Source organism: Drosophila ficusphila, unplaced genomic scaffold (genome assembly GCF_018152265.1).
Source record: "Drosophila ficusphila isolate 14025-0441.05 unplaced genomic scaffold, ASM1815226v1 contig_84, whole genome shotgun sequence".
NCBI lineage: Eukaryota > Metazoa > Arthropoda > Insecta > Diptera > Drosophilidae > Drosophila > Drosophila ficusphila.
This window is the reverse complement of record NW_025064790.1, coordinates 52811-185453: the sequence shown is the minus strand read 5'-3', so window position 1 is coordinate 185453 and position 132643 is coordinate 52811. Positions and strand designations below refer to the sequence as shown.

At 41.7% G+C, this 132643-nt stretch overlaps 29 protein-coding genes and 1 long non-coding RNA gene across 39 annotated transcripts; 16 read left to right on the top strand and 14 right to left on the bottom strand.

Annotated features, from left to right (window-relative positions):
* The first annotated feature begins 10372 nt into the window (after nucleotides 1–10372).
* On the top strand, nucleotides 10373–14105 carry LOC108089221. Its single transcript, XM_017187376.2, is given in 3 exon segments — nucleotides 10373–10607; nucleotides 10610–10972; nucleotides 11108–14105. Coding segments are annotated over 3 exon segments (3453 nt in total). The 3' UTR covers nucleotides 13963–14105.
* LOC108089219 (translocation protein SEC62) lies at nucleotides 14036–16870 on the bottom strand. The gene is given in 5 exon segments (XM_017187374.2): nucleotides 14036–14781; nucleotides 15343–15650; nucleotides 15713–16083; nucleotides 16086–16515; nucleotides 16689–16870. Coding segments are annotated over 5 exon segments (1263 nt in total). The 5' UTR covers nucleotides 16749–16870; the 3' UTR covers nucleotides 14036–14687.
* Nucleotides 16871–18453: 1583 nt separating this feature from the next.
* Nucleotides 18454–23478, bottom strand: LOC108089218 (putative oxidoreductase GLYR1 homolog). Of its 2 annotated transcripts, none has more exons than XM_017187372.2 (8): nucleotides 23190–23478; nucleotides 22766–22802; nucleotides 21727–21809; nucleotides 20705–21668; nucleotides 20081–20351; nucleotides 19920–20009; nucleotides 19768–19857; nucleotides 18454–19707 (listed from the first exon to the last, which is right to left on the bottom strand). In XM_017187372.2, exons 1-8 carry the CDS (start codon nucleotides 23267–23269, stop codon nucleotides 19508–19510), a joined length of 1815 nt encoding a protein of 604 aa, XP_017042861.1. In that variant the 5' UTR covers nucleotides 23270–23478; the 3' UTR covers nucleotides 18454–19507. The 2 variants fall into 2 exon arrangements, with proteins under 2 accessions (XP_017042861.1, XP_017042862.1); XM_017187373.2 differs by having other exon boundaries at nucleotides 19920–20006.
* Nucleotides 23479–23663: 185 nt separating this feature from the next.
* Nucleotides 23664–24830, top strand: LOC108089130. The gene is made up of 3 exons (XR_006245858.1): nucleotides 23664–23897; nucleotides 24007–24508; nucleotides 24571–24830. It is a non-coding gene; the product is annotated as an uncharacterized LOC108089130 (long non-coding RNA).
* Nucleotides 24831–24970: 140 nt separating this feature from the next.
* Nucleotides 24971–30069, top strand: LOC108089267 (putative ATP-dependent RNA helicase SoYb). Its single transcript, XM_017187437.2, has 3 exons — nucleotides 24971–25080; nucleotides 25933–27812; nucleotides 27881–30069. The coding sequence occupies exons 2-3, from the start codon at nucleotides 26160–26162 to the stop codon at nucleotides 29945–29947; spliced, it is 3720 nt and encodes a 1239-aa protein (XP_017042926.2). The 5' UTR covers nucleotides 24971–25080; nucleotides 25933–26159; the 3' UTR covers nucleotides 29948–30069.
* A 285-nt stretch (nucleotides 30070–30354) lies between these two features.
* On the top strand, nucleotides 30355–31331 carry LOC108089244 (REST corepressor). The gene has a single exon (XM_017187408.2). The coding sequence runs from the start codon at nucleotides 30420–30422 to the stop codon at nucleotides 30870–30872; it is 453 nt and encodes a 150-aa protein (XP_017042897.1). The 5' UTR covers nucleotides 30355–30419; the 3' UTR covers nucleotides 30873–31331.
* A 488-nt stretch (nucleotides 31332–31819) lies between these two features.
* On the bottom strand, nucleotides 31820–42805 carry LOC108089243 (neurogenic protein big brain). Its single transcript, XM_017187407.2, has 5 exons — nucleotides 42367–42805; nucleotides 40419–40585; nucleotides 39680–39806; nucleotides 34238–34445; nucleotides 31820–33317 (listed from the first exon to the last, which is right to left on the bottom strand). The coding sequence occupies exons 1-5, from the start codon at nucleotides 42561–42563 to the stop codon at nucleotides 31920–31922; spliced, it is 2097 nt and encodes a 698-aa protein (XP_017042896.1). The 5' UTR covers nucleotides 42564–42805; the 3' UTR covers nucleotides 31820–31919.
* A 9231-nt stretch (nucleotides 42806–52036) lies between these two features.
* On the bottom strand, nucleotides 52037–53191 carry LOC108089215 (60S ribosomal protein L13). The gene is made up of 4 exons (XM_017187365.1): nucleotides 53169–53191; nucleotides 52651–52911; nucleotides 52280–52588; nucleotides 52037–52217 (listed from the first exon to the last, which is right to left on the bottom strand). Exons 2-4 carry the CDS (start codon nucleotides 52891–52893, stop codon nucleotides 52113–52115), a joined length of 657 nt encoding a protein of 218 aa, XP_017042854.1. The 5' UTR covers nucleotides 52894–52911; nucleotides 53169–53191; the 3' UTR covers nucleotides 52037–52112.
* Nucleotides 53192–53295: 104 nt separating this feature from the next.
* On the top strand, nucleotides 53296–56465 carry LOC108089214. Its single transcript, XM_017187364.2, has 4 exons — nucleotides 53296–54763; nucleotides 54830–55116; nucleotides 55179–55566; nucleotides 55627–56465. The coding sequence occupies exons 1-4, from the start codon at nucleotides 53641–53643 to the stop codon at nucleotides 55947–55949; spliced, it is 2121 nt and encodes a 706-aa protein (XP_017042853.1). The 5' UTR covers nucleotides 53296–53640; the 3' UTR covers nucleotides 55950–56465.
* Nucleotides 56466–57112: 647 nt separating this feature from the next.
* Nucleotides 57113–60508, top strand: LOC108089146 (transmembrane protein 184C). Of its 3 annotated transcripts, none has more exons than XM_017187266.2 (6): nucleotides 57113–57790; nucleotides 57854–58131; nucleotides 58191–58397; nucleotides 58461–58557; nucleotides 58893–59223; nucleotides 59335–60508. In XM_017187266.2, the coding sequence occupies exons 1-6, from the start codon at nucleotides 57491–57493 to the stop codon at nucleotides 59604–59606; spliced, it is 1485 nt and encodes a 494-aa protein (XP_017042755.1). In that variant the 5' UTR covers nucleotides 57113–57490; the 3' UTR covers nucleotides 59607–60508. The 3 variants fall into 3 exon arrangements, with proteins under 3 accessions (XP_017042755.1, XP_017042754.1, XP_017042756.1); XM_017187267.2 differs by having other exon boundaries at nucleotides 57114–57790; nucleotides 59338–60508; XM_017187265.2 differs by having other exon boundaries at nucleotides 58893–60508.
* Nucleotides 60509–60897: 389 nt separating this feature from the next.
* On the bottom strand, nucleotides 60898–63852 carry LOC108089147. The gene is made up of 5 exons (XM_043209324.1): nucleotides 63836–63852; nucleotides 63247–63736; nucleotides 62261–63186; nucleotides 62035–62206; nucleotides 60898–61502 (listed from the first exon to the last, which is right to left on the bottom strand). Exons 2-5 carry the CDS (start codon nucleotides 63550–63552, stop codon nucleotides 61332–61334), a joined length of 1575 nt encoding a protein of 524 aa, XP_043065259.1. The 5' UTR covers nucleotides 63553–63736; nucleotides 63836–63852; the 3' UTR covers nucleotides 60898–61331.
* A 216-nt stretch (nucleotides 63853–64068) lies between these two features.
* LOC108089150 (DNA-binding protein RFXANK) lies at nucleotides 64069–65050 on the top strand. The gene has a single exon (XM_017187272.2). The coding sequence runs from the start codon at nucleotides 64164–64166 to the stop codon at nucleotides 64866–64868; it is 705 nt and encodes a 234-aa protein (XP_017042761.2). The 5' UTR covers nucleotides 64069–64163; the 3' UTR covers nucleotides 64869–65050.
* Nucleotides 65051–65058: 8 nt separating this feature from the next.
* Nucleotides 65059–66868, bottom strand: LOC108089148 (zinc finger CCCH-type with G patch domain-containing protein). Its single transcript, XM_017187270.2, has 3 exons — nucleotides 66709–66868; nucleotides 65728–66645; nucleotides 65059–65666 (listed from the first exon to the last, which is right to left on the bottom strand). Exons 1-3 carry the CDS (start codon nucleotides 66727–66729, stop codon nucleotides 65064–65066), a joined length of 1542 nt encoding a protein of 513 aa, XP_017042759.2. The 5' UTR covers nucleotides 66730–66868; the 3' UTR covers nucleotides 65059–65063.
* Nucleotides 66869–66927: 59 nt separating this feature from the next.
* Nucleotides 66928–68969, top strand: LOC108089149 (methyltransferase-like protein 17, mitochondrial). The gene is made up of 3 exons (XM_017187271.2): nucleotides 66928–67988; nucleotides 68049–68338; nucleotides 68396–68969. Exons 1-3 carry the CDS (start codon nucleotides 67008–67010, stop codon nucleotides 68517–68519), a joined length of 1395 nt encoding a protein of 464 aa, XP_017042760.1. The 5' UTR covers nucleotides 66928–67007; the 3' UTR covers nucleotides 68520–68969.
* Nucleotides 68970–74217: 5248 nt separating this feature from the next.
* LOC108089174 (ATP-binding cassette sub-family G member 4) lies at nucleotides 74218–81220 on the top strand. Its single transcript, XM_017187310.2, has 10 exons — nucleotides 74218–74382; nucleotides 77363–77756; nucleotides 78941–79111; nucleotides 79173–79309; nucleotides 79373–79518; nucleotides 79584–79822; nucleotides 79880–80290; nucleotides 80351–80451; nucleotides 80512–80873; nucleotides 80932–81220. Exons 2-10 carry the CDS (start codon nucleotides 77390–77392, stop codon nucleotides 81071–81073), a joined length of 2076 nt encoding a protein of 691 aa, XP_017042799.1. The 5' UTR covers nucleotides 74218–74382; nucleotides 77363–77389; the 3' UTR covers nucleotides 81074–81220.
* Nucleotides 81066–83120, bottom strand: LOC108089175. The gene is made up of 2 exons (XM_017187311.2): nucleotides 81399–83120; nucleotides 81066–81339 (listed from the first exon to the last, which is right to left on the bottom strand). Exons 1-2 carry the CDS (start codon nucleotides 83004–83006, stop codon nucleotides 81232–81234), a joined length of 1716 nt encoding a protein of 571 aa, XP_017042800.1. The 5' UTR covers nucleotides 83007–83120; the 3' UTR covers nucleotides 81066–81231.
* Nucleotides 83121–83326: 206 nt separating this feature from the next.
* LOC108089177 (bis(5'-nucleosyl)-tetraphosphatase [asymmetrical]) lies at nucleotides 83327–83993 on the top strand. The gene is made up of 2 exons (XM_017187313.2): nucleotides 83327–83538; nucleotides 83597–83993. The coding sequence occupies exons 1-2, from the start codon at nucleotides 83369–83371 to the stop codon at nucleotides 83844–83846; spliced, it is 420 nt and encodes a 139-aa protein (XP_017042802.1). The 5' UTR covers nucleotides 83327–83368; the 3' UTR covers nucleotides 83847–83993.
* A 107-nt stretch (nucleotides 83994–84100) lies between these two features.
* LOC108101235 (UPF0430 protein CG31712) lies at nucleotides 84101–87728 on the top strand. Its single transcript, XM_017205485.1, has 4 exons — nucleotides 84101–84568; nucleotides 84969–85241; nucleotides 86939–87022; nucleotides 87088–87728. Exons 1-4 carry the CDS (start codon nucleotides 84215–84217, stop codon nucleotides 87253–87255), a joined length of 879 nt encoding a protein of 292 aa, XP_017060974.1. The 5' UTR covers nucleotides 84101–84214; the 3' UTR covers nucleotides 87256–87728.
* A 313-nt stretch (nucleotides 87729–88041) lies between these two features.
* LOC108101150 lies at nucleotides 88042–90487 on the top strand. The gene is given in 3 exon segments (XM_043209326.1): nucleotides 88042–88276; nucleotides 89473–89660; nucleotides 89990–90487. Coding segments are annotated over 3 exon segments (864 nt in total). The 3' UTR covers nucleotides 90431–90487.
* A 927-nt stretch (nucleotides 90488–91414) lies between these two features.
* On the bottom strand, nucleotides 91415–91971 carry LOC108101223 (cuticle protein 8). The gene is given in 2 exon segments (XM_017205472.1): nucleotides 91415–91714; nucleotides 91771–91971. Coding segments are annotated over 2 exon segments (501 nt in total).
* Nucleotides 91972–92021: 50 nt separating this feature from the next.
* LOC108101222 (serine/threonine-protein kinase ICK) lies at nucleotides 92022–104534 on the bottom strand. 2 transcript variants are annotated; one of them, XR_001772059.2, is made up of 8 exons: nucleotides 104307–104534; nucleotides 95905–96105; nucleotides 95671–95838; nucleotides 95227–95565; nucleotides 94044–95083; nucleotides 93379–93654; nucleotides 92417–92634; nucleotides 92022–92342 (listed from the first exon to the last, which is right to left on the bottom strand). XR_001772059.2 is itself a non-coding variant. In XM_017205471.2 (8 exons), exons 2-8 carry the CDS (start codon nucleotides 96058–96060, stop codon nucleotides 92317–92319), a joined length of 2115 nt encoding a protein of 704 aa, XP_017060960.1. In that variant the 5' UTR covers nucleotides 96061–96105; nucleotides 104307–104534; the 3' UTR covers nucleotides 92022–92316. The 2 variants fall into 2 exon arrangements, 1 of the variants encoding a protein (XP_017060960.1); XM_017205471.2 differs by having other exon boundaries at nucleotides 92525–92634.
* A 242-nt stretch (nucleotides 104535–104776) lies between these two features.
* On the top strand, nucleotides 104777–107143 carry LOC108101241 (dynein regulatory complex subunit 3). The gene is made up of 6 exons (XM_017205495.2): nucleotides 104777–105189; nucleotides 105247–105530; nucleotides 105737–105915; nucleotides 105977–106529; nucleotides 106582–106916; nucleotides 106972–107143. The coding sequence occupies exons 1-6, from the start codon at nucleotides 104835–104837 to the stop codon at nucleotides 107087–107089; spliced, it is 1824 nt and encodes a 607-aa protein (XP_017060984.1). The 5' UTR covers nucleotides 104777–104834; the 3' UTR covers nucleotides 107090–107143.
* On the bottom strand, nucleotides 107081–108413 carry LOC108101242 (enoyl-CoA delta isomerase 1, mitochondrial). 2 transcript variants are annotated; one of them, XM_017205497.2, is made up of 4 exons: nucleotides 108059–108413; nucleotides 107851–107997; nucleotides 107442–107619; nucleotides 107232–107380 (listed from the first exon to the last, which is right to left on the bottom strand). In XM_017205497.2, the coding sequence occupies exons 1-4, from the start codon at nucleotides 108311–108313 to the stop codon at nucleotides 107343–107345; spliced, it is 618 nt and encodes a 205-aa protein (XP_017060986.1). In that variant the 5' UTR covers nucleotides 108314–108413; the 3' UTR covers nucleotides 107232–107342. The 2 variants fall into 2 exon arrangements, with proteins under 2 accessions (XP_017060985.1, XP_017060986.1); XM_017205496.2 differs by having other exon boundaries at nucleotides 107081–107619; nucleotides 108059–108412.
* Nucleotides 108414–108735: 322 nt separating this feature from the next.
* LOC108101156 (enoyl-CoA delta isomerase 1, mitochondrial) lies at nucleotides 108736–110063 on the bottom strand. Its single transcript, XM_017205378.2, has 4 exons — nucleotides 109985–110063; nucleotides 109625–109909; nucleotides 109422–109568; nucleotides 108736–109360 (listed from the first exon to the last, which is right to left on the bottom strand). Exons 2-4 carry the CDS (start codon nucleotides 109850–109852, stop codon nucleotides 108890–108892), a joined length of 846 nt encoding a protein of 281 aa, XP_017060867.1. The 5' UTR covers nucleotides 109853–109909; nucleotides 109985–110063; the 3' UTR covers nucleotides 108736–108889.
* Nucleotides 110064–110216: 153 nt separating this feature from the next.
* Nucleotides 110217–111586, bottom strand: LOC108101192 (enoyl-CoA delta isomerase 1, mitochondrial). Its single transcript, XM_017205435.2, has 4 exons — nucleotides 111468–111586; nucleotides 111066–111299; nucleotides 110851–110997; nucleotides 110217–110797 (listed from the first exon to the last, which is right to left on the bottom strand). Exons 2-4 carry the CDS (start codon nucleotides 111291–111293, stop codon nucleotides 110327–110329), a joined length of 846 nt encoding a protein of 281 aa, XP_017060924.1. The 5' UTR covers nucleotides 111294–111299; nucleotides 111468–111586; the 3' UTR covers nucleotides 110217–110326.
* A 423-nt stretch (nucleotides 111587–112009) lies between these two features.
* LOC108101193 (translocon-associated protein subunit gamma) lies at nucleotides 112010–112991 on the top strand. Its single transcript, XM_017205436.2, has 2 exons — nucleotides 112010–112262; nucleotides 112325–112991. The coding sequence occupies exons 1-2, from the start codon at nucleotides 112115–112117 to the stop codon at nucleotides 112747–112749; spliced, it is 573 nt and encodes a 190-aa protein (XP_017060925.1). The 5' UTR covers nucleotides 112010–112114; the 3' UTR covers nucleotides 112750–112991.
* Nucleotides 112981–115222, bottom strand: LOC108101190 (3-ketoacyl-CoA thiolase, mitochondrial). Its single transcript, XM_017205434.2, has 5 exons — nucleotides 115090–115222; nucleotides 114647–114813; nucleotides 113424–114197; nucleotides 113215–113369; nucleotides 112981–113151 (listed from the first exon to the last, which is right to left on the bottom strand). The coding sequence occupies exons 1-5, from the start codon at nucleotides 115106–115108 to the stop codon at nucleotides 113070–113072; spliced, it is 1197 nt and encodes a 398-aa protein (XP_017060923.1). The 5' UTR covers nucleotides 115109–115222; the 3' UTR covers nucleotides 112981–113069.
* A 396-nt stretch (nucleotides 115223–115618) lies between these two features.
* Nucleotides 115619–117441, bottom strand: LOC108101189 (probable splicing factor, arginine/serine-rich 7). The gene has a single exon (XM_017205433.2). The coding sequence runs from the start codon at nucleotides 117312–117314 to the stop codon at nucleotides 115770–115772; it is 1545 nt and encodes a 514-aa protein (XP_017060922.1). The 5' UTR covers nucleotides 117315–117441; the 3' UTR covers nucleotides 115619–115769.
* A 389-nt stretch (nucleotides 117442–117830) lies between these two features.
* On the top strand, nucleotides 117831–122766 carry LOC108101187 (SWI/SNF-related matrix-associated actin-dependent regulator of chromatin subfamily A containing DEAD/H box 1 homolog). Of its 4 annotated transcripts, none has more exons than XM_043209329.1 (9): nucleotides 117831–118082; nucleotides 118148–118308; nucleotides 118762–119333; nucleotides 119397–119729; nucleotides 119787–120054; nucleotides 120114–120260; nucleotides 120321–120623; nucleotides 120685–122013; nucleotides 122740–122766. In XM_043209329.1, exons 1-8 carry the CDS (start codon nucleotides 117956–117958, stop codon nucleotides 121309–121311), a joined length of 2538 nt encoding a protein of 845 aa, XP_043065264.1. In that variant the 5' UTR covers nucleotides 117831–117955; the 3' UTR covers nucleotides 121312–122013; nucleotides 122740–122766. The 4 variants fall into 4 exon arrangements, with proteins under 4 accessions (XP_043065264.1, XP_043065263.1, XP_043065262.1 ...); XM_043209328.1 differs by having other exon boundaries at nucleotides 122709–122766; XM_043209327.1 differs by having other exon boundaries at nucleotides 120685–122116.
* A 36-nt stretch (nucleotides 122767–122802) lies between these two features.
* Nucleotides 122803–127429, top strand: LOC108101188. 2 transcript variants are annotated; one of them, XM_017205431.2, is made up of 10 exons: nucleotides 122803–122919; nucleotides 122983–123438; nucleotides 124078–124196; nucleotides 124257–124504; nucleotides 124572–124668; nucleotides 125338–125500; nucleotides 125586–125811; nucleotides 125956–126432; nucleotides 126566–126778; nucleotides 126846–127429. In XM_017205431.2, the coding sequence occupies exons 4-10, from the start codon at nucleotides 124358–124360 to the stop codon at nucleotides 127068–127070; spliced, it is 1548 nt and encodes a 515-aa protein (XP_017060920.1). In that variant the 5' UTR covers nucleotides 122803–122919; nucleotides 122983–123438; nucleotides 124078–124196; nucleotides 124257–124357; the 3' UTR covers nucleotides 127071–127429. The 2 variants fall into 2 exon arrangements, with proteins under 2 accessions (XP_017060920.1, XP_017060921.1); XM_017205432.2 differs by lacking the exon at nucleotides 125338–125500 and having other exon boundaries at nucleotides 124078–124504; nucleotides 125555–125811.
* Nucleotides 127430–132643: the final 5214 nt, after the last annotated feature.

The window sequence follows — 132643 nt, the reverse complement described above, 5'->3', positions numbered from 1 at the left end:
TCAATGAAAACTGCGTTGGAATACTCTTTGTCATCAAAGGCCTGCAAAATATGTTTCACCAATCTATGCACTTGTTCCACAGTGCCGTGTCCTCTTCGAAAACCAAATTGGTGGTCTGGCAAGATATTGTCTCGATTCATGATAACTGCTATTCGATTGGCAATGAGTCTCTCCCACAACTTGGACAGGGACGATAAGAGGCTTATCGGACGGTAAGACTCAGGATCAGCCTCTGGCTTACCTGGCTTGTGGATCATCTGAATTGCTGCTAATTTCCATTGCTTTGGGAACACTTGAGTCCTAATAATAGCATTAAATATTAAAGCTATAAATAGAATCGCTTTTATGGGCAAGGCCTTCAACGTTACGTTGCAAATTCTATCAATTCCTGGAGCCTTATTTTTCGGTAAGGACTGGATAACTTCAGATATTTCTTCAATCCTTATAGGCTTTATTGGCAACGACATCTGCAGAGGCGTCTCCAGAGTTTGATGGGTCTCGCTAACCTGAACTGTCGATGCAAAGCTATACGGAGGAAGCGTTCTTCTAGATGTAGACCGAAAGCATTGGCCTGCTCCACTTCATTTTTTGCGAGCTCACCACTGGGACACCGAACAGGAGTGAATTCGCTTCTAAGTGGCGTTAAATGAAGTGCCACGCCCCCTTTACCTTTCCTCCCCCTTTGGACTACCTGTCAAAAGTGTCCGCAGCACTTCACAAGGGTCCTTAAATTTTTATGATGACCAGGGAATCGCCCAAGCAAAATATTTACACGCCAGTTAAGTTCTGCTTCCTTGTCTCCTCAATCCGCAAGTTTTGACTTAACTGGAAGCCCTACAATCAACACAGTGTACTCAAAAAAATAATTATTAACCCGCATCCGTTCTTTGTATCAATTTGATACAAACTTTAACTTAAGATTCAGACTTAGGCGAAATGGATTCTTATATGGATTTGTGATTTTGGCTCAAGTTTTGTCTTTAAAAAATTCATGTAAAGCATTTTTTGTTCAAAATAAACAAACGTTCATAATAAATATATAAAAAATTGGTTTCTTTTTTAATTTCACTTAATTTAAGCATGTTTTTAAACCTGTATCAAATTGATACATAGGAGCTAATATGTTACAGATTTTAAGGGACGGATGCGGGTTAAAGAAAGTTACTCAATTACAAGAAGTTTTTTGTGAGAGTTGACTACATTGTAGTTTTTAAGGAACGTACTTATAATAAAATCATTTATTCATGTGTATGAATATCACACACAAATTAAACTTCATTTTGTTCTTCTTATAAGATCCCACAGTTTTTAGAGTTACCAAATCCGTTTTATGAAATGGATTTAAATAAAGGTATCCCCTTAAATACTATATTTTTGCAATTTTTATTTGTAATAATTAATATGTATATTATATTATGCATCTGTTTCTTTCAAACTATGTATATTAGTTTTTTAAATATAACAAATATTAAAAATATACTTCTTCCTTAAAAACTAAGTAATAAAGCATTTCAAAGTGAATATAATTGCATTCATCATTTTATTTTGGACTTGTTCTACTATTTGGTAGAACAAAAAACATTCTAAGCAGTAATTTTATTCAAATAAATAGAGTTTATATGAAGATTCTTCTAAGCTTACTTTCAGGCATTTTCCTGATTTCGTGGAGCACACTTTTTGCAGTTCCCATCCGGCGAGAATTTGTCAAGTGCTGGCAAAGCTGCCACAGTAAAGGATTTGCTTTAAGGCGTTGGGATCCCCGGCGAAGCCATGGCAACCGGCTCTCCTTTGAGAGCGGAATCAATTTTTGTATTTTATTTGCGTGAAATAAAGGATAAAGGATGTACCGGCCACAAAGCGGAAAACTCCGAGGAGCAATTCGGAGCGAGCGGGGGGATTTTCCGGGGCAATCATACGAAAATGCACTGAGGATTGGAACTGTCAACAGGCTCGAGTCCACCAAACCAAGCCCCCAAGCCCCCAAAACCCCCAAAAACTCCCCGTAAACCCCACCATCCCGCAACCCCAATCTATCCAGGCAGCAACCAACTATCCAGCGATCCACTGCAAAGGCCGTTGGCGGTTGCGGACAGGACTAAATGCAGCACCAGGATGAGAACGAGGATGAGGAGAGGGATGAGGGGGAGTACGAGGATGAGGAGGAGGACTAGACTGACTGGGAACAGCGCCTGAAACTATGCTTTGAACTTAATTAGCAGCACATTACGAATTTTTACTGCCAAAGTCGGTTGCTGCAGTCGCAGTCGTCGGTCGATGGGAAAAGTGGGGAAAAGCGGGGAGTGGAATCCAGGTGGTCGGTTGGACTGGTACTTGCCACTTCCTTTGCCCATTTTACGGCAGGACTAATTTTTGTTTTCGACAACGTCGCCAACAGCAAAGGGTTGGGGCATAAAACCAGTAAAAAAAAGGCTAACCGGAAGTCGGAGGAGAAGCGAAGGGGTTTTGGGGTTGCAGGTAGAGGAAATGTCATGGGCAAAGGAAATGTTGTCGAGATTAAATGCACTGCAACCCAGGACACCGTGGGGCAAAATGCAGGAGGACAAGCATCAGCGTGGACAGGTGGTCAAGGTGTGATTATGCCGTGAAAACCCCTAACCCAAACCATCCAGAAAAACCCCAGCTGAAACCCAATTCCAGTTCCATTTTTCGCCCCCAACAACAGTTTTTCCAGGCTTTTTGTCTTGCGTGTTGGCGGTGGCTTAATAAGCGCAATGAATTTATGCAGCTCACAAATTCAACCAACTTGGCTTTCCCCTCATTTTACGTTGTCTGCCTGGTGGGTAATTAACTCGCAAAAAAAGAAACCATAGCTGGTTATTTAAAGTGATCAGGAAAAGTTGCCAGTTGGTTCTGTCTGATACCCGATGCCCGGAATTAAACTATTAACCCAAATGGCTTGGCCTAATGCCTGTGTCGAAATTTAAGTTCATAATTATGGCATTTACCTGGACACACGACCGGTGTCTTAAATTCCCGTGAGGCGAAGGATAACAGACCTAAACCGAAGTAAACTGAACAGAAGCCATCATAAAGCGATAAGCACTTTCGCCAGCTGAAAGAGAGGAGGTGGACACTCCGGAGGGGCGAAGTGAAAATATGTTTGCAAGCGATGAACTTCAAGTGGCTGTTAGTAAATATAAAACAGCAAGTGAACTGAGCACTGAACACTGAACACTGAACACTGAACGCCAAACACCGAGCACCAAATACCGAGAACAGAGTCCTGGGAATCCGAGAATCTTCGACCAGCTCTTGGGCCAAATCCACACTGGACCAGATAACAAAAAAGTTTACACTTAGAGAAATTTATTTGAGAATATTTCAATAATTATTATATCAGATTAAGAAAATGTAAAGAAATAACTGGCAATATAAGTAAGTAAAAAAAACGAGTACATAATGGAAGTACGAGTAAAAATGAAATAAATATCTAAATTTGAGAAGAAATTCTTTAATGTTCTGGCAAGAATATTGAAAATGTATAAAAACTTTTAATCAAATGCATCAAGAAATCTAGGGTTGAGTATTTTAGTTTTAAATTTGAAATAATTAGGAGAAAAAATAGTTTAAATTTAAATGTTTAAGCTTTAAATAAGTAATCAATTTTATAACAATAAAGCATATTATTTTTAATGTTCTGTAAAAACAAAATACAATATCTATGGGATATTCTCAGAGTTGCAGCTCTAGAAACAAAGTACAAAGTACAGTATCCTAGGGATATTCCTTAAAGTGCATCTGCAGACACGAGTTTACAACACATATTCTCGTATCAGGAGACAGGGTCCCAAAGTCGAGAAGCTCTTTGTCGGTTGCCCGGAGCAGTCCGACTCCCCGAGAATATTCCACAACTCATCATTGGCACGAGTTACGGAGTTTGGGGAACAGAGTACAGAGTACAGAGTGTGGAGTTCGGAGGAGCCAACCGACTTGGAGACTTGGAAACACCTCTGGCACGTGCTGCCGCATCCCGATGCCGAGCACAATTTCTGGGCGGAACCGACAAGGCAACTCCGTGGCAAACAAAAAGTGCAACCACAACAACTGCATAAAGCGGAATGCCCGTAAAAAAGCATGAAAGAATGGGCCACACAGAGGAAAAAACTATTTGAAGTCGGTATATCCGTTTAGGAAGCCATCGACTTCCCCACCGAACAATAAGTAGTGGTAAACACATCCCCTCTCTCTCACACACACCCACACAAACACACACACGCACATACAAGAAGTCGCAGGATACAAGTGGCTCCTCTTAAGGAGTAAACTTGTTTCGAGGCCGTACGCATGGATCCTTATGCCCAGAACCCCACTTTCCACTCTCCACTACCCAATATTCCCCCCTTTCCCCGCGAAGGACTCAAAAGTCTACTCTCGAGGAGCTTTTCATAGACGTTAAGACCGCGCTGCACTTGTCGTTTCCTAACCCCCCAAAACCCCAACCCTCCAAAAAGCCAAAGTTTTCATAACAAATAAGAAGGGCTCGATTCCTTGAGCAGTCCAAAAGTTAAGCCTGCTCAAAGGCTGCCAGCCAGATAAAATGCAAAGCTCTTGAGCGTTTGAAACTTAATAAAAAATCCGCCAGTAGTTCGCCAGGAGTTCAATGTCAGATGGGACGCAAAAAAAAAGGAGTCCTGGAACGAGCCACATAATTTCTTAACACATCCCTAGAAAAAAGAGCCCTTCACACAATAAATAATAAGGAACAATTTTGGTTTTTTTTTCTTTATTGCCCTTTTGCTCTATAAACGAGAAAACTTCGTCTCGCGCATAATTTTTTAAGCGAAACTTTCGCAGCCAAAAGGCAAATCCTTTGACCAATACTAGCGAAAAAAATCTGCTCTTTTCATTTTCTTCTGCCAGGATTTTTGATTAAAATATTCATGCATGGCGAAATCTCCATTCAAGGTGTACGGGCAAGTTTTTACTTTTAATTAATACCCGTTTTATGGGGGAAAACTTTTGAAAGCGGCATTGTGGTGGACCAAAAATGGAGGACATGTCTACGCATTTGGTTGTTTTGATTTATTCGTGAGGGATTTGCTATCCGTAAAAGGGATCATGAGCACGTTCGTTGATTTTCTTTGGGGGAAAATGGGAAAAAAGGGGGGCGACTAACATTTATTTCATTGTCGAATCGCACGTTCATTGGATGCTAGCAGCCGCATTCAAAGCATTTCGCACCACATATTCCTTTTGACACCCACTTTAATATTTATGGACATGGATAGTATTCCCCGGAAGCAGAACTCCCCATCCCCCCCGGTTTGCCCCAAACATCAGTTTCTTCCCATGGAGCTGCACTGTTTTGTTTCAAGCAATTTAACAGCTTTTGGGTAAAATAACAAGCCCGCCAAACTATAGCACACACACACATCACAACAAACAAACTGGGGAAATTCCAGGGGAGCATCGGAGGGGCAGCGAAAAGTCAGGAACAACAATGCGCCACTATGGTCTATGGAGCATCCCCAAACCATTCAGCATCCAGCATTTTGCATCACCCATCTCCCAGAGCCCCAAGCAAACGGAGGGGGAATGCAGATGCAGGGGGGGCGGGAAAGGGATTCAGCAGGACTCTGGACTCGGGAGCAGGGATCCTGGGGATCCTGAGTGGGCAACCAGGAGACAGGCGGCAAGGGCTGGCTGCTGCATATTTTTGCAACACAAAATAAACCGCAACAGCAGCAATTTGCGTCGGTTGTTAGTTTGGAGAGTTGCTTAAAATTTACATGGACAGCGAGCACACATGACTAGACAGCCGATCTATGGGCTATATGGACACGAATGAGGATGCGGATGCGGATGCGGATGTAGATGCGGATGGGGATGCGGATGCATATGCATGTGTGTGTGGCCACACAGGACAGGGCGCTGCGCCATAACTGAATAAAGTCCATTTTTAAACAATTACCTTTAGAAGTGCTTTTACGGCAACGGAAGTTGATGGTCAACCCGAAAGTAGCCTCACCACCAAATATTTTCCCAAAAAAAGAAGCAAAATATATTCTGTAACTTAGGATACTTGCTAAGGATTCTGCGGAGGCCTCTCGATTAACAGCCATTAAAGCGGCCTCGTGCAGGATTTACATTCCCGGCAAACTCTGTCCCAGTCCGCAATCAATCAAATCCAATCTAGGCACACATTCCCTCACATACTGAGGCAATCAGGAGCAGGTATTTGACTTCTGCCATCCCACACAGATGCACTGAAAAGAAATAGGAACTAAGTTACAGAAAAAAGCATCCTTTTATTAAAAACATATATTAGTTTACATACTTTTTATCAGGATTGTTGAAGAAAATGTAACTTCAGTGGATTTTGGGCAAATTTTCTGTTGAATTCTGTCCATTAAATGTAAATCGTAAATCAAATGATCGGTTATTTTATGAAATAATTTATAATATTTAATAATTTAAAGTGTTTCTTAAAACTTAATTAAAGAAGAATGTATCCTTAGTTGCGATTAACATCTTTAAAAACATTTTTATCACCATCAAAATCTGTTAACAATATATTTGCCCTAAAACCATATTTATTGTAGAGAAATTGTATGGTATTTATTTTAGTTAATCAACATTAATTTAATACATTTTCCCACCATTTAGATTTAACCCTATGTTGATTGTCAGCCAGGCAAAGGGAATTAGCACAAATGAGAAATAAAGAACACCCTTTATTATCCTGATTTCGGTGGCCACGAGCTGCTTTCTTCCCGTGTGCGAATTACTCGCAAATCAAGCACAAGTTTTTGTGGTGCCAGGCAAACTTCGCTCCCGTCAACGGCATCCAGGCATCCGAGAATCAGGCATCAGGAGTAGAGTCCGTGAGTGGGCCACCACGGCGGATACGTGATGTGCCTCTGCAATAACGAGAACTATAATAATTGTAACCGAAGGACACACGGAGTTGCAGGGGAAGTGCTGGCTTTTATTTGTTGAGTGCTTTTCAAGGTTGTCGCCTCGCTCGGAGATTCCCAGACAGCGCTTTCCACTTATGTTGGTAGTACCTATCCAAAAAACAGGGAAAGCGGGAAAAGTGCAGCTTGGGAAACTTAAGAGATAACGAATGGCAGAAGAAGAAACCTTAAACGGAACATACATTGTAATGGGAGCAACATCAATGCCCAAAAGCGAAGTTACGCATGCGTAACACAACCGCCACGCCCACCGCCCACCGCTCCCCCTGAGAGCCACGCCCACTGCACGTCAGCCATCATTTTGCAGCGGGTAAACTACTCCAACTTGAATTATGAAATGTGAAAATTGTGTTGAATAAGTAAACAGAGGATGCGTTTGTGCATCATGCAACACTTGCAATACACATACACACACATATATACACTGATAGAAGGAAGGCGGAGTTGCCACGCCCCGAATTTTCAGCAACGACCTGCTGAAAAATAGACACTCCGAAGTCACGTAGCCACGAACTGAATTTCATATTTCATGGCCACCCAGCCGCCCAAACGAGCGGCAAAAAGAAAAAACCATTTAGGCAGCGATAGCTCCCACATCCCGATCCCCTTTTTGGGTGCTCCAAACCCCCCATCCCCCCTCTTAACCCCCTTTTCCAACGGTTATCCACCAACCATGCAGCCAGTTGCAATATTTGATCTAAAATATGTATGCGCCGGCGGAAATTGTTTTTGTGTTAAATGGCGGAAGCGACGGCATTGTAATTAAAATTTGCTTCAAACTTAATGGCAAGTATTTAATATACAATTGGAATTTCCCAGAACGACGGTTGAGTTGGAAATGCATCTTTGTTTTCCATTTTTTTTTTTTAAGGAATTTCTGGTCCAAGTTGTGGAACTGCTGGAGAATAGCTGGCGTAATTAAAGTTGAGGTGGAACCTAATTAAATTGCTGCACTGGGAGGTCGACCGACCGGCGATTGCGGATAATTATATATATATCATTAACTTTGATCTGGGAAAGAGGAAAAGGAAAAACGCAACTCAGAATTGGATTCTGGGGCGCATTTAACGGCAGCCTAAAAGAATGCCGTGAATTTCCCGGGCGACTTCAGTTGCATGCAAAAATATTCTCCCCGTTGGCCACCAATTTCCCCATTTTCCTCTCTCCTCGACCGGAGTTTTCCGCCCCTGCAGCTGCAGCTTTTGAACCCCGAAAAGCCACGTTTTGCATGCGTATGCATGCCTTAAATAGTTTCCACACATTAAATTTCCGGACGGTCGTCCGTTCTTTAAATGCAGAAGGAAATGCAATAAACGCCAACTAAAAGCCACGCCAAAATATTACAAAAATTACGGCAACCGAAGGCAAAGCAAAAATGGGGCGGTACTTTGGGGCGGTGGAAATTCCATGGCAAAGAAAAATGCCGAAAATGAAATGACGCTAAAAGTATCGCAATAAAAACGCATTAAAATGCCTCACCAGGGAGTAAATAATTTTGTTGCTCCAATCGCAGACATCGATGTGTTTTTGTAGCTGCATACAGGGTAAGAAAAAACTATTTCAAAGGTCAAGAAAAAATTATTTAATCTTAAGTGATAAGATATTAAACAACAAACTGTAGAATCATTTCTACAAATATCTAACCGCTTGAGATCGTATTAAAAACTTTTTAAGGTATTTTAAGATATGTTTTTAATACAAAGGCTATGGTTAATATTTGTATACATTAAAAAAATTACAAACTTAATGGAATGTAATATGATAAACTTTTTTGGTTAAAAATGGTTCGAAGTCTTGCCTACAACTTGATTACTTAACATATTTAACAATAACCAATTGGTTATCTTTATCTTTAGTAGGTATGTTTTTTTCCAAGTACATTTCGTAGACGAATATTTTGAAATACAATCGATGGTGAACAATTAGGCGCCGATTTGGAGGGGCTATAGTCCGCAGTCTGGAAATAATATTTTTATGGCCAGTGGCGCGCATAAATCGCAGACAGGCGGCGTTTAATTCAAAATGGACAGAGGAACGTGCAACTCGAACTCCGAAACTCCCGGCTGGATAGCGACTAGTTCCATAATTTATCGCTCCGTTTGATTTGAGTGCATAAATCCCCGGGCAAACGCCTTGGCCTCGGATCCAGAGTCGCCTCCTCAAAAGCTGCTCAATGAGCCGAAGATGCAGAACATTTTGTAAGGCGATGCGCTTTTAATGTGTTTATTGACTTTTCCCGGAGAAAATGGGTGTTTCGATGGCTGGCTTCTCGGATATTATTGCAATGGGTGGGCTTAGATGAGCAGCTGAGGGATTAGGCCAATCAATCAAATGCTATCGAGTTAATTAAACAAGATGCTGCCGTAGAAGCCGAGTATTTGGGTCAATTGTTTGCACTTAATGGCAGGGTTCATATTTATTGCAGGAAAAATCCAAATAAATATAAAGCAGTGAGGTGAAGTGTGTTTGTCAATTGTAAGTGTTAATATGAATGTGGGTGTTTAGAATTTCGCCTCAACTGTAATTGAAGATGAAAATTCACATGAAATTCCTCTTAGTTTGGCAGGCAACTAATCTCCTTTTCCAGGAAGTGGGCGAGTTTGCATAGTGAATGCAATACCATTTGGCGAATTGTTCTCGAAGGACACAGGAATCCATTGAAAGTAGCTCTTCGGTTCGGACAACCATACAAAAAACAATAACAATAACTATTGAATATGCATATTAAAAATGCAGCACAGACTTAATTAAATTTCTACACTCGATGAAAGGAAAAACCACGTACAATCATTGGCTACAAAAACTTCAATTGCAAATTACAGAATTTGCCAGCGAAGACAAGTGAATAGCAAGTTAGAATAACTCCAGTGCACATTACTCACAGTATTAAATTCCTAAGGAAATATTTGTGCAACAGTCATCAACACTTAAAAAAACTTTACCTTAATCACACACACTATTAGATATATTGCCCTTAGTTTATTTATTTGAAGAAAAACGCACAAAGCTTTGAAAATGATTTAAAAGTTTTTATAACTTAGAACACCTTTAAATTAAGCTTTTTTTTTTAATTTATTGTACGTATATTTAGTTAAGTGTTGTTTTGTAAGCAACAATAGTTGTATTCATTGATTGCAGTAGCATTTTTATCCTTGCTTTTTGTATACCATCTTTAATTGGTTTCTTTGAAATAAAAACATGACAAAGGGCCATTCTCAATATGCAGTGGCTACAAAAGTTGTTCCATTAACTTTATTTTAAACAAAGAAAAAAGGTAAACAAGTTTTTTTTATATTTTGAAAGGTTATTTCTCAAGTTTAGCTTAAGCACTAAAACAAAAACAATGACAAGATTTGCCGGAAAAACTGCCGCCTGACATTCGAAAAATAGCTCGATCTGATTGCTGAACGAAAAACGGATATCGCTCGCCTTTAATGTTTCGCTTCTACAAGTTGTACTCGCTGTACATGAACAACATGGCCAGCGGGCATTCGATGCAGAGGGAGTGGTGTCTGTGCGAGAAGCTTCCCCGGGCGGTGCTCCACATCCCTGTGAACCGTCATCTGTTGTGCGAGGTGTGCGGTTTGGCCAGACGCCCCATGGCCGAAGTCAGATCCTCCAGCGACGAGCTGTCCGCCGAACGCCAGAGGATTCTCCTGAAGCAACCTTCCGTGGTGAAGCCCAAAAAAGCCAAGTGACTGGGATGAAGGTGGGCATCAAGGGCAGGAAACCCGCGAAAGCCAAGGCCACTTGTCAGACAAACTGCATCAAGTGTGGAGGTGTGGAGAGGGCAACTGCCGGGCAGGAAGATATTGGTGATACTGGTGGACCCCAAGTGGTTAAAAGCAAGTTATACCCGGGTAGATGTGGACTGTATGCAAAGCCAAAGAAGATGCCACCTCGCCAACAGGAAGCCACTGTGCCGAAAACTAAATTGGAGTCAACACATTTACAGTCACGATCACCACCACTACAAACAGGGTCACCACCACTGCAAACGAGGTCACCACCACAACAAACGGGGTCACCACCACAACAAACGGAATCACCACCACAACAAACGCGGTCACCACCACTGCAAACGAGGTCACCACATCTACAATCGATGTCACCACCATTAGAGTTCGATTTGCCACCACTAGAGTTGGGGTCACCACCACAATCGGAGTCACCACCACCACCACAAAGATCGGATTCACCACTTAACCTGATGAACATGACCGAAAACGTTTTCAACCAAAGCAACTACCAAAGTTATAGTAATATGTTTGAAAGCAACTTTATTCCGCTGACGAATTCCATTATGAATGCCCTTGGAGGAGCTATTTCCAAGAGGAGCAGCTACTGTTCTCATCCCCTTCGGTGCCACAGGAGTGGTCCTTTGCCCCCACTCGCCAAAGTGGTTAGTAATATTTTGGGCAGTCAAAATTCACCAGACGAACGGGAGAAGGGCGGTGGATTGACTGCAACAAAGTCAAAGGATTCACTGGATATCGAAAGCGAGCTGGCCAGCCAATTCTGTCCCTTTGATCACTACGAAGGTCCTTCCGAAGATGCTCTCGTCGCGAACAATGCTCGCTATCTTCTCCATCGACCGAAATCACTTTACATTGATCCACGACGGGATTTGCCCAATAATCGTATTGAAAACTTAAAATTTGAGCTCAACAGTGGCCTGGAGCCCTTGATGGTTTCAACATCCGAAAGCGCATCTGGCATTCAGCAACCTTACTTTTTCATGTCGAAATCAGTACGCAAAAATCTGGTAAGGACCATCAACCAAATTGGGATCGACTCTAACAGCTTAAGCAACAGCTCCCCGAGCAGAGATACCTCCAATCCTTCAAACCAACAAGAAAGTCCTGTAGAAAACAATGAAAATGATAAGGATAAAGTAACTGCGACATCATCCTCCATTTTTGCCTCTCTTATAGGTCAAATAATGAGTCCACGTTCTTCAAAGAACTCCCCAATTACTTTAGAAGATTTTCAAATTGTCAAGGACTCCAAAATGGAGCAGGTGGATAATACTAAGGAGGCAAAGAATCCGTCCAGCGATTGTGAATCCAGTTCTTTGTTAAGTGATGTATTAACTGAACAGCCTGTACTTACCTCTAATAAAACAGCGAATGATCAAGATTATTTCAATCTCTTCTCAGCAGCACTTACCAATATTTGGGAACGGGAGTTTGATAAAATAGAGGATTCTTCATCAAAAACAAATAGTAAAACGGATGTTAAACTTATATCTTCAAAGTGCAGCCGTTGCGGACAACATAAGGAAAATAATCCCAAAATAAACACTGGTAAAAAAGGAATTCCTGAAAAAATTGATAAGTTGGAAAAATTAGATAAGCAAGTAACCTTTAACCCGACAATTGGAAGTGCAATAATTCAGAGACTTAATAGCTTTAGAGCTTTTCCTAGTAAAAGAGAACTGCCAAAACAGTATAATGAGAATGGGAAGTTACTAGATCAAAAGACTGAGAAGGATAAGGACATAAATGGCTTTTTAATATCTAAATCAGATAACATATTCGCGAAGAGTAATTATATAAAAAAGCAACCCATTAACATAAAAATTCAAAGACGCGAACATGGAGTTTGTCATGTGCATTCTGTTTCAACACATTCTTCCTGTAAAATCCATTATGGTAAAGAAAATGTAACAAATAATTTACATACGAAGAGAATGGAAATTAATAGTAAGTTAAAACCCAACGAAAGACAAGTTATTAAAAAGGAAGCAAAAATTGCACCAAGATCTACGAATTTGGTGAAAACGCAAATACCGGTGAATAACTTTGGATTATGTAGAAATAATGAACATTCGGTCACTCGGAGTTTTGTGAAATCCTTTGAGATAGTTTCTCATATTTGCGGGGAAATGCCCAAGCCCCAAACCGCCACCTTTGTAAGAAATTTAAAGGATATAGGGTATATCAAGACAAGTTATATTCCATATATCCCACATATTCCAGATATTCCCATTTCTCTTTTTGAATTTCGAATCGTTGATCCGATTCTTCCCGTCGAACGGAAAACGACTGATTTACGAACAAATACGGATGATAACGAAAGCAAACCTGAAACTCCAATTGCACATTTAGCAACTCCTAATGAATTAAGCCGGAAAAAACATAAAAAACCTTGTTTACCCGTCTGGCCAGCCCATCCACTAAAATACCGAAGTCGTAAGATCAAGTACGAAGAACTTGAATTATCATTTAACATGCAACAAAATGAAAGCACAATAGAACCCTATGGAACCTTGATGCATCAGAAAAAGGGAATGATTCAAAAGGACGAAATATTCACCAGTTATTACGATATCCAGCAGCCTTCAAGTTCAGAAAAGTTTAGTGATGCGAATGCAGAAAATTCGGTTTTAAATGAGTACAACAGCTTTCCAGAGATTGGTGAAAGTTCAACTGAACACTTGAATTGGGATACTTCATATTCAGATTTTAAAAGTTTCAACCAAGAACGAAATCTAGAACTTAAGACCAAAAATTCAGCAGTTAACAAATCGGATCACATTTCTTCAGATACAAAATACAAAACAAGGGAGCTGAACAAAAGTAAACAAGGTGTTGAAAGTCATAAAAAACCAAGAATGGGAGCTTCTTGCAGCTCTTTTAAAGTGAGCGAAAAAACAAGGAAGCAAATAGACAACTCACTGAAAACCAATCTTAAAAATATGATGACCAAACCTATAAAGCTACTAACAACAACTCAAGCCATGTCAGTTTCAGAATTTTTGGAACCACTACAAAACAAATTAGCTACTGAAGAAGAATCCTTGTCGAGTGCAACAACGAGTATTTCGGGATTAGGATCTGGGACTTCTCAAGATTATGAAACGGCAGAGGTTAATAGCGCTGCGGAATTAGCATGGACATCTGGATGCAAAACGGAGGAAAGTAGTTCGTTAGATTCATATACCAAAAAATTAGATACATCGCAAAAGCCTCTGCGACTTATAACTAACATAGATTACAAAACCTCGAAACAACTCTTTTAAGCAATTTTAACCTTGTTATTTATACCTATAAGCAATATTTGTACCAAAAAGACAATGTAAACACCATTGTTCATTTAAGTTGTATATTTTTTAATAAAACGTTCGAGCAAGAACTAAAAAACGCTCAAATATCTCTCACATCAGATCAGAATTGCCTAGCTTTATTTATATAATAGTTAATTGCGTGTTACACTACTAATTTCTTTAAGTTGTTAGTTCTCTTTAATTACATGTAGAGTAAATATTTATGCACATAAAGATGCATGCGCCCACATCTACGTACTCGCTATGATTATTATCAATTGCAATCGTTTCTTGCACTCGTCCAGTGCTCCACTGTATACATTTACAAACATAGGAATACAAATAAGTAATATTTAGTTTGTTTAAAGGCTTGAGAACTAATACGGCAAATCAAGGCCCAACAGCAGCCTGGCCAACCGACACTCTCTGGATCAACTTAAAATTGCATTTAGGAAATGTTGTGTCATGTCTGCACGTCTACTTCAAATACATATTGTGTGGATTACTTTCAATTAAAAGCTGTTTGGAAAAAATCAATCGAAAACTACGACATCGATCGTATTTTGTTTTTGGGACATTATTTCGCTGTACTTGGAATCTTGTATGTGCTGATGTACTTGATGTGTGATTCTTGTTCTATGTCTTATCAATTAGCTAGATGTGGATCATTAAATATTAATATATATTGTGGTTTCTCCAGCCTAGTTGCCAGCAACGTTTTGCACTTCACTTGAACTGATTATCTCATAATCTTTACTCGAGCTCTCTGAATCGGATCCCGAGTTGCGTGGTGTTCTGAAAGAAAAAACAGATGGAATTTACTAACAGTGTTCATTTAATTAAAGTATAAATAATACATTATGTACAATGTATAAGGATGGTTAATAAAATGTAAAAGGATGCAATAACAACTTACTCAGATTCCACTCAAAGCTTTAATGGCAAAACTGATGACTTAATTTAGGACATCACCATTAGAATACCTCAAGTTTTAACAGAAACAAGTTCACCATGGGTCATAAAAATGAGTATAAGAACCAACTACCAACAAAATGAGCCTCCACAGTTCACAAATGTATTTACAAATGACATGCTCCGCAAACGAAATAAAATTGGAATGAACGCAAACAAATAATAGGATTAATAATGCACTTTTATCATACAATATTATTTATTAAGGAACAAAGAAGATTTACAATTAAAAGCTAAAGTTAATGTGTGTAGCTTGCGCTTTTTGGTATTGTTTTTCTTATGAAAAAACAAAAGAAAAGGCCCGGAGGAAATAAAACAAATCATAAATACAAATTCGAGCAATAAAGCAGGAATCCTCGTCATTAGTGAGCGGATCCTTCTTACCCAGCTTTGGAATCCTTGGGCGGCGCCTGTGGCTCCTCCTCCTCCACATCGTCATCCTCGTATTCATCGGCTCCCACCTTGCGGCGTTTGCGGATCTCCATGTCGGTGTCGTGTTCCTTGATAAGCTCGATTTTCTCTGGTTCAAGGGTGGAGACTTCCGCATCTACATCACCATCGCCATCAGCATCCCCGTCCGCATCTACAGCAGTATCCTCGGCGTCACTCTCCTTGTCCTTCTTCTTGTCCTTTGATTTAGACTTTTTGTCGGTCTTGGTGGACGAGTTACTTGTGTCACTGTTATAGTTGCTCTATTGAATATAAATAAATATTGGGTTTTTTTCGTTTACTCGCAATTGACTTAAAAACCAACCTCATAAAGCGGCCAGAAGGAAGCAAAGAAACCCACATCCTCGGTCAAATTGGGGAAGATCCAGAAGTGCAGCTTGCCACCAGTTAATGCCCACACGATGGTAAAAATGATAAGACGCACGACGGTAAGAGCCAAAATGAAGACAAGGAATCCGGCTGCCGCAACGGAGAGATAGTAGACACCCTTGCGCAAAAGTGGTGGCCACAGGGGGAACAGGCAGATGCCCACGGCGCCCAGGAGCAGAATAAATCCAAAGATCCAATAGTGAAGCGGAATGGGATCGTAGATCCACACGTAAGCCTCGGATCCGTCCACAAAGATCTGTTCGGGGTGCATGTCCAGTCGAATCTTTCGTTTCTTCTTCTCTTTTTCTCCTTCTCCTTTTCGTTGCCAGAGGCACCTCCATCGCCCTGGCCATTTTCGCCCTCCGGATCAGTGTCTTTTTTGTCGTCCTTCGCCTTGTCCTTCTCCTTCTCCTTGTCTCCTTTCTTTTCGCCACTGGGCTTGCCCCTGATCTCCTCCAGGGTGACCGGCACCTTTTTAGCGCGATGGAAGAACTTGTGCTCCAGCATCACGTCCAAAAACTCGATCACCTGCTCTCGGGTGGTAAACAGTGGGCTGTCGCCCTCGGCGAATTTCGATTTCATCAGAGCATCGATGGCCTTACTGGAAGTGAAGTACTCGACGATGTGGCTCAGAAACTTGGTCTTCTTCGTCTTGACGTTCTTTTTCAGCCACTTGGCCACGTTCTTCTCATCCTTCGACGGTTTGTCCACCTTCTGGGCACCAGGTTCGCTGTATTCCTAAAAGAAAGGAAAATAGCACAAAAAATGTAGGCCGAAAAATACACTTTCACGATCGATTGGCTTCGATCACAAATCGATCGCAAATATAGGCCACGACACCAATTTCGTGTTCGTCACCCTTCAAGCCGTTTAAATGACTTTACTATACGTGGGTTTTCGAGGGGGATTACCGTGCCGTCATCGTAAATCTCCTGCTCCTCTTCTTCCTCAAAATGCTCCTCTTCGCTCATTTTTTAAGATTTGTAATTAAGAACTTTAAAATACTAAATAAATTGAAAACTAGTCTGGGAATCAGCAGAAGTTTTTCTTGGCCGTGACGTGTTGCATTTGCTCCGAGAGTCTAGAAAGTATTGAAATCTTGACTCTGGTCAAACGAGCTGGCGATCACCACAACAAACAAATACAGACGTACACCTCAGTGTACATGTATAGTAACAGGGGGGCATGCAATGTAAAACTTGAAGGGATCAAACTTAGCAATTTGGGAAAAAAAATTCAGTAGACTAGACATCATCCCAGGAAAAATTTGAGTGGTATGAGTGGTATTCGTAAACGAATTCATAGGCAGCATAGTTACAAAAGCTTAAAAACACTTTTTGGTTGAACAATATTTCTTTAGCTGCTTATAAAATGTTTAAATATTTTGTTTTGTTAACCTATCCCTCCTAGATCTCCACCTATGGTTAAGTATACACGCGTACTCAAACTTTCCCCAACAACAACAAGCAGAGCAGCTGATAAGTGGGCCTGCACCTGACATGTGTGGGTAATAAGAGAAAGAGAGGGAACGAGAGAGACCTAAGAACGGGAGAGTGAGATCGGCTTACAAGACGGGCTTACAGAGATGCCAGATGGATAAAAGCTTACAAGAAGCTCAGCTGTTTATTTTGTAGCCCCCAAAAGTTAATTGACTGAAAAGTAAATAAGCTCAGAATCCAGGCCCTGCTAAATACGCAGTCAAGATATTTCCACAAACAGCTAATTATAGACGTTTGCAGGCGGGGGGTGTTTTACGAGGTAGTTGAGAGAAAAACGTAGCCAGCATTGAACTTGCCCCCCACATATAATCTTAAATATGAATGGCTCGTCTGAACTTGCAAATCAGCGTTTCGTTTCGAGTTTATTTTTCGTCTGCGAAATCACGTTTTTTCCTTTTTTATCAAAACAAAAAATAAACACACTCGGCATGCCAATTGGACTGTGGCACCCATACACGCTCATCTTCACAGAGGTTGTCTTATTGGAAACACGTTGAACTTACATCCTTGCGACGACGGGTTCTCTTCTTTTCGGACATTCTAGATTCGGTGTGACGAACTGCTTACTTAAAATTGATTGTTTTAACAATTTTGATAATAATTCTGCCACACACGCACCACATAAACATTGACGGTAGAGCTGGAACAAAAATCGATGTTTAAACGATACTATCGATAGAGCATGAGCGAAAATGCGTTTAGCTTACTGTCGATGGTTTTATAAGAAGACAACCGATAGATTCCCTTGAAACATCGACTACTCAAACGGTTGTTAAATATACCAAGAGGACTTTCGAAAATACTTAAAATATACTAATCAGCGTTTAAACTAAAACGACCATTTTTAAGTTAATTAATCAGAAAGATTTTAATAAAAATAATCTGGTAAAATAAAAAATTTATAAACAAAAATGTATTTGAAAATCTACATCATTTATTATGTTGATAAGCACTGCGAGGTCCGAAATTATTGTAAAATATTTAACTAGCTACGATATTAAATCCACTTTTATATATCGTTGTCAATACATAGTTTCTGGTTTATTTTTGGCAAGTAAATACATTTAAAAAATATTTTGATTGCAGTCACATTTCTCATATTATATCACCCGATATACATATAATAAATATTCGCTATATCGAGCAAAAGTCAAAAACTAAATGCAAACTCAATCAATTTAATTTCCTTACATCCTCTATTAAAATTATCATTTTATTAATCTTTGTTTTACAACAAAATACAGACTAAATAATAAGTAAAATATATTATTTATTATATATTCTTATTATTATTATTAATAATGACCCTCGACAGTAGAGCGGTCAAAGTTTACGCTATTTTGTTTTCTTCCGGTTGTTGTAGTTCTTTTTTCTGTTACGGTTGCGGTGTGGTGTTTTGTTTTGTTTTCCGTATCAGTTTGTGTTTCTTTGCTTTTATAAGGAAGGAAAACTAAAACTAAGCCAATCTGTCCTTACCGCCACACCAAATATGTTTGCAAGTTTACTCTGTATGATCGTTTAGCTTACTTTTAAATCTTAGAAAAAGGTGCATGATGTACATGAAATTATAAGATGGGAGTAAATGCAGAAAAGGGGGAGGTCTTATTGACAAATTCAGAGGACCGTGCTTCTTTTGGTATTCTACATGCGGAATTTTTTTTGTCTCACAAGTGTGCTTTGTACATTTTACTCGGATGCGGTATTCTATACATTTACAATTTATGTATGATCATACGTTTATTGATATTTGGATAAAAGCAACATGTTACAGACATTAAATCGAGAACACGGCGCCTTTCCCTTCCGCCTCTCTGGGATTGCGTTTCACCCGTCAAAAATACAATAAAACACATTTCAAAGTCGTAGAAAGCACAGCGATTGAATTGATTCCGGAAAGATATGATGTCTAATCATTATGCAGTTTACGCTTTGTTTGTGGGGGATATTGGAAATAAAAATACGAAATGTTGGGATGACGCTGCCAATGGCAAGGACATACAAAAATGTGCTAATTGTTATAATCAATTATTATCCACCCGCGAAATCCTTGCCATCGAAGGTCTCTGTCAGTTATTTGTTTTGTTTTTGGGTTTATGGTGGGTGGGTAAGTGAGGGTTATGCGTTACTGTTTACGTGTTTTTGTCAGTGTCGGTTATGTTCTGTTCTGTTCGGTGTACGCTTTAAACTAAATGATAAAATATAGTTTAAACGTTAGTCGTGTTAACTAAATGTTAAAACCTGGATCTTACGAATACGGCGCTCGAATCGTGTTCACTGTAGCCCAAGCGCTTGGTGTGCTTGAACACCTCGTTGGTGATGCTGGTGACGGGCATAGACTGGTCCAGGTTCTCTGCCATATTCAGCACCAAACGCAAGTCGCGCTGCATGTGGCTCAAAGGCTGCTGTGGGTTGAAGTCGCCCTTGGCCATTTCTGAAAAGGATCAAATAGATATTAGTTAAGTAGCCGCAAACGCTAATAAACTTCTTATACCTTTGCCCTTGGCGAGCAACATTGGTGATTTCATCGAAGTCAAATCGAAAATGTCTATGATGTCGTTCAACGAAATTGAAAAACGATCAGCTGTTAACGAAAATAAGGAGTTAATTTAAGAAAGCTAAACAAAAAGCGAATATAAAACTTACCAAGTGCTAACGCCTCAGCCAGTCCAACCAGACTCACTCCCAAAATGGTTTGCAAAATAAGGTTTACTTTACAGGCATTGCCGATATCTGCTAGATGTGAACAAAGGACAAATTTAAGAAATTGTTCTTCGGAGATAATAATCGTTGTAGGCTGCACTTACTCCCCAAGAAGAACGTGTTCTTCGCAATGGTCTTGAAGCACGAGTGGCATTCCTCGAACACCGAACGGTCGCCGCCGGCGAGGATGATGAGCATGCCATCCGCTGCCTCCTGACGCGATCCGTGAATTTGTGCCTCCAAATAGCGGCCGTTGCACTGTTTAATACCCTCTCCAATGTCCAGCGAAGTGTCCGGATCAATGGTAGACATTTCCACGTAGGCCTTGTTATTCAGATCCTTCAACTGCAGGACGCCACAGTTGCCAAAAACGAGCTGAGCGTGAATAAGAAGAGTACATTAGTATCAGGTGTTGAACACCAGAAAAGCTATAGCTTTGCTTGCTATTAAGTTAACCCATATCTTATTTCTCAATTCTTTTGTATTCTAATTTATTTTAAATTTATACAGACTACAACAACATCGCTAGCAACGAGTTCGTGTATTTCATTTCGTAATAACAAGATGCCCGCAAGAAAAGTTAATTTTAAAGTGTAAACGAAAATAAGCAATAGGAACTAATAGTTGAAATAAGGACAACTTAAACTTTTGTACAGAAAATAATGAAAAAAAATCAATTAATTAATTAATTAAATTAAATAAAAAGTAGTATTGGCAGACAAACTTACATCCTTAGCGCCCTTGGGATCCGACACACAGCAGAAGATAACGTCGGCGGCCTCCACGACATCCATTGGCGTGTCCTTCACCTCGGCACCGGCCTCCGCGAAGGGCTGGCACTTGTCGATGGTGCGGTTCCAGACCACAACCTTGTGCCCCGTGTATATCAAATCCTTGACTATGGTCGATCCCATCATGCCCAGGCCCAAAAAGCCAAAGGTCTGCTCTGAGGGTACGATGTCGCGATCGGCCAGCGTATTGGAGCGGGTGCTCATGTCGATGACCTGGGTCTCTGGCCGCGTAACCACCGGACGGTCGAGCAGAGCTATTGCATTCGGTGTCCTCTTGGCCGCCAGCGCGGCCAGCAGTGCGTCGGTTCCATCCCGACGTCTGGCCGATGGTGTGGAGCTGGCGCCTTCGTCATCGCGCACTGCATCCCCGGAGGCAGCCCGCTTGCCACGCTTGGCACTCGATGTCCCGCTGGGAGTCTGATGGGCGGATGTGCGCCGTTTCTGTGCGGATTTTGTCGCCGATCCCTTGGCCGACTTTACTGTCGCACCCGTGACAGACTTTGCCTTGGGCGTTCGCTTGCCAGCCGACTTGGTTGTGGTCGCCGGGGTTGCTGCAGGTGATGCCGACGAGTCTGCATTGATCTCCCCATCCAAGCCCTCGCCCTCATCGGGACTGCCCACCACATGGGCCACCACACCATTGTTGCCATCGCCGGCTGACTCGTCTCCCACGTTGTCCTCGCTGTCCAGACCATCGCGGATCTTGTCGAAATCGGCTTCGGTTGCGTGATTGGGCGCCCCGCAGCTTTTGTTTACCTCCTCGTCCACTTCGGCGGGGTCGTCAATATACTTCTCAATATCCGTCATGGCGTTTCGGAATGAAACCGGCTTGCTCACCTTGGCCAAATCATCCTTCCAGGGGCCCTCAAAGGGCTTGATGTTGTGCTCCTCAATCCAGGCGCTTTTAAATATTACAAAAATTAATTTTGCTCACTTTGGATCACTATTTTTTAACTTACAAGTTCCTGGATCCGAAGAAAAACACGCATTTGGTATTCGCACGACGCTGCTGGCTGAGCAGATCAAGTGGGGGATCGACAATCTGAGGAAAGTAATGGTTTTTAAAACCTGATATTTTATCGCATTTAAGTCGGATTAAGTATGCGGGATTCTCAATGTATAAAGTTCACTTTTATTAAAAGTATACGTTGAACAAAAAACCAATATGTATTCCACAATAAAAACATATTAATTCATAAATTAAATATTTTTGCCAAAATGTATTAAAAAATATTTGTAAAACGGGAATTTGTAACAAAATATCGCAATCCTTCATCAAGTTTAAGGTTCTCCTAACTAAGTAAGCTGATATGCTCACACTATTGTACCTATTCAGAAGTTAAGTACAATTATTAAGATTATTTTATGACAAATTACCGAAAGGTAGGCAATACTTTTGCTGGTTACAAGGTTCGTTTGTACTTTAACAGATATTAAACAAACAATTAGAACAAAAACTGTTTAAAAGCATGACATATACCAATTTTCACCACTATTCTTAAAACTGCATTAAAAACTTAAGGATTAACTAAAACATTTTTTTAAATTTTCAAATATGGATAGAACAGTTTAAAACCAAACCAATAAAAAAAATAAAATTTTCAGCAAATGTGATTAACCAGGAACTCTAGAAATATCCTTGGCAACGACTGTTCAAAATCCATGCCCTCCGTACGCGTCACTCCCCCTCCTCCTCAGCCGCACATGCTTCTATCTCGCAGCTGTACATGATCAAAAGCTATATAGCCGTAGCCTATAGCCCCCGATAGCAGCTCCAAAAAAGAGACAATTTTATTCCGCCATGCAGCAGCGCCAGCAAAACCAACAACAAGGCTGTGTGCAAGTGCGTGGCTGTTGGCAGCGCGGCGGCAGATACGCCGGCAGAGCGGAATCAAAAAGTACAGTCGAAAACAAACACAACAACATGGCAGAGGAGTCGGGCAGCGACGCGACGTCGACGCAGCGTAAATATTCCGATCGCAGATAGGTGTAGCTTACCATTCCCGGCCACGGAGTAAAACCCTTCATTTTGGCCCTGTAAATAGAGGAAAAATAGAATATTAGAAAATGCAATTAAGAAATGGAGGAAATTCATATTGGGTCATATTATATCCGCAAAAAAAGGGCGCGCGCGCGAAAAAGCGCCAACGCAGAGACGTCGACGTTGCCGCCGGGAATCTACACATGTATTGCCAATATAGCTCCCGATTTAGTGGGACTCCATTGGTAATGCCCTGCGTGGCGGTCGAAAAACCAACGCTAATTGCTTTTTTATGCACACTTCACTGGTTTTTTTTCTTTTTCGGAGCGCCAACCGAGCGCAATTGAGGTTATGTGTTTGCTTTGGTTTTTCTCTTATTTGTATGGACAATAAGATCGAGAAAACCTTTATAATCATAGTAGGTCCTTCGTCCTTGCTTACCATATCAAGTCCTTGGGTTTGTAAATAAATTTTTCCGCTGTATCGCCGCCCGACAGCGACATTTTTTTGTTCTTCGACATTATGTTGTCCAGGCGTATGTTGAACTTAGTTATTTTGCTGGCTGTGGCGGACGGAGCACACGAATAATTATATTTCTCAATAGGGACCACTACTCCGGGTGTTCAGTTCTAATTATTTCTAATTATTTAAAGAGGTATTTGCTCGCAGGCCACCCGTATTTTTCTTTTTTTTTTTCGCTTTGTGTGTGTGATGCGCTGCCGAGCCGATAGTATTTGCTAGGAAAACACGATAGCTGGCAGGCGCCATTTTGGGCTGCTATCGGCTAGTGTTGGAAAGAAACGGCAGTGTCACGTCACACAAAAGAGCTGCCAACTCGAGGACAGTCTTATTAAAAAAATTCATTCTATAGTAGTAAAGTTTTATTTCATCAATTGATAACCATAATTATGTTATATTTAAAATAACGTTTAAACTAATAATTTATATTCACTGCATTCTGTACTTCCCTCATTGAAACATAAGAACAGATAACGAAACGTGAACTAGTTCTTTAGTTCTCTTTACAGATTATGGAATGTGTTACATGTATATTATTGGCTTTTTTTAAGTTTTTAGTATCATAATTAATATATTAAAAAAGGGTCTGGCTTTTAACAAGCGAACGAGCTATTTACATATTTCATAAAAGTAAACCTAAACTATTCTTTTGATTTTTATAAGCTGATGAGCTGTCTTAGTATCTGAAAGTGTGCAGTTATTAATTCCCTTTTATCCCCATGTTCTCAAACCAAAAAAGTTGGAGAAGACTTTCACTTAACCGGAGGTCAAGTTAAATAAAGTGCCGCTCAAAGCCGCAAAACAAATTACCACACGTTCACCCCCAACTCCACTTTCTCTGATACTCAACACCCAACCATATAATCCTCATAAATATGAAACAATCAAATAAAAAAGGAATAAAGAACAAATGCTGCAGGGGTTGCGGGGAACATGCGACAACCCTACTCGGTCGAACTTTTACGGGCGACCTGGTGCCCAACAAACAAAAGGGAAAAAGGAAACTGCTGCCGCTAAAGGGGTAAAAAGTTGCATTTATGCTATAAAAAGAAACCGTACTTTTGGGTTGAATAATGGCTAGCATTTTGTTTTGCAATTAGCAGGCGTGGAATGGGTGAATATTTTCCATGACCAGATTGCCATCAATTGTACGGAAAAATCTGTTCTTCGAAATTTGGTCGTTTCCACGTGGGTTCGCATATGATACTGTTGTATAACATAAAAAACGCAATAATGATAAGGTACTTTGTGACTTATTCTTAACAAAAAGGTATCGTTATTTGATTTTTTATTTTTCTTGCAGTCTTTAAAACTACTGGTCGATAATTAAAACGGAAGCTTTGAAAGTCCAGAGAGGATTAAATCGATCTGTGTGCCATCTCTAAAGTTTCTTCTTCCACAACTCGCTTGGAATCTTCCGTTTCGCTTTTGATTTTTGTCAAATCCTATCTTTCTATTAAATAAAATTAAAATCTCAATTAGTCCTGAAAAGAACTCTGTTCCTCTGCGGTACTGGTTATCTAGTGCAATTCTAAAACACTGAGCCAATTTCGGATAAAATATTATATATTTGGCGATGTAAGAATTAAGACATATTTTTTATTTTGGTATCACGAGGCGAGTTTTTTTTATTTATAGTCTTTCCAGTGCCCAAGTACATAAATATACATATATCTACGTATGTACGTCCATATGTATGTTTATAACTGTTTACTTCAGTTCTAGTTGGAAGTGAATCAACATGTCAATTTGGCTGAGGGGTTTCTGATTCAATTTTGCTGACACTTTAAAAAAACGCGCTCTCTGTTTACAAGTGAGTTTGCCCTTATGGGATTTTGATCAAGAGTGTCCATTGCAAGTCTGTTGGCTTTTTACATCTTATTTTTGTGGAACCATTTATTTTAAAAAATGTATAAACTTTGATTGATTAGAGAATCTTCATATTGAAGTGAGAATTTCTATACATATGTATGTACACACATCTTTGGGCTCTTAAAGTGTTGGTAAAACAACAACTTGGAGCTCGGGCCACTGCCTATTGTGAAGCACCACTTGCCACTCCCCAAGGATGCGGAGGAGGGCACTGCAGCAGGATCTAGTGCAGTGCAAACAAACACCAAATAGGCACAAGGACCTACTTACTTGCGGCTTAGAGCCAGTTGCTTTGTTTTGCCATTTGGAAGCTGCAGTTGCCTTCGTATTTGCCGCATTTGCTTTCGCTATTCCCCCAACTTAAATTAGCTAATTTACTCCCCACTAAATCACAATCCGAATCCACAAATTTAATCCTGTGGCTGGCTTCACAATTTTTGGCTCGCTTTGGCCAAAGTTTCTGACGCGTGGAAATCGCAGAAATTTCCACATGACTGCGTCCCGAAAATGTAAACGGACTTAAAGCTCAAGTTGATTTAAACATTTGATTTTTTGTTGGCAAGGCATCAATTGTACTTTAAGAAAATTTGAGACCCCATTTTTACCCTCATCACTTAAAAGAATTTGAAACTGAAAATGCCCAAGGGAACTTGTTTAAGTACAAACACATTAATAAAAAAATCAAACAAATTTTCTACAAATTTTATAGCTTAAAAACTTTAATAAGCATTTAATTTCAATACTGTCCTTTTATTATCACTTAATTAAATTTTCTTTTTCGCCCACAATATAGGTAATGCGTATTTTGGATTTTTGCTTCTGAAAATTCATACTGCGATCCCCCAGCACATTTCCGGAAGATAAATGCATCTTTTCAAAGTTCACTTATACATATAAAATTGTCGATCGTCAAAGGCACTGTGCCACGTAGTAGTTCCAGCACTTAATCCTTTTTATTTTGATCGATTCTAGGACAAATACCGTGATTTTTGGTTTATGTAACACTTTTATAATATTTGAATGGCTTACTTTCAAAACTCCCAGCAAACAAAGCCATCCTTGTCCGGAGGGGCGAGTGAAAATGTAAAATGGTTAAGCAGGCGCAGGCCCAATTTGACAAGTCCAGCGATTCAGCCGCAGAAATTGGACGCTTTACTTCGAAACCGCGAGCCTCTTCGCATACCGACAACCGGAAAAGTTTTGAGCAAGGTTCAAGGCACTCAAGAAAATTCCGTGCAAACTGTTTTTGGTAACAGAATAAATCAACTTAATCAAGACAGTTCAGATAAAATTACTTGTTTAGAAAATAAGGAAAGTAAACCCGTTGAATCTACTAAGCTAGAGGAATTGTTCGCCAATTTAAAGATGCCGGAAACGAAAGGTAAACAGGAACACCTTGGTACTAAACAAAAATCTGGGAAACAATCTCATGAATCTCTTCAATACAAACCAGCAGCATCAGCTGCTTTACTTCCATCTTCTTCGTCCTTAATTTTAAATAGAAATGCAAAAGAGCAATCAAAGTCTTCACCAGTTACCTTTTCTATGGACAAAGTGAACGAAATTTTTAATGGCATGCTTAGTAAAAACTCGTCAGAAGGTTTTAAACTTCCAAGTAAAATGGATAAATCAAATTCTTATGTTCCCAGCACTTCAACAGATGACTTGCGAAAGAAAACTGAATCCTTCGTAGGAAACAGGAAGAACAGCAATCAAATTAATTTGAAGGATTTCCTGTGTCATTCAGTGCTGGCCCACAGCCCAAAACCAGGATATCCTGACACCTGTAATCAGAATATAAGTTTTTGTGAGGAGATCCAAATGTCGTTGGATGAGCTGAACTTTCAAAGACCGATAGAAACTCAACTGTACGCTTGGCCGCATCTCTTGAATCGTGGATCTTTGGTCCTGGTAAATGGCTCAAGAACTGGTCGCTCCTGGAGCTACCTGCCCGTACTTTGTAACTCGGTGTTGCGTTCCTTGGAGAACATCCCATCCACTAATGGAAATCTTAAAGTCCTCGGACCTCTGGCTTTGCTAGTTGCAGATTCTGTTGAAACTGCCAAAAAGTTAACTACCCATTGCGACTTTCTCTTGAAAAACTACTCAACTAATTACCTCAAGGTGGTCAACACGCATGCGCATCCCATGATAGATGTTTATCGAATGCTGCTTGGTTCTTGTGGCATTTTGGTGACAACACCTTCTCATTTGCTGGGCATATTGACCAATGAATTAAACCTAGTGGACCCAGCCAGACTGGAGTTCTTAATCTTTGATGACATAGATCGAATGCGCCTGGAAAGTCCAGAGCTTCTGGGTAAAGTGCTGCAGATAGTTAATGGCCTGGATTGTCCAATGATGCAGTTGGTTGTGGTGGCTCAACAGTGGCATAAGGAGAACTTCAAGAAACTCCTAAAGCAAACAGTAAACCCGCTAATCCTCATCGGTGATTTTTTCAAGGCAGCCATTTATGGGGGACTAATATTGAAGTTCCTTCTAAAGAGTTCCGCATTAAAGGCTAACCAACTTCTCGATGTCCTGTCGACACAGGAAGGTCTGAAAAGGCGGACGTTAATTTACTGCCAAAATCAGTTGGAACTGGAGAACCTACAAAATATTTTGACCAAAGGCGGACATCAATGTATAGATATTTCGAAGGCTGGAAACCAGGTAAGTAAAATGTCTTTTAAATTATCAATGAATATTTAATTGAATACAAATGAAACAAATTTTTTTAGGAACCCAACGAGCTGTTGCTGGTCAGCGATGAGGACATTCAAGAGGAACTGCGAGTGAGAAACATCGAGCTGCTTATCCACTTCAATGTTCCGGAATCCTGGTCGAGGTTTACTGTTCGATTTTACACCATGGCAGAGAGTATACCTAACTTTTTTAAAGTTCTGGGAACCGATAAGCCACCTGTCACCTATTTAATGCTGGACGAAACAAACGCCGCGGAATGGCACCGAACTTTGAAATCCCTCCAGAGTTTGGGAGCTACAAATGATTGGATGTCTGAATTAATGCCCCGCTGGAACCACAAATCGAATAACAGTCGAGTATTCTGTGAATCCTTACTGAGCAGTGGAAATTGCAATCGGCTAGTTTGTGATAAGCGTCATCACTTCGTTAAGGCAGATCTTCCGCATCCTGATAATTTGCTTCAGGAACAAGGAACCGTAATTCGCGGCAAAATATTTAAAATATACGACCCAGCTCACTTTGCAGTTTGGCCCATTAAGTACAAGTGCAAGGACTCGACCAATTGGATGGATGTACCTTATCCCTTCGATCCATCTATACTAATGTTAAAAATGAATTTGGCATTGAAGGAGAAGTCTAGTAAGCCATATAATCTTAACGATGTCTTTTTTTTAATGTATCACGAGCAAGTGCAGCGTGTGAGAATCATGGACGTTCGTTCCTCCTCGCATTCGGTCACTGTCCAATTCATGGATCACGGCACTGAGTTTATGGAGGTCAAGACCAGTGAGTTGCTTAAGTGTCCGAAGGAGTTCAAGACCATACCACCTCTGTCCCTGGATATTCGTTTATCGGGAGTGGTTTCAGCCGGAGAAGAAGGTCAGTGGTCCGCGGAATCCATTGAATGGGTGCAGAGTCACATTGAAGGGCAGGATGTTTTGGTAACCGTTGACTTAGCCATTATGGATCTGATCTATGCCGAGGAAATTACCTCGATAGAGGAGTGCCGAACAATGAAAACAACAGTCAACAAAATATTTTTGCGCAGAGAGTTACTTCGTCAAGGATTCGCCAAAAATGGAACTCTCATGGAAACAATGCGCTTTCTTCACATGCATAGGAAAGCAGACTTGGAAATGCCGACCATTGTGGACTCCACAAGGCAAAATAAGAAGGGTTATAATTCAAACAAACAAGAAAACGGCACTGATGAGCCTAAGACAGTAGAGGAAAATAAGTTGTATGAGAATGTTCCTGATTCAAACAAAGAAAACATTTTAAGCTCAATTAATAGAATTGTAAATGAGGAGTCTGCCAAAACCGAAGAAATTCAAACCGGAATTGATGAACAAAATACAGAAACTCCAGCAATAGACAGTTCTACTGCACTATTGAACGCTGTGATCAACGAGTTGAACACTAAGAGTCCTTCGAAGAAAGAGGATACGCAAAAATTCCTACACAGCATTATTAATACAGCAGAAAGCCAGGAAGTTGCAACCAAGAAATCCTGCCCAAGAGCACTAAAATTGGAGCAAACCTATGATGTTAACCTTCAAGAGCCATCCAAGGAACTAGTAGCGCATTCCTTGCAGTGTGCCACAAAAGCTGGGGAGTCGGTTCATCCCAGGGTTAAATGGCATCAGACCCACACTCATATTGAGCTTGTAATTGAGCAGCAAGTGTCAGAGTATAACCTGGTTCTTGAGGGTTATTCCTTGATCTATAGCGTAACAACAACTACACCACCTCAGCGGTGCGTCCTTAACCTGCTGGGCGAAGTTATTATCGAGTCGGTGAAGCAGCACGGGTATTTCCTCCATGTCAGGTTGGCCAAGGTTAATCTACTGATCTACTGGCCATCACTTCTCAACTCGCTCTACGCCCAAAAACATTCCCCCTGGCTGGTATACGATACTGAGCGAGCTGAAGGACCTCCACCATCAAAGGCACATGTCCTCTGGAAAGGGTATCAAAGGCAGGAGATAAGCAAGAGGGGTTCGAACCCAGAGGAAGAAGAATTTTCTTCTGCCCCGGAGGACTTTAGCGAGCCGGAAGTTGAATTCTCCGAGAAAGACTCCATATTATATGAAGATTGTTAGGTGTTACGTAACTTTTTTTCGTAATCTTTGTTAAATTTTACTCTTAATTAACTGTTTGGCTTTAACCAGATACCTGCCATTTATTTCTTTTGATTCCTAATAAAATATATCAACTTATTAAATCGCATTGCATTGGCTGGGGTACCTGCCTTCGATGTCGTATAGAGAATCTGAACATATCATCCAAACAGTTCTGGACGGCCCAGATTTCCGCGTTTTGTTACTTTTATGTAATAATAAAAGAATTTCCAAAAAAAGAAGTCAAAAATGTTAGCTTGTCTTAAACAGCTGACATACAGAAACAAATTCAGTTGATTCAATTTTTCTCAGTGCAGTGCTCCCAAAGGTATTTTTTTTTTGCAGCGTTAAGCAGTACTGAAATCAAGGAATCCAACCCTGGCAAATTTTTTGCGTCGTTGTTATCTTGATCTCGTTTGTATTATTTTTTTTTTTTTGTTGGCCTAACCCAAGGATGTCCCCGCGAAAGGATCAGCGTGATAATAGTTATTGGCAGAAACAAGCAGCTACCTTGCCGGATTACGTGCCTCCGGCTCAGCAGGAACAGGAACTGCAGCAGCTGCAGCATAGAGCCTCGATCCTTTGGTCGCCCCAGATTCAGGAAGAGGACGAAGTAAACCTGCGCGAATACCTGGACGTTGCGGCCATGCGCTATAATATCGAGGAGGAGCAGGCCCTGTTCATCCTGCGACGTCACGGGTTCGACCTGCCGTTAGCCAGGCGACGTCTGGTCGGCGTTGAGACGGCTCGAGGATGTCGCTATCATCGCTGGAAGGCCCAGGATCTCTTCCGACTCTCCCAGGCCTTCAAGCAGCACGGAAAAAACTTTGCGAAGGTCCAGGAACAGGTTCCCCACTTTCCCCTTGCCGAGGTTCGGCTGTATTTCTCCTTCATGTACTCGGCTTAGGATCCAGAAGACTGACAACCTGAGATAACGAGGGATATTCATTAACTCATTCTAACTGACATTGGTTTCCTTAACTGTTCAGATCATCATTATGGCTTAGAAGATTTATTTAAACAATATTTGTATGATCAATTGAACAATTAAGTTTTTCCTGAAACACACTGCTAGGCACATTAATAAAGTATTGTTTAAAATGTTAACATACTTTCACGTTGTTTAATAATAAGTCTTGGTTTTGAATGAGCTTGTCTTTATTTTGATACACTATATATGCATTATTCTCATAAACTTATAATTATTAGCGTATTTATCAAGAGCGTATTTATCAATACAAGTAAGTTGGTATCGAGTTTGAGCTTAATGACCTAACATTTACAGGAATAGCTTAGATATGCGTAATTTTATACCTATATTGACTATGTACAAATTAAAATCCATAAATCAAATAGCAAACAAAAAAAACTTTTGAAATTCCTTGGAAAATGGAAGATGTATAAATGAAGTTCAAAGAAAACTTGGTAACAAAATGTAATAAATGCAAAAATATATCTTTCAGTCTAGGGTTCGGTTGAGAAAAAACGAAAATAGTTCGAAATGATTTGCCAGATACAACGAGGAGTATTTTTGGTAAGTTCAAAATTAGGAAACAGCTTCATCTTTCAGTCTAGATTACCTACAATCGTTTAGTTTAAGCATTAAGTGGTAAGGGTAAACATTTGCCTTGATTAGTTCCCTAAGACTATGTGTTCTGTGCCCGATCGCATCGCTGTCGGCTGCTAGGTGTGAGTTCCTCGTCGCGTTGGCTCCGAATAATACAATGTGGCTCTGCTGCTGCGTCTATCTAAACTAGGACTATGCTACACTAGTGGGGCTGAGAGTTGCGTACATTTCCTTTGGATGCGGGGTGCCCCCGAAACTACTAGACTAAAACAAACTGCTCTGCTTGGCTAGGCTGCAGCGGTGCAGGGTCATGGTGCCTCCGGGCTGGAGGGCGAGGGCGTGTATCCCCGGCGGGGGCGTGGTCACCGGACCCCACGACAGCCGCTTTCAGTTGGGCCGAAGCGGCAGCATGCCATAATGTTGCTGTTGCATCATCATCTGTTGCTGTTGCTGCTGCTGCTGTTGTTGCTGTTGCTGCTGCTGTTGCTGTTGTTGCTGCTGCTGCTGTTGGTTTGCCACTGGAGGACCTTGCGACGTGGTGTAGGTCACGGCACAGGCTGCTGGCTGGGATACCACCACCGGTGCACTGACTTTCCGCTCGGATTGAGTGCGAATCGGTTGCGGATGAGCGGCATTTGGCTGGGGAGGTGGGGCATACATCAGCATGGGCGGCGGCGGAGGCGATGGCTCCACGCTGGGATGGCGAGCTGGCGGCGTTACCGCCGAACCATGGTACGAGCCATAGGAGCTGTCGTCCGACTGAGCGGACTGTCCGCGATTTCTGGGTCCCGTCACGCTGTACAGTTGCTGCGGATCCCGACGGTCGAACTTGTGATTGCCGTCCATGGGCGTGGGATTCGTGCGAGTGCCGTAGACCGGCTGGAAGCCCTGCGGTTGCTGCTGCGGATCGGGCATCATTTGAGGCGGAGGCTGCATCTGTTGCTGCTGCATATTGGGTGGTTGCTGCTGCATCTGCTGTTGCTGCTGCTGTTGTTGTTGCTGCTGCTGCTGAAGGGGTTGCTGCTGTCCGCGCATGGATCCTCGCATTCCATAGATACTCTCGCTGCGTTGCTGCATTTGATTCTGGACATTCTGGTTCTGCAGATGCGAGGATTGCGGAGCTGGAGCCACTTGCTGTTGCTGCTGCTGCTGCTGTTGCTGCTGCTGTGTGCGCATGGGATAGAGACTCTGGGCGGGAACCAGAGGACCTGGACGTGGCACAATATCTCGATTGATGGCCGTGTTGCTCTTGGCGTACACCGATTGCGAGCGATTCAGGTTGCTCCTGGTCAAGGTGGGCGATCGGCAGTAGAGGGAGCGGGTTCCACCGTACAGTGGCTCCTGCTGCTGCTGATCGTACTTCGAGGAGAGCGGCGGAGCCGTGTAGAGGTTCTGGCAGTAGTTTCCTTGCTGTCCATTGTCCACCACTCCGGTTATCTGACCCATATTCGCCGCCTGGTGCTGACCAGTTCCAGTCGCCTGACCACGTCCATTGCCATTGGACTGACCACGAGGATAGGTTCCTTGCGACTGCTGGTACTTGTTGGGCTTCTCGATGTCCATGTCGTAGTTCAGCTCGTCCTCGGAGTGAATCGAACTGGAGTCGTTGTCGATGCTGCCCTTCGTGTGGCGCAAGTTGCGTCGCGAGTTGTTGAAGATGTACTCGTAGACCAGACCGGAGGCCATGCCACCCACCAGAGGACCGAACCAGTACACCCAGTGGTTGTCCCATTTGTTCAGCACAAATGCAGGACCCAAGGAGCGGGCTGGATTCATGTACGGCATCTGCAAGGATAGAACGGGGTAATTTGGTTAGTTTTATGGTGAAATAGCAAAGTATTTCAAGTTGGCAGTCAAAAGAAATTATGTGGTTTTATAAGCTTCTTCTTAAAGTATTCTGCACCTTGTCCATCAAATGCCACTTGGGGGAAAAGTTGAAAAACAATGCAAAAGGCATTTTCCATCAAAGGACAGTTGAGAACTAATTTTGTAAGCTTTTCAAAAGAGTTTAGCAGACCGAAAAACTTGAGAGTTTCGGTTAATTTAATACAGAAGGGAAAGCCACAAAATGTAATTGTAATAAAATCAAGTGGAATTACACCTTTCATATATGAAAAACATTTACTAAATAATTTAGTAAAAGATAATTATCAATAAATAGCTAAAATGGTACTCGACTAGAATACTTCAGTGAATTCTTATCCCAGATGCCTGAAGACCTTAATGGCTTTAATTTACCGACTAAATCTACGTTTTTCCGCCAACCACTTCGCCGTAATTCAATCTGCGGTCGATATAAACTTGACTTTAATCGGTTTCCCCTCGAGAGCTTAGCCCAGTCATCTCCTTTGAATGCCGCCACAAACTGTCCGTTATGCCAACAATGCAGCTCGGTCCTGGGAGTCCGTGTGCTAAATTAATTATCCCCCCAATCCCGCTCGACCGACCTTCCAGTCCAAACCCTCTTCTACCTGAGAACCCAGTTTATCTCGTCCGTTGTCATGCTGCGATTTTGCACCATCAAAATGACAGAGTCAAAGTCGTCGGCAGGTGCGTTTCGCCTGTTTGTTTTCGGTTTTCGGTTCGGTTTTTGGCGGGTTCTGGTTTTCAGATTTTCGTTTCTTTTTTTTTTTTTTTTGCCCGGCATTCCTGAGCCTTGGGATACAACTCAACTGAATTCAACTCGGCGAGGGAAGTCAACTTACCGACACAAAGCAGCAGGCACTGTAGGCAGCTCCAATCGAGGCTGCGGAGTTGCCCATGAACTTCTTCATGGGATCCGTGGAAACGAAATAGCACAGCACCACCAGAAAGGTGAGGATGAATTCCACTCCGAATCTTTCCCAGGCGGCCAGGGAGGCGCTCTGCGAGAAGGCGGCCTGCAGATTGCCCTGGTATCCTGGCACAGTTAACCTGGAAAATTAATTTAAAAAAATAAATCAGTATAAGAAAAGATCTCTAGTTTATTTATGTACACATTTATTTATAACACTGTGAAGTTATTTAAAATAATCTCTTTTGAAAAAGATACTGTAATTATTTTGTTTTGGTATACCAAACTTACTACATTTACTTTGCTTCCCATCATAAAACCAATATTCTTTTGTACAAAACCACACATTTGAAAATATTTGATTGATTTGAGTGCCAAGTTTTTCACGCCGAGAGTCAATGACAATTTATTTCATTTATAATTTACGGCTGTGACAGTTTGGGAATCAACCCTCCGACTTTTCCGACTTCTCCCCCAACTAAAGTCAATCCCATTAATCTGCTGGCACATGAACTGCCTCAACATCATTTATATTGACAAAGTTTCAATTACCGAGTTGCCAAAGTTGTTGAAGAGTTCACCTTTCGGCTGAAATGAGTTCGAAGCTTTGAGATTTATGGGTAAATTCAGCTGGCAGATAATTTGTTTCCTGCTGCAGATGCCGCAAATAAATACTCGGCTCGAGAATTTGATTGTTGTCATAGGCAGTCCCTGGTAAGATATAACATTTTGCAATGCCAAGCAGAGCAAATATTTTCCTTTACCTGGCACTCAACCACATTTATCCGCCCACTTTGGAAATCCGGAAATAAATGCTTTCGGAATGCACTTAAAAGTACTTCTGCAAATAGAACGCCAGGCAATGGGAAATTGCTCCGAGATCCGGAGATTGAGGTGGCAACTGCAAGTTATGTTCATCGTGGAGCCGGCTTAGTGGGAATTAGATGGCCCTAATCCTCCACTAGTTACCCACGAGTTCCACTCTGCAGGAGCATCCCTGAATTGTGATTAAAACTTGATCGCTTTGGAATACATTTCGCCAGCGGGCGGACTTGAAAGTGCTCCTTGTTTGCTCATAAATCTATAAAGTGCTAATTTCACAGGGCACGAGTGACCGAAAACCACTCATCCACAAGGATAAACAAACACTGGGTTTCTCGGGGGGCTTGGGATTTTGGGAAGGGAAGCAACTAAGTAGCCGGAAATGGCAGAATGTTGGGCGGCTTGAGAGCCTTTCAGCACTTCTCTTCCTGTGTAAATTGTTTGCGGAATAAAAAATGACCGTAAAAAAAAAAACAGCAGCTCAGAGCAAACTTGAGCTGGGAACAGGAATCGTTATCCTTATCCCCACGAGGGGGAGTACATTTTCACCGCATTTTCCGGCTGGAAGGGCCAACTGCGAATTGCGGGTTGCGTACTCCGAACTGCAAACTGCGAATTGCGAATTGCCATGTGCCAAATGCAATGCTCCTGGTTCGGTTTGCTTTTTGGTCCTGTCTGGCTTGCGGTTGGCTTTTTGACTCACTGAAATGACTGAATTCCCGATGGAAGGTACCAATAAAATTATCACGCGAATACGGAAAATGTTCTGCATCATCGCTCTTGATTTAAATCAAAATAAACATTCGACATTTCGTGACAATCTATGAAATTCTGACGATTTGAATTATTGATGATACTCAACGGAAAAATAAATGTTAATTAATAAATATTGATATTTTATTTATATATTGACAGGCACTTTTAAAACATAAGCTTTGGTAATATTGATGGTAATTAAATATTATTGGTTGCTAAAATAACCATTTTCATTTTGCTCCAGCCTACTTATTAAATAGGATTTATTCCCCATAGCATTTAAGCTGATTTTAGAGAGCAGTGTACTCTGGTGTGCCATTTCTATAAATTCTTTTTGTCCCCAGGTGTTGTTTGAGTGCCGGCGAAATAACTGTACAAGTGGACCACCTGTGCGGGATTTGAATGTGGATGAGAATGAGGAAGCAGGGGTCAAGTGAATGGAACCGGAAACTCGGGCAGGATGCCATTTCCAAACCCAGTGCGATAAGCCTGCACCGGAGGAGCAACAACTAATAAAAAAGGGGAACGGAATTCCCTGCCGAACGGATTCAGTAATTGAATTGCCCATGTGACACGAATTGATTACGATTTCGATTTCTACAAACCATCCCTTTTGCTACAGGAAGTGCATTTCCATGCTAGATCACAATCAACTGGCACACAAGCAGATTGTATTCTGAATATTTTTAAATTTTAAAGTGCATTCAACAGGTTTCAGAACCAGAAATATAAATATTGAAAAGTATATGCATTGCTATGAACAGCTGTGTTCATAAAAATAGAAATGCAATAGCAACGAACTAAAACAACGGTAATTTTTGCATGTTCCTTTTCGTTAGTTGATCGCTTGATCATTGTTTTTGTAAAATGGAATATAGAGATAGGAGAAGTAAAAAAGTTCCGTTAGATTTGCTTCTTATTTGTCCAAATTTGTCCCATTTTACTGTTTTTGTTTGGTAAGATAAATATGTAAAGATCCTTTTCTATTTCAGGTTTTAATCAGTAATGCTTCCCCCATCTCTTTTCCCTCAGTGTAAGCCTTGATCTCTCTTTTTGTTTGACCAGTTCGCTTCGTTTTCAGTTTGCTGCTGCTTAAAATTTAAATTTGCTCGCTTCGAAATCCTGTTTTCTCTTTTTTCTCTCGTGTATCCTCGGCAACAGTAATTTGTGTTTTGTGTTTTGGGCAGCAGGTGTGCGCCGATCACTTCTTTTTCCAGCTGCTCCTCGAGTGACCAACCAGATCGAAGGAGCGGCTACTCCGGCGACACGTGTTTGATTTCAAGTTTCCGCACCACGCATCCTGCGCAGGCGCAACTCTCCAAGTAAGAAACCGAATGGAAATGTTAATTATGTTTTTCTGCTTTCTGGTTTCTTTGCCTCACTGTCTTCTGTCTTCGGTCTTTTCTTTTCGGCGGCCTCTACCTGATTTTTATCTTTCGACATTTTCAAAGGCTACTCGCATTTTTGGAACGTGCTCGGCGTGCGTTCTTCAACCCAAAAAAAAAGCAAACGAAAAATGAAGAACGGGAAGAAATCATTGAAATGCGAGGAGCAGCTAAAGACTATTCAAATATTTTTGAGCCGGATATCGATACCCGAGTACCTTTCATCCTCCCTCGCTTACTTCCCATTCCAAGTATCGCAATGTTTTTTCAAGCGCCCTCAGTTTTTATGAAAGATAATGAAGTTCAGACTGGGTTTTATCTGCTCAGTGCCCTCGGTGGTATTTCTTGCCACTTTGGCCACATGTGGCATATGCGTCGCAATTAGGGTAAGTGCCCAGTGACATGTGACAAAAGGAAAAGCCAGGAAAAGCAGCTGAAGTGGCAAGTCCTTTAGGAGTGGGTGTATTGTCTCTACTTATGCAGATGATTTTTCAACATCTTTATCACACTTTGTTTGGAATGAACAGCAAAGAAATTAACTGGAGTTTCTTACAAGATTTACAGATATAAAGGAAGCAGATATAAGAAAGCTAATTTTAAATAAAATATTTCTTAGTTTTTCGTAGATATTAAGTTGATCTTATCCCCAATAAACCTGTTACTGATTTATTTATTTTATAAATTTTTAATTATATGTCTTAGAATCAAATGAACTGTTTTTATTGCGTTTGAGCTTTGATTGGAAAGGATATTTGATTTATTTGTTGATACCCTGATGCTTAAAAAAAATCAAAGAGAAAATTAACTTTAACACCCATCATAAAATCACAGCGATTTCTCGGAAGTCAGCAACCAAAGCTATAACCTAAATATATAAGCCGAATCTAAACCAATTAATCAGCACACAGGCAGCTGTAGAAGAGTCGTTTTTTAGTCTTCTCTCAAGGAAACATATGTTCCGACTAAAACGTGAACTCGTTGGACCCTAAGAAATCCATATCAGCAGAGTAAAATACAAAAAAGAAAACCGAACTTGATCGCAGTGGCAGCAGCTGAAACATGTTTCTTTGCTCCTCGTTTTTTTTTCGTTGTTGCTGCCTCGTCCCCTTTCTCCAACTCCTGACTCTCCCGCACGGATCTGTAGAAAGTGAAGCAAAGATGCCAACGCACTTAAGAAGAGCCACGTCGGAGGGTCGGAACAGATGTCGAGCAGACAATCGGGAAGAGGCATTAACATTAAAACATTGCCCCGAAAAAGGAGTTCAACGTTCAACAACAAAAAACTGGAGCGACATTTGAAAAATGCTGCGCAGGCGTAGAGTATTTCCCTTTTCCTTCGTCCTGCGATTTCTGGCTACAAAGGAAAAACCGTGACAGGCAGTTGGTTTTTTGCTCCCCCGACTATCTAGTGTGCGTGTAGATCCTTGGACCTTGAGGTCCTTTATCTAGGCATCACAAAGAAATCCGTTTTCGAAGCGGGAAATCACTGCGCAAACAACGAAGTACAGGGGCAGATGTTTTTCCCCGGCAGATAGAAAAGAATCCTAGCTACCTGCGTCCTGTTTCTCTGCAGGTGCGTGTGTGGTGTATCTGTGTGTGTGTGGTGTATCTGTGTGTGTGTGTCTAGTTTACCTGCAGATTCCATTTATAGAATTTCACATTTCTACGCATTTCACGCTTCCTGTCGAGAGTCCTTGTTGTACAGTCATCGCCCGAAAGTGCGTTTCATCTGTCTCTATTCTTTGTATTCCCATGTCTTGCTATCTCTTTCTATAGCCCGTCCCTTTCTAACTATCTTTTCCGCCTTGATTTACGACCCAAGGCAGTTTGAACAGCCTGTTGGATTTAATTTGAGACTCTTGAGCTTGCTTTTTGGGCAAATCCACACGCAGTTGCAGGATGCAGAGTGTCCTTCGCATAATGCAGTAATTGCTGTGGTCAAGCGTACGAATATACACAGATTTAAATGCAATTGCTGCAGGCAGAGGGGAAAATGCAAAATGAATTCCTCTTCAATTGACTTTCATGCAAATGCTTGGACAAAATAATGCTTTTAATAGAAGGTTTTGATGTGCATAATGGACAACTTTGGCCATTGTCAATCTTTCGGTTAATAATTTATGACAGGCTTTGAGGCTTGTAAAATTAATTTGTTTCTTGTTTGTTGGTTGTATAAAATAGCTAAATGAATTTAATAGTCTCAATTTCATCTTTTGTGTCAGTCAAATGGAGTTTAATCCCTCTTGGTTGTCAAATGAAATATATTTGAAATTAAAGTAAGATAATTTCATAAATATAAAAACATTTCTGACAAATATATTTGCCTTGGCCTAAGATATCCCTCCTTATCTACTTACGAAAGTAATTTAAAATGGTGTGCAAAGTATTTGAGTTGATGTTTTACTACTTACCCATAAAGGAGAGCTGCTCCAGCGATTCCTCCGCCACATTGAGCGGTCATGTACATGGCGGCCCTAATTGGAGATATAGAGCGAACCACGCAAAGAGCCAAAGTAACGGCGGGATTTATGTGGGCGCCTGAAAGTGGAAAAAATAAACACAGAAAATAATATAAAATAGCTTTAGATACTTGAGACAATTTCCAGCGGCCACCCAAACGGGTCCCTCCATTAACTATCACTTTGACACTGCTTCGGAAGGCATTTCTTTGGGGGAACCGAAGATAACATCATATCTTAATGCTCAACCAATTGGCTGTGAAAAAAGAGGGAATTGCCAACCGCAAAATGGGGGAGTTGCAGGCAAATCAACAACACATGTTTCAAAAAGCTACTTCTGCTTTTTCTTGGGTTTTACTCTTTTTTTTTTTTTTTGTTGGTTTGAAGAAGACCTTTAATTGCCTTGAATGTCAACGCAAATGAACAAATACATAAATACCAGAGCAAAATGCAGGGGAAATAAGTTGGGGAACTTGGACCGGGGGCGATAAGAAGTGAGTGCATTGGCTTTTCGAAAATATAGCAAACAAAGAACGGAGTTCGTGTTCGTCTTCTGGATTCTCCAATGGAAACGGGAGGTTCCCACGCAAGTCCCAAGTGCCCCCCATTCCCCAAAAAGCACTTGTCGCCCGGGTTTTGTTGATGTTTCGTTGCCAGCCCTTGTTTATTGTCTCCTTCTGATCCAACTCACCCGAGATGTGGAGGAAGCACTGCGTCAGGGTGGCCATCGCCAGTCCGGAGGCCATAGCCGTGGCCAGCACCACGGACGACAGGCTGGCTCCGATTCCCACTCCTGCGGCAGCTCCGCAGACGATGAACACGTACAGGAACGAGGCCAGACACTCGCTGATGATGGATCTGGAATGGGAACAGGAGCAGAAAAGAGTGGCATTAGGATGGTTCCGCAACTGAATTCGGTTTGCATGTGGCTCCACTGACTGACAACTGATTGCGAACAGTAGATATTGGTTAAAAAGAAACATAAATAGCTAAAAAACCCAAAGCTTTAACTGGGATTAAAATTTAATAGATATAAATATACATATGTAGGTACTTTGCAGGCAAATTTATTATTCTAAACTCATTATTTTGCATTAGATATCAAATCGTCCAATATATTACAAAAATATATAATATAATACAATATAATATATATGCATTAGAAATAAGAAACAGATTAAAATAAAAAAAATTTATAACAAATATAAAACAAACCAGCCTTAAATTTAATGAAATCAGTAATGTGCTTATGTATATTATCTTTTGTTTATTTCCAATTGTATTAATAAATATTTTGGAAGAATGTTTCTGCTACAAAAAAAAAAGGTTAGCTGATAATTACTGTACGTTGAAAATCAAGTTGTACAAAAAGCCCTTCCTTGTTGCCCTCAAGCATTGCAGTGACAATTAAGGAGGGGGTTTATGAGGGGGTGGCTGAGGGGGAAGGGTTTTGGGGCGGTAAGGGGGTTGTGGGGGGTAACAGCTGCAATGCCGCCGACTTCAGTTGGTTCCCGCTGGACGTGACGCCACTCGGATTCGCATTAAACTAAAAAAGAAGCGGAGTACGTTGCACGATAACGAAAAATCAAACAAACCGAGGGGGCAGATGAATTTCCATAAATTCATAAATTCAGCTGTTTGACTTTTGATGTCGTGCTCCTTCGCTGCGCTCTTTAATTGGAACTATATATGTACGTATACTTTAGCTCCTCCGACTCGTTTAATTCACGTTTTTATATTTTTTTTATTGGTCAGTGAGGAGAGGGAGGTGGAGACAAAGTGTCGCGTAGTTTAGTTGCAATTTTCCTTGCGCTCGACATGCCTCAAAAGCTTTCTCAAGCATTCGCTGCTGGCTAAGATTTAATTACTCCATCAGCTCGTGATGAAATGTTAATTATTCGCAAGTTCCTTCGGCCAAGGACTCGGTATGAGCCACAAAGTGCTCGAAAGTTTGCCGTGTTTAGTTTGACGATTATCTTAATGATGATGTCTGGGAGAACACTTGGATTTCAATTACTTAGAGTTCACACAAAGCCAGATGTCATCTTGCAATTGCCATCTAAAGTTGGGCAAATTGAAAGCAAGTGCATATAATGGCTATGAAAACAAAAGGTTCGAAGTGCATTTACACCAGAAAAAAGGTCTTTTGAGTGTAGTTAAAAAGGAGTTCTACAAATTTCCGTGTAGTTTGTTTTTTGGAGAAACAGCATTGAAAAGTTTACTGACCTTTGAATAACGTTTATCTGAAGGAACCTTTTTTTAAGACTTTGATATATTTATTAAAAAAATATTATTTATTTTTTGTTTGGTAGCTTATAAATTCTATTTAAAACAACATCAATTGTTATGAAATTTTTTGGTTTTTTATTTTTTTATATGGTTTGAAATTCTATCACATAATGGGTTCTATCTTCATTTTAGGATCTGAATTTTTGGAATTTTTTCTTTTATGCTCAGAACTTCTTTAAAGACGAAAACTTATGACAAAAAATTGCGAATTCCCTACTTGTGTCAAGAATTTGAGGATTAAATAATTTCATTTAATAATGAAATTTTCGCATTACAATTTAAATTAACACCTTTCTTGCACGAATTAATTACAATTTTGATGAGCATAATTAATTAATAATTAAACTCACCTCCAGAACTCCAGCGTGCGAATCTCGGCCTGCATGTTCCGCTTGGGAGCCTGCAGGGTGCTGGATAGCCGATTGTTGACCCCATGTCCTCCGCCGTGCGAGTCCTTACGCATCGCCTCGAGGCGCTCGAAAAGCGTGACGATGTGGTAGTCGATGTTGTGCTCCAGGGGCATGGTGTGCAGACTTTCGTCGGCCATCTCGGATGAAGAATGCGATTTGTTTATGCTTTTCTTAATTGAGTTGATGAAGTGAACTGAACACGCGACGAGGCGAAGAACTTGGCGAATCGTTGCTTCAGCTAGACACACATTTCGCACTCTGCAAATTGCACTCAATTTATGTCAATTGACGAGTTTTTGAACTTTCCACCGATTCAAGACGACCGATCCGTAGAAGTGATTCGACTCGAAAACACGTCCGTTGGCAAGCGCGATTGGTGAGCGAATAACGGATGCGAGGCAGGGTGCCTCGTCCACAGCTCTCGGGAACATGGTAGAATAACTTTACGCTAGTATCGTCGGTTATGAGGTCGTTCGGGTTTAGTCCGTTAACGTTCAGTGCACTCGTACCTATTCTACCATGGCCACAACACCACCCTGCGGCGATAGCGACTGAGGCAGCGGACCAGGTGCCCACTCCACCGACGCAGTGGTGGATAAGCATCCTCTGCACTGAAAACAAAACAGGTGAGTCGGTTGAACATATATTTATGTAGAAATAAGGGATCTTAAATTAATAAATTTATATTAGATAATTTTTATCCATTTATTATGTCAAAAAGAAAAGATATTTTTATTAAAACAAAGTTGTTGATCAAATAAACCTATATAAACCTTAAAATATTATCTGTTTGATATTTGTAGTAAATACCCTTAGCGTTTAATTTTTCGGTCTTGCATACGTTTTGTTAGATTTTGTTTTTAATGCATCTAAATATTTTTCATTAACGATTTCTATTTAAGTTTTGGTATAAGTTTATTAAATAGTTTTAGTTTTAATATTATAAATCTCTAAGAAAATGTTTTTAGTGTAACGGAACGTAATGGAAACAGAACAGTAGATCCTGTCAACCTGTTGGTGTCTCGGCTGTATATGTGTGTGGTGGCTTATACTTATCAACCACCCTTTCGACAAAATAACTAAAATAATAAGTTTGTAACTTGATTGCGCAGCACTGATCAATAACACTGATTCCATATTCCCTGCTCTTGAAATCTGGACCCAAAAATGATGACAATGATTATCGTGGTTGTGAGGATGATGATTATGATGGGGAACTCAGGCAGCTGGTCCTGGGAGCCGCTTTCATTGAAAGTATTTCCCTTTTTCGTCACATTAATGAAATGTAAAATAATCTGGCTCAATGGCCAAAAAACTTTGTTAGACGGGATGGGGTTGCCGTTTTTGAGGTTACCTTTAGGGCATAAACATAAACCTGATGTCGGTCTCATGACCAGCACACTTGATTACACCAAGAAAAAAATTATGTTGATGATTCTGGTTTTCTGTCTTCAATGTAATATTCATTAAATTAAGTTGATATTTTAAAATTACCGAAATTACCTTTACTCTTTTAAAATTATGCAAGAGATAGTGTGAAAGTGTGAAAGATATCATTTATTTAATAAAACTGCACTGTAATATGTATTTTAAAAATAGGTTTTTATTTAAAAAATTTCAAATATTATATTATAGTCTTTTATTTAGTATTTAGTGGTAAAATATAAGTTTAAAAAAATAACGAATACGCTTAACTTTTTCTGCAACTACAGCTCAATATTTTATATATCTATTTCATATAATCGGATCCAGCAGGTTCGACGAGCATTGCGGTCGTGGTATCACTATTTTTTGTTGGCAACCCAGGTCCAGAAACTCCAAAGGGCGATGCCGAAAAGCCCAACCTCGGCTCACATTTTACGCATCACTAAAAACTATAATTATGAGCCCTAACCACTTGATACCCTTACCTGTCAATTGTCAAGCTGTCCCCGTGTGCAAGCGACTTTTCAAGCCCAATGAGCTGTGAAAGTTAAGAAATTATGTTCGGCACTCGGGGGGCAGAGTGAAATCAATCACGCAGACTGCTTTTGGCCAGCCTACAAATCGTATGAAAAGAAAAGGGCTAAGGGAAAGCAACGAAAAGGAAGAAACATCAGCCGCAGAAATTTCGACACTGTGCACTTTATTTTATCCTTGTTTTTTTTTTCTTTCTTGCAAACTCTTGCAGAAAGGGGGGCGGTTAAAGGGGGCGTTGGAAGGACGTTGCCGTATAAGGCACTGTGAAGTTGGAGAACCACGATGATGATAATGGCGATGATGATGCGAAGGAGACGGAGACGACAAAAGGCCGGCTCTTCTGGCCTCTGAGCGTGGGAATTATTTTCGCACACTCTCTGTGTTTTTGCTTTTTTCACTCGCTTTACCTCGAGGTCGCACGGGGTCGTTCCTTTGGCTGGTCGGTCGGTCGAAGGTAATAATAAGATGTTTTGTTTCAATCACATCGTCGCTTGATCATCGTCATCATCATCAACGCAGTTCCTTCTGCTCGTGTGCATACGGTTTGTACCATAGGCGTAGCCAAAATAAAAATATATATCATTTAAATCATTTTGAAACTTGTCAACCTTAAAGTTTGATAAGATAATATAACTTTTTTGATTAAACATCTAAATCAAAACAAAAATTGCATTTTATTACTGGGCCCCCTTTGGCTACGTCCATGCTTTTAGTTATCGTGGGAGAAATAAACAGAGAGAGTAACCGAATACGTTCATCTCATTTTGGATACCTTTCTTGCTTTTGTTGTTGTTTACTCTTTTTTGTGGGAGAGCAAAAGGAATTGAAGATGAAGGAGACTGCCATTGCTTTTATCCTTTTTGTTCCTTTTTATTACTTTTTGGTAAGCTTTGTGATGTAGTGTAGTTTTTGGACCTGGTCATTCAACAGTTTAGACTAATATACGGTACAATTAAGGAGTTCACACATTTTTTAGCATCTACAAAAAAAGGAATATACGTAAACATTTCAAGATAGATTTTTATTTGGTAGCAGAGATAATCGATATGATTTTTTTTAACTTAAAATTTGTTTTGTTTCTCAGTGTAACAACTATGTCGTGGGTGAAGAAGGGGCTGTCGGGGGCCACTTTTGGAATTCTCTTTAGTGCAGGTTGCAGCAGTTGAAAATGGATATGGAGATGGCGATGAAGATGGTGTCACGATGCCTCGCCTGCTGGGTCAAAAAAAAAAAAGGAAAAAAAAGGGAAAGGGCCTGAGAAAAGTCTCCCGCTTTTCGGGAAGCTGTCGAGGAGGCAATCAGACTGCGATATTCCCGGCGAGCGTGCCCTGATATCATTATTAGAGATACGCCAGCCGAATCATATGAGGAGCTGATTTATGGTTGCCCTGCAACTTCTTTGGCTGGCAAACGAAGCCGTGACTTATGAGTGGATAAAGCGTGAGTTACCTGTCCAAATCCCCGGCCCTGCGATCTCCCCATCTCGGGATTTCCGTCAGGTACACTGGCCTTGCCCAGATGGATCGCCGATTCCGCTGGTTATTTTGCCAAAAACTTAACAAGGTCAACATTTTTTTCGTTTGGTTTTCCTGTTGTGTGGGAAAAAAATAACTGGCTGGAAAGTGGAGGCGTTTTGCCAAAATTCGGAGGCGGAACACATAATAGATCAGATTTTTGGTGAAAAAGGGCTTTGAAATAAATTAGTTCGAAAACTTCAGTTAAGTGGACTATGTGGGTTTAGGATATATATTTTTAGATTTCGATTAAAAGGAGTAACATAGAAATTTATTTCTTCTTCCAATCTCTTTAAAAGAAAAATAATATATACCCCTTAATTCTACAAAAAAAAAGCATATCATGACGAGACAGTTTTTCTCATGCCCTTAAACCCTTTGACCTGCGACAATGAAAAGCACTAGAATCTAATTCACATGATGCTGAGAACATCAGCATATGCAAATCCGGAGAATAACACGATTTCTGGGCTGCTGGGTTAGCGCAAACAGATAAAAAATTCCCGAATCGGAGGAGTTGCAGCCGGTGCTTGACACGTGCCCCACTTGCAACCCTTTCCCATTGTTGCCCGGCTCACTAATGACGCGGCATTATTTTGCATATGGACACAGGACTCAGAACTCAGGACACAGGATTCAGGACTAATGAACTGAAACATGCGCGACTGTTACAGTTACGATAATTTATGCATGTGATACCACCATTGACTTTGGTCGCAGGATTCGGAATGATGCGATTGTTGTCAGTTACTTTGCTGCAGCGATGGTCATGATCTGCCACAGCAATTAAGTCCGAAAAAGGGTTAGACAGAGGTCCGGTACAAAAAGTTTGTGGTGGTGTTCCGAGTCCTGCACTTGCAGGCGCCTGAGGTTTCCTGGTCATCCGGCACAGGTGCGAAAGTTCCTGCGACTGTGGTTTTTGGTCAAAGTGAAAGCCAACCAACGAGGAAGAGTTCACTGAAAGAACAATTGGAACCCAATAAAAACATTAACTGAAAAGTAAAAACTAAAAAGAACATAAACTTATTCATGTAAAGAAAAAGATTTAAATACGTACTTTAAATGTATTATTATTATTAAAATTGTATTTCATTACCCGTTTTAAGTCATGCAAATGTTTACTTATTTTTGATTTAAATATATATTTTATGCTTAGAACTACATGTTTTTTAAAACTCGACCTAACCTCTTACTGAAGACCCTCGCCCACATGCTCGAATTTCGGTTTTTATATGGATGAAAAATAACCGGCTGACGTTAAAAACTCTAAAATGGTCCCCGATCATTAAACGCACAGATTCGATTGTTTGTCCAGAAGAGCAATCCATAAAAACGTCCGCAGCATCGCTGAAAAAAAGATTGTCCAGGACAAACTGCAAACTCAATCGCAATCAATAGACCGCCTTGAACAAATCGATTTTCGGTTATTAGCCGTCACACAGTCATTAAAAATTTTGACAGATTTTGACAATTTATTGATGTTGCCAGTGGCGTGCACAAAACACGCGGCAAAACACAAACAATCAAAAAATTTACAGAATCGAAAAAAACCGATCCGATGGCAAACGTTTGACCTGTACAAATTGCAAAAATTGGACAAATGTTTGTCCTTCCATCTGCAACTTTCGAGTGGGTGAGATGCAACTCCAACCCCAGAGATTTTAATAGCAACCCTCGGGGCGCGCGATAATTTGATTAATTGAAAGTCAGAAGACCTTTTTTTTGCGGTCCCAGGGAAGGGTTTGTTCGGAGTACTCGATATTCGAATGGTTCGAGTAGAAGGAGGGTGTTTTTGCGGTCGGTGGCGTGAGTAAACGATCCCCGCGGGTTGCTTCAAGTAGCTCTATTGTATTCACATTAGCGGGCTTATCCAACCCCCGCCGATTCGGTTTTATTCTCGAGTGTATCTATATCCTATCTGACCGTTTTTTTTTATATGCTCGCTTTTTTTTTTTTTTGGGTAAAATTTGAATATCGCATTACACACAGGCACTTGATTTTAAAGCCCACCCGACCGCATTTAAATGTTTCACTTGTGGTTTTCGGGTGGGTCAGGTTGGCCAAACTCCCTGGACAATTTCCTAACATGTGTTTTTCATTGAAAAATTTAAATCTGTTGTCTGCACTTGATTATGCGATAAACTGGGCTGTGGTTCCGTCACAACTCTCGGTTTCAGTTGCTTTTGGACAGTTGCGTAATTGTTTTTTCGGTCGAGGGGCTTCTCAGTTGAGACCAAGGGTTAAGGAATTCTCTGGAACGGAGATCCTTTGTGGCCAGGACCGGACATCATCTGGCAGGCCCTTGAACACATTTTACTTTTTTAACTAATTTTTTTTTTTTTCTTTGCCGTGGGAATGCTATGAGCAGACAAGTTTAAATAGACACTCAATTAAATACAAGCTAAATCAGTGCTTTAAAGGACTAGATTTTTCTAGTGTTTACTAACTTTATAAAATAAAATCGATAGAAGGTAGTCATGTTTCAATGCTGTACAATTAAAATAATATATATTTACATTTTTAGTCAATTCTTTTTATTTCAAAATGACTTGCAAATAAATTACGATATATTTTTTAAGCCACTTAACCTATGGAAAGATTAAACTAAATTTTCCGTAAAAAACTAGCCTAAGACTTTTACATTAAAGTTAAGTACTTTATACAGTCCAAGGCTCGCTTATAAATTTAAAGACCAAAATAATTTTATGTCAAATCAATAACCAAAACCAAAAACACTTCCTCTCTCCACCTAAAGCACACATTATTTAGCAATTTTGCGGTTGCCCACTCATTATCGTTGTTGTGTTATTGTTAAAGGCCACGCCCACTGGTCCCAAAAAGGATAATTGATTTTGGCCCGATGCCCAAGGGTTTTGGGGATATTGTTATTCGTGCTGGTGGCACACACTCACAAACGCACAAGAGGCCACAAAACACGTGGCCCGAGAAAGGACATTCAACTCAGCCCATGGAGAACATTGGCAAAATGCTTTAAGTGCTCACTTTACAGTCTATGCAATTTTCAATTTCACGCCAGCCCACTTCAGTCGCTTTCCTCATCTCATTTGCATATTTTCCGGCAATTATTATTTTGCATATGCGAAAATTTTCCTGCCATTGTGATTCTAATTCGATTTTGATATTTCACGCCCATTGCAATTTGCAATTTGCCTTTTTTACGATTTGTTTTGCCAGGATCGTGCTGCCCCTTATTGATCTCATAATCGAGCCAAGTGGTCTAAAAAAGCAACTTCCTATGAGGGTCCCTTTAATTTGCATGTGCCTGCTCTTTTTATGGCGTGCCAATTTTTGATAGATGATGCGTGAAAATATGGAATGGCGGAGGGGCGAAGGGCCCTCCTATTTGCATATTTGATTAATTTGTTTGCTTTTTTGGGTGGTTTTTTATGGAAAAATAATAAGCATTTTATTGTGTGCTCGGGGACTGGGGAGTGAAGGATCAGGGCACTTTCTATAGCTCATCAAATCGCAAGGACATGGATTAGAGGTACAAAATTGATGGGGCATAACACATTCTTTGTTGTCGTATAGGGATGAAGCTGAGATTTCAATACGCCATGTGTTGGTAAAAAGAATACAAGTTTTTAATTTAATTTATGTGAAGACAATTCATAATTTTGCCTCTTTCCAAGCATTTTATTAATTCATAAAAAGTAAATTAAATTATAGGAAATCATAGTATGTAAATAACAGTATTTTTTTCATTTAGTAATAAAAACAACAGAACAACGAAAAAGTTTTGATATTGATTTGGTATTGATTGGTTTTTAGTATTGTCAGATAGCGCATGTATATACATACATATGTACAAATGAAATAATAATAATATAAGGACATTTTGAACCCAATCAAATTAGGTAAATACGTGGAATAATATTAGGTAGCTTTCCTTTAAATGGGTAGATAAACTGTTTAAGTAGGCATAAAAAATCTCACAAATTGTGATTTTTTTATATGCGGTAAGTGAATTTCATATGCATTTAATCGATTGGACATCAGCCACAAGAGCAGCTTATTCTACGCCTCATTCAAATGTAAATCTGCGTCGTAGTTAGTGCTTCTGGTCCTGATTTTATCCCGTCCCTCGGCTGAGTTTTCCCTTCGGGCTGGCAGACACTAATCCAATTGCTGTATGGATCATTAAGCACTGATTGCGTTTATGGTGCAGGCGGAATAACTACGGGCTTAGGTATACGAAAGTGTGTGTATGCGTTCAGATCCTGAGCAAGGACACTTTACTTGCAGTAGTCGCAGCATATGCAGATTAACCCACAGCCATCGAAAGGGAATGAGTTCAACTGACATCAATTATGCCGCAAATTCACCGCTTCAGATTCAACAGAAAATCGATTTGTGATAAAAAGAACAGAAAACGTAAATGCATTTGTGCGGAGAAAGTGTTAAATTAAATTCACATCTTGCGATAACGGGATTAGTCAACACACACAAAAAAAAAACTTACCGTTACCCCTCCAAATAAATTGTAAGGCAACTCTCCATTTATTATACTAGAATTCTCAGATGAACCAATAAACAAGGTTTCTAAGAAAAGCAAATAAATCTTCCTTTAAAAGTAACACAACTTGCACTGCATGTTGAAAATATATTTTAAATTTAAACTTAATACAAGCTAGGAATTTCTACTATTTTTGTCTCCGCTCAAAAAATATACATATACGTAAAAAATGGAGTACAAAATCCAACATAGTGCCACAGTTTTTTCTGTGTAATTTACTTTCGCACTAGCATCCTCCATTCAAATGAACCGCAAAGTAAATCTGCATTTGATTTGTCACCCCGGCGCACATGTTGCAAAAAGTTTTCGCCGGCAACTGTCGCCGCGAAAGGTGACACACACAAAAATAGAAAAACAATTGCCAATTACGGATGAGCAGTTTCCTCGTTTCCTGCTTTTCCGCACCCAAAAACCACCCAAGGATTCTACCCACCCCAGTAGCCAACCAGCATGGACCATAAACAACAGTCGAAACAATGCAAAAACGCAGAGAGAAACAATCGAAAAGCAGGAAACCCAACAAAAAAAATAATTGAGGGGTGGCAATGGGCAGCAGGAAAAACTATGTGGAAAATCACTTTTGCGCTCATAAATTTCAATAATAAAAATTTGAATGCAGTTGACACGACACCGAAACAAGCATCCTCGCCCTCTTTTTTCCCGAAGAAGAGCAGCAAACAAGGTTAAGTGAAATAAAAATCAGTGAAGTGCATAAACAAGGTTCAAGGTGCGGGTCGAGTCGGGAAATTGGTATTTGTATCTGGATCTGGAACGGGATTTGAGTCTGGATGCTGCTGCACCACCACGATAATTGAATTGGCTTGTCGCATTGGGTTGAGGGGGCACAACCCTTCTCTTTACCACCGAACGAGTTATGGTTTTGCATATGTACAAATGTATTTATGAATATGGACATATTTGGGTTAGCCTGGAAAGTGGTCTGCATTTATTGGCAACATATGGATTACGAATTTCGGGGTGGCGGCCTCAATTAACATTTGGCAGCTCAAGTGCAAATGCGCCTATCTAGGGGTCAATAAAAATGGTTTTATTGGTGAAAATAGTGGTTAACCCCTGTAAGTTTGATTGTCAACTGAAAGAGTATGCTAATCTATTTTAAAAAAATCTAGCATTATTAGAAGGTTTGCTAAGCATTACACATTTCTTAAGGCTCAGGTTAAACCTTTATTGACTATAATGCAAAATAAAAAATTTTTAAACCCTAACAAACAAAAATTTTGCAAAAATGCAAATATACTTTTTATCTATGTAAATAAAATCGTTCGGCTTACCTAATTATTTATTTCCCTATTAAAGTTAAACTATAAAGCATTAGCAAAATTATTGGTTCAAATATTATTCGATTCTAATATTAAAAGAAAAGTATTCTGCACTCCTACTTTTAAATAAAACAATTTTACATGTTTATTAAAAAAAATCGAATATAAATTGTTTTCTTTTTAAATTGGAAGGACCTGAAACAAATGTTCAATTTTGAATTTGAAACTGCACGCCAAATGACTGGCTTATCGGTAATCGCACTCATAATCGATAAAACCCACATCGCGCACGACAATAACAACAACAAAGAGCACAGATATTCACGTTTAAGAAAAAACTAAGATTTTATTCTGGTTGTTGATGGTATAGACAGAACGATCAGGTCAAGATGTGGTTTACTTCTTGGCCTTCTTGGGGTCTCCCTTGGCGGCGTCCTCGCTCTCGGCGGCCTCCTTGGCGCGCTTGGCGCGGATTCCTACCAAACGGGCGTCAGTGCGAGCCTAAAAGTAACCAAAAAGTTTAAGAATCTATGATCAAAAAGATCGCCAAACCATGAACTTACCTTGCGCAGCGTGGCGAAGGCCTTGAACTTCTTCTCCTCCTTGGTCACGTCACGGAACTCAACGACGGCGGGCTGCTCGTTGGTGATGGGCATGACAGGTCCCTTCAGCTGGGTGGCCAGCTTGCACTCTTCCAGGGTGGACTCGCCCTTGCGGATCTTCTTCTCGTTGATGGGGAACAGGATCAGCTTGCTGCGGTATTCCTTGAGGCGCTGGATGTTGCGCTGGCGGGACTCGAGCGATTTGTTCTTGCGCCTGCGGTCAACGGCGATGCCAATAGTCTTGGCGAAGTTGGCACCGATTCCAGCACCCTAAGGAACAGAAAAAGGTTTAGTTTAGGGGTAATAATCCAGAGAAGCATGGCGTCACTTACCTTCAGCTCCTCCAGAGTGAAACCACGGCCGGCACGCAGCTTGGTGTGGTAGCGGATGGTGGGGCAACGGACCACTGGGCGCAGGGCACCGCTGGCTGGGCGGGGGAAGACGGCCTTGGCCTTCTTGACGCGGTTCGCGTGCCTGCGGACCTTGCGGGCCGGCTGGTTGAACCAGGTCTTCACATGCCGCTGCCACCACTTGTGGTAGTGCTGATTCGGAATCATATTGTTACCCTTACCCATCTTGGCGGATTAGATTGGCTGTAAAGATCGCAAAAACACATATAAACATTAATGTCTGCATGTAAACTCGTAAAAGCGGTATAACCAAGCTGCAGTCCCACGTGGCTGAGTCATTTTGTTTGTTTTAGCCTTCACAAAGAGCAGTTTTTAGCTGTTTAGGGCACTTGATAAACCACCCATGTGTGCTCTACACTTTTCACACTCGATGGGCGAGTTTCCATTTCGTTTATCTCTTATTTTCATTAAATTTCGAGACGAACACAAAATTCACACACCTTTTCTTCCCAACAACGAATTAAAAAGGAAATCGCAACCAACTTCACGTTGTAGGCCAGCCGAAAAATTCCCTCCGAAAATTCCCTCGGCGAGCGAAAAATTTCCCCAGCTATCGATTGGTGATGCAATCAGTGTTAGCGAGAATACTCAACCAATCGCATTTCTACGCCAGCCTGTCGAGTTAAAAACTAAAAAACAGTGACGCGTTTATTTTATCAGCAAGTAAAAATAAATTAAAATAAATACGAAAGCATTTTGAGCATTTATCAGTAGTTAATTGCCTTATCGATTGACTGGCGTGTCGCGTGGCAACTCTGAACTGTACTTTTGATACAGATAAAAAACTATTGACTATTGAACCGTCTATCTATAATCGAGAAATTGCGCGCTAATTCCCACATTGACCAGCAATCGTCGTCGAATCGAAAGACGAATCAAAATAAACAATCCGGTACCCAAAAGGAATCCAAGATGAGCGAGGAGGTATCCGCATCGCCGGTGGCCATTAGCGACCTCAAGTATGAGGATGTGTCGCAGCTGAATTTCTCCAAACTGTACTCGCCCAAAATGAAGAGCGTCTACTGGCGCTACTTCGGGTTCCCCTCGAACGACAACAACGAGGTAATCACCAAGCAGAATGTGGTGTGCATTAAGTGCCACAAGGTGTTGACCAATCACGGGAACACCACCAACTTGAGGGCTCACCTGCAGCATCGCCATAAGGATCTGTTCAAGGAACTGTGCCAGGAGCACGATATTCATGTGCCGCCGCGGAAGACCCCCAGGAACGTGACCCATCCGCCGCTTTCCAAGCGGAATGTTTCCTCCCGTCGGGTGAAGTTAGAGTTCATTAGCAATCGGAATCACGACAACGCCTCCGATGAGGAACTGGACGAGGCGGCCGTAGCCACTGCGGCCATGCAAGCAGAGGAGGACGCCTCTTCACAGACAATGCTGTACGAGACTATGGTGCCGTATACCTACGATGAGGCGGACAATTTGGTCGAGGAGGAGGAGCGCCTGGTGATGGAGCCGAAATTCGGACGCAAAAGGAAGGTGGCCACTCCGTCGAGCGTACTGCATCACGCGCGGGGCATCAAGCACGAGGATGGCGGCTATGGAGTAGCCAACATTGCCAATCTTGCCGAGGCACTCACGGACATCGTGATCAAGGATCTGCGCAATGTAGACACCCTGTATGACGTCGGGTTCAGCGAGTTTGTGCGTCAGGCCCTGGGCAATTCGGCTCCTATGCCGGAGCCACACAAGATCGACTCCCTGATCAGTGAGATGCACGCCTCCAAGTTCCTGGAGATCGGCGAGATGACGCGCGAGTTGGCCTCCGAGAAGCCCTTCTCCCTCGCCTTCGAGCAGTGGGTAAATGTCGAGCAGCGCCGTTTCCTCAGCATCTTCCATCACTATCTGGACGAGGAAACACAGTCGGTTAGGAGTATGCTGTATGCTACCGTGCAGTACACAGACTACATTGTCTTCGATGACCTGTTGACCGACTTCTACTTGCCCAACTGCACACTGGCCATCATAAACTACGAAGATGAGGAAGACTTGCTGCACACATATCTGCGGGAAAAGAGTAAGTCTATATAGTTTAAATGCAGACTGTACATTATTTAACTAATGCATTTCATTTGCTTTACAGACATTCCCATTGTACTGTGCTACGTTTCGGTTATTGACAAATGCCTGCGGCGCGTTTTTGAGCTCGAAGAAGTTGCCACACTAGTGGAGCAGGTTAGGGACATCATCCAGCGATACTCGACGGAAATCAGTTCCAAAGTGTCTGAGCTGCCCGCCTACAACGAGCACTTCCCCTGGACAGTTTACGAGACGCTCAAGTTCTTTGCCGAGACCATTTCCTGGTCTGATGACATGGATCAGCTGGTCATATCAGCCAAGACGGTGACGGAGGCACTAAGTGCTCTTGTGGTAAGCTACAAACCTCATATCTTCTTTCGAACACCTTTCTTATTGGGTTCAATCTCCATTAGATTGCGTTGGACACTTTGCGTGGCGAGGATATTCCATTGTGCAGCATGCTTTCGCCAATCACGTCAAAGATTCTCATCAAGAAGCTGGGCATTGCCGAGCAGGACGATCCACTTATGATGAATGTAAAGCGCACTATTGCCGCCGTGCTGCAGGCCCACGTCATATCCAATGACAACTTGACCGCAGCTGCTTTGTTGGATCCAAGGTTCCATCGCTTAACGACCATTGACAATTTAGACAGAGTCATTCGCATGCTGACCCAAAAATACAACAAGAACTTCAATGGGGCGGCAGAAGGTGAGAACAGTGAAGTGGCGGCCACCTCGGGGGCCGTGACTATCAAGTCAGAACCAAGAACAGGAGGAAACAGCACAGCTAGGAAGTCGAGTGAGTATACAGAAAATAAGTCAATGTTACGAAGCATATCTAATGCAAATCCCCTCTCAGAATTGGAACTTCTTTTCGACATTGCGGAGATCCCCAATTTACCAAAAAGGGATGCCGACAGCAACGTGGAAACGGATCTTAAGCGGTACCGCAACGAGGTGGTCGTCCAACTCGACGAGTCGCCCATTGAGTGGTGGCTGAAAATGGGAAACATCTATGGAACGCTACGGGACCTGGCTACCTTGTACCAAAGTGTGCCTGGTGTGGTGACCCTAAGCTTTAAGAAGGCGCTGAGAGAACAAATGTACGACTTCAACAAGCGATTCATGCTAACCGGCAGTCAAATAGATGCGATTCTTTTTCTCCATCATCACAACAATTAGACTGCAGCTTTGGCAGACTTCTGTTTTTATACAATACAATTACATTTTATTTACTTTAACTAAATATGTACGACCTTCTGTATATGAACATGACTACCATGGGCAAAGCAATCGGTCTAAGCACAATCTGCTTTACTCTATAATATAGTCTATATCGAAAGGTAGTCTTCGCTGGACACGGATCATCTATAGGTATCAGCCTATAAATGTTAATAGAATACATAGACGGAATAGATCCCAATGAAACACATATTTTTAAGAATATTTGTTAAATAAAACAATAACCAATTAAAACAAGAAACGTATTTAAAACCATTTATTCATGTTACAAAATTTTCATCATATAAAATAGTTAGCTTATAGATTTGGATGTCTTGTAAATATTTCAGAACTTGGATGCAAAAATTATTATTCACGATAACTCGTAATAATAAAATATTGCTTCCATATTACATATTTTTAATTTAAATATAAGGATATTTTTCAACTTATCAATAAAAACTGGAAAACGATAAAGGATTTTTGTTTTCCTTTTTTTTTTTTGAAAAAAATACAGAATAAATATACATATACGGGTTTTAAGAAAGTTAAATTTTTTTAGTTTATGGTGATTTTTTATGCAGTGTTGCAATATTTCTAAATTAAATTTTTTAAACTAATAAAAAAAACCAAATTAACAACTTAAAAGGTGAAGAATATAGTTTCTTTATTGCATTGCTCAACCGTTTAACATCGATAGGACTCATAAATATATTTTTTGATTTGATCCATGAAAAGAAAAAAAATTAAACATTTTAATATGCATTTCTGCAGCCCTGAAAATTTCCCTTTAATCTCAATGCTTTTCAAATTTCATCTTTGCTAGTTGGAGTTATTCTGACAAAAAGTAGTTTTTATTTGTTTGTCTTGATTTTAAAAGCATATTTTAATACACATATATTAAGATAAACATTAATAATTTTTAGAAATTGTTTCCTAATATTTTTAAGGGTGTCAAATAAGTCGTAGTTGTCGTAAAGAACTGTTACAATGATAATAGTTTTGACAGACTAGGGTTATACTGCTTTATACCAAGGGTTTCTTAATTCACTAATAAATATTTAAACAAATCCGTTTATTTGTTGTTTTGTTCTTGCTACATTAACTGTGTTTTTTAGCACGGAGTCTGGTCACACTTCGCATAGACGTAGTACGTACGCTGCACCCGCAGATTGGATTTGGCACAAAAGAAGGGCAACAAACCGTCTATATTGCGATACTGAGACCATTCCCAGTGGCTTAACGCACTAGCTCTGCTGGCAGGAGATCCCCGAAAATGAGCCTCCAGCGTGCGTGCGACCGCCGAGTCCTGTAATCTTTCGTGGGCGAACTTCTGGCGGAGAAGAGCGAATCAAAGCGGCGGAAATCGGAGGAAAGCCAAGTGAAAACAGAATTGGGTAGGCGGCGACAACGCCAACTAATCAACGAAAACCCGAAATACTGTAATCGGGCGATCTAAGATCCCAAGAGCAATCCCAAGCGGACTATCCCAATAGAACAGGATGTGCAGCTTGGATGTGAGACGATTCTTTGAGGAGTGGCGCATCTGGATTCGCCCACTTTTGATCGTGACCTATGTCATATTCGCCATAATCGTGGTGCCGCTCCTTATAGTAAACTCCGTGAAGGATGGTTTCCAACGCAACGATCAGCTCATCCTTATTGGCGGTCTGTTTGTCCTGTCCGCCGTGCCCGTGTCCATATGGCACATCATTCAACACGTCATACATTTCACAAAGCCCATTCTGCAGAAACACATAATCCGCATATTGTGGATGGTGCCCATCTACGCCTTGAACGCGGTAAGTGGGTCATATGCATAATCGGAGACCGCATGAAACCTAATACTGTCTGTTCACTTGCAGTGGATCGGCCTCTTCTTTCCGAAGCACTCCATCTATGTGGACTCTCTGCGCGAATGCTACGAGGCGTATGTGATCTACAACTTTATGGTGTACCTGCTCAACTACTTGAATCTCGGCATGGACCTGGAGGCCACCATGGAATACAAGCCGCAGGTGCCGCACTTCTTTCCTCTCTGCTGCATGCGTCCGTGGGTGATGGGCCGCGAGTTCATCCACAATTGCAAGCACGGCATCCTGCAGTACACAGTGGTGCGACCCATCACCACCTTCATCTCAGTGTGAGTGTCGTGGTATCCCTTTTCTGCTAAGCAACTCGACTCTAATCGGAATTTCATAGTATCTGCGAACTGTGCGGAGTCTATGGCGAAGGTGAGTTCGCCGGCAACGTGGCCTTCCCCTACATCGTGGTCGTCAACAACATCTCGCAGTTCGTGGCCATGTACTGTCTGGTGCTCTTCTACCGTGCCAACAAGGAGGACCTGAAACCCATGAAGCCCATTCCCAAGTTTCTGTGCATCAAGGCGGTGGTGTTCTTCTCATTTTTGTATGTTTTAAATGCGTGTCTTTTAAAATATCAGTTAATAATCATTTTGTATTCTTTACATAGCCAAGGAGTGCTGCTCAATGTGTTGGTATATTATAACATAATTAAGGACATTTTTGGCTCGGATGTGGGCGACACAAATCTGGCTTCATTGTTGCAGGTGAGTTAATGTTAATCGATTCCTAAATGGAAAACTCGTGGTAGTCTTTAAACTTATGTTTTTGCTATATATTTATTTAAAGATTAAAACGATAACCTAGCTAAAACCCAAACCCAAATTGTTTAATAGTTATTCAGTAACTTCCTCTTCAGAAACTTATGGCTTAAAGCGGTTTGATATTTTATATTAAAATCAGAGACAGTACCTTGACTAACTAAAGCTGATGACTGAAAGTGATTCTTAAGCCAAACTTTCTCTTTATAAAATTGCCAATACCGATCAAAAAGTGAAAGTTTCTCCATATTAATTTAAATAACCTATTAACCCCCTCACAGAACTTCCTTATCTGCATTGAGATGTTCATCGCGGCGGTGGCCCATATCTACAGCTTCCCGCATCACCCGTTCCATATCAACTCGCCGCAGTACTGGAACAACCCGAATCACAGCTGGTGTCGCGCCTTCCTCTCCATGATGGACATCTCGGACATGCAGGAGGACGTTACCGAGCATCTGGGCGTGGTGAGCAGCTCGCTGAGTCGCCGCTTCCAGGGACGCAGCACCTATCAGCCGCTGGCACGCAGTCCTCGCCGTTCCAGCAGTGAGTCCGAGTATCTTATCAGCAAGCGGCAGGATCAACAGCTGCCGGGCAACTCGTCGCAATCAGGTAACATGTATGGCGCGACTTCCAGTCGCCTGATCGTGCCCGTGTATGATGGCAAGCTGAATACGTTGCCCGAAAACCAACCCACTCACTCCCAATCTCGATTTCCTCTAGCAGGCGCGGTCGACGATATCAACAGTAGCAATAGCAACAACTACCAACAACAACAACTACACTTGCCGGGCTCTCAGCCGTCGACGCGTCAGCGCGATACGCTGCATCTTCGCGAGCGTGAAAGAGAGCATCCGGTTGCGGGTGCTGGCGGAGGAGCTGGAAGCAGCTTCCTTCGCCTGCCGCCCGGTGCCGGAAATGCCTCGGCGGCAGCGCCGATTCCCGAGTCCAACGATGATTATGCACTGCTTTTGGGTGCGGGCGCAGGCAGGTGACACCGCTACCAACAGTACCACCACTACCAGCACCATCAGCACCCGCACATTGACGATGCTTTCGAGGATGAAGACGGCGTGGACGTGAGCCAGCAGTTGAATGCCTCATCGCTCAGCGCCTCGCTGTCCGTTTCGTTTGGCATGTCGAGCAGTTTGAAATTTAGTGCCACTGGCAGCAACCAGTCGGCGTCCGAGTGGTCAAACTCAACGGGCGGGGATGATGATGATGATGACGCAGACGAAGACGATGACGCGGACAGAGAAGATGGGGACGACGCTGCTGGCGAACAGCCCGTTGTTGTTTTTGCCTCCACGACGCGACGTCGCCGCGATCGAGAGTACATCACCTAGACGCGCTGACCTTAAAACCTTCTTCAGTTATACGCTATTCTTATATTTATTGTTTTTCCCCACATTTTGTTTTGTGCTAGGCTTAGAATACTCATGAAACGAACACTTTCGAGCGGCCCATTAAATGGGGTATTTGAATTGTGGCCTTAGTTTTCATTGCGAAAGCAACTTGTTTTACAAACGCCTTTGCTGTAATCGTTTTTCCTGATAGCGCACACAAGCCAATCCACACATCCCGTTGGCCAAAGAATCATCATTCAACATGTGCGAAACTGGGTCTGATATTTTGTACGTACTTTTATGCGCTGATTTTGTAATAAGACCACCTTTCCGAAACGATATTTTTACTTTATACATCCCCGCGAGGAGGCCCCGCCTGTATGTAGTTAGGTTGAAAACTTTTGTGTGGCGTAGTAGTTAATTAAAATCATGCCTGAACCGATTGTGAATTTTGTGACTGCCGCCGGTCAGAAAAGGGCGTAAATTGTATTTAAATAGAAATTCTTATTGTAATACTAATATACACATTTATAATATAATATTGGAAACTATTTGTAACCGCCTTTTATGTTTTATCACTTCAAATTTGTATTATTTGTATGCCACTGCACCCATAACACCCTAACATTGCTTCTCATTCCCATTTTCGAAACACACGCCTTATCGTTTTCATATTTTCGGTTTTGTTGACGCAATTCGTAAATTTGATAAGAGAAGTTTTTAAATATGCTGAATCATTGAATTCCACTTTCATTTCCATTTTTTTTTTAAATGTAGAATAGACTGAAATGGGACCTTGACTTAGGTATTATTTCTCGTTATTTTTATCGTACACTCCCGTGTAAAGATAAAGTCCCAAATGATATTCAGACGTGCTGTTGGGAGATAATATTATAATGAGAGTAGAATTCCAAGCTGATAAGTAGAGAAGCCAACGCCATATTATTTGTAACATTTATTGAAATATTTGTTTAAGCACTTCGACTTCTATGTCTTTTCATAATACTTGTTTTTTACATTAGAACGAAGATACAAAACGAAACATAAAACTTCAAATTAAAAATGACGAAAAACGGAGACAATGTTTGACATAGATACAAAGTAGACCGAAGTACATACATACATATAAAGGCATTCACGGAATTCACGTTACGAACATAAATCAAATCGAATACTAAACGCTGATAGTAGAAAGAAAACAAGAAAACCGAATATCAATCAACATCAATTAAAAACAAATTCAGTCCAGTGATTACTTCTCGTGCTGCGTGCGCATAATTGTAACGAATCCCAGTACATTTCGACGTGGCATGCCCCCAAAAACGAGAGGCATCCCGATTGCTTTCAGCATACATATACACGCAGCCGCTCCGATCAGTTGTTGTAGTTCTGCCTGCCGCCCAGCTCGAGAAGATACCGATCCGGATGGTCCATCCAGTCGGCGGCCGTGAGCTTTACGGTCCGCTGTCGCTCGGCCTCCTTGATCTGCCACTTCTTGATGTCCAATTGCACTTCGCGTGATGTTTTGTCGCCGCAGCCCCAAACCTGCGGAGGAGATCGGAGAGAGGAGAAGTGGGAGCAACGTGTAGTTCTTGTTGTTGGTTGACTGTTGTTGGGTAAGGAGAATCGTAGACTTAGTTTAAATGCATCGCTAGAATGCACACCTGGCCATTAGCAGGCAACGGTGTGCTGTTTTTAACAGCTTAGACTGGAGATAATGCCGTTTATATACGATATACGTCTATGAATTTTACACTATATATACCATATATGCATATACACATATATAAATATACCCCTGTTAAATAAGGCTTATTGTACATGAATGCAATTAAAGTACAGAGAAATATTCAAAATGTTGGCCTGACAGCCTATTTGATTTGATTGATCGATTGCAAATGTTTTCAATTTTCTAATTGTGGGTTTTTCACAAAGTGGACTAATAACCAATTTTTGTGAAATGTTACCGTAAAAAAAATGGGATTTACAAGTAGTTTAGTCTCTACAATTTAAATTGAAGGCATCAGTTTATATTATAATGGGTTGGTCACTATTTTTTTTTTCTGTTTTGGTTTACCTCAATGGACATGAGTCCTGCCGCCAGTCCTTTGCAGTCCACATTCTCGAAATGCTCATCGACTGATATAATGGGCTTCCGCGGATCGGCGCCGGCACGTAATCCCTTTGGATAGCCGCGTATGCTGGTGTTAAGGTACAGAATGTTCGGCTTCTTCTCCAGTATCACAAACCTTTAGGAAATACCATTAATAAGGATCGGAAATCTCAACCAATTTGCTACCCACTTGGGCAGCAGCTGGATGACACAGCTGCCCTCGCCGCCAACAAAAAGGTGAGTTTCCTTCCATTCACTGGGCGACGCCACGCAATACGTTTGCTCGTCCTTGGTGTGCAGCAGGACGAGGGTGGGTCCCCGATAGCCGAGGACGTGGTGCAGAAACCGATTGGCTCCCACGCCATGTTCGTTTGAGTCGTACAGTAGCGTCCAGTGCGAGGGAATCATCGAGAGCTTCTCCTTGAAAATCTGCACGGCTGTAGAGGCGCTGACATTGTTGTTTCCCTTGCTGGCAGGAGGAGCCACGGTTTGCGGCTTGGAATACAGCGGCGGCAGAGCTCCAGCCAGAAGCCACGCCTGTGAAAGCGGCATCAGCGAATCCATGTCACGTCCGCCTCCTCCACTATGATCCGTGGTGTCGGTAAAGGGATTACGCTGCTCCAGAACCGGCGTTTGCAACTCAATGCCGCAGGACTGATTCTGCAGCTCCAAACCGCGATAGGCGGTGGATAGTGTGTGCACACAATACTTGTGCACTAGTAGCACCAGTCGAATTAGGTTCTGCTCGAACCAGCGACACACATAGCCGAGGCTCAAGCTGTCGTGGCACAAGAAAATGGACTTGGTCACCGATCCAAAGGTCCTGTTAATGGCCGAGCAAAGGACAGCGTTGCCCGAGTGCTGCATGGCAATGGTGTAGCAGATGTGAAGCAGCCGCGTCACGCCTGTCTTGTCGATAAAGTCCGGATTATCCTCCTGGGCGTACATCTTGATGTAGCACTCCAGCGTCTTGGCGTCGTCCATGATGCCCAAAAAGCGTTCGCACTGCTGCCGAAAGGCGACAGCTCCCAGATGCTTTGTTGTGGCCTTGGAGTTGGTGTGCATCAGGTTGAAGAGCCGCTGACCCAAGTCGGCGTACTGCGGAAAGACTTGTGACTGGTCGAAAGAAAGGTGTATTTTATGAGTGGCTCGTGTTGTTATCAGTTAATTACTCACCACAAAGACCTCAGACACTATGCCATTGATGCCCAGTTTCGCCGACGTCTGCTCCCTTAGGATCTCGGCTAGCTTCTCCACCGGAACCAGTTGGGTGAGGTACTTCTCGGTGACATCCGCACCAGAGGCGGACCTGGTCATCGAGCCCTGTGCCTGTTGCACCTTCAAGCTGTTGTGGCTGCCGCCCACGTCAGAGATTCCATTGTGGGATCCATCGCTTAATTTGTGCGCCTGTTTGTGGTGTTTCCCCGGCTCCAGGGGTGGCTCACTGGCGTCTGACTCTCCTTTGGAACTCGTGTTGCCCATTTTGATGGTGACTCGCAGGTCTCACTTCGACGCAATTAATTCTTGGGCAGTGGAAACGTACAACTAAAGGGCATAAAAACGACAAAACGCGCAGGTTTGCACTGGGGAGCAATTCGCAAGAGGCGCAACAGGTGCAGGAACGTTTTTTGGCCAAAAGAAACAACTGCGCCGCGTCAAGCAAAACCTGTTATGAAACACACAAACACAGTGCTAACAAATCAGGTAAATATATTTACATAATTAAACGCAAATTAAACTTTGAAACGAGAAAACGAAAACAAACCCAGCAAACCAAGTGTGACCGTGCGATTGTTGCAAAAAATTCCAATTTAAATGTGACTCTAACAAAAGAAATAGAGGAAAGCCCTTTACAAACTATTTGATACCGAGGCTTAAGCTTTAAAAACTTTATAAATACATGATCTATAATTATACTGCTCTTTGCCGCTACTAAGCACAATATTTTGTCAATTTTCATTCGTTGTAAAGAAGGTGTTATCGTAGAAAACCATTGAAGTTTATGGAATTGTTACAATTGTTACATCCCAAGTTCCAATATACTCTATTTAGGCCTAAGTGAAGGGTATAAACGGTAAATAAAACAAAAACAGATGGTGGCGCCAGCAAGTAGTCTCCAAAATAACCCAAATTCCGACGATGATGAGGCGGTGTGTTCGGCGCCCACTTCCATGTTGGTCCTGGACGCCAAGCGGAAAAGCGCCTTTCTGCCGTACCGCCCTCAATCCACCGTGCTGACCAATTTGCAGCGCGGCAATACAGAGGCCACTTTTTGTCCCGTCGAGGTATCGTTATCTTTTCACGAACGTGCTGGTCAAGGCGAGATCACTGAGGAGCAAGTGGCTGCAGAACGGGGACGGCACCAGGACATTGACTTTAAGGACTCCCACGGTTTTACGGCCCTTCATTGGGCTGCTTCCTATGGGCAACTGGTTTCGGTGCAACTTCTTGTTGCCGCGGGTGCCAATGTGAACACCATGGCTCCAGATTTGGTAAGTCCCTTGCTCTTGGCTGCAGCTGGAGGACACAACGAAATCGTTCGCTTCCTGCTGGAAAACGGCGCAGATTCTGGACATATGGACATCGTTGGAAGCACGGCTTTGATGTACGCGGCGGCTGGCAATCATCCGCACACTTGCAACGAGCTGTTGGCCAGGGATTTGGATCTGAGTGCCACCAATGAGGACGGAGACACCGCTTACTCTCTAGCTGTAGAACATGGCGCTAATTTGGCTCAGGCATTGCTGGAGCAATACATGACAGCGATAATTACGGCGGGGGCCTTCGGTAGCATATAATTGTGGGTAGATATATAGGGGGTATATGGGACCTACAGTCCTTAAATAAGCACTTTTACACATATTGAAATAATTCAATAATAATCCAAAAAAGCCTTTAACGCCCAAACCTTATTTGTAAAAATGGTCATTAAGAATTTTATACAATAAACTCTGCGTTAAACCAGTAATAAAATTCAAAAATACAAGCTCATATTAAAACTCAAACATTTTATTCTTGCTCTTGCGCGTCTGCTGCTCCTTGCTCAAGCTGCGCTCCTGGGCTTGCAGCGTGGCCAGTTCCTGTTTGTGGCCATGCATCTGCTCTTGTAGTCGTTTCTGTAGCTGTACATCTCCAGAATTGCGGTCCAATGACTGTTTTACCTTTGCCATATCCCTCTGTTTTCGACGGATCTCATCAGCTATTCGGACAGTTTCTACGTTGAGAGTTTTGGTCGAATGTTGTTGTAGTTCGTTAGTCTTCGCTTTTTTGGGCACCTGCACAACTTGTTGGTTGCTTTCTCCGGGGCCTAGAACACTTGCGTTTAAAAATGTAAAAACATCCGTACGTTGCGACTCCCGCACGTAGGCCTTCTCATCCGCTTTTCGCTGACTTCGCTGGGCTTTTTTCAGCTTTCGTTCCACGCTGAAAAAGTCCTTATCCCCGTTGGCAGCCTCACGCAGCTCCATGCAGGCGTCCAAGGATCGACCCTGAGGAAGTATTTGGGCACTAACAGGCGTTACAATTCCCCTTCCATCGGAGCCAAGACCAGTACCATGAATGTAGCCCATTTTTTCCATGAGTTTGGAGCCGATGCCCTGTAAAAATTGTGTTAATAACTATTGTATTTATTGTATTTAAAGGGAATACACTACTTGCCCTTGTAAACTCTTCCCAAGCGCCCAGCCGTTCCGTTGGTTTGAAAGTAAACAAACTCAACTCGACCATGCGAGCTCTCCTGGCCTCCTCCAGGTCATCCATTTCTGACTCTTCTTCGTCACTGCTCTCGTCGTTCATACTGGAGTTGCTCTCATCGCTTGAGAGTTCGTCGTCCTCATCCTGATCGGTGGTTAGCGGAAAGAGCTCCTCAAACTTAAAGTCACGCTCCCGCTCCTTGTGATCTTGTGCATCCAATCGCACCCGGCACACCTGTTCTACGAAGTTAACACAAAGCACTCGACCGCGGTGCCACAAGCGGTCCGCCAGCAGGGCAAAAACTGGACGACTGCGCGCAAGCTTATGGAAATCGGGTGGGTTGTACTTTTTAATGGAGCTGCCGGTAACCAACTCGCCATGAGAAAAGCGACACCTCGACTCATCAAAACGACACTCGCCCTCGAGAAAATAGGAGCAGGGAAGCATTTCCCGATGCGTGGGATTCGTGAAGAGTACCCTCAACCGAACATCCAAGACACCATCACCGTTCATAATAACCTCGTCGTCTACTCCGCAGATTAGAGCATTGTGGTAACAAACGCCCCAACTGTGCTCGTGAGGAGCGGAGCACTTTTCGCCCACCATGGCTGTATACTTGGCCCGCAGTTCCGCCAGTTGCCGCTCCTCATCCGCCGCCGCTTGTGTGGCGCCCGTTTCCTCCAGGTCGTTCAGTTCGCTCCTGAGCCGCTGTAGCTCGACGTCCAGGTCGTCTCCCTGCTGAGGTACTCCGTCGGTCGGTGGTTCATCTTCTGTAGCTTGCGTGAGAGCCAGTAGCTCCTGCAGATTTGTTTTGAGGGCCAAAAGTTCCTGGCGTTGCGATTCATCTGTGGCATTTCCTAGCGCCTGTTCCACAACGAGCAACTGTTTGATGGAAGAATAAAGTCATAAGGGAAGTTAGGACGAAATTGGATCACCTTTGCTCACTTGTGCTTCGTATTCATCCATAGTTTTGGCTCAAAATCATGTCGCGGCTTCTGGATTTATAAAATTTTTAATACTGCTGGTGCTGGTGTTCCAAAATTGATAAAATAAAGGATTTTAAACAACTTGTAGTGCTATAAACCTAACCATAGCTGTATTGAACGGCAGAAAATCTGGCAGCACCATCAGCTGTTTAAGTGGACCTTTCCAGCACTGGCGAAAAACAACAACACGAACGCCGGTAAACTCGTGTGATTGTTTTGATTTTGCGGTTACATATTATAGTATTTTAATGGTCTAATATGTTTACGTTGAATTACACAACAAGAACCTTGGTTCCTCGTCTGCATCGATTCACCAGCAAAATCGCCGTGGATGTGGAACCAGCGGTGATCTCCGCCCTAGAACAGGCTAGTTTAAAGCCCAGAAAACATCCTGGTGTAGTAAGGCCCAATCATGTGGAGCTACCCAAAAAGCTGAATGACACCCTTAAACGCATAGTGGGTGATCATCCTGTCAAGAAACTTATCCATGATGGCCAGCAGCTTAATGCCTACATCAAATCCCGCCACCCACCGCCGACACAGGAGGAGGTTGAAAACAAAAAGAAGCTCATCATCGAGGAAGTAAACTCTAAGATGCCACTGGATCGTCTTGCCACCCTGGATGAGGAGGAGGCGGAGCGCTGGAAGCGCAAGCGAGAGCTGGAGATCAACAAGCGGCTGGGCCAGCGCATCTACGCCTGGAAGCGGATCGAGTATGGAGCATACGAATCCCTCGTTTACGCCATTGCCCGCGGTGCCCAGGAATACGCAGTGATGAAGCGCATCCTCTCGGAACTGGCCCAGCGGGATGAACAGTTCCGTCCGCGCAGCTTTTTTGACTTCGGATCCGGCATTGGGACCGGAATGTGGGTGGCCAGCGAACTTTGGCGCGATCATATTTTCGAGTATTACAACGTTGACAGATCACGGGAAATGAATGAAATCTCGGAGCTTATTCTGCGGGATGGTCATGAAAACAAACAAATACCCCTGCGCAATGTTTACTATCGACAGTTCCTGCCCGCCATCGAAACTAATTACGATCTAGTCATTATTTCTCACACTCTTTTTGAGCTGGTAGATAAAGAGCAGCGGGAGGATGTTCTGCGAAATCTGTGGCGGAAATGCGATGGCTACATGATCATTGCAGAAGAAGGAACGCGTAAAGGTAGCGAGCTAGTCAACGAAGCCAGGCGATTTTTATTGGAGCAGGACCAAGAAGGTCACACTGTGGCACCTGTAAGCTGATATCTAAATAGAAATTATAAGCCTAATTAACTACATTTTTTGTAATTTCAGTGTCCGCATGATGTAGTTTGTCCACGTCTCAAGGATCTGGCTGATCGCACGCCCTGCAACTTCCCGGTTTCCTATGTTCCTCTTCGTTTGGGCAGCGACTCTTTAGCAGACCGGCACACCTCCCTTTATAGCTACGCTATCCTGAAAAAGGGCCCCCAATCCGATAGCTCCAGTTCCTGGCCGCGGATTGTGCGTCCAACCTTGGTTAGGTCAAAGCATGCCATTTGTAGGGTTTGCACGGAAGAAGGAAATCTCCAAGAGGTCATCTTCACAAAGTCCAAGCACGGAAAGTAAGTAGAAACTTCACGGCATTTTGTTTGATCCCTCAAGCAGTTACATATTTTCAGATCTGCTTACTCTTGTGCGAAGGTCAGTCGATGGGGCGATCGCTTGCCCATGTCACTGGGTCAGCCGCAGGTGAAATCTAGCTCCAAAGAACCAGCCACCACAGAGCAACCTGACTTGGCGTAGCTTAAGCTGTTAAATCAATATTTAGGCATAAAGTTACGCCCTGAAGCTAATTGACACTAAAAACTGGCATCCAATTAGTCGATTTAATTATGTGCAAACAAATCGTTGCGGGCGGAGCTGAAATTAATTAAATACTTGCATTTAAATTAACCATACAATCCAAATGGCAGAGCCGCATGCTCATTGATACTAAATTTCGATGAACGGCCAACACACCCTCACCTAGATTTTAATGTATGGCAAGACAAAAGGCGGATGCGACTGCGGATGGGTTGGCCCCGCTGCTTTTGGATCAGCTTGTTATATAATGTCACCTGTATATAGAAAGCAGTTGGCTGGCCAATGGTCAGCCATGTCAGCACCACCCATGTGTTGTTGTATTTGTAGAGGGATATTCGAAGTGGCTTTGGAGGCCTTTGTAACTACAAGTGAAGAACATGTTTGTTTTTTGAATGTGAATTAATACATCATAATTAAATAAATTAATTATGTTATTTTTCAAATATAAAAATTTACATTTTGTTTTAATCAAAGAGGCTTTAATTCTTCAATTAGCGATAATAGATTCCTCAGCCAAAATGTCTGGACTATATCTCGTTTTTGGAGGCCAATCCCTCTTTGGCTGACATTTAGTTATGCGAGTTTGGAAGTCTTAATGGGAGACGCGCCCTTTTAACGACCGCAGATCATCCCCGCAGTTCATCGCTTCTTCGAGTCCTGTGTGGCAAAAAGGGCATAACGTGGTTGGAAAGGGGCAACATGTGGGGCGCGAAAAGTGGCACGCCGCTTGGAGAGGGAATGGGTGCGGAAGGACTACTTCCATGTACATAGGATTTTAGGGATTGGCTTTGGAACAAGGTGTGTTATAGAGCAACGGACCGTGGATACATAACGATGGATTAAAAGCATAGCAGGCGAAGGACATGGAACCGCGAACTACTATCCTTTGGGATTCTCTCTTTTGTATTACATTTAATTTAGTGCACCTCATTTGATATCTAATCATTTCAAGTATTGTCCTTTTCGGATTAACGGTTGGCATACGAAGTTATCAACCGCTGTGGGAAGTTCATATGTAAATTTAAATTTAATTAATCAGTTAAGTCGACAAGTCTGCACTTTTCATTTTTAAAACAAAGTTTGTGGAAGTATGCCTTTAATAAAAAGTAAGATATATTATTAATTCTCATTTTTAATCAAGAAAAACTGTTAATATATTTTTTGGTAGATATTACTCAAAAAAAAGTAAATTAAGTTTTTTAGAGGTACATTTGATTTTTGTACTTCAAAAAAAAAGGAAATATATTTTTAAATAGATCACAATAGTCTTGAGTTACACAAACATATGTTGGCTTATCCCATTCTTCAAAAATTATTTTGATGCTTATATTATTACGTTATATTTGGAACCATTCCTCCAAATTCAGTAGGGATTTTGGACTTCAAAAGTGGGTTATTCAAGTGGCTTCTCACCGCGGCATACACCTTGTGGGACCCAAATTTAATTAGAAAATGCATTTGGCAAGTCATTAACCCATTTATAGGTGCGTATGGCGAGTAAATGGCAGGATATATTACAGGATCCCGCGGTGGTTGGTCCAAGTCCGAGCCCAATTTCTCGGCGAGCACACGTCATGGCGTCTACATCTCCATCTCCATCTCCAATTCCGGTTCCAGTGCCACTTCCATCTGGGCTCTATGTAATCACTCCGGGTGATACTACATAGGTGGGGTCTCTCGCTGGCCGCTCGTTAAAAAGGCGCGTTCGCCGATGGTGTCAGCTGTCGGTCCGCTTCCATTTGGCTATTTGTATTTGGAAGGTGCGTCCCACGGCAACTACGACTAAATAATGGTGGCGTTTAGAAAGCATGCGCCGCCGTTGCCGTTTGCTGTTGCTGTTGCAAGTGGTGCTAGTGCTAGTGACCCACCCACCCATTCAGCCAGTCAGTCAGTCAGTCTATCTATCTATCAGGTTAGCCAACCCCAACCGAGGCACTCAGCCAACCAGGCAGCCGGCTTTGTCAGCGCTTCCTTTTGTTCCGAGTCTCTGGCCTATGGTTCTAATGCCAGCGAATTACACATAGCTAGATGGGTCGCCCGGGTCCGGGTTGATCAGAAGTATCGCAGCAAGTGGCTACCCGAAAACTGGCGCTGACTTCTCGCCATCAGTTCGAATCCGAGCGTGGCCGGGAAAAGTTGCGGTTGCGGTTCTAGTTGGTGCTCCTATATCCTTCAGTAGTGATTCATACAGTTGTTCCCAAAACTCCTTTGGCGGCATATTTCATTCGCGCCTGTATCTTGCTGAACCGTTACCAATATTGGCTACGATCCGGTTGAGCAAAATTTCAGGTGTGTGAGAAATTTGTTAAGCATTCAACTGTAGAACCGATTTGGCAGAGATTTAACTTAAGGAAATATCTTTCTGGTGAGTAATCGGGTATTTTCCAAAGTTCGTGTAAAGCTGTCAGAAGTTCCGAGTAATCTGGAAAGAACTTTACTGGATACCTCAAGAAAAATGATCACCTAACTTGACTCGCAATTTGATCGTTGACTGGACAGAGTTTTTTAACTAAAAAATTGATTTTAAATCTAAATTATTGTTTTACCACATAATCAAATGTTTATATAATCTTCAAATAGAAAACTAATTTTAAATTTTCATTTTCAAGTCTTTGAAATCCCACTTACAAAAAGTTTAGATACAAAACGACTAATTTTTTTTATTTAACTAATATAAATTACTACAAAATTAAGATCCAAATTGACCAAATTTTTTTTTTAGAACTAATAGTTTTAATCTTTATGTTTAATGTTAATGTTTATGTTTATGCTAAAAGATTATGTTGCAAGATTGCACCCTTTACAATAATATACGGCATAAGAATCACGCCATAAATCATAGATAGTCTAATCCAGATCATCAACATTTTATAAACAAAACACTTCCGATGAGCCTGAGATTTTTTTGAAAGATCACTGTTTAATCGCTTCAGCCACGCGCATTGCCCGCGGTTATCAATTTCGTGGGTTTTGGGTGCTACGGAGATTTATTTCACAAAAACTGGACAAGTCGCCCACGACAAGACCATGAAAGAAACCCCGACAATTTGGACTTTGGTTGCTTAGAATATATTCTTGTATACAAGTCATAACAGCGATAAATACATGGACGACTGCACATGATAAGTCAAATCATATAGAACCCTCAAAATTAATTTGGTTTACGGGATGTGGGTGCGGCACCAGTAAATATTTTGAACTAAACCCAGCCAGATTAACTCAAACTACTAAACTAAACGATTGCCTTGATTTAGTCGCAGGAGTGATGAGCTCCCATGCGTCTTATTTACAATTTCCTATAGCTTTTATATGGCGCGAACGATCATAAATTGTAATCTTATCGTTTTGCTTGGTGTTCGCCCGCGTGCAGATTGTAGATGTAGTCAATATTTAAACTTATCAAACACTTATGTAAATCGTTATTTATTGTATTAATAACGAACTTCTCCAGTCATCGAGTATTTGCCACTTTATTAATCCCCGGAACCAGCTCAGATCGAAGTTCAAGCCCAACCAGCGATCGCCAGTTGCACTTGATAAAGCCGTGACGTTTTAAAAGTTTTTAAACTTTGCTCTGTTCTCCATTATTAGCTCGGGAACATACAATACTTACTATATCAATCGGCTTTTGTTTAGTTTCAGTCGAGAACGGCCAAAGTCCGTTTGAGGATTGAATCATAGTGTCGGTGCGGGGTTCGTTTGATGGAGCAATTATTACGATAATAGCTAAATAAGCACTTATCAATGAAGTTCTTAACTAGGGGAATGAGAAGTGGCACCAAGTCAAGAGTAGTGTGTAATCGGAATTATTTGAAAGTGAAAACTTAAGTTATATCAGAGACCAAGCAGATGTTGTAAAAACTCGTGTACTTAAGCTTAAAAACTTAAATCTTCAAAACAAAATCAAAATTATTAAAGCTCAAATTAAACTAAGTAAAAAACGCAAATTAAATATTGAATGGAATGGTATAAATAAACTGATTTAAACTAAATCTGCATATTACTTATACTAATAACCATTCAGGTAAACATATATACTTGTTCTTTTCTGTAGTAATTCAATAAAATTCAATATATTTAAGTATTTTCATACCCACACACACTTGTTAAAGTATTCTCTTTAGCTCCTAAGGTTTCAAGGATTTAATGTAAGGACTGCATCTTTATAGAAAACAAAAAGAATATTCCCGCATTGAAGCACTATAGTTTTATAAGCCTTTCAGAACAAAAAACTGCAATACTTTTTCTTACAAAATCATGGGGAAAATAAAGAGTTCCGATAACCTTGCTCTGCGAATGTTAATTAACGCAAGGGACCAACGAACAGCGAACAAGGAAGCTAATCGGTGAAGTAACTCTGATTCACGAGCGAGCACAAAGAGCCTTAATAAGTAGAGTTGCTTGCAAATATATAGCCATTGTAAATTGGCCCGATAATGTTGTCCGTGGATAGAGCTCGCTATTGTTTCACTGTACGTTGCTATTGGCACAGAATGAAATCCAAATGAAGAAAGAGCCGCCGGTGCGGGAATGTTTATGACGTATTACGTATACGACAATTATGAAGTGTCGAAGAAATTCGATATGTGGACTTGTGACCCGAGCACGATCCACATTCGCTCCGCTCTCCGTTGTCAACCGGGCCAATCGGGCCGAGATCGTACTGCCAAAAACTCAATCAGCTGCCACAGGTGAGTGTGTGTAATTGTGTGCGCTTGTTATCAGTGAAGGAAAACGACAATATAACAACGCCAAAACACTAATAACCAATGCGAAATATACGCCAGCAGAGAACGCCGAGCGATCATCGTAAAAGTGTTGAGGGCTTAGCTATTTCTACGAAAAAATAAAATAAAATGAATATATGTAATTATTTTGTACCTAATCTTTAACTCTTATCTTGATTATCCCGAAAAAACAATAACAAAAAGGAAGAACAAGTAGAACAATTTGTTAAAACCGTTAATATTTCGTTAAGTGTTGTTAAATATCTAAATGATCCATCCCTATGTTTTCGGTTAATTTATTTTAGTGGTAAACTATGAAATAAGCTACACACACAGTCGAATCAATTTTAAATTCAAAAATTTAAATTTTATGTCACCGAATACTCCAATAATAATTAAAATAATATTGACGCTCATTACACATTAAACCATTCCTTTCTTATTTGTTTTGCGAGGGTTTTTAAGTATTACAATTCATAATTTGAAAATTTCTGAACTAATATTATCATATTAATAACACATTTTAATTTTTTACATAATAATACCCATTGCCATCATATCTTTTAAAATCTCTCAACCTTTTTTTCCATCATATGTTTTAAAAGTATCTCACCATTTTTTTTTATGTACACTTTAATTTAAAATTTAAACTTTTTTTTTATTGGATTTTACCTTTAAGAAGTAATTCCCCGCTGAAGATCGACAGCCTGCCAGCACTGAGCGCCTTTGATAAAGCCAGCGTTCGGCGGTGAACGCACACCCACTTGAGCGCTGAGATACGGATACCAACACCAGCCAAGACGGTCGATCGTGTTCTTTGTGGCCAGTGAGTCGTCAGCTGGGACGACGAAGCGACTCTCCGATTCGCGAGGGAACGGGAACTGCTACTGCCATAAAGCCCAGAGCCACTTGGCTCGGCCAGCTAGCTGGGATCACTGTTTGTTTACTGACCGCCAGTCGCGCACGTCGCTTCGAAGAAGCTGTTACTCGGTTGTGCGGATCGCGAGTTAAGTCGCTCGAAAGCAGTTCTCCTTGCCATCCTTGCTAGAGTGTGATTATCCTGACTTCTAAAAAAAGTAAGGATTCGTCTTGAGTGAAAAGCGCGTTCTGGATATACAAAATAATACAGTGTAATTTGCTAAAAGAAACACAAAATAAAATATGAATTTGTTTCCCTAAAAAATATTTGCAATAAAGGACAATATAAAGGAACCTTATTAAACAAAGTGATTACTGAACAATAAATAACTGATTAAAACGTATTAAAATTGAGTTCTATTTTATAAGAACTGACAAGTTATAAAAATAATAATAAAATAATACGCACAATAAATTTAAAGAAATAAATGCAAAAAAAAGTGGGAAATCCATTATATTTGTTGTTTTAAGAGCTGAAATTTGGTGAAATATTTTTTTTTAAAAATATTTAAAAATACAAATCTTGATTTATTGTTTATTGGCAGGTTCAGTAAAAAGAATTAGGCCTTTTTAAGACGGAAATAAATTTATTGGCCAGCGCCTTATCAGTGAATTCAGGCATTACCGCCACTCTTTGTTAACAAACGAGCAAACGCATAAAACCAATTTGAACCGCAAAAAGGCAAGTGTTAAATGGCTTTGTGATTCATGCATTGGTATCCGCCATGAAATAGATACAAGTGATATGTATCTTTCGGTGTCTGTGGATCAGTGATATTGGGCCAACTGATCGCATGACAGTGTAAAACTGCTTAATCCGCTTTTTGTGCTGTGAACTGCCAGTATGTAAAATAATTTAAATAGATTGGCTGGCAATTAGCTCGATCGCATTCGCATTTTAAATCGGGGTCCAAAAATGGAAGGCGGGTGCTACTTCTGTATTATCACATTATCAGACTGTAAACACAAATCTGTTCCCATCGATCGGGATGGCGTCGCTCCCGTTCCTTCCCCTCTATCACTCCGATCTCCAATCGAACAGCTGCTGTTTTTGCTGCAGCGCAGAAAACTCAGCATCGGAGAAGGGGATCCGGTGAACCGGTTTGTTCGGTCGGCGATGCGAGGTATACAAGGTATACAAAACAATGTTTCAGGGCAGCATCATCGGCACACATAAGTGACTGACTGTATACGAAACCCCGGCATAAAGGCCGATCTAAGTCCCCAAAGTCGCAGGCAAACACGAAATGCAAAGCTCAGGTCGAACAAAGGAATCCAAGAAAACGCAAGTCCATGAAAACGTGACCATTGGCGTAGAGCTCTGGCATCAATCAATATTGAAGTGAAGTAAAGCCGACTGATTAAACCCCATCAACGTCACTCTCTAGTAGGGCCACTCCCTTCGTAACCCCCTGGTATCGGGGATCGGGAATCGGGAACAGGGAATTCGGGGAATTGACATAGGTTATTGTGTTTGACAGGCCCTGATAACCCATTCAAGTGCAGGGTTCAAGTGCAGTTCTTATTAACGAAGCGCCTACCTTTCCCAACTACTCGAAAAAAAAGGGAAATGTCCCAGATTAACCAAGGAATTTGCCCAGATTGCGATAAGGAACAGCGTCTATATTATATAGACAATTCGTCACAGTTACGACATCGCTTTTGTTTTGATTGCATTTAGTAAAAGAAATGTTTTATAATTAATTCCAAAAAATTTACTTACGAATTTTTAATTTAATCATTTATAAGTTTTGACTTGTATGTTACAAAAATATAAATCCATCGTTTTGTAGAAGTACCTAATAATAAATTTAAAGGAAATGATTCAAAAAACCTTTTAAATTGATATTTAATAACTCTTAATAACTTAACAAAAAAGTATTTAATAATGAAATAACTTTATAATGTACAAAGTTCTACAAATGTTTATCCAATTTAACTTTAATATTCTAAAGCTAATTTAAATCAATGATATATTTCCTATATGTTGATTGCTAACATGCTAATAGATTTAAATTCTATAAAATATTAAATCAATCTAGCTTTGATATTCTATAAGCGATCCATCTATGCATATACCTATAGCATCGTCACCAGCGATTCCATTTATTGTGAATTCTCCGCATGGGGACAATGCTTTTGTTTTGATCTGCTCGGATCGGATCGGATCGGTTGGGATCGGCGGATCAATAGCAGATGCGAATTGCGAATACGACAACATTCATGATTGCACTTTTATTTCCACTCAATTGTGGCGTTTTATTGTTTGCCCGCCTCCAACTCAACGGCTGTACCTTGATCTTTTCGCAAATCTGTGCATTAAGTGTACCCGCAGTTAATTGTCTCTTGCAGCAGTGCGAAATGTGGAGTAAACTGCGTGCTACATTTCGCTTATGTAAACTCGCCTTTAATGGGGACTGTTGCAGATAATTGAAATGTGTTTTGTTTCATCACCCATCCAATTTGACGGCTCTTCGGTCAATCTGGGGGGTTACAATCGACTGCGTTTCAATGATCCCACTGGATTAGCTTTTCGAGCGCTATAAATAAACAACCTTAGCTTGAGATAGGGAATTACCAATCCGAGTGATGGGGTTAGATGACAAAGGTCGATTGTCATCAATGAGTGATTTGAGCTGCAGTCGAAACCCGTTTTAATGGGAAAACCAGAAAGCATTTCCAAATGGCCAGCAACAGGTTGCACATAGGATTCCAAGATTTAGTCACGCACCTTGCATCATCAACCAAATCAATCAAATTGCAGACAACAATTGCAGCAAAGCAACATCTATCACTTCTTGTATTTTATGGGGTAAACAGGAGGATATTAAAACATTGATAAAACCCTCTGTAAGGGTATAAATATTGAAAGACTAGTGAAAGTCATTTAAACTTGTTGGTTAGAAAATAACTAAAAGTTAAAGCCATAAAATTAATCAATAACAAGGTAATAAATATAAAAGTTTTATGATAACTAGTTAAATAAGCAACCGTTTTAAACCTTTGCAAATATGACCATCTATTTGTATTTTAATAAGTAATAAGAGGTTACTGATAAAAAGGATACAAATGGTAGTATTAGTTCAAAAGCAATTATATTAATTTTTTAATTAAATCAAAATGCACTCATTTTTTTAGTTGATAGGTTATCCCTAGAATCCCAGAATGGCGACATCGCGGGAGCAGTTCTTATTCGGCAGCGACAACGGAGTCGCTGGACTCGGTCTGGGCATCGAGGTCGGGGAGGTGAACTCCAGCCGGGTCTACAACACGACCACAGTGCCAGTGAGCACCAACGGAGGATGGCGAAATGCCCAGTCCAGTGTCGTTCCCCCACCAGTTCCCACTCCCCCTCAGGTGGCCTACAGCAATGGATCGTCCGCAACAGCCAGCAAACAACCGCCATTGGAGCCCGTGGTCGAGGAGGAGGTCCACTTCGACACGGATGCCCTGCACAACCTGCCAGCCAGGGAGCCCGTGGACATGGAGTTCAAGGAGCTGTCCCTCACCGTCAAATTGGGTTTTAATCGGGGTAAGTCGCCATTCACGATCGTTCGATCTAAGATATGGCTCGATAAGATTGGCAGGGGAAAACTTAAAATTAGCTGGAGTTATAACCATATTCGGTTTTTATTCGTTTTACGATCAGCGGCTACCTTTTGTGTGGACCTTAAACAATTTATATCCTACAAATACAGGTAACCTTCAGATAAAATTATTTTTTTTGAAAACAAGTTTTCTAAATTAAATTTTGTAAAAATAGTTGTAACAAGTTCGAGCAGCTTTTTCTTTGATTGTTATAAATTATTTAGCTTTACGAATTTTGGAGTATCTAAAACTTTATATATAAACACATTCTTCAAGGTTATTGGTTTCGGTAATGCTTCACATACCAATCAGCAATAAACACTTGCTTGCTAGTTCTTTAACCAACCTGGTTTCCCATTGATTAGATAAGCGGCGATCACTCCGATCACACCTCCTTCCCGGTTGTATATATTTCGGTGGTGGGTGCCTATCATGGCCAGTTAGTCATTAATAAATTCCCTTTCTAAAGAGTCAATACCATAAAAATGGGGAAGTCTCCATATGGAAATATAAAGGGTGTTTGAAATTCGCTGAAAGGCTATTTAACAAGGCGTTTCTTGCTAATTTCAAAGTTCAAAAGGAAGTCAACAGCAATTGATATCGACCATGGTAACTTGATTAGGAAACAAGCTGATGACCAACAACTTTTCGCCCCGTGGCGGTAATTATACTAAAATAAAGATAATATGTGTGGTCAACGCCTTTGTAGATTGAATTCATGCCATTATTATTAAAATGTTTTAAAGGGAATAAAGGCTTATTCCCTAGTATTCGCATAATCTGAAAAAAACTATATCAAATGCACGTATTTAAATCTGACTTCCCAAAACAAATAACGACCAAATTTTTTACCTTTCTTGTTTGTTAATCACGAATTTAAAAGTAATTCTACTTTTATGGAATGCAGCTTAGGGTTACTTTTTATCGGGACTAACTAGACGTTTAATTGAGTAAGTTTATATCCAGCACTTGATTCATGAAAATCATGGTTTACTGCACGTGTATATTTTCGAATTAAATATTTCTCTACTGGTTCCCTGAACCTCGATAGCAATGACCGTATAAAAACCAGCGAAACATCTACTAAGTGTTGATGATCGTTCATTAAGTAATTTCGAACTTTTTTAGGATCCAAGGAAATATTGCACAATGTTTGCGGAAAGTTTCCCGGCAGCCAGCTCATCGCAATTATGGGACCTTCGGGTGCGGGCAAATCCACTCTGCTGGATGCCTTATCCGGTTTCAAAACGACTGGAGTGGATGGCTCCATCTTGCTCAATGGTCGACGACGTGATTTGCGTAAGTACATATAAATCGATGAATGTTATATGTAATTAGTTTAATGAATATCCCTTTGCAGCCTCCTTCCGTCGCATGTCCTGCTATATTACTCAGGATGATCGCCTGCAGCCTTTGCTGACGGTGAACGAGAATATGCATATAGCCGCAGATCTTAAACTGGGTCAGACAGTCAGCTACGAGGAGAAGGAGAGCAGGGTAAGTCCAAAAGAGATCACCAGTTTTTCATCCGTTTCATTAATCCTATAATTCCCCTAACAGATTGAGGATATCCTGCTGCTCCTTGGTCTCTACAATCACGATCAGACCCTCACAATGCGCCTGTCCGGTGGTCAGAAGAAGAGGCTATCCATTGCCATGGAGTTGATCAACAATCCCACTGTGATGTTCCTGGACGAGCCAACAACGTAAGACCCAAAAAATTTTATATTCAATAGTTTAGGAAGTTATTGATAAACCTTCTCTTTTCCAGTGGCTTGGACAGTAGCTCCTGCACAAAGGTCCTGGAGCTGCTCAAGCGATTGACCAGCCAAGGTCGCACTATTATCTGCACAATCCATCAGCCCACGGCCAAGTTGTTCCAGATCTTCGATCAGGTTTACGTACTGTCAGCTGGCAATTGCGTCTACCAGGGAAGCACCCAGAAATTGGTGCCCTTCCTGCAGACGGTGGATCTACCCTGTCCCATGTACCACAATCCAGCGGATTACAGTGAGTTCAGCTAAAATACCTTATTCTACAACACTAATCAAATCCTTTATCTTGTAGTAATCGAACTGGCCTGCGGGGAATATGGTTTCGACAAGGTGGACACCCTTAAAGTAGCCACTGAGAACGGAAGCTGCCTGACTTGGTTCGATAATCCTAGTGCGGTTTTGCGCTCTGAGGTTCTGATGAGGAAGTATCCCATTCCCAAGAGAACCAAAGCCCGCTCGCTGGAGGACACTAGCTACTCGAACCAGTGTTCGGTGCTGTTGCGAAGAGGTTTCCTGAAAGCCAAACGAGACACGACCATGACGCACTTGAGGATCGGGGTCAACATTGCGGTGGCAGCTCTTTTCGGTGCCATGTACGATCACACGGGACGCGAGGGATCTCGAGTGCTGGACAACTACAATCTGCTGTTTGCCATCCTGATGCACCATTCCATGACCACAATGATGTTGACTGTTCTGACTTGTAAGTCAAGATTGGTTTATTTGGCTGGAGCTTTTATTTATTCATATTACTTTTAAACAGTCCCCATGGATATCTCTATATTGATTAAGGAACACTTTAATCGCTGGTATTCGCTCAAAGCCTACTACACTGCTATGACTCTTGTGGACCTGCCAATATCTGTGAGCATCCTTTCTATATAATTTAGATTGCGTTCTTAAACTTACGCTTTTCCTTTACAGATCATTAGTTGCTTCCTCTTCACTGTCATAGTTTACTTATGGAGTTATCAGCCCATGGAGTGGATACGCTTCTTCATGTTCTTTGCCATCAGTTTGCTGACAGTGTTCGTTGGCCATAGTTTTGGTTTGATGATTGGTGCCTGGTTCGATGTCGTAAACGGAACTTTCCTGGCCCCAGTGCTAACCATTCCCATGATGATGTTCGCCGGCTTTGGTGTGACTCTGCGGGATCTGCCAAGCTACTTAAGATGGGGCAGTCACATATCATACTTAAGATACGGGCTAGAGGGCTTTATATCAGCCATCTATGGCCTGGATCGGGGAGTTTTGGCCTGCGAGGAGGCGCCTTACTGCCATTACAGGTAAATATTTCTCCACTCTTACAGTTCTCTTAATTTGACAAGTGTTTGTTTTTTACAGGTATCCTAAGAAATTCCTAGAGGAAATTACGATGAGGGGTGATCAGTTCTGGAACGACGTCACAGCGTTGGTAGCCATGATTATTATTTTCCGACTGGTGTCCTATATCGTGCTCAAGGCCAAGATCAAGTCGATTCGATAAGTTTTGTATGGAAAAGACACAGCTTTAGCCCATTCCTTGTATTATATATTAATTGTTGAACATTATGTTTAGTGCTATTAATATTTAAATAATATGTACAAGTACATAAAACACTGTTAAATAAAGCTACGATTTGTAACTAGCCTATATCACACGATTCAGTTGCTCAGGCCTTGGGCAACTTCGGGCTCTTCTCTGCTATTTGATGATGGTTTAAGAAGTCGGTGCAGTTCTTTTGCATTGGTGGCCATTTCTGTAGAGTTCAGCTGAAAGCAGTCTTTGCAATAGGTTCAGTTTGCAATTTGAATTATAAGAAAGGGCTTACCACTACTACTTTTTGGCCAAGGGATTCCAGCAGCCTCTTCTTAAGTCGCAACAGAGAAGTGGGTTTCTTGCTGAATTTTAGGGTCTGTCCTTCGGTGAGCAGCTCTACAAAGTACACACTCTCCTTATCGCCCATTGTTTGCACTCGCAAGCTTGGCAAATTGATTCCAGCAATGGGACACACCAGATCCACACCTTCAACTTCTGGGTCTTCACTTAGCTCCTGAGCATATTTTGCCAGGTCTGGACGATCCCTCAGCAAGTACGCAGGTGCACGATCGAACTCCTTAAATGCCTGTTCCTTCTTCAGATTAGCTATTGATGGCTGCTCGACGGCTACAGCGGATCGAAGAACATTCAAACGACTATCCACTTTAGGCTGAGCTCGCTGACGGCGTTGAGCCGCCTTAAGTTCTTCGGCGGCATCTATCAGATCCTTTGAGTAATGGCCCAAAGTGCAGAGAGAAAGGCAGGTGTCCACAAGGTTGTCCGGGAAATAATTATACTCGCCGTGGTCCAATTTTCGCAGAGCAGCCAGCTCGAGTTGCCTGACTTGCTGTGGAGTTAATTCGCAATTGAGTTGGGCGCTGGCCCACAAAAATGTGGCTAAATCCTTGGCGCGTAATTCTCCGGGTTTAAGGAGAGTCATTAGCCGATCTACAATGATATCCAGGCAGTCTTTTTGGTCCCAAAGTTGCTCAGCAAAGAGTGCGAAAATGTGGGCTAATCCTCGGGGTTCGAGCAGGCCTATTTTAGCAGGATCCAGGCAGATGCTCTGTAAATGCTGGCAGACTCGCTCGTCCTTTACTCTCTGCAACCGCAAAGCCTTGACAAAAGACACCAACAATGCGGTGCTTTCGGTTGTGAGCTGTATATTCAGTATGGCATTGACTAGGGATGATTCATAAGCACTTCTCGTCTCTCCCGTAACCAATGTGGAAGTTTTGTACGCTGCGTTGCTGACCACAGCAAGATCCAGTTCACTTAAAGCAGACAAGTGAGTGGGTAACTGTTCCTCGAGCAGCTGCTGGAAATCCTGCGATGATTTCGCCTGCTGCTTCTGCAGTCCCAGATAGAAGCACACCTGCACAAACCGCTCCTTGTTGTCTCGAAAATCCTCTTTGGTCAATCGTTGCATGGCTGCCTGATAGAAGTCTGTCCGCTTTATCCAGCTGGGAACCAGAAACAAAAAGGAGTACAAGGTCTCTAGCACAGTGCTGGTGTCCATCTTGGTCAACTGGCTGGCCGCATGGTTATCCAAAGCGTTAACGGCAGCCACATACATGGGCACTGCCGCATTTGAACGATAACTGGAGGCTTGAATGATTAGTGCGGGCAATTGGGCTGGATCCGTTTTCTGCACGGATCGCTGGAAGTAACGGTCGTCCGTGATGGGGAAGAAGTCGGAGTATCGAACCGTTGTTTTGGGCAGCACATGGTCCCGATCCCTGTGCCGTTCCAGCGCAATATGCTTGGCGAAGCGAGTGATCAGGGTGCCGGTCTCCTCGGCGGTAGTTCGCATAACGTCCTTTGGCGTAAAGGAAGCGTAGCATCTGAGAGAACTGCTCACGTGGGTGGCCCCGGAAAAGCGGCGGAGCAGGGCGTACATCTTGGATGCACTTCTTAGGTATTTATGTAATGATTTTACAAAACAACGTGCACATTCGGATCGCAAACATTCGTTAGAGCCGCTGTCGTTTACCAGCACTCTCAAATTTCCCTTGTAAGCTGCAGTGTTAATAAGTATCAAAAAAGTCCAAAAAGCTGGGGGAACAAATCTGAAATTTATAAGAATGGATACAATTTTAAGATTTTTGTAATTTCTTTAAAAACAATTAAACATAGGGATTAGTTTTGTTAAGATTTCGGAATTTATCTACTAAGCTGTCGGCAAAAGGCTACATTAGTTGCACTGTTATTAACTATTTTCCAGCACTGTTAAACACCTGTTTCGGAGAAATAATAGCAGACATGAAAAAAGCGGCGGGCTTTGTTATTTTTCGCCGTCTTTGCGGAGAAATACAATACCTTTTGCTTAAGGCTTCCTACGGTTCCTTTCACTGGAGTTCCCCAAAAGGACATGTGGATCCCGGAGAGGATGACTTTACCACAGCTCTGCGGGAAACGAAAGAGGAAGCCGGGTAAGTGCTTAACCATTTTCATTTCAGGACTGCTTTAATTTCTAAAGTGCATTCACAGATACGACGAAAAGGATTTGATAATATACAAGGACACACCTCTGACTCTTAACTACGAAGTGCAGGGAAAGCCCAAGATTGTTATCTACTGGCTAGCGGAGCTGCGGAACCCCTGTCAGGAACCCATTCTTTCCGAAGAGCACACCGACCTTAAGTGGTTGCCCAAAGATGCGGCCAAGGAGTGCGTGGGCTTCAAGGACAACCAAGATATGATCGACCGGTTCCATGACATGATTCAAAACAAACAGTAGGGAACTTAAAATACCAAAATAAAAGCGTTGCTTCGTTGCGCAACACTGAAATGTACATAAATAAATACCAAACCCTTTAGTAATGTTCAAGAATAATTTGATTCCGACTCCAAATAAATAAATTTGTATTCCAAAACAAAACAATTACGTTTTAAGTCTTTCAAATTGTTCTTTAATTACCTGTAGTTTTTTACTTGGAAAAATCGATAACTTTAGAACATCGATATTTTGATATCTTTCGATGTTATGCCATCTCTACTGTGAAAACTGCTCAAATTTTGTACGTCGCTTCCATTGATTTTTGTTGTGGCCAAAGATTTGAGCTCTCGGCGAAACCTAAAACTAAACAAAACACACAAGCCAGCGTAATGGGTTCGAGGTCCCGCACTCCTAGTCCGTCGGGCAAGCGGCGCCATCACAAGAGCAAGCACAAAAAACGCAGTAAGTCCCACCACGACCACGAGCGGCCCAGTACGCGAACGGATAGAGACAAATCCTCGGAGGTGAACAGCCATGGCCGCCATCGCGAGCGGGACAGGGATCGCGAGCGGGAGCGCGACCGACACCGCAGCGACCGCCACACGGAGCGCGATTACCGTCACTCTCCCTCTATCCTCAAGTCCCGGAAGCGCTCGTCCTCGTCGAGTAGCGATAGTCAATATTCCGAGCAAGAGTCGCAGCGTAGCAAACAGAAACGCAGCCGCTTCAAGAAGCTGGATGAGGTGAGTTTCTAGTCCACATTGGATCACCCGAGTCCTGCATGGAGAGGTCAAATTAAAGTTTGGAGAACCAAATTCGGTTTCAATGTCTACATATGTACATACATAATGAGAATCAAACCATTTGAATAAATTTGAATAAAGGGTTGATAATAACTCTAACTAAATAACCTTTCAAAGGACTATAAATACATTTAAATTATTTCGACCACTTATGTACTTGGTTTCTGCTATAAAACAGCTTGTACTAAAACTTTGTTACAGCAAATCATGAGCAATTTAAAAACATAATTTATGATTGTTTATTATTTGGTTGGAGATGTTCAGGGTTTTGCAAACGTATTAATTAATCCATGCATGGCTCTTAATCCATTTATGACTAAACGCTTCCAATTCTTTACAGCAAAACCAGCTGCAGGTCGAACGCTTGGCCGAGATGGAGCGGCAGCGGCGAGCGAAGGAGGCCGAGCAGAAGACAGTCGAAGAGGAGGCTGCCAAGCGTATCGAGATGTTGGTGAAGAAGCGCGTCGAAGAGGAACTGGAGAAGCGGCGCGACGAGATCGAGCAGGAGGTCAACCGACGCGTCGAGACCGCCAAGGCCGAGATGGAGCGCGAGATGATGCTAGAGCTGGAGCGGCGGCGCGAGCAGATACGCGAAGAAGAACGCCGGCGCGAGGTAGGTGCTCGTATTCAGATTCCGCTGGACGACTGCTGCTATCACTGTCAGAAAAACGTACACAATGCCACATCTACCGTACACTTGAACAAACCAAAAAAAGAAACAGCAGATCAAACAGTCGTCTCCACCACGTCACGCGAAATCGATCCGGCGGCGCTCTCAGCCGCGGCTCACTGGGTGTACATCCGTCTATCGATCCATGTTCCACCAGCATCCCCCTAATAGATTGCTTGCATAACCTTGGGCCATGGGCGCCCACTAACAACCGGCTACATCACTAACCAGTCACCCGTTTTCAGAGCCCCTACATGCCAGCCAGCCAACCAATCAACCAAGCAACCCAGTGAGTCGGGATGAGAACGCCACGGCTGGTTTCGCCAAAACCCCCTTTTCTTCTTGCCAATAATTTTGTAATTTTTATTTTTCCTACCAAAAAAGCCAAAATGACGACATTGCCAAGTGTCGCATGTGTCACAGTTTTGATGCCCATTTATTGCAGACCTCTTTGCATACTATTCTTAGCTTCATCTTTTGTTTGTTCCTACCCACATACTGTATCATTTTGATTTTGGTATTGGTTCTTGTAACTCGTTGTTGTTACCGTTGTTATTGCGCGCAAAAAAAAAACCTCCGCTTTAGTAGGCCCGTGCAACGAACGTGCTGCTCTCTTGTCCCCTATGCAAGTGGGTGTTTGACGCACCGACCGCGCTAAACACTCGCGTGCACTCCACGTTGAGCCGCCAAGCCGGAAGTTGAGCAAGCCTGCTGCCAAACGTTTGGTCCACGGACGCATTTCCTTCACATCCAAAACAAAACAAAAAAAAAAAAAACAAAATAATCGAAGTGGTGGCCCCAAGTTAGTTCGGGTAGTTAGGATGTCTAGTTGTGGGGCGGGCCGACTGAGTTTAGTCCCAACGTATGCTGCCAATAAACGACGGGTGAGTTTCCTACGCCAGCGATGTGAAAATCCAGCAGCCGTAAGGATAACAGGCGCGACAGCCCGCTTTACTTGTGATCGGCGAAAGGACGCCAAACGAGACCAAAAAGACTCACCCCCCAAGTGTTTAGCTCTATATAGAATCTCTGTCTGTACGATTTTTAAAACCGGATTCGCATTGGATTTCTTGACCGTACCGATTGCCAATTATTTGTGTTTGAGCTTTTTGTTTTTTCGAGCAAATTACGTACGTCTGGAATAGCAAAAAACTCCACAAAACATATAATCCCAAATCGAAAATCTGCAAAAAAAAACCTATAAATTAACACAAATTTAGCCTTTGTACTGGAATAATGACCTATTTAAATAGTAAGTAGCAACAATAAAAAAACAAAACAAAAAAAAATTAAGTGAAGACCAACCATTTAGCAAATACTAGTACATTTGTTTATGTTGTGTGCTCCTTTATTGTAATAATCTAAAAGAACAACCTACTTTAAACATTCTTATTAGACACTACTAAATGTTTTACTTTCTACCGATATATTCTTTGTAACTTATTGTTAAACATAAAACTAGATTCTAACTGCCTTTGCAGCTCATCAAGCAAAAAACTGCAACCACAAACGTGCGTCGAATTCGTCGCACAGTTTGCATCGCTGATGTCAAGAGACTGTTTATTTAAATCCTAGATCTAAGCTTCCGGTCAAGCGGTCGATGTTGTTTTGTTAATCGCCCTTTTGTTTGGGTTTTATAGGAGGATGAAAAACAGAAACGCGAAGAGCTCGAAGAAATTTTGGCCGAAAACAATCGCAAAATCGAAGAGGCGCAAAGAAAACTGGTAAGTAAACTAGAATTATTGTTTCTTAAAGTGGTTTTAATAAGTTATCTCTATATTTTTTTCAGGCCGAAGAACGGTTAGCAATCATTGAAGAGCAGCGCCTTATGGACGAAGAGCGGCAAAGGATGCGCAAGGAGCAGGAGAAGCGCGTTAAGGAAGAACAGAAGGTCATACTAGGCAAAAACAATTCCAGGCCCAAGCTTTCGTTCTCCCTCAAACCGGGAGCATTATGAGAGGCGAATGCGTCTGTGTGGTGACCGTGGCACCTTTTCTTGTTAACAGCTTTTGCTTTTTTTTTTACCTCAGTGGCTTTTTGCCTGCGCCAAAGATCGTCCACTCGTTTTGATTGTTGTCATTGTGTTCTATATATTATTTTATTATTTTAAGGACGAGCCAATGGTGTTCGGGGCAGGCAAAGCGAGGCCAATAGATTCACCGTTTTCAAAATTGCCAATTATTGAACATATACGGCTCTATATAGTACAATACGCTAGCGATTTACTTAACCTTTTCTACATAAACAATTCATATGTGAGACAAATGATTATGTGTAGTGCGTCGTACTGTTGACACAGCTGAAAAATTTACGAAAAACCAAAAACCGATGTCAGTGAAATACATATGTAATCTATTTGCAATTTTTTGATATTTCAAGAAAACATATAATGCAACTGAAATCGATAATAAAATCTTTAGAAATGCCAAAGGATGAGTTTGTATTTGGGGTGCTCTAAAAATGTACATATACTTTACTACGATTGTAACGATTCGCAATAATGATTGTTAATTCATTTCTCATTTTAAAATCATGTTTTCCAGTTACCCAAAGTGCAAAGTGGCGAAGAATTAAAGCCCATTCGCTTAGCATATTTGACAGAATTGGCAAAACAAACGTGCACTTCTGGCTCCTGCCGAGCGCACTCCCTCGATCTAGACTTTTTTATCGGACACGATCTACGCAAGTGTACATGTCGCTAAGTAGACACAACTTATTATTTATAGAGACTACTTCAATTTATATGTCTTGTTGGCTGATTGGGTTGGGCGACGTTGGACAGCGAACGACAGCCGGCACGCCCGCGCGGTGCTGTGTAAGTGGATATGGAAATGGAGCCTGGTATCAGAAGGAAGGAAGGGAGGAGGACCGGAGTAACCGGCGATCTGTCCAAGTGCGTGAGCAGGCGGAGGCGGCGGCGATGCCCAATTGGTCGGCGACCACTCAGAGTCACAGTCAAACCACTTTGCACCGCAATCGTAATGTGGTTCGGTTCTAAATGCATGTGGCGCAAGATTCGAATACGAATACGCATACGCACCACCATGTGGTGCGGAGTGGCTCGCTCCATCCAACTCCAACTGACCCCCATCCCACTTGACCAGCTTATTACTTCATATCGAATTCGGCAACGAGTTTGGGGCGAGGAGTTTCACGGTGCCAGCCTTTGTCGCACTGATTTGTGTGCGGAGCATGTGCGTGAAAGGCCACCTGACCAGCCCAGACCCAGATCCAGATCGAGATCGGTATCCAGAGCCAGTGCAGCGATCTTGGGCGGCACACGGGCGGATGTTGCAATTTGATTAATTAATTAAGCGGAAAATCGACAAAGCTCTTAGCGGCATTTCGCGATTTTTGCCGTTCGAGCGATCTGCGAATGTCAACGTGCAATTTGTTTGATGTGACTGCGATATGCCCCTTCTCCTGAAACCATTTAACCATTCAATATGTCAGCCAATCTGTCTCGGGTTTAATTTGGGCTACTTTTGATTGAAAAGATTTTTAAGAACTGTATTTCGAGGATTTAAAAAAGTAACCGCCAAGAAATGTATGATTAAAGTTTCAGGTCAAGATTATTTATACCTTTCGTTCTATAACAAATTAATATTTCACCATATAAAAATTATAAATAACATATGTATGGGATTAGTATATAATCCCATTTTGGGATGTTGGGCCCAACAATTAAAACTTAAACGATACTAAAACTTCAGGTTCAGCGGACTTAAACAGTAACTCTAGAGTTATTCCACTTACAATTTTGAGCACTGCGTTTTACCGCCCTGACATTAAAATGTTCTGGGGAACATTATCATACTCTATATTTTTAATGCAAATATTATTATAAGTGTCGGCTATTAATAAAACAAATATCGTGAAACAATTATCAAAATAATTGCAGTAAATAAATAGTTTTGTTGCTCAATGTTAATCTCACCCTTAACTTTCACTTGACTTTGAATAGGAATCGATCGACAATCCAGTGACAAGAGCTTACCGCGGCTATATTGTTCACCAAAGTGGAGCAGTGTATATGTTTTATTACTCGAGCTCCAGATTTGCCAAAAAATGAAATACAAATATAATAACAATTTTGCATTAGCTGGATTCCGGTTCGTTGGGTCGGTTTTTTGGGGAGTGTGGTGATTTTTTGGTGTGGGTTATGGAGTGTGAGGTGCGTGTGCTTGGAACGTGGCACCCATCAAGAGCTCGAGGTGGTGGTGGTGGGCCAGAGACCACAGCTTTGACTATAAAAGTTGCGATCGCGACACTTGGAGACATAGTTCAGTGCAGGAGCCGCAGCAGTTACCAAGTCAGCCGATCCACCAAATCCCAAGCCAAGCCTAAGCCAAAATGTTCGCTGTAAGTCTAAAGGATATTAACTTTAAAGTTCTTCTTATTGGTTAAAACTAAAACTTTAAATTAAAAAAAAAAATTTTCTTGAAAAAAAAAGGAAGCAAGTTTAAAAATTTTGCTATTGTTTTATTCTTTAAAAAAATTTCTAAACAAATTGACTTAATAAAAAACTATTTGAAAGTATTTGTAAATTGAAATATTCAAAAGATCCAGTTTTATTTTATAATTCTCTTTATTAATAAAACCTTTTGTAATTATCCGGTTTTTGGGTACCTTTTTAAATTAAATTACAATTAAATTTTAACCTCATGTAACTTTGAATGTATATTTTTCAGCTCGTTTCTCTTTTTATCCTGGGTGTTGGAGCCGCCGCCGCCATCGAACTCCCGCTCAGTCCTGTCTACCACTCTCCCGCGGCGATTGTGAAGCCCCTGCTGAAGACCATCGAGGTGGAGGCGCCTGCCCATTACGACTTCGCCTACTCGGTGCACGATGAGCACACCGGTGACATCAAGAGCCAGACGGAGTCCAGGAAGGGCGACCAGGTCCAGGGTCAGTACACACTGGTCGATGCCGACGGATATCTGCGCACCGTGGACTACACCTCGGATGCCCACAACGGATTCAACGCGGTGGTGCGTCGCGATCCTCTGGGCCAGAAGGTGATCAAGGCCGCGCCCATTGCCAAGCTCCTGGCCCCCGCACCCTTGCCGTTGGCCTACGCGGCCCCCAAGCTCCTCGCACCCGCCAAACTGCCCCTCGGCATTTATCACTAACTTCTGGAAAGGATTGATCGAGAGAGATAGCAAACACTGACTTCATCGCATCGACGACGACCCATCCGCATCTGTATCTGTATCTGAACTTTTGCTTAACTGCCCAAACACCTCGTATCATATCTCTTTACCTTCCAATATCTATTCTATTCTTTTTATCTCCACTAAGACTCTTCGGCTTCCAGCCATCGAAATCGCCATAACTCGATGGCTGTGGGCCATCTATCTCATCTATGTTATACTATGTGTAAATAGAAGGCAATAAATGCATTTTTAGAAAACATACTCATGATCTTTCAAGTGCTACTTAATTAATGTTTTGGGAATATTAGAGGATAACCTTTGGAAAAGCTGACATTTTTACAAATGAGATTGTATTTGAGTTTCAAGTTTCAAGAATAAGAATATTCTACAAAGAAAAACAAGAAAGGGAAATTTTTGGAAATATCGAAAGGGGCTGTATAAGAAATATTGAAAAAAAAATCAACCAAAAATATAAAATTAACTATTGATATATATATATAAGGCAGATATTGATATATGGCAGCCAGAAGGCCTGCTGCAAATGGCTTGACCAAACAATTTCAACGAGAAAATTTGTAACAATTAGATTTAAAATAACAGGTCAACAGAATGCATTAGTTGGCGTTTTTGACTGTGTAAATTTTCCTTTAAAATGGGTGGTATACTTTTGGAAACAATTGGAAAATCTTAAAAAAAAGGGTGTGCACCTATGTACTATTGCATGCTGTTCGCCTGGTCCTACAAAATGCGTTTGGCCCAAAAATAGTGTACAAACACCATAATTTTATATTTTTTCCCATTTTTGTTAAAAGTAAAACGAGCATTATAGATCAATATACCACTGAATGTTAAAATGAACAGCCTCTAGATTTATTAATTGAAAACATGGTTGCTTGAAAACAAGGTAGCCAAATCGTAAATCTGGTCAGCTGGTAGTATCCTTTGTTTCGGAAACTCATTTTAATAGCGAGAAATCGGTTCCCGACGAACCTGGGCATTGAAACCCAGCAGCGGATCGGCGGTGTAGTCCACAACCCGACGATGACCATCGGGTTCGATGAGGGAATAGCGACCTGTTACGTATTCGCCGCGTCGGTGCTCGAATTGATCCTTCACATCGCCAGTGTGACTATCATGAACAGAGTAATGGAACTCATACTGGGCAGGACTGGCAATCAGTTCATCGACATGGCTGTTAATAATTCCAGCCTGAACAGCGAACAAGGAGCTCAGGATCAGAAAGAAGGATATGCTGGAAAGCTAAAATAAAATGTAGAGTATTTACTAGGTTTTGTTAGTGGAATACAACCACTTACCAACAAATTCATTGCGAAGAAGTTTGAGCTGTAATTGGAGCGACAGACCACACTCGACTAATGACTAAGAGCTGAAATGAGGCCTCTTTTATATGACGAAGTTTGGCCCATTGTCGCAGTGGCCAACTTTTGCCAGATGAAATCAAATACGCCGCACTGCGATCAAACCTTATGCAACCCATATACGAGTATCTTGCCCATGGGGGAAATGAAACCAAATCCCTGCACTTGCCGCCAACTCTTGCAATCGATTCAAAACTCACTCGGATTATATATTATCGTATAGGTAGCTTAGAGTACAACTTACACTCGAGGCTCAAGTTCGTAGGCTACTTTACACAATAGTTTAGCTTAATTGTATCACAGCAATAAAACATTATATCGAAACTAGACTAACTCTACACGCCGATCCAACGATTCCCATGGCTCCATGGCTTGGTGATTTGGATTTTGATTCGGATTCAGTTCGAAAATATGCAGATCAACAGGCACTTGAATTCATTCCATTCAGTTTCAGGTACAACGGCATTTCGCAAGTCGATCTCCTCAGAACTTATTCTCCAGCAGCGATCCTGGGAAAACGATATAGTGGAAAATTAAAATAACAATCCCTGATTTGAAAGCGGTGCCTTTGAATTTACACTACCATTTGCAAGTTCCAATTGGGTGAATTCTAAGTAACTACATTTTAGTGGATTGGAGTGGTGTGCTCTCGATTTCTACGCTTGTTGATGACTACCCAAAACCAAGTTACCGTTCTCGGCCACCATCCAAGCGGTCAGCTTCTCATCCTCCGTCTTGTTGGTCTCATCCCAAGGGAAATTGGCTGCCACCACGGGTTTTTCCTTTTGCGTGTTTTGAGCTCTGGAAAAAGTGGGTTATTCATTTTACATTTAAAAACTTTAATATCATAAGAAAATAAATAATTAGTATATTAAATAAATCGTTAGCATTTGAACTACAATAGGTTTATAATTTAGGAAAAAAAAGTAAAGTAATCCTGAAGTTACTGTTGTAACTACATAGAGTTGTGTTAAGTACAGAAAAAAATAACATTTGTAATAATGGTACACCAATGTTAGATCTATTCTAGAATACATTTTGTAAGAGACAGGCAAATAAAAAGTGCTCTACTACCAAAGGGAAAGCATAACCATTAGGTAAATACTTTCCCCGAATACGATGATGATATGATATGGTGTGGCAAGAGTCTCTATGTCTACGGAAACATATTTACAGCTCAATGCCGAATGTTGGTTTTTACCTTATGGGCCAAAAGCGACATTCTTCATCAATTGAGGGGGAGGACGAGGAGGAGTTATCACTTGGGTCACCCACACAAAGTGTTCAATGTTCAACGACAAGCAAACGAAAACACACACAACGAGCGAGAAACAGACAGAGAGAAACGGGGAGAAATGGGAGAAAGTAGAGAGAGAGAGAGAGACAGAGTACAATGTAGAGAGAAACAGGATGCGGGGTATAATGATCATGATGAGTACAAGGATGCAAGGAAGCACGGGACAAGGTCTACAGGGCATGCAGGCCAGCAAGGATGTCCTTTACGAAAACAGAACACCAAAGGACATCCCACCACCACCCACTTACAGCGAATCCGCGTGGCTGCCATTGTTCACCTCCAGGCTGCTCTGGGTGGCCTTCTTCCTTAGTCCCGGTCTCGGCAGGAAGCTCTCCCCGAAGAGATCCCTTTCGCGAGGACCTCCCGTCGACGTCTTTCCGCTCTTCGCCTGCTGCGTGGGCGGCACCGTGTGCGGATACTTCCCGTCGCTGTCCGAGTCCATGGATAGCTGGCCAAAGAGGTCCTCCAGCAGGATGTTCGCCTTGGCATTTCGCTGACGCTTCGCGGAGGTTTTCAGCTTGGAGCTGGGCGGGGGAAATACGGAGATACACATGGTGAGGTGGCGCAGGATTCATTCAGGGGTGCAAACAAAACTAGGTGAAGTGCCAGGAGTGCAGACACTCAGAGTAACTTTTAAATTAACTAATTATACTAATTGAACTAACACCGCCAATAAAGCACTTTTTTCCTTGGCACTTAATGAAATAAAATGTAACTTTCTTATCGAATTTTTTATCCAAAAATGTAATTAAATATGTATAAACATTTTAATGAATTTTGTTATTTAATTACTTCTTGGGTTTGACTGTTCTGTATTTTAAACTTTAATTTTAACAGACAATAAATAAAAATATTTGTTTATTGTATGTAAATTTCAAATTAAATTTTTGTAATTTATCTATAACAAGCTCACCCGAGTATCAGATCCAGATCGTCGGACTTGAGAGCACCCGTCCTGGATTCCTGGGCAGCAGCTCGAGATCTTCCCGAGAGTCTCATGTTCGGTGGTCCTCCGTCCGGCTGCATTTGTGGCTGGCGAACGATGAGGCTCGGAGGAGCCTGGCTGGCACTGACCTTGGAGAACACGTTGTACACTTTGGCCTCGGGACCGAGGAGCGATGGCCTGGCCACCGGAACGTAGTAGCCACCATTGGCGGCACCCACCACCAACTTGGTGGCATTGTTCTTGGCATTCATGTTGGCCGTATCGTAGCTGAGGTGGCTCCCATTCACATAGATCGCTCCAGCGTTGCGGGAAGTGGTGGTGCTGAAGGACACGTTCGGGTGGTGCACCTGCTGGTGGTGCTGTGCCCCCGCTGGCAAACCAAAGAGCTGCGTTATGTTGCGATTCAAGTAGATGTCATTGATGGATTCTGCTCCTCCTCCTCCGCCGTTTTGCAGCTGTGGCACTTGGACTCCATCCGTTGTGGCGCCTCCCAAGCTAGAAGAATCCGCCAGTGAACCTGCACCCATTTCATGACTGGTCAGGAAGCTGAGCTTCGGTTGGTACTTCCTTGGCATTCCACCGTTCTTAACCGACAAATTGTTGTTCTTGCCCAAATTGGATATTTGATTATGGATACTATTGTTGTTGTTGTTGCTCTGGTGGAGCAACTCCGTGACCGCCTGCAGCTTCTCCTGCACCGGAAGCACATTGTTGGAGACACTCTGAACCGAATGGCCATTGGCTGCCGCATTGTATTTGGAACTGAGTCGCACATTCGCCTTGGTGGCGGCCGTGGGCGAGATTCGCTTGAGGGCGTGGAAATACGGATACTTGAGACTCTGCTGGGCTGTGGGACGCTTGTCGGGATCGTAGGCCAGCAGGTCCTCCAGCAGGTCCAGTCCATTTTGGCTGCAGCGACTGACGACGCTGCTCAGTGGCACTTTGATGCAGTCCGGGTAGCGGAAGTGGATCATGCTCGCCAGTCGATATCCATCTGGCCAGTCATTCTGTCAAAAATAAAATAGGTAAGCATAAACATAATCTTACAATTATGTAATTGATCTGTGAATTTATTTATATATTGTTTGAAAATCTTAAAGGTTATACTAATCTTCATTTAAATTATTTTAAATTCAAGATAAAATCTCACCTTCTCTGGTGTTCCCAGCACAGAGCAAATCTTGAAGAGCTGATCCACCTCGCTGCTTCCCGGGAAGAGCGGGCGGAAGGTGTAGAGCTCTGCCATGATGCAGCCCATGGCCCAGAGGTCGATGGTGCTGCCGTAGTTGGTGGAGTGCAGAAGGACCTCCGGTGCGCGGTACCATCTCGTGGATACGTAGTCCGTGAACGGAGGCCGGGATCGGATCTCCCTGGCCAAACCGAAGTCAGCTATCTTGATAAGTTCCGGTCCGGAACAGAGCAGGTTCTCCGGTTTCAGGTCGCGGTGGAAAAATCCATGGCGATGCATGAAGGCTAGACCAGTTAAAACCTGGATAAAGAAATAGATATTTTGTGATTTAAAACTTGGGTCAGATCAATCACTCATTTATAATTAATTTATATTATAATTCCTTCGATAAAGATTTTAGCTTACCTGGAAGAGAATGCTCTTCAGTTCGGGCTCCGGAAGGTGTGTGTCCCGATCCTTAATCATCTGGTAGAGGTTCTCCTTCATGTACTCAAACACAAAGTACAGAGTGTCGTTCTCCCGGATAACCTCCTTCAGTTTCACAATGTTCGGATGAGAAAGTTTTTTCAGCGACTGTAGAAACATTAAGTTGCATATTATAGAACAGGATTTAATTGTAGGAACTGTAGGTAGACGCACCTTAACCTCCCGAAGATTCATGGCCTCTTCCCAGGAGTAGTACTTGCGCTTCATGCGCTTGATGGCCACCTTCTCGCCGGTGTCCTTTCGCTGTCCCAAGACAACGGTCCCATAGGTTCCATCGCCCAATTGGGTCAGCGTTATATAGCGATTCATGCTTAAGCAGACGGTGGCAGCTCTTCACACATTCTCCAAATTAAACTGCACAAAAGGACAAAAAATAGAAACAAAAATAAGTACCACCCACATGGTCCTTAATAACTTATGAGTGCCGCCCACGTGTGCTGACTTCGAGGAAATCAAAGTTGAATTAAATGACATATGGAAGCCAACTTAAGCCCATTGTCGGATACCTGGTCAGGTAATTAAAATCAATATATTGATCACGAGCTGCCGGCTAAGAACTTGACCAAATTTGTTTAACCCAAAAACGAATTTCCCATCAGGGTCATTGAAGGCATGAATTAAAGGACATGATTTATGATATCACAAACTTGTTTATAGCTTGACCCTATTTTCTATACACTTACAACTAAAATTGTTAATATGTATCCCGTGACGAGGTATTTATTCTAGGCGTAACCAATCTAAATAAATATATAATCCGGAACCTGAAATTCAAGAGAAACATGCCTGTATGATGAAAACAACTTATATACACTTGCAATACAAATTTAAAGCGTTTATAATCAAGTAAAAAAGTTTACTATAAAATGCAAAAGTTAACAACTTTTTAATCAATTTTACAAAGATGTTTCTCCAGCTCCTACTACCTCTTATTTTGGCGACATCAAAAGGAGAGTTCTCCTTTATACTATCAAAGTAGAATTTAAATTAATTACAATCTTTTAAATTTATGAGGGATTTTATTCTCATCTAATAAACATAACCGTATTAAAAAATACATTTATGTTGTACCTACTTATAAAAATGTGTACAAATTGCAAAGCAATTTGGAAGAAACAAAAATGTATAAAAATGTCATACTGTTTCCTATTATAAGTATGCACCTTACAACAACTAAAAAAAAACATTTAATATCTTTTCACGGAACAAATTGCATTCAGAATTCAAAAAAAAAGTTTTTACAAATTTAATCAGCCACTTATTAGTTATACGAATACAACCTAAGTAAAGTCGCAATTTCAAATTTAAGCGTTTAAAATCAAATTAAAAACTTTGCTTATAAAGGCACAAAAAACACATTTTCTATTCACTTTCAAAATGTTGTTGCTGAAGCTTCTACGTATAGTACTACCTTTTATTTTGGCGAACAAGAAAACAAAGTACTCCTTTAGTTAATAGGGGATTTTGTTCTCATCTAATAAATAATGAAAAAATAATCCAGTGCCCTAATAAAAATGGTTTGAAATCCTTTAAGTTCATTAGGAATTTTATCCTCATCTAATAAATAAAGAAAAAATAAACAAATGCATTTCTTTATTGAATTGTCCACAGTTAAATTATATATAATAAGTAAACTGGGAAAACAAAAAAGGAACTTTGACAACAATTTCTTGAAATGTTGTTCTTAGGAAATAATGAAATACTTCAGACTATAGTGTTCCAAGTTCTTATTTACTGAATTATGCTAAAGTACTAACTTTAATGTCTCTAAGGATGGCATTACTTTCGTTTTTTCGTTTGGTTTGGGTTGGCCTTAGGAAAGTATAAAACAAAAAAAAATAAAAAATAAAAATAATAAAGTAATTAAAGTACATTTAAATTAAAAGATTGGACAAAGCGTAGACTCTAAGGAAGTTTTGCTTTTTTAAAAGTAAAGTTTTGAGCCATAACCTCAATAAGTTACCCAATTTTTCTCAGTAAAAAATATAGCCGTAGGTTTCTGGTTTCTAATCATTTTTTTTTTTTTTTTTATAAACCTAAGCAAAATTCGTAAATATTTTGTATACTAAATTCGAAGTGGTCGTGTTTCGTAATTGGTTTGTGGGCACTTGAATTAAGTTCTTTGGGCGATATTTTATTCATAGAATGCGAACCATTCCCAACTTCTATATCCCTTTAAGATGGTATACACGTACTTTTAATTAAACTGGGAAATCAAATGTTCAAAATAAAATTATGTAAACACTGAAGGGGTCTAAAAGTGCAATACAACGGTGAGGATAAACATTTAAACCCATTTGTTTTACGAATTTAAAACAAGTCGCAATTTCAAATTAAAGCATTTATAATGCTTTCGGAACAATTTTTTAAATGTCTTGTAAAATGCATACAGAACTAAAGAAAAGGATATACAAATTAAATCAACTCATTAGTTATACGAATACAACTTAAATAGTTCGAATTTCAATTTAAAACGTTAAAAATCAAATTAAAAACTTTGTATTTAAATGCAAGCAAAACAGATATTTTAATCACTCTTATAAAGATGGCTCTACAGTTTCTACTACCTTTTCTTTTGGCAATCCACTATGGAAAGTTCTCCTTCGGAAAAGACTAATAAAAATGGAGTGCAATCCATTCAGTTCATTGGGAATATCATTTTCATCCAATAAATAATTAAAAAATAAATAAAAGCATTTTTTTTATTGAATTGTTCACAATTATTTAACCTGGGAAATTAAAAAGGAATTCTGACAAGAATTTCTTGGAAAGTTGTTTCAAATAAAATTATGAAATACTGCGGAAATTTGAAAGTGCAAAACAACGATGAGGATAAACACTTAATCAGTAATCCATTTGTTTTACGAATATTTAAGTAAAGTCGCAATTTCAATTTAAAACGATAATATCAAATTAAAAATTTTGCTTTTAACGTAGAACAGATTTTTTTAATCACCCCTAAAAAGATGGCTCTGCAGTTTCTACTACCTTTTATTTTGACACTCACATCACGGTTCTCCTTTATACTGCCATAACCCTAATACAAATGAAGTGAAATCCATCCAGTTCATATAGAACTTTGTTCTCATCTAATAAATATTATAAAAATTAACCAATTTTTTTTTATTTTATTTATTAATAAAAAAAATTCACCAATTTTATTTTATTTAATTGTTTACTTTTAATTAATCTGGGAAATCAAAAAGGAGCATTGACAAGAATTTCTTGAAATGTTGTTCCAAATAATAGGTTTTGAAATACTGCAGAAGTCTATAAGTGCAAAACAACGGTGAGGATAAACATTTAATCAGTAACCCATTTCTTTTACGAATACAATTTAAAAGAAGTCGCAATTTTAAACTAAAGCGTTTATAATGCTTTCGGAACAAGTTACTAAATGTCGGGCAAAATGCATTCAGAATTCAAAAAAAGTTACACAAATTAAATCAGCAACACATTAGTTATGCGAATACAATTTAAATAAAGTTCGAATTTCAATTTAAAACGTTAAAATCAAATTAAAAACCTTGCTTTTAAGTGCAAGCAGAACAGATTTTTTAATCACTCATATAAAGATGGCTCTGCAGTTTCTACTACTTTTTATTTTGGCGGTAGCCCGTGGAAAAAACTCCTTTGCACTGGGAGGACGCAAATAAAAATGCAGTGAATTTTATATTCATCTAATAAATAATGAAAAAATAAACAAATGCATTTCTTTATTGAATTTTTAACAATTAATTAAACTGGGAAATTAAAAAGGAACTCTGACAAGAATTTCTTGAAATATTGTTCCATATAAAATTATGAAATACTGCAGAAATGCAAAACAACGATGAGGATAAACATTTAATCAGTAGCCCGCTTGTGTTACGAATACAACTAACTTAATTAAAGCGTTTATAATCAAATTAAAAACTTTGCTTTTAAGTGCAAGAAGAACACATTTTCTAATCACTTTTAAAGAGATGTTTCTGCTGCTTCTACGTATACTACCTTTTGTTTTGGCGTACAAGAATGGAAAGTACTCCTTTGGGCTGGGGTGACCCCAATAAAAATGTATTGAAATCCATCAAATTATAGGGGATTTTATTCTCATCTAATAAATAATAATAAAAATAAACCAATACATTTCTTTATTTAATTGTCCACATTTTAACAAACTAGGAAATCATATAGGGACTTGAAAAACATATTCTTAAAATTTTGTTCAAAATAAAAAAAATAAAAAACTGCGGAAATTCAAAAGAGCAAAACAACGATAAGAATAAGAATTTTACCAGTGATCTATTTGTTTTACGAATACAATTTAAATAAAGTCGCAATTTTAAATTAAAGCTTTTATAATTAAATTATAAACTTTTCTTTAAAAAAAAAGTGCAAAACTACTGTAAGGATGAACATTTAATCAGTAACCCATTTCTTTTACGAATACAATTTAAATAAAGTCGCAATTTCAAATTAAAGCGTTCATAATGCTTTCGGAACAATTTACTAAATGTCGGGAAAAATGCATACAGAATTCAAAAAAAGGATATAAAAATTAAATCAGTAACCCATTAGTTATACAAATACAATTTAAGTAAAGTCGCAATTTAAATTTAAAGCGTTTGAAATCAAATTAAAAATTTTGCTTTTAAATGCACGTAGAACAAATTTTTTTAATCACTCCTAAAAAGATGGCTCTGCAGTTTCTACTACCTTTTATTTTGGCTCTCACATCACAGTTGTCCTTTAGACTACCATTATCAAGTATGGAGTGAAATCCATCCAGTTCATAGAGAACTTTGTTCTCATCTAATAAATAATGACAAAATCAACCAATTTTTTTCTTTATTGAATTGTTTACTTTAAATTAAACTGGGAAATCAAAAAGGAACTCTGACAAGAATTTCTCGAAAGGTTTTTCCAAATAAAATTAAGAAACACTGCAAAAATTTAAAAGTGCAAAACAACGATTACGATAAATATTTAGTCAGTAGCCCACTTGTTTTACGAATACAACAATAAAGTCGCAATTTCAAATTAAAGCGTTTATAATGTTTTCGGAACGAATTACTAAATATCGGGCAAAATGCTTACATTAGTTAAACGAATACAACTTTAAAAAAGTCGCAATTTTAATTTAAAGCGTTTAAAATCTAATTAAAAACTTTGCTTTTAAATGCAAGCAGAACAGATTTTATAATCAGTCATATAAAGATGGCTCTGAAGTTTGTACTACTTTTTGTTTTGGCGGTATACCGTGGAAAATCCTCATTTGAACTGGGAGGACGCAAATAAAAATGGAGTGAATTTTATTTTCATCTAATAAATAATGAAAAAATAAACAAATGCATTTCTTTATTGAATTTTTAACAATTAATTAAACTGGGAAATTAAAAAGGAACTCTGACAAGAATTTCTTGAAATATTGTTCCATATAAAATTATGAAATACTGCAGAAATGCAAAACAACGATGAGGATAAACATTTAATCAGTTGCCCGCTTGTGTTACGAATACAACTAACTTAATTAAAGCGTTTATAATCAAATTAAAAACTTTGCTTTTAAGTGCAAGAAGAACACATTTTCTAATCACTTTTAAAGAGATGTTTCTGCTGCTTCTACGTATACTACCTTTTATTTTGGCGTACAAGAATGGAAAGTACTCCTTTGGACTGGGGTGACCCCAATAAAAATGGATTGAAATCCATCAAATTATAGGGGATTTTATTCTCATCTAATAAATAATAATAAAAATAAACCAATACATTTCTTTTTTTAATTGTCCACATTTAAACAAACTAGGAAATCATATAGGGACTTGAAAAACATAATCTTAAAATTTTGTTCAAAATAAAAAAAATAAAAAACTGTGGAAATTCAAAAGAGCAAAACAACGATAAGAATAAGAATTTTACCAGTGATCTATTTGTTTTACGAATACAATTTAAATAAAGTCGCAATTTCAAATTAAAGCGTTTATAATGCTTTCGGAACAATTTACTAAATGTCCGGAAAAATGCATACAGAATTCAAAAAAAGGTTATACCTACAAATTAAATCAGTAACCCATTAGTTATATAAATACCATTTAAGTAAAGTCGCAATTTCAATTTAAAGCGTTTGAAATCAAATTAAAAATTTTGCTTTTAAATGCACGTAGAACAGATTTTTTTAATCACTCCTAAAAAGATGGCTCTGCAGTTTCTAATACCTTTTATTTTGGCACTCACATCACAGTTCTCCTTTACACTACCATTATCAAGTATGGAGTGAAATCCATCCAGTTCATAGAGAACTTTGTTCTCATCTAATAAATAATGACAAATTCAACCAATTTTTTTCTGTATTGAATTGTTTACTTTAAATTAAACTGGGAAATCAAAAAGGAACTCTGACAAGAATTTCTCGAAATGTTTTTCCAAATAAAATTAAGAAACACTGCAAAAATTTAAAAGTGTAAAACAACGATTACTATAAATATTTAGTCAGTAGCCCACTTGTTTTACGAATACAATTTAAATAAAGTCGCAATTTCAAATTAAAGCGTTTATAATGTTTTCGGAACGAATTACTAAATGAGGGGCAAAATGCATACATTAGTTATACGAATACAACTTAAATAAAGTCGGAATTTTAATTTAAAGTGTTCAAAATCAAATTAAAAACTTTGCTTTTAAATGCGAGCTCTGAAGTTTCTACTACTTTTTATTTTGGCGGTATACCATGGAAAATTCTCCATTGAACTGGGAGGACGCAAATAAAAATGGAATGAATTGTATTTTCATCTAATAAATAATGAAAAAATCAAACAATATTTTAGTTTATTGGGAATTTTGTTCTGATCGACAACGATGACATTTAATCAGTAACCCATTTGTTTCACGAATACAATTTAAATAAAGTCCTTAACCGGTTATAATTAAATTATAAACTTTGCTTTTAAATGCAAGCATAACACATTTTTTAATCATGAAATACATTCAAATTATTGGGAATTTTGTTATGATCGCATAAATTATAAAAAACAAGAAAGGAATACCTGATATACCCTTGCAGTCATTAAACATCGATGAAACGACGATCTTTCTATTAATTTAACATATTTTCGACTATTGTTCATATGACAGCGATATGATATAGTTGTTCGATTTTGATGAAATTTAAGACGTATTCCGATTCTGATCGTGATGCTAATCAAGAACATGTATACTTTATGGGTTCTGAGGTGTCTCATTCACTGCGTCGCAAACTTCTGACTGAAATTAAAATACCCTTTGCTCTGCAAGGGTATAAAAATCAAACAATTTTTTCTTTATTGAATTGTTTACCTTTAATTAAACTGGGAAACCATAAAGGAGCATTGACAAGAATTTCTTGAAATGATGTTCCAAATGAAATTATGAAATACTGCAGAAATTTAAAAGTGCAGAACAACGATGACATTTAATTAGTAACCCATTTGTTTTACACATACAATTTAAATAAAGTCGTTAAACGGGTATAATTAAATTATAAACTTTGCCTTTAAATGCAAGCAGAACACAGTTTGTAATCATTTTTAAAAACATGTTGCTGCAGCTTATACTATCTTTTGTGATGATGTACGACCCGCCGCCCCGTCCGTACAATTTTGGACTGGGATGACTCTATTAAAAATGGAATAAAATCTATTGAATCCATAGAAGATTTCATTTTCATTTAATAAATAATGAAAAAATAAACCAATGCATTGCCTTATTGAATTGTCCACGTTTAAATAAACTACGAAATCAAAAAGGAACTTTAACAAACAATTTCTTAAAATGTTGTTCTTAATGAGATAATGAAATACTACATATGTTTCTAGTTTTCTTTTACTAAAATATGTATGAGCACCAACTTTAATATCTTTAAATGATTCAGTAAAGTACATAATTAAAGTTAAAGCGTCGACTCTAAGGAAGTTTTGATTTTTTAACAGTACAAATTTGAGCCATGAAATTGATAAGTTTCGCTTTTTTTATGTAACAGTAGATAATATAGTTTTAGGTTTATTTAAGTTTCCATTTTTGAATGGATTTTATTAGTTTACTATAAAACTAAGCAAAACTAGTAAATATTTAGTATACTTAATTCGAAGTGGTCGTGTTTCGTAATTGGTTTGTGGTCACTTGGCGAACTTAGTTCCTTGGGCGATAATTTATTCATAGTATACGAACCATTCCCACCTTCAATTTGCCTTTAAGGTGGTATATATGTATTGTTTTGGTTTACATTTTTTGGGAGGAGGGTCGGTCTTGGGGCAACCAGAAACACGTTTCTTGAATCCTGAGTCACAGCCTTGAACCACTCGCATTTGACTCACTTAAACTCTGGGCACGCACATCCGACGCCCGATTAGCCGATTCTATATGCACTAACTATATCCGATAAGCAACTTTTCGCACCGTGTACAAGCAAATAAACAAACTATAATGTTCGGGGTCACTTTATCGATTGAACGGGGGGTTGACAAAGTCCGTTTGGTTTTCCCCTCCATTCACTATCTTTATAAGAAGGATAAGAGTATGAGTTTTCATATCACTTGTACCTTAAACGCAATTGCATTTGAATCCGAGATCGCTCGATTTATTGTGCTAATCACAATTAAATGGGCTTTAATCTTATGCTCCTGATGCGGATATCCTTTGGCGAACAGAAGTTTATTTGATAAGCAAGCACTAACAACTGACGGGAACGATATCCACAACAACGCGACGACCAGGCAACCGCAGTCCAAAGTAGACCACCCTAAACGAATCCTGGAGAGAAAGCCAGAAAGCCGAAGGTACCCGAGCCGGCTCATTGGGTCTCCGGTTTTACTACACAGGAAAAAACGGCATTCGATATATAAACTCTTTAAAATTAACAAGGAATAATAGCTAGATAAGAAATGGTAATCCTTTTCTTATCAGATAATGTTCTTCATTAAGAATTTATAAGCTTTATAGCTGCTATACACATTTAAGTTTGAATAATTATTCTACTTCTATGTACTACTTCTTTAGGAGGAGCTTAATTACATAGCTGTTTTTTTAGCTGTGTAGCCCCCGAAGTATTTAAGGGTGGAATACGGACGATGGTTACTAGGCAGGGCAATGTTTTACGGGTTGCCCCTGGCAACCACATGACCATTTGGAGACCACGCGGACTAGGAATATATATCCAGCGAGAGTCAACTATAATGGACGAACCGGTCAGCAATCAGCCAACGGAGAATGCAGCAGCAGCGGAGGAGGAGGAGGAGCAGGAGGAAGAGGAGCCTCTGAAGGGTTTTCTGGAGGAGGTCAACTGCCCGGAACCCGGCATCATAGATCGTCCCATGATCGAAACCGCCTATCTGGAGGAGGGACAAAAGGGCGAAGCTAGACGTCTCCACCAACTGGAACCAGTGGTTTACGATCGCATTACCACCATGCGACTGGAATTCAAAAGTAACTACATAACGTCCTTCAAAGGAGAACATGTATTTTAAAGATCTTTCATCGCAGATATTCTGAGGATTGATCATCTCTGGATGATGCCCAATCTCACAAAGCTCTGCTTAAATTGCAACAAAATTGAGGTCATTGAGCATCTTAACATGCTGACTGCTCTTAAAGATCTCAATCTCAGCTTCAACTACATAACAAGGATTGAAAATCTAGAAACTCTGGTCAACTTGGAAAAACTTTCCCTATTCAGCAATCGTATTCGTAAAATCGAGAATATCCATACCTTGGAGAAACTTGTTATTCTCAGCATTGGCAATAATCTTATTGATACTGTCGAGGGGGTAAGGTTATAGAAAATGATAATTGAATTACCATTAATTAGTGTTGGTTGCTAAAGATAAATGATATAATACCTAATAATAGACTTCTATAAACTTTAACTGGAAACAAAACGATAACAAACCTTATAAAGAGTGTTTGGTAATCGGAATTGGAAATGTGTCAAAATGTATTTTAAATTTTAAGTTTATTTCTGTTTTTTATCTAGATTGAACGTTTGCGTTTTGTGGGCAGCCTTAAAGTTCTCAACCTGGAAGGTAATCCCATTGCCAAACTACCCGATTTCCCTTTATCTCTTTATGTGACTGCCATTCTGCCCCAGTTGAACTACTACGAATACGTTTTCATCAAGGCTGAGAAGCGGGAAGAAGCACAGAAGCGTTTCTAGTAAGTATTCCTTTCCAGCTTAGGTAGTCCTACAAGTAATCACTTAATTAACTCTTAATAGCCGTGAATTACGCGAAATCGAGGATAAACAGGAGAGGGAAATTCAAGGACTTGAAACAGCGGCTCGTGAAATGGCGGAAGCGGATCGGTTGGCCTCCAGTTTTGTGGAGCACCTGGATGGTCAGCAGTTGTTCGAGTCCTTTTGGCGAGATGACGAAGATGGACGCAGCCTAATGTTGGTGGGGGCACAAGCTCAGGAACTCTACGAGGAGTACTCCAAGGATGTGCACGAACTCACCCAGCTGATCTATCGCCTTGGCTTGGAGCGCTTTGGTGAGCGGGATGAGGAGATACGTGACTTTAGGACCAACCTTTATGAAGGACAAGAGGAGCTACAATCTCAGGGACAACGGCAAATAGAGGAGTTCCTGCAGTACAAGGATAAAACTTTTGACGAAATGCGTCTCAAGTGGAGAGAACTCGATCAACGCGACGAAGATTTGGAGGAGTTGCAAACCCAGTTGGACAGTCTCAATGAAGCATTTGAAGATGCCCTAAATGAAATGTGGCAAAGTCTGATGGCTCAGGAACTTCATCTTCATGAGGCTATTGAGGTAAGTCAACTTTTGTATTCAAGATTAAAAAGCTAATTTATTTTCTCGACAGGACTCCACGCTAAACTTCAATCGCAAGATCTCCGAACTTATGGCCAGTTTCGTGGAGCAGGCTCAGGTATTTTTCCAGCAGCTCCGAGATCTTTGTGCTCACTTCGCCGACAACATGACGGAAATTGTAACCCAGTTCCTGTCCACCAAGCTTGCTCGCAATGATCTGAAGGCCATTCCTAAAGAACTGAGAAAGTGTGTGGATGATCGCGAGGCAGTTCTTCAATTAGTGGAGGGAATGAGGACATTCCATACCTCAAGGGTGGATGAACGCGAGGATCGAATGGTCCATCGCAGTAGGGAGTTTATCGATGAAATGATTCAACAGCTTAACAAGTATGTAGAACAAACCTTTAAAATGCATTCATTAATAAAATATATCCTCTTACAGCAAAGAAGTAGACCGCCACCGAGCCAAAATTCTGGAGATCAACTCATTTATGGAAATGATGACAGAGGCTTTGGCCAATCTGCCAGGCGAATTGCACCAGAAAGACCCGTCTGATTAACAATTTTAATACACATATATGTACATATAAAATAAATGCAAGTTTGATCACCTAGCTTTGGAAGCCGGTTACTTCCTCTTCTTAAGACCTTCAAGATGGGCACACAGACCCTCTTGGAAAAGGGGAGTGGTGACATAGTCAACGCACTCCTTTAGATCCCCGGCTCGATCGTTGAGAAGATCACGGACGTCTGGTTCGCGACACATTCGCTTGGTTAAGGTCCTTGCCAGAGGATTGGCCTTTTCGAAGGTTCCTATAAAGGTGGCACACTTGGCGAGAGCCTCCTCCTTGCTGCAAGAAACCTCATCAATGAGGCCCACATCTAGTGCTTCCTGAGTTGGAAAGAGTTTACCCTGGTTCAAAGCTCTTTCCACAATCCTGCGGGGCAGGACACTCTGGTACGAGTTCATCATCCACTTAGATATCACAAAACTGAAGCGAGTGGCATGGATTCCGATGAAGAGATTTGGGAGCATCACCCGGTACTCGCAGGCTGTGGCCAAAACACAACCTGCGGCAGGAGCGTGACCCTGAAAGGAAGATTAAATAATATATTTTATAACCTATCTTGAAAAATGTACACAGAACTTTTATAAAGTACTTCAAAACAGATAATAAGCGTATCAATTTGATAGTTATAAAACAATTCCACTTATCAATATCAGGTATACTTAACGAATAGCATTTTGATAATAGTTAAAGAAAATTGATAAGTAATTAGAATTCTAATTGGCAAACAAAACACTTTCCTGTTTTCTTACGTTAATAGCTGCTGCTGTGGGAATACCACAAAGATGCAGGGCTAGCCATAAATCCTGGAAACGGGTCCAGAATAATCTCAAGCGATCCACTTCCGGATTCAGCAGCTCATTGAGATCAAGGCCAGCGGAGAACACCTTGTCATTGCTCTAAAAAAATTATTAAATAGGTTTTTAAAATAATATAGAGATTCTCGGGAACCCCACTCACAGAAGTCAGGATAAGACCGCGACTCTTGTTGCTCTCTATTTGATTGATCGAGTCGATGAGGTCGTGCATTAAATCCATGGTCAAAGTGTTCACCGGTGGCAGGTTCATCGACAGGGTGGCAATTCCACTCTTATCATCCACCTCAATAGTTGTCAGCTTTGAGTTTTCTGCAGTTGCAAGGCATCTCAGAGATTGGCCCCCGCAAAGGATCGGTTTTATTCCCCTGACTCCATTTATCAGCGTGTTACGCAACATTACGACTTTGGATTTGGAGCAACAATCACGCACTGAGCGGCAGGCAGGAATTTAAACAAATTAACCTGTTTATCATATAGAAAGTCGAGTTGCAAACCAGAAAACAAACAATCACTCAAGCCGAAACGATCAGCTGGTACGGGATTTCCAGGCAAAGTTTATACGATGGCACAAAATCATGATCAAAAAGTGTTTATTGGGGGTATCTAAAGGTAGAAACGAAAATATACTCAGTATATATAAATTATTTACCACGTTCTTGATTGGAAACGAAAATACTTCTTTCCTTCCAAATTGAAACGTTACCTTCCGGTTAACACTTATATTATTAGTTTTGTTGTGATTTTTTATTTAAGTGCTAATCTTGCGAGCAAATAAAAAACTATTACTATCAAATCGACCTCCGAAGTTCAAACATATCGTTTTGTTAACATTTTTCATTTATTGCTATTTACGAATATAGTTCAATTAATCATGATATCTTTTGAAGAAATCTAAGAATCTAGAGCTAAGGGGATCTGCCTTTAAATGCTTGTCTGGTCAAAATCAAAATTGATGTGTTAAAATGCATCTAGTTCAGTTTTTCTTTCCCTTCTTCTTCAGATTTTCGAGGTAAATGCCCATACCCTTCTGAATATCTGGACGTGAGACTAAGGCTATGAAATCTGACACATCTTTTTCGCGTATTTTTTCAAATTCCTTAATATTGTCCGCACGGAATTGAAGCTTGGTGAGACCGCGGGCTACTGGATTGACCTTTGCAAAGCTGCCTATGAAGGCGCCGGATTTCTCCAAGGCCTCCTCCTTGGTATTGGCAATTTCATCGACCAATCCTTCCTTGAGAGCTTCTTCCGTGGTAAACATGCGTCCTTGGGTAAGAGCACGTTCTGCCACCCGATTGGGCAGTACATTGGTAAATCCAGATATCAGCCATTTGGGAGCAATGATTCCTAGTTGAGTTTCGTTAAGCCCGATCATAAAATTGGGTAACATCACACGATACTCGCAGGCGGTGGCCAAAAGACATCCTCCAGCAGGGGCGTGTCCCTAAAAAAAATCAAAGGAGTATTTTATAAAATAAAAATAACAAATAAATAATTTAACTCACATTGATGGCTGCTGCCGTTGGTAAACTAGTTCCGTATAAGGCAATCCACGCATTTTGCAGTTCAGTCCAAATCGTACGGAGTCGCTCCTTGTCGGTATTATACATTTCGAAGATGTCCAGGCCAGCTGAAAACACATTGGAACAAGCCTGAAAATTTTACTTTTATAAGTAAAATACGATATTTATTGATTGCACCAACATACGGAGGTTAAAATAAGACCTCTGCTCTTGTTATTCTCGACTTCGCTGACACAAGATTGCAGATCCAACAATAATTGCACATTTTGGCTATTCACCGGAGGTCGGTTCAATGTGACAGTGGCTATTCCAGTCTTATCGTTGACCTCCACGGTGGCCAACTTGGTGGCAGTGGACATAAGTTTTTTGGAACCCCCGCGGGTCACAAATCTTAAAATATTTGAGGGCAGCATTGTTGTTTGATAGGTATTAAAGGTGACCTTTGTCCTGGGATGTCTTCTTTAAACCGGCTAAAATAGGAAACAGTTGTACAATCAAAAATCAACAGAGGCTCCAAGGATATATCTAGTTAACTAAATATTTACGTAAATCCTTGCAACTTTATTTTAACTGTTGTTATCTACAGCTGCTAAAGAACTACTGATCTTCAGTGGAATATTTCCAACCATCAGCTATCAGCTGACCGGCTAAGAGTTATCGAATATAATCAAATTTAAAAATTAAACAGTAAAAGCCGCGAAGAATATCTTTATAAACTGAAATTGAGAAACTAAGGTAGGAGAGTCGAAAAATTCATATAATGAACTTAGCTTTGTCTTGTTTTTAAAAAACATTTAAAATCATATTTTATTTTCTCGGTTAAACAATTATTCTTGCTTCATGAGTACAAAGTTAAACACATAAATGGAAATTATAAAATCATTTGATTATTGCTTCTTGGCTTTTTTCTTCAGACCCTCCAGATAAATGCCCAGACCCTTCTGCACGGCTGGTTGGTTGACAAAGAACAGGAACTTCTCCAAATCTTCCTTGCGTTCATTTTCCAATTGCTGCAGATCGGCAGCGCGGAATTGCTGCTTGGTCAGTGACCTGGCCAGCGGATTGACCTTAGCAAAGGTTCCAATAAAGGCAGTGCATTTCTCGATGGCCTCCTCCTTGCTGTTGGCAGTCTCATCGATGAGACCCACTTTTAGAGCCTCTTCCGTGGTAAACATGCGTCCTTGGTTGAGAGCACGCTCTGCTTCCCGCTGTGGCAAAACGCTCAAAAATGAGGACATGAACCATTTTGGGGCCACGATACCAAGTTGGGTTTCATTTAGACCAATTGTGAACTTTGGCACCATAACCCGGTATTCGCAGGAAGTGGCCAGCAAGCATCCGCCGGCGGGGGAGTGGCCCTAATATAAAAGATAGTTAGAATTCAATTCGTAGCAATTTTCCAAAAACCCACATTGATGGCTGCTGCTGTGGGTACACTGCTGCCATAAAGCGCCAGCCAAGTCTCTTGCAGTTGCGTCCAGAAGGCGCGAATCCTGTCCTTATCCGGCTTGTACATCTCCAGGATATCCAGACCAGCCGAGAAAATTGTCGAGCTCGACTAATGATAAAGTATTACATTAATATATATATATATATGTATTTGTAACAACCTATAGTTATACGAACTGATGTCAGGATGAGACCGCGGCTTTTGTTGTCCTCGATTTCATCAATGGAACTCTTCAGATCCTGCAGCAGTTCCAAGTTGAGACCATTTACGGGTGGCCGGTTCATTGTGAGTATGGCGATGCCGCTTTTGTCATTTACCTCCACAGTGGTCAACTTTGTGCCGGTTGACATCAGACGACTGGAGGCACTACGGGCCACCAAACTTAGCACTTTTGAACGAAGCATTATGATCTGAAAAGCGAATAAGACGTAAACAACTATAGATGACCTTTGGACAGATGCCGGTCTTCTTCTCTTTCTGGATTCTTAATATGCTTCTACTTCAAATTTAAAATTAAAATTAATGTTTTAAAATAGCAAGTCTTAAAACTTCTATGATTGCACAGTTTTTTTATTTACCTGTTATTATTATTTTAACGGAGAAATTTAACAAGCTAACTCAGCTGCTGCAGAACCTGTTGCGCTATCGATAGGCAGTGGCGGTGTAAGAGGGGCTAAAATCGGGAATCGGCTTACCGTGAATGCCCAACACACTCCCCTGCATGAGATATATGTATAAATATAATAAGGTTACTGCTATACTAATGGATTCGAAATTATTTAATTATGGGCAGGTAGAAAGTAATTAAGGCAATTAATAATTTGCATGGTTGTCGACATAATAACATACTTATTTCTATGGGACAGCTGGTAAAAGCTAGATACAATTTAATTCAGTGAATTGACTTTAAATATGTAAACGTTTGGAGCTATTTATTTTTTAACCGCCTGCAACCTTACAATAGAATACTATGTATATAATAAACTTAAAAAAAAATTGTAAATCACCATTCAAATAAATATTTGGGCGCGTCAATTCCGATAGGTGACAACGATGTTATCGGCAATTGACTTTTAGAGCTGACAGCCGCGCTGCAACCCTGCGTTTTTGACGTTTACACGTCACAACTCGTCGGTGCCGAAAGCGACTCGCATTCTTGCATTCGTGTACACTCCAGCTCGGTCTTCACTTCGCAGCTACTTTCTCCACGAAAATCGAACCAAAAATGGGCTCTGGCAAGCAACAAAAAGTGCAGTCTTCGGGCTTCACCAAGGAGGAGGAGCTGCTGCTGCAGGATTTCAGCCGCAACGTGAGCACCAAGTCGTCGGCTCTCTTCTACGGCAATGCCTTCATCGTGTCGGCGGTCCCTATCTGTAAGTGACACGTTGATACTTTTGGGACACTCGGCGAATGTTGAATGAATGATGTCTTGCAGGGCTCTTCTGGCGCATCCACAACATGGACCTGTGGCCCAGCTCCATCTTGTTTGTTCTGGTGACCGCCGCTAGCACCTACTTGATGGCTACCGCCTACAAGAACATCAAGTTCCAGCTGAAGCACAAGATCGCCGGACGTCGGGAGGAGGCAGTGACCCGCGAGGTCAACCGTCAGGTGGGCGACGACAAGAAGGTCACGCGCAAGGAGAAGGACGAGCGCATCCTGTGGAAGAAGAACGAGGTAGCCGACTACGAGGCCACCACCTTCTCGATCTTCTACAACAACGCCATCTACCTGGCTGTGATCATCTTCATTAGCTTTTTCATCCTGAAGAACTCGACACCGTTTGTCAACTACATCTTTTCCGTGGGCATTGCCAGCGGCGCCCTGGCGCTCTTCTCCACCAGCGCCCAGACGAACTGAGCGGAATAATAGCAACCATGTCCATTAATGTTCATGTACTCGTAATGTAAGGCCCTTCAAGAGATTTCCTGGGACCGTGGGCTGGTCCACTTTTTCACACGCCAGCCCCGTTTCGATTGGCATTTTCAGCAGTGCGAACATACAAACTTCATAGTATAAAACGCCAACTTGTTGTCTTTCTTGTAGAAAGCTTGATGATCAACTTCCATTCGCAGATGATTTAATAAATTGTAAAGTTAAAATAATCGCTTTATTACTAACAAGGGAGAAACGGAATTTCAGTGTAAATGCAGGAGGAGAGTTTCAGAAGAGCTTTAAGATTAGACAGCCTCCAGGAGAACGGCAATTCCCTGGCCGCCACCGATACAGGCGGATCCAATTCCGTATTTCAGCTTCTTGCGCCTAGAAAACAAAGGGAAATTCATTATGAGGTATACTAGCTGGTAAAAGGTTTGTTAAACTCACTGCAACTCGTGAACAAGGTGACCAGTGATGCGGGAACCACTGGCACCGAGAGGATGACCAAGAGCAATGGCTCCACCGTTCACATTCAGCTTGGAGGTGTCCAGTTTCAGGGCATCGGCACAGGCCAGAGTTTGGGCGGCAAAGGCCTCGTTGATCTGAAGAGTATATGTTTAGTTTCCTATTTCAAACTTGAATTTTAAAAGGATTACCTCAATCAGATCAATATCCTCCAGTTTCTTGCCAGCAACCTTGAGGACATTCTGAATGGCGGGGACTGGTCCAATGCCCATGATCTCTGGCTTCACACCCACAAAGGAGAAGGCCACAAGTCGGGCCAGAGGCTTAAGGTTGTACTCCTTGAGAGCTTCCTCGGAGGCCACAATCACAGCAGAGGCGCCATCACAGATTCCGGAGGCAGTTCCAGCAGTGACAACACCATTCTTCTTGAAGAGCGAAGGCAGCTTGTTCAGACCCTCAATGGTGGTCTTGGGACGCGGATGTTCATCCACCACGAAGTCCACCTCCTTGCCTTTGACCTTCAATTTAATGGGTGTGATCTCGGCATTGAAAGCACCCTCTTTCTGTCCCTTCTCCCAGTTCTTCTGCGACAGCAGTGAGAACTCATCCACGCGTTCCCTGCTGATCTTGTACTGATCAGCCAGGTTCTCGGCAGTCAGAGCCATGGGCAGTTTGCAGTAGGTATCGGTGAGTCCAGCCCACAGAGCGTCCTCCAAATTGTAGTTGGCTCCCAAGGTGGTGCCAAAGCGAACGTTCCTTGCGATGAAGGGACTCTGGGACATGTTCTCCACTCCGCCGGTCAGAGCAATCTTGGCACCTCCAACCAGGATGTCTTGGGCTCCGTTGATGATGGACTGGAACCCAGAACCACACAGACGGTTGATGCCAAGAGCGGGTTTCTCGATGGGCACGCCACAGTTGAGACCCACATGGCGGGGCACATAAATACCATCCGTAGATGAGGACTAAGGGGTGGAAAAGTGTAAATTTTAAGGGTAAATCGTCATTTTAAAGGATTTATAAAATAAGATACATACATACATATGTGTCTCTTTATTTAAGTATATATATGGTTCAAAAATATCTCAGAATAGAATACGTATGTATGTACTTATTTCTCATTACCAATTAATGTCTATGAGGTTATGTATGTACATATATTAAACCTTATTTATTTTTATGTACATAAAAACATATTTAATAAAAATGCCAAATGATTAAAATACATTTATTACTTGATCAATCTGATCTACAAACGTATGTAATCTTAGCTCCAAAATTGTGAAAACTTTTACTATCATTTCTTAAATACAAATGTACGCATGATAAGATAACTTTGTGTATATATTTTTTAACCGATACTGTACTTTTTAGCGTCTCCTTCCCCCAAAAGGATCTTTAAGGACCTACTTACCGCAATTACATTTCCTACAATGACGGTGTCCACCTGCTCTCCTTTTAAGCCAGCAGCATCCAGGGCAGCCTTGGCCGCAGTGGTTTGCAACTGGGTCTGATTAATACCTTTCAAGGATCCACCAAAGGTTCCAAAGGCCGTACGCTTGGCAGCCACAATATAGATACCTTATATAGAACATACAAACATATGTAGAACATATATGTACATATATAATGTGCGTAGGCAAAGAATGATAGCACAAATTCAGCAATAAACGAAAGCGGATTTTTGTTTTCGATTCAACAGGTCCAAAGTGCAACCGGCTGAGTCCGGAGGGGATAGCATCAGATAAGACATCAACAAGTCCAAAGTACAGACCCCCATGACAAGATCATCTCGCACTTAACCGGGCATTATATCGATCTATATATGTATCTATACAAATCGGAGCACAAAATTACCTTTAGTTGCTGCAGACATTTTGTAATATTTTCACTCCTAATTATTATAAAAACTAAGTTAATACAGAAATAAACGTCTACCGCAGTTAAAAAACTCTCGTCTTCTGGTTGCGACTCGCCGCTCACGCCGACATATTATTGGGTGAAAGCTCAAAAGCTTTTTCCGGTTATACTCTCGCAAGCAGACAAGAGACAAGCCCACAAAAATTCAGCTGTATGATGCACTGCGAAAAAATAATTTGACGAGTGACCAACGAGGAATTGCAACTCATGATGAAACAAAACCCTTTTGTTTATGGATTAATGACTTAAATATTTTTCTTAACATTATTATTTAGTTAAAATGCGTTTTTTTAAGTTTGATGGCCTCAACGTTGTAGGTAGTTGTAGTTTCCTTTTACATTAAAAATTGTTCCATAAGAAATTAAGAAAAATACAAACTGTTTTACGACTTTAGATGATTGTAACACCACCTTTTACTTATTGAATATTTTCAGTGGTTTCCCCTGAGTAAAGAATGCGTAAATGCTGCACTTTTAATTAGACTTTATGCTTGGGAACTAGGACAGAGTGTGAGTGGAATACAAATCTCATTGAGGATAATGGGTTTCCGGTTATACTGCAGACGGGATTACTTAAGTTCTGTATTTATTATAATGTAGTGTTCAATCTCTAAGTATCTAGGGCGAGTTGGAGATGTCCATGTTGTCCGACTTTTCGACGCTCACCGATTTACGTGACTTTGAATCGGCGCTGGAGCGCGAGCTCTTCACCTCAATGTCTTCGGAGATGGATTTAAGTTTGCGTGTTTCGGGAGTGCGTGAGCGTTCGCGCCGCCTCGATGACTTGGAGGACACAACTGCTGGGTCCTTGCTGCGACTGGAACGGGACTTGCTGCTACTGGTCGCCGGCGGCGGAGAGGGTGAGCTGCGCTTGCTCCTAGACCGAGGTGAACGCGAGGATCGCTTCTCGCTGCGATGAGACTTCTTACTGCGTTCGCGGGATCGGGACCGTTTGCCATTTCCACTGCCCCCTCCTCCGGTGCCATGGGATCGTGAGCTACGAGAGCGTGAAGTGCTGCGGCGATGACGGGACCTCGAGCGCTTGCCCCGCGACCTTGAAGAACGAGAGTGCTTGCCGCCACGGGAGCGTGATCTCCTGGAACGCGAGCTGCTGCGACGGTGCCTCGACCTAGAGCGCTTGCTGCGCGACCGGGATGAATGCTTGCCACGTGAACGTGAACGACGGGAACGGGAAACACTGCGTCGCTCCCTGGAGCCAGAGCGTCTAGAGCGCCGCCTTGATGTGGAGCGGTGCGAGCGCGAGCGACTGGTCCGACGTTCTCGGGATCGGGAACGTGATCTCGACCGGCGCCGCTTGTCCTTAGCGAGCATTCCAATCACGGGGTCAATGGCGGCCGAGATCATACTTTGTGCCTCCTTCACAATCGTCATGGCTTCCTCGATCTCCGCCTGCGCCGCCTCGTTGGACTTGGCCTCCGGTTTGGTAATCGAGTAGGTAGAGTGGTAAACGCTTAAGTGTCCGCCCTTAAACTCCTGACCCTGCATGCGCAGGGCGTGGATAATGCTAGTCTGTTCGCAGAACTCAATCATGCAGTACGTCTTGTTGTCCTTCTCGGCCCAGCGTGCATACTTCACCTCGCCGGCGCGCTGGAAGCAGTCCATCAGATCGTCCAATCGCCACTCGTTCTTCACATCGCACACGATGATGGTGCGTCGGATCTCCTCGATCTTTCGGGCGTCGTAGAAGGAGGGCAAGGCAGGGTACTCCGGCAGATTGAACTCGACCAGCTTGGGGTCGTACGTCTTGATCACCTGCTGCGGCAACTGACCCTCTATGCGATTAATTACCTCTGGCGGCAGTTTAGAGTCCGGCTTTTGGAGTCCCGGCACAATGGTGCCGTTCTTAAGCATTTCCAGGGCCCGGTACTCCTCGGGAATGGCCAGCACGGGGATTACAATCAGGGCTCGATCAATGAACACCGTGTTGGTCAGGTGCTGGGCCACCGGCACACTGGTCGTCTCCGTATATTTCACGTAGCAGATGCGCGACTGCACTGGACAGGAGACGTCCCGAATTGTTGGGTACAGGCGGATCTCCTCGATTTTGCCAATGTTCCCAAACAGCGTCTGCATCTGGTCCTTGGTGGCCTGCGGCGCTATGTTGGTCACCTGGATCACACGCGGGGTGTTGCCGCCAGCCATGTTTGCCACGTTCTTAGTTCGTCCTGGGCTCGGCAAGCGGGTTATTCGCAATTAAATATTTTCAATTAACCTGCAAGAGCAAGCGAAAAAAAGCAAGGGTTGCAACGCGTCGCGAAGCTCGATTGCCGGGTGGGGAACCGATAAGTCGATTGGGTGCTGGATCTGGCAACTCTACTGAATTTAGCTATTTTGTTTAGCCGATCTGGCGGTTTTTTTAAAGAATGGCTTCAGAAATTATGAAAACATCTTCTACGTTCGTCATTATTGAGGTTATAAACTTATTGCAAACAAACGCAGCAATTATAGTACTGCTTAATGAACGATTTAATTTACCACCTTTGTATTGATTCATAAACGACATATTTAAAAATAATTTTTTTTAGTGTATTAAAGCCTTTAAGAAATTAAAAATAATAAACAACAGCATTCCGCAGTCTATATGAAAATTAATTTCCAATTAAAATCTCCCGCAAAGTGTGACCGCGCTTGCTAGCCAAATCGAAAGGTTATAGACGCAAGCCAAAACGGGCGCACTAGCATGCACAAATTCACAAATACCACCTCGCGATCGTAGGACTTGCAAACAAAATTTGTGAATAAGGACTGACACATTACCAGGAAGCGATTCGCCTTGTCCCACGATGTCGGACAGCTCAGTGACCGCAACCGCGTCCGCGACCTCGCCTTCAAAGTCGAGCCTCAGCGACTTGCGACAGTTTCGCATCAACAAGAGTGCTTCTTCTGTCGCCGCGAGTCCTGCGAAAACTGGTACCAATAATTTCCTACCCGAAATTCCGAGTGAAAAACTTGGTGACTAAATGCCTGTTTTTCAGAGCGAGTGCCTGGCAAGAAGCGCATCCAGGTGATGGCGGATAGTGACAGCGATGGCAACGACTCCCAGACACCCAAGAAAATCAAATATGAGCTAACCGTCAAGGAAAAGGAGGAACGGTACATGGCCGCGGCCAAGATTTCACCGCAATACGATACAATGGTAGGTTTCTGGGCGAGATTTGTTGTTAGTTCAAGGGGGAATGGCGGGGAAGTGCGCGTCTCTGCGTCTGTGTTTGCGGAACATGGCGATTTGGTTCGGGCCCGGCGTTGCGAACAGCTGTCTGTTGGCCAGGGGCGTCACTAGAGGGGATGAAAACAATTCCAGCACTGTTCAAATTTTTCTCATTGTCTATGAAATAGATTTTTTATAAACAACTTTATTAGACACCAAGATGGTTATTTTATTTAATTTCAAAATTTAAACTTGTTTTTTAGTTTTAACAAATAAAATTTTTAAAAATTTCTAAACGTAACAATTGGTTTCAATGATAACCCAATTTTTTTATTTTACTATAATTTAACATTATAATGAATTACAAAGTGTTTTTAAAATTTAATGTTAACCATAATCAAAATAAACTTGAAAAAGTAATATTTAATATCTATTTCATAGGCCATCCAGGAGTCACTGTCTCGTACGAATTGGGATGTGGCCGCCTCTGTGCGGTATCTTAGGGAGAACTGCAAGCCCAAGGGACAGAATGGTCCGCTGGTCAAGCCAAAGCTGAAGCCCAGCTCGAACGGGACCAGTGGGACTTCACAAGGTCATTTTTCGGATAACGATCACTCAGATGACGAGGATGTGAAGCAGTCCAAGGATCAGGTCTACGACAGCGATGACAGCGACTCCGAGATGTCCACCAAGATGACGGGGCAGCGCAAAAAAGTGTTCCAATTCATGAACGAGGCTTCACTCATTGAGCTACAGTCGGTTAAGACACTGTCCGAGAAGAAAGCATTAGCCATCATAGAAGTGCGACCTTTTGCGGATTGGGCCGGACTGCGCAAGAAACTGGAGAGCATAAGGATGTCGGGAGATCTTCTGAACTACGCCCAGGAGCTGATCAACAAACAGAACACCGTGGCAAACATTCTAAGCAAGTGCAACAACATGGTGTCGCGTTTGGAGAAGGCGATTTCCAATGGTGCTGGCATTGTAGAGCAGCCTAAGCTCCTTAACAGCGGGTTAGTCCCAGCAAAGATTCTTTCGAAATTAATTTTCTAAAAATTACTCTTGTCCTCCTGCAGCTTTCAGCTGGCTGACTACCAGATCATAGGGCTGAATTGGCTCACAGTGATGCACAAACAGGAAATGAATGGCATTTTGGCGGACGAAATGGGTCTGGGCAAGACAATTCAGGTGATTGCATTTCTGGCTTACCTAAAGGAGAATGGTCTCAGTCAAGCGGCCCATTTGATTGTGGTTCCTTCGTCCACGCTGGACAATTGGGAGGCGGAGATTACCCGTTGGTGTCCAAAACTGGTGGTGGAAAAGTATCACGGCTCGCAGGACGAGCGGCGGAGAATGCGGGGTCGCTTTGCCAAGGATGGCTTCACTGGCTTTGATGTTCTACTGACCACGTAGGTCATTCAGAAGTGAATGAAAAACCTAAGTTATAATTTGGTTACAATTCACAGTTATCACATTGTTGGATCCACTCCAGAGGAAAGGAAAATGTTCCGGGTTTGCAAATTGGACTATGTCATCTTCGATGAAGCACACATGCTGAAGAACATGACTACGCAACGATATGCCAACCTTATAACGATCAATGCCAGGATGCGTATCCTGCTAACTGGAACTCCCCTGCAGAATAATCTTCTAGAGCTGATTTCCCTTCTGTGTTTCGTGATGCCCAAGTTCTTTGCAAAGAGTATCGAAGACATAAAATCGTTGTTCGCCAAGGTGAAGCAGAATATTTTAAAATACAAACAAAAATAATATCACGTCATCTTTCTTTTCAGAAAGGAAAAACCGACGGTGATCAGGAAGAAGTTTCACAGTTCCAGGAAACGCAAATCGAGAGAGCCAAACGCATCATGAAGCCATTTGTCCTAAGGCGCCTTAAAAAAGATGTCCTAAAAAACCTGCCCAAGAAGCTAAGTCTTGTGGTAAGTCTCTTTGATCAAAACCATGTATTAAACACATCCTAATTCAATATATAATGACAGGAAAAAGTATCCATGAGCCCGCAACAAAAGCATTACTATCACGAATTGGTCGACTATTATTCCAACAACAAGGGCGAGGTGTGCAGCAGCAGTGATCGTGCTGGCATAGCGATCATGATGGAGATGCGTCGCATTGCCAACCATCCGCTGCTAATGCGTCACTATTTCACTGATGAGAATCTGCGTAAATTCTCCAAACGCCTGGCCAATGCCAGTTCCTACAAGAAGACAAACGAACAATATATTTTTGAGGAGCTGGCCGTCATGTCAGATTTTCAAGTTTATCAGATGTGTAACAAGCATGTAAGTGGTTGGCAGAAAGGTATTTTAAATTAAAATTGCTAACTATATTGTGCATCTTCAGGAGTTTTACGACGTGAAGATACCCGACGAGTTGATCTGCGATTCCGGGAAGTTCATGTACCTGGACACGCTGCTTCCAAAGTTGAAGGCAGAGGGTCACCGTGTGCTGCTCTTCAGCCAGTTCACCATGATGCTGGACATTGTGGAGGAGTATTTGCGGATACGAAAATTCGGTTTCTGCCGCCTGGACGGTGCGACCGCCGTGAATGTCCGCCAGGACTTGATCACCGACTTCAATGGGGACGACAGCATCTTCGTGTTTCTGCTTTCCACCAAGGCGGGAGGTGTTGGCATCAACCTGACGGCTGCCGACACCTGTATCATTCATGATATTGACTTCAATCCGTATAACGATAAGCAGGCAGAGGATCGGTGTCATCGCATGGGACAGCAGCGTCCGGTGACCATCTACCGGCTCATATCCGAAAGTACTATTGAGGAGGGCATCCTTATGGCCGCCGAAGAGAAGCTAAAGCTGGAAAAGGACATCACGTCCAACGAGAAGGGCGAAGTGCATGAGCAGCGATGTGTCGTTAAGCTGTTGACCACGGCCCTGGGATTGGATAAGGATCAGGAGGAGCAGCTAAACAACTCACTGAACAACTCTATAGCCTCGCCCGCCAAGTAGACTTACTCGTTGCCGTCGTTCTCGTCCTTGTCTCCCCACCACCGTATTTATTCTCCATCAGCATTTGATCTACAACCGCTGGCTAATTATTGTGTTTAAATCTTTTTTGAGTAATTTTACCGATCAATATTGTATTTATATATTTTACTTAACTTGTTGTGTGCAACGTGAGAACGTGAGATGTGGCGGGATATTGGCCGAAAGTGGATCATAAATTGAGTTAGTAATTTGTCAACGATAAGGCGACAATTTTTTCTTTTTTTTACTAGTAACAAATAACATTTCCACGATAAACCAAGGCAAACAAGTTTATTTTCTTGTTTTATTGATTTGTCATCTTGAATATGTAGTTGTCCTTTCTGATTATGTATTGAATTGAACCTCTTGTTATAAGGATAAAGATCAATTGTGTACGAAGCGCTATTGTTAACCTTTTTCAATTTGCTGTTCGGGAAACTCGACAACCCGCAACGGATTGCTCTCGCATTTTCCCACGAGTTTCATTCGTTTGTATATTCAAAAAGAGAGCTGAAGAACCGAGAGAGCACAACTGTTTTCAAGAGCTTTCGGCACCGATCGCGGCGAGGCGATTCATCAAGTCTTTAGTCTTCAACTGATCGCTCGCGCCGATGATTTAATTTTTAAGTTAAAGCCTGCGCCCAAGTGTAGCAGCCAAGCAGCGTTACTCACATCCATACATACGTGCGAATATACATGCCTACATAATACGGCGTACATCGATAAATAGATATACCCCGCAGATATAGTGTCTCGATCGACAGCAACGAACCCATGAAAACCTAAAGTAAAACCCCAAAAAAATCACAAGTCGAGTTCAATAGTTAAATGTATTTAAATATAGTCCCGATCCTTTAAATTTTGCTTTAACGATTCGGGATCTAAGTCCGCGCTGCCATTATGTGATTCACGCCGAGTACATAAGTTTCCTCCCCGAATTCTTTCTTGAATTCTATTTAAAAATAGACAAACAGTTTGCGAGCGGAAATCATATTGCTGCGGCGGTCACTAAAATGCTAAATAAATCGGACCAATAATATGAAATAGACTCTTGTTTTGCCATTTTTGTTTTTTTTTTTTTTGCCTAGCTGCCCGTTTGATGTTATTGTTTTTGACTGGCGGAAACGGAAGCAACGCCAACTGCATATAGATTTTATTAGATGTGACTACACAGTACTGCGATACAGTCATCACTCGCAGCGCTGTCATATACTATAAATATAGATGCGGCACATGTGAGCAATTTTTGGCAATTGCCAAAGAATACGGCGCACAAGTCGGAGCAAAAACAAACAGCGCGTGCAGGCTAAACATGAAATAAATATATGTATATAAATAAGAATTAATAATCCCTCTGGCATGGCAATGTATGTGTGTAGTGTGAGTAATCCGAACAATAAAACTATTTAGCGAGCGATCTGCATTAAAAGAGAGAGAAAAATCACACAAAAAACAAAAATAAAAAAGCAACCAACGAACGAAAATAACGCGAACAAAAGAAACAAAACGGAATTGTAATAATTGACGATCACAACGAGAGCCGAGAACGAGCAGCACAAAGCGACAAACCAAAAATAGACGACACCAACGGTGCGTATACTTAACGAGCCACCCGCTCATTGATATTTTAATGCTGACCTCTCGCTCGCACAGCAGCCACAGCAACATTGACAACAACAGGCACTACAATCTATTGTGATCACTTTGCGTGCGCCTGTGTGCGAGAGTGCGTTCCGTGTATCTGTGTGCAGTGTATCTGTATCTGGAAAACCGCAGTCCATAAACCATCTAGTATTCCTGCATATTCGGAATATTGGGGCGTGGAGTGCCGCTTTGAAATATTAATTATATTTATTTGTTAACTGCTTATGGCTCGACTTGGCGCGCATGCCAAGCATTATTAAACGAGACACGAAAGAGCGTATCTACGAAGTAGATAAATATCTTTATACGAACCACCAAGCTGCAGCACCACCAACAATCGAATCGACGACAAGCAAACGCACAAACAAAAAACCCATCTATATACTTTATAGAGAGAGAGATAAACAAAAGCTCAAGCAGCAACAACAACGAAACAATTTGGAAGAAACATTTTTGCACTAAAAGGTGAGTATCCATCGCCGTGATTCATAATCCCAGGCCCAGCTTGTTTCGAACACTCTGTTTGCTAATCTGGGAAAAGAGTGTCGAGCAATTAACGAGGCAAGTTCACATAGTTGTGGTAGTAGTCACCGACAGTGGAACCTTTCTAAAAGAGATTTTCAACTTATATGTTAAAGCACTCAACAGAACAGAAAGTCTTACGTCCAAAACATTATTAGTTTTTGTCACCAAAAGTCCGAGTTTAATAAACGTTATTAACAAATTAAAGTACAATCGTTTTAACTATTGGTCTTTATCTAAATTTTTTGAATAGTTACTAGTCTAATATTTGAGAGGTATCACTGTACTCTGCTTTATGTATCTTTTGCGGAGAATCGCTTCGGACTCCTAGTGGGCCGCAAAATAAGAATTACTCGGGGGCTGATGTCATTCTCGGAGGCGAAGTGCTCTAGCCAGCGGCCCCAAAACCAGATGCAACTCCTACGCTCACTTAATAAAGCCGGTTGCTCGAAGAGATCAAGTAGTTGGGCAAACAGTTTCTGTGTATCTTTTCGCGATGTATGAGTAGGTGAACATGTTATGGGCTTGGCTCAGGGCTGAAACTTTAGTTTCTCAGGTTTGTAACTTTTAATTGCATTCCAGACCCAGCAATCTGAATCTGCAAAACAGGGAGCACATCCCTCAAATCGTATTAAGAAGAGAACTCAACTCGACAAAGGGAGTAAGGAGAAGGAGAGAAAGGAAACCAACTATTGTGATATGTACAAATTTACTCAAATACTGAAGCCACATATTTAGACGTTTATTCCACGGAATCCCAGTTGTGAACCGATTAACCGGAGGATAGTCTACCAAAGATTAGGCTTTCATCTTCAATTAAGTTTATCGAAATAGAGCAGAGTTAGGACTCGAAAATCAAGAGATGGCCGAGAAAGTCGAGCAAGTCCAGGCCACTTTGAATGGCCAACAGAACGATCCCCGCAAGGTGCGCAAGTCACCTGAATTTCAGCCACTGATTCCCGGCGTTATCTCCCGGGAACGCAGCTTTGTGCGCACCTCGAATCAACAGGTGAATTGCTGAATCAACCGTATCAATATCGATCGCAAAGTAACCATATTTCCGTTTGCGGTTTCAGAATATCAACAAACGCCGAAGTCTGGCTTTCAACGTACCTGGCAATCAGACCGGACAGATGAGGGGCAAGCCCGCCATGGATATATACAGACCACCCAGTGAGTTGTTTTAGACATTAGTTGTTAATTCTCCTCTTCGCTTGGCTGCTTGGCGGGGTGTACGGTGCTCTAGCAGTTGTACAAATCAATCACAAAAAGCAATTGTCAGCTTTATTTTCTTTTAAAGTGATCGTTGTTTAATACCATTTTAAAGAAAGTTAATCTCATAAATGATATAGGGGAATTCAGATTACCCGTTGTGGATGGATGTGTTAAAGTTAGAAGGTGACCAAAAATGTGTTTAGATATAGCAAACATTTTGATATTCTCTTGGAATATAAATATTACTAATAGTTATTAATTTATATAGAAATCTTTGTGAAATAAGCAATTTACTCCTTGCGACATAAGATAAGCTAGAAGTTATAACAAAGTGATGTTCAGTAAAGACTTCCAAGATTTATAGAAAATTTTCCGATCTTATCTCAAATAGAAAGTTCAGCTTTAGTTGCTCTGTTTCTTTTTTCGCTGCACGCTTATCAGTTCCGACGATTACTTACTGAGTCCACATTTTTCTTTTGATTCTTTTCATATCTCTGTCTCATACCCTATACATTTCCCCCCCCTCCAACCCACACACAAAATGTTGTCTTGCCCCCCAAAACCATCACATACACCCTTGGGTAACACGACCCCCAAAAATAAAACCCCAACTTGACCCTTAATCAGATGTGCGCGGAGAGCTGGCTGGTCCGGCTAATGGTGGCGGTGGTGATGGTGCAAGTGGTGCAAATGGTGCAAACGGTGGTGTCGCCAACAAGCTGAACGTCAATGCCCAGGAGTTTACAATGACAAGCAGCTCCGGGGCACCGGCCGAGGCACTCAGCAATCGGTAAAGCAAAGCCTTTTAATGCCATCGTTTACCCCTCTTCCCGTCTCCTTGCAGAGCTAAACTACAATCTACAACATTCTTCCAGTTCATCGCTGATCTTCCCGCCGACCAATGGACCCGGTGGTATCGCTCCGGTTTTGGGTCAGTACGGGAACGTTAATCGCCGCCAGGCGGGTCTCTCGCTGGGCAGTATGCCCGGAATGAAGGCCAACCACCATCGCTCCATCCTGGTAACCCATCCCATCGGTGGCAGTCCCCTCGGCGGTCAGCTGCCGCTCATGAACTCGCCTTCCAGTGGCAACATACTGCATGTAAGCTCCACTAAAATTAAATTTGCATTCCAATTTAAAATTCAATATGAGGAAAAAATGATTTAAATTAAGTTATACATTTCAAAATACATTTTTTTGGCTATAAAACCTACCTTTCTAATCTGTACCCTACTCTATTTCCAGACAACGAACCGTGTCAAGTTTGCCCCCGAGCCCAGAGGTCACAAGGTACCCACCCACAATCAGTTTGGTCAGCTCAACAATAACTATGGACAGCCCTACCAGGCAAATCTTAATGGAATCGATCCATACATGAATGGGAATTCGCTGCAACGCTCCAAATCTTTGTCGTCGGCGGATGCCTTAACAAGGGGAATGGCTGGATTGGGATTGGGTTTGGGTAACGAGGTGGCCGACATTGGTCAATTTACCGCGGAGATTCAGGTGCTGATTGACACGGCTCTGGAGGATCCGAACAAACTGAACTCGCGTTGCCTCATGGAACTGACATCGCAGTTTATTAAGCGAGCGGTGGAGAGTCGTCGATTTGCACTGCCAATTTCGCGGCTGTGTCTGAACATCATCGCCCGGGAACAGAAGGAGACTTTCTTGGAAGCTCTTCTCAATACATGCCGTCAGTGGTATCAGGAGCGTGAAAAGGTAAGATACACTTTAAAAATCAATTTTATATTAGAATTAGGTTCTTAAATACTCCTGTTCTTTTCAATTTTATAAAACTTATTAAGAACTTGCATACTTTATTTAATAATTTTATTTTATTTTACTTTTGCAGTTGTTATTTGCCATCCAGGGCATGAAGTCGCCTTCACGTGTTCGTTTCACCGCCTTTATGGCCTTCCTCACCGAGATGTTTTGTCAGCTGAAGCGCCGGCAACTCCAATTGCGCACCCACCACGAGGGCACTCCTCCACCCTTGGTTTTGCTCAGCTTGCTGTCAAAGTGTTGTGAGGATTGTGTGCGTCCACCCATAAGATCTCTCTCGGAGGTGAGTTTAAAAGAAATTCCCTTTATCCAAATTTAAAACTATTAACATGTTGCTTCTTATCTCCCAGATTGAGTGCCTGTTCTATGTGCTCACCTGCATTGGTCAGGATATGGAGCAGCAGCTGCCACAACAACTGGAGCTACTCATGGGTCTCGTTCGGGATGCCTTTTTGAATGCCGGAGAATCAGCTGCTTCCATCCGACGCACACTGCTTCAGCTAATCGAACTGAAGGCCTCCCACTGGCAGCTGCCCGGCAACACGGTTCTCTACTACACCCACACTAACAATTAGGTCTTCGAACTGGGGAAATATGATAACCTAAACTAGATCTAAACCTGGAACCAAGGCGAGGACTCGGGCACTGTGCAATCATCAGCTATAGATTCTGTTGTCACATTGCATTTAGGGCCTGGAAAACTTCTGTTCTATTTATCTTATTGTACTCTTACCTAGGCATAAGCAATATTTATTTCGGCACCAGCAATAGAGAGAAACTAACCCGAGACTTGCACACCACACACCAAGCCCAGTACCAAATGAGATCGACCGATTGGATTCGGTATCTTCGGACTCTGCTATAGTCTAAGGCTCAACTTTTATGTGAACCCATATATTTATGTGTAATAAATCACAGCTAGTCAAAAAATGGACAAACGCTTTTTAATGCTGCAGATTAAATGCTAGTTTTGGGGAAAACTATTAAGCAACTGCTATTATCAGACCTGCATTACAATATAGGGTTTTCAGAATTTCTTTAAATTAGTATTATGCATAAGATAAGAACACTATTACAAGATTCGTTCTTTAAGCAAAAATGCCTTCCAATAATGAACAAACTAATGTAAAGAAATCGAAGCTTATCTTAATGGTTTACTAAGTGCACAACGCCTACCTGCTGACCTGGACTGAACTTCGACCCTGCAAAGCTTATCAGGCCGCTGCAATGTATTGTATTGGATTTTCTTTTCTATTTAAACGCTAGATGAGACTCGACACAAGCAGAGTCCTGCTCGAAACCTTGCCATGGTAAGTCGAAAATACTTCACCTCTCCGCAATACATGGAATGATTTTCTGTTGCAGATCATTATTATGAGTTTAGTTTTGCTTGCAATCCACCAACCTGCTTATGCAGCACCGGTTGCAACGACAACAACAACCGGCACTGGAGAAACGAAGTCTTCCTCCGAGCAAACAACTTTGACGACTCAAATATCTACCACAAAAATCACCACAGGGCCGACGACCGAGAAAACAACAACACCAACGAGTACCACCGGGTCCACGACTCAGACAACTAAAACTACCACTGAGCCGTCGACAACGAAAACAACAACGGCAACGAGTACCACCGGGTCCACAACTCAGACAACTAAAACTACCACTGAGCCGTCGACAACGAAAACAACAACGGCAACGAGTACCACCGGGTCCACGACTCAGACAACTAAAACTACGACTGAGCCGTCAACAAGGAAAACAACAACGGCAACGAGTGCCACCGGGTCCTCGACTCAGACAACTAAAACTACCACTGAGCCGTCGACAACGAAAACAACAACGGCAACGAGTACCACCGGGTCCACGACTCAGACAACTAAAACTACCACTGAGCCGACAACAACGGCATCGAGTACCACCGGGTCCACGACTCAGACAACTAAAACTACGACTGAGCCGTCGACAACGAAAACAACAACGGCTACGAGTACCACCCGGTCCACGACTCAGACAACTAAAACTACCACAGAGCCGACAACAACGGCAACGAGTACCACCGGGTCCACGACTCAGACAACTAAAACTACCACAGAGCCGACAACAACGGCAACGAGTACCACCGGGTCCACGACTCAGACAACTAAAACTACCACTGAGCCGACAACAACGGCAACGAGTACCACCGGGTCCACGATTCAGACAACTAAAACTACCACTGAGCCGAAAACAACGGCAACGAGTACCACCGGGTCCACGACTCAGACAACTAAAATTGCCACCGAGCCGTCGACAACGAAAACAACAACGGCAACGAGTACCACCGGGTCCACGACTCAGACAACTAAAACTACCACAGAGCCGACAACAACGGCAACGAGTACCACCGGGTCCACGACTCAGACAACTAAAACTACCACAGAGCCGACAACAACGGCAACGAGTACCACCGGGTCCACGACTCAGACAACTAAAACTACCACCGAGCCGTCGACAACGAAAACAACAACGGCAACGAGTACCACCGGGTCCACGACTCAGACAACTAAAACTACCACAGAGCCGACAACAACGGCATCGAGTACTACCGGGTCCACGACTCAGACAACTAAAACTACCACAGAGCCGAAAACAACGGCAACGAGTACCACCGGGTCCACGACTCAGACAACTAAAACTACCACAGAGCCGACAACAACGGCGACGAGTACCACCGGGTCCACGACTCAGACAACTAAAACTACCACAGAGCCGACAACAACGGCAACGAGTACCACCGGGTCCACGACTCAGACAACTAAAACTACCACCAAGCCGTCGACAACGAAAACAACAACGGCAACGAGTACCACCGGGTCCACGACTCAGACAACTAAAACTACCACAGAGCCGACAACAATGGCGAAGAGTACCACCGGGTCCACGACTCAGACAACTAACACTACCACTGAGCCGTCGACAACGAGTACCACCGGGTCCACGACTCAGACAACAAAAACTACCACTGAGCCGTCGACAACGAAAACAACAACGGAAACGAGTACCACCGGGTCCACGACTCAGACAACTAAAACTACCACTGAGCCGACAACAACGGCAACGAGTACAACCGGGTCCACGATTCAGACAACTAAAACTACCACTGAGCCGAAAACAACGGCAACGAGTACCACCGGGTCCACGACTCAGACAACTAAAACTACCACTGACCCGTCGACAACGAAAACAACAACGGCAACGAGTACCACCGGGTCCACGACTCAGATAACTAAAATTACCACCGAGCCGTCGACAACGAAAACAACAACGGCAACGAGTACCACCGGGTCCACGATTCAGACAACTAAAACTACCACTGAGCCGAAAACAACGGCAACGAGTACCACCGGGTCCACGACTCAGACAACTAAAACTACCACTGACCCGTCGACAACGAAAACAACAACAGCAACGAGTACCACCGGGTCCACGACTCAGATAACTAAAATTACCACCGAGCCGTCGACAACGAAAACAACAACGGCAACGAGTACCACCGGGTCCACGACTCAGACAACTAAAACTACCACAGAGCCGTCAACAACGGCAACGATTACCACCGGGTCCACGACTCAGACAACTAAAACTACCACAGAGCCGAAAACAACGGCAACGAGTACCACCGCGTCCACGACTCAGACAACTAAAACTACCACAGAGCCGACAACAACGGCGACGAGTACCACCGGGTCCACGACTCAGACAACTAAAACTACCACAGAGCCGACAACAACGGCAACGAGTACCACCGGGTCCACGACTCAGACAACTAAAACTACCACTGAGCCGACAACAACGGCAACGAGTACCACCGCGTCCACGACTCAGACAACTAAAACTACCACAGAGCCGACAACAACGGCGACGAGTACCACCGGGTCCACGACTCAGACAACTAAAACTACCACAGAGCCGACAACAACGGCAACGAGTACCACCGGGTCCACGACTCAGACAACTAAAACTACCACAGAGCCGACAACAACGGCAACGAGTACCACCGGGTCCACGACTCAGACAACTAAAACTACCACAGAGCCAACAACAACGGCAACAAGTACCACCGGGTCCACGACTCAGACAACTAAAACTACCACAGAGCCGACAACAAAGGCAACGAGTACCACCGGGTCCACGACTCAGACAACTAAAACTACGACTGAGCCGTCGACAACGAAACCAACAACGGCAACGAGTACCACCGGGTCCACGACTCAGACAACTAAAACTACCACAGAGCCGACAGCAACGGCAACGAGTACCACCGGGTCCACGACTCAGACAACTAAAACTACCACTGAGCCGACAACAACGGCAACAAGTACCACCGGGTCCACGACTCAGACAACTAAAACTACCACTGAGCCGACAACAACGGCAAAAAGTACCACCGGGTCCACGACTCAAACAACTAAAACTACCACAGAGCCGACAACAACGGCAACGAGTACCACCGGGTCCACGACTCAGACAACTAAAACTACGACTGAGCCGTCGACAACGAAACCAACAACGGCAACGAGTACCACCGGGTCCACGACTCAGACAACTAAAACTACCACAGAGCCGACAGCAACGGCAACGAGTACCACCGGGTCCACGACTCAGACAACTAAAACTACCACAGAGCCGACAACAACGGCAACAAGTACCACCGGGTCCACGACTCAGATAACTAAAACTACCACTGAGCCGACAACAAAGGCAACGAGTACCACCGGGTCCACGACTCAGATAACTAAAACTACCACTGAGCCGACAGCAACGGCAACGAGTACCACCGGGTCCACGACTCAGACAACTAAAACTACCACTGAGCCGACAGCAACGGCAACGAGTACCACCGGGTCCACGACTCAGACAACTAAAACTACCACTGAGCCGACAACAACGGCAACAAGTACCACCGGGTCCACGACTCAGACAACTAAAACTACCATAGAGCCGACAACAAAGGCAACGAGTACCACCGGGTCCACGACTCAGATAACTAAAACTACCACTGAGCCGTCGACAACGAAAACAACAACGGCAACGAGTACCACCGGGTCCACGACTCAGATAACTAAAACTACCACTGAGCCGTCGACAACGAAAACAACAACGGCAACGAGTACCACCGGGTCCACGACTCAGACAACTAAAACTACCACTGAGCCACAACGCCAGTACCACCGGGTCCACGACTCAGACAACTAAAACTACCACTGAGCCGACAACAACGGCAACAAGTACCACCGGGTCCACGACTCAGACAACTAAAACTACCACTGAGCCATCGACAACGAGTACCACCGGGTCCACGACTCAGACAACTAAAACTACCACAGAGCCGACAACAACGGCGACGAGTACCACCGGGTCCACGACTCAGACAGCTAAAACTACGACTGAGTCGTCGACAACGAAAACAACAACGGCAACGAGTACCACCGGGTCCACGACTCAGACAACTAAAACTACCACAGAGCCGTCAACAACGGCAACGAGTACCACCGGGTCCACGACTCAGACAACTAAAACTACCACAGAGCCGACAACAACGGCAACGAGTACCACCGGGTCCACGACTCAGACAACTAAAACTACCACAGAGCCGACAACAACGGCGACGAGTACCACCGGGTCCACGACTCAGACAACTAAAACTACCACTGAGCCGACAACAACGCCAACGAGTACCACCGGGTCCACGACTCAGACAACTAAAACTACCACAGAGCCGACAACAACGCCAACGAGTACCACCGGGTCCACGACTCAGACAACTAAAACTACCACCGAGCCGTCGACAACGAAAACAACAACGGCAACGAGTACCACCGGGTCCACGACACTGACAACTAAAACTACCACTGAGCCGTCGACAACGAAAACAACAACAGCAACGAGTACCACCGGGTCCACGGTTCAGACAACTAAAACTACCACTGAGCCGACAACAACGCCAACGAGTACCACCGGGTCCACGACTCAGACAACTAAAACTACCACCGAGCCGTCGACAACGAAAACAACAACGGCAACGAGTACCACCGGGTCCACGACACTGACAACTAAAACTACCACTGAGCCGTCGACAACGAAAACAACAACAGCAACGAGTACC

Coding starts and splice junctions, on each gene's coding strand:
- LOC108089218 (XM_017187372.2), bottom strand. CDS start 23,269: ATGTCGAAGAACAAAAAAATGTCGCTGTCGGGCGGCGATACAGCGGAA. Junction 21,810..22,765: donor TTACTCCGTGGCCGGGAATG/GTAAGCTACACC, acceptor TACTTTCCTCAG/ATTGTCGATCCCCCACTTGA. Junction 19,858..19,919: donor GGCTGAGGCGTTAGCACTTG/GTAAGTTTTATA, acceptor TTTCGTTAACAG/CTGATCGTTTTTCAATTTCG.
- LOC108089267 (XM_017187437.2), top strand. CDS start 26,160: ATGGCTTACTTTCAAAACTCCCAGCAAACAAAGCCATCCTTGTCCGGA. Junction 27,813..27,880: donor TTTCGAAGGCTGGAAACCAG/GTAAGTAAAATG, acceptor AAATTTTTTTAG/GAACCCAACGAGCTGTTGCT.
- LOC108089244 (XM_017187408.2), top strand. CDS start 30,420: ATGTCCCCGCGAAAGGATCAGCGTGATAATAGTTATTGGCAGAAACAA.
- LOC108089243 (XM_017187407.2), bottom strand. CDS start 42,563: ATGGCCGACGAAAGTCTGCACACCATGCCCCTGGAGCACAACATCGAC. Junction 40,586..42,366: donor CGCACGCTGGAGTTCTGGAG/GTGAGTTTAATT, acceptor TTCCCATTCCAG/ATCCATCATCAGCGAGTGTC. Junction 33,318..34,237: donor GTGCCTGCTGCTTTGTGTCG/GTAAGTTGACTT, acceptor CTATCCTTGCAG/ATGCCGTACATGAATCCAGC.
- LOC108089215 (XM_017187365.1), bottom strand. CDS start 52,893: ATGGGTAAGGGTAACAATATGATTCCGAATCAGCACTACCACAAGTGG. Junction 52,589..52,650: donor TCACTCTGGAGGAGCTGAAG/GTAAGTGACGCC, acceptor TCTGTTCCTTAG/GGTGCTGGAATCGGTGCCAA. Junction 52,218..52,279: donor CCTTCGCCACGCTGCGCAAG/GTAAGTTCATGG, acceptor GGTTACTTTTAG/GCTCGCACTGACGCCCGTTT.
- LOC108089214 (XM_017187364.2), top strand. CDS start 53,641: ATGAGCGAGGAGGTATCCGCATCGCCGGTGGCCATTAGCGACCTCAAG. Junction 55,117..55,178: donor AGGCACTAAGTGCTCTTGTG/GTAAGCTACAAA, acceptor AATCTCCATTAG/ATTGCGTTGGACACTTTGCG. Junction 55,567..55,626: donor CAGCACAGCTAGGAAGTCGA/GTGAGTATACAG, acceptor ATCCCCTCTCAG/AATTGGAACTTCTTTTCGAC.
- LOC108089146 (XM_017187265.2), top strand. CDS start 57,491: ATGTGCAGCTTGGATGTGAGACGATTCTTTGAGGAGTGGCGCATCTGG. Junction 57,791..57,853: donor CCATCTACGCCTTGAACGCG/GTAAGTGGGTCA, acceptor GTTCACTTGCAG/TGGATCGGCCTCTTCTTTCC. Junction 58,558..58,892: donor ATCTGGCTTCATTGTTGCAG/GTGAGTTAATGT, acceptor ACCCCCTCACAG/AACTTCCTTATCTGCATTGA.
- LOC108089147 (XM_043209324.1), bottom strand. CDS start 63,552: ATGGGCAACACGAGTTCCAAAGGAGAGTCAGACGCCAGTGAGCCACCC. Junction 63,187..63,246: donor TAGTGTCTGAGGTCTTTGTG/GTGAGTAATTAA, acceptor TCTTTCGACCAG/TCACAAGTCTTTCCGCAGTA. Junction 62,207..62,260: donor GTCATCCAGCTGCTGCCCAA/GTGGGTAGCAAA, acceptor TATTTCCTAAAG/GTTTGTGATACTGGAGAAGA.
- LOC108089150 (XM_017187272.2), top strand. CDS start 64,164: ATGGTGGCGCCAGCAAGTAGTCTCCAAAATAACCCAAATTCCGACGAT.
- LOC108089148 (XM_017187270.2), bottom strand. CDS start 66,729: ATGGATGAATACGAAGCACAA. Junction 66,646..66,708: donor TGGATGAATACGAAGCACAA/GTGAGCAAAGGT, acceptor TCCATCAAACAG/TTGCTCGTTGTGGAACAGGC. Junction 65,667..65,727: donor CTTGGGAAGAGTTTACAAGG/GCAAGTAGTGTA, acceptor CAATTTTTACAG/GGCATCGGCTCCAAACTCAT.
- LOC108089149 (XM_017187271.2), top strand. CDS start 67,008: ATGTTTACGTTGAATTACACAACAAGAACCTTGGTTCCTCGTCTGCAT. Junction 67,989..68,048: donor AAGGTCACACTGTGGCACCT/GTAAGCTGATAT, acceptor TTGTAATTTCAG/TGTCCGCATGATGTAGTTTG. Junction 68,339..68,395: donor ACAAAGTCCAAGCACGGAAA/GTAAGTAGAAAC, acceptor ACATATTTTCAG/ATCTGCTTACTCTTGTGCGA.
- LOC108089174 (XM_017187310.2), top strand. CDS start 77,390: ATGGCGACATCGCGGGAGCAGTTCTTATTCGGCAGCGACAACGGAGTC. Junction 79,519..79,583: donor TTCCTGGACGAGCCAACAAC/GTAAGACCCAAA, acceptor TCTCTTTTCCAG/TGGCTTGGACAGTAGCTCCT. Junction 80,874..80,931: donor GCGCCTTACTGCCATTACAG/GTAAATATTTCT, acceptor TGTTTTTTACAG/GTATCCTAAGAAATTCCTAG.
- LOC108089175 (XM_017187311.2), bottom strand. CDS start 83,006: ATGTACGCCCTGCTCCGCCGCTTTTCCGGGGCCACCCACGTGAGCAGT. Junction 81,340..81,398: donor TTGGCCAAAAAGTAGTAGTG/GTAAGCCCTTTC, acceptor GACTGCTTTCAG/CTGAACTCTACAGAAATGGC.
- LOC108089177 (XM_017187313.2), top strand. CDS start 83,369: ATGAAAAAAGCGGCGGGCTTTGTTATTTTTCGCCGTCTTTGCGGAGAA. Junction 83,539..83,596: donor GAAACGAAAGAGGAAGCCGG/GTAAGTGCTTAA, acceptor GTGCATTCACAG/ATACGACGAAAAGGATTTGA.
- LOC108101235 (XM_017205485.1), top strand. CDS start 84,215: ATGGGTTCGAGGTCCCGCACTCCTAGTCCGTCGGGCAAGCGGCGCCAT. Junction 85,242..86,938: donor AAGAAGAACGCCGGCGCGAG/GTAGGTGCTCGT, acceptor TGGGTTTTATAG/GAGGATGAAAAACAGAAACG. Junction 87,023..87,087: donor AAGAGGCGCAAAGAAAACTG/GTAAGTAAACTA, acceptor TATTTTTTTCAG/GCCGAAGAACGGTTAGCAAT.
- LOC108101222 (XM_017205471.2), bottom strand. CDS start 96,060: ATGAATCGCTATATAACGCTGACCCAATTGGGCGATGGAACCTATGGG. Junction 95,084..95,226: donor TGCTGGGAACACCAGAGAAG/GTGAGATTTTAT, acceptor TATTTTTGACAG/AATGACTGGCCAGATGGATA. Junction 93,655..94,043: donor GATCTGGATCTGATACTCGG/GTGAGCTTGTTA, acceptor TCCCCCGCCCAG/CTCCAAGCTGAAAACCTCCG.
- LOC108101241 (XM_017205495.2), top strand. CDS start 104,835: ATGGTTACTAGGCAGGGCAATGTTTTACGGGTTGCCCCTGGCAACCAC. Junction 105,531..105,736: donor TTATTGATACTGTCGAGGGG/GTAAGGTTATAG, acceptor TTTTTTATCTAG/ATTGAACGTTTGCGTTTTGT. Junction 106,530..106,581: donor ATCTTCATGAGGCTATTGAG/GTAAGTCAACTT, acceptor TTTTCTCGACAG/GACTCCACGCTAAACTTCAA.
- LOC108101242 (XM_017205496.2), bottom strand. CDS start 108,313: ATGTTGCGTAACACGCTGATAAATGGAGTCAGGGGAATAAAACCGATC. Junction 107,998..108,058: donor GCGGTCTTATCCTGACTTCT/GTGAGTGGGGTT, acceptor TAATTTTTTTAG/AGCAATGACAAGGTGTTCTC. Junction 107,620..107,850: donor CCACAGCAGCAGCTATTAAC/GTAAGAAAACAG, acceptor TCTTCCTTTCAG/GGTCACGCTCCTGCCGCAGG.
- LOC108101156 (XM_017205378.2), bottom strand. CDS start 109,852: ATGCTGCCCTCAAATATTTTAAGATTTGTGACCCGCGGGGGTTCCAAA. Junction 109,569..109,624: donor GAGGTCTTATTTTAACCTCC/GTATGTTGGTGC, acceptor TAAAATTTTCAG/GCTTGTTCCAATGTGTTTTC. Junction 109,361..109,421: donor CAACGGCAGCAGCCATCAAT/GTGAGTTAAATT, acceptor GATTTTTTTTAG/GGACACGCCCCTGCTGGAGG.
- LOC108101192 (XM_017205435.2), bottom strand. CDS start 111,293: ATGCTTCGTTCAAAAGTGCTAAGTTTGGTGGCCCGTAGTGCCTCCAGT. Junction 110,998..111,065: donor GCGGTCTCATCCTGACATCA/GTTCGTATAACT, acceptor CTTTATCATTAG/TCGAGCTCGACAATTTTCTC. Junction 110,798..110,850: donor CCACAGCAGCAGCCATCAAT/GTGGGTTTTTGG, acceptor CTTTTATATTAG/GGCCACTCCCCCGCCGGCGG.
- LOC108101193 (XM_017205436.2), top strand. CDS start 112,115: ATGGGCTCTGGCAAGCAACAAAAAGTGCAGTCTTCGGGCTTCACCAAG. Junction 112,263..112,324: donor CGTGTCGGCGGTCCCTATCT/GTAAGTGACACG, acceptor GATGTCTTGCAG/GGCTCTTCTGGCGCATCCAC.
- LOC108101190 (XM_017205434.2), bottom strand. Junction 114,198..114,646: donor TTGTAGGAAATGTAATTGCG/GTAAGTAGGTCC, acceptor TCCACCCCTTAG/TCCTCATCTACGGATGGTAT. Junction 113,370..113,423: donor AGGATATTGATCTGATTGAG/GTAATCCTTTTA, acceptor TATACTCTTCAG/ATCAACGAGGCCTTTGCCGC.
- LOC108101189 (XM_017205433.2), bottom strand. CDS start 117,314: ATGGCTGGCGGCAACACCCCGCGTGTGATCCAGGTGACCAACATAGCG.
- LOC108101187 (XM_043209329.1), top strand. CDS start 117,956: ATGTCGGACAGCTCAGTGACCGCAACCGCGTCCGCGACCTCGCCTTCA. Junction 119,334..119,396: donor CCTAAGCTCCTTAACAGCGG/GTTAGTCCCAGC, acceptor GTCCTCCTGCAG/CTTTCAGCTGGCTGACTACC. Junction 119,730..119,786: donor TTTGATGTTCTACTGACCAC/GTAGGTCATTCA, acceptor TACAATTCACAG/TTATCACATTGTTGGATCCA.
- LOC108101188 (XM_017205431.2), top strand. CDS start 124,358: ATGGCCGAGAAAGTCGAGCAAGTCCAGGCCACTTTGAATGGCCAACAG. Junction 125,501..125,585: donor GCCGAGGCACTCAGCAATCG/GTAAAGCAAAGC, acceptor ACATTCTTCCAG/TTCATCGCTGATCTTCCCGC. Junction 126,433..126,565: donor GGTATCAGGAGCGTGAAAAG/GTAAGATACACT, acceptor TTACTTTTGCAG/TTGTTATTTGCCATCCAGGG.